At 38.9% G+C, this 126684-nt stretch overlaps 4 protein-coding genes across 4 annotated transcripts in view; 1 reads left to right on the plus strand and 3 right to left on the minus strand.

Annotated features, from left to right (window-relative positions):
- LOC127938003 (homeobox protein Meis2-like) overlaps positions 1-570 on the minus strand; it is a 19128-nt gene extending 18558 nt beyond the window's left edge. The window contains exon 1 of the mRNA XM_052534360.1: positions 392-570. The gene's annotated coding sequence lies outside the window, so the exon portion shown is untranslated. The remainder of the gene's footprint in view (positions 1-391) is intronic.
- A 25482-nt stretch (positions 571-26052) lies between these two features.
- Positions 26053-50751, plus strand: LOC127938917 (potassium channel subfamily K member 10-like). Its single transcript, XM_052535834.1, has 7 exons — positions 26053-26460; positions 28380-28762; positions 35123-35240; positions 36193-36353; positions 43930-44122; positions 45623-45765; positions 47946-50751. The coding sequence occupies exons 1-7, from the start codon at positions 26406-26408 to the stop codon at positions 48600-48602; spliced, it is 1710 nt and encodes a 569-aa protein (XP_052391794.1). The 5' UTR covers positions 26053-26405; the 3' UTR covers positions 48603-50751.
- Positions 50752-66859: 16108 nt separating this feature from the next.
- On the minus strand, positions 66860-69907 carry LOC127938147 (B2 bradykinin receptor-like). The gene is made up of 2 exons (XM_052534575.1): positions 69670-69907; positions 66860-68753 (listed from the first exon to the last, which is right to left on the minus strand). Exon 2 carries the CDS (start codon positions 68744-68746, stop codon positions 67658-67660), a length of 1089 nt encoding a protein of 362 aa, XP_052390535.1. The 5' UTR covers positions 68747-68753; positions 69670-69907; the 3' UTR covers positions 66860-67657.
- Positions 69908-87388: 17481 nt separating this feature from the next.
- LOC127938121 (uncharacterized protein C14orf132-like) lies at positions 87389-110964 on the minus strand. Its single transcript, XM_052534545.1, has 2 exons — positions 110695-110964; positions 87389-90446 (listed from the first exon to the last, which is right to left on the minus strand). The coding sequence occupies exons 1-2, from the start codon at positions 110719-110721 to the stop codon at positions 90216-90218; spliced, it is 258 nt and encodes an 85-aa protein (XP_052390505.1). The 5' UTR covers positions 110722-110964; the 3' UTR covers positions 87389-90215.
- Between the last annotated feature and the right edge of the window lie 15720 nt (positions 110965-126684).

Raw genomic sequence — 126684 nt, forward strand, 5'->3', positions numbered from 1 at the left:
AGCAAAATGCTTCCGAAAGCTACTGAAAAATAACGTTCGGTGAGTATTGTTTATGTTTTTAGATACGACATTTCTACAAACACACGCCGAGAGTAACAAATAAATTCCCATATAAACTTTTGCAGTGCGGCATCATAATAATAAATTATTATTTAATTTAGATTAACGGAATGATGATCAGTGTCATCTTTAATATGAATGTAAGTAATTTAAGAAACATATAAGGAAGTTAAGAAATAAACAGCTTTTTCAACTAAAATAATAACTTATTTCAATTATATTATTTAATTGTAATGAGGTTGTTTTTATTGCATTTTAATTGTAACTTTTCTTTAAAAGAAAGAAAATGCTAAATTTGTCATGAACATTTTCAACACGATTTTTAAACTACCTTGAAATGTCAGCGTTCCTCGCCCATGTCGGTGTGATGATAATCCGCTTTATTTTCAAACGTATTGACCTTTGCTTGACCCGTCAGGATGTGTGCTCGAGCCGCACGATACTTTTCTTCTAGTTCTTCAGATCCAGCGAGAGTCCTGCAAACCTACAGCTGCGCTCAGTTTCACGTGTGTTGTTCTTTCCAGCACAGCAATCAATTTCAAAGTCGCTTTACCTTCTATCCCCACCTAGCGGTGCATCGAAGACCACCCTGCAAAGAAGCACGAGGAGAACGAGTTCACATTTGGATTCTCTCACCGAAGCCTAATTGTCGATGGAAAAACAAACATATTTAACAAAAATAAATAAATAAATAAATAATGAATACAATAAATAAATAAATAAATAAATAAATAAAAAAGCAATAGGCGATATTGAATATAACAAATGCAAACACGCTCAAACGCGTGATGCATCAACAAGAAAATGCAAAAAGCGATCACAAAATAATAAATAGATATCAACCACAGAAAGAAAAGCAAAATGAACATTGCGCGTACTTGAAAAGGACCGCGAAATAATTACAAATATGCACTTAAACGTTCCAAGGCAAAGGATGAGAGAGCATTTGCATGATGAGGTCGTTTATTTACTTTTCAGGAGAGATGGGAAAGTTCCTTGCTTTCATCAGTCTGTACATAATCTCGCGCGCCCCTCTTTGAAAGCGGCGCGCGTGAATTATTAAAGGCATACATTTGAATTATAAATACGCTAATGATACCGACACGGGCAGAGCGCGCCATGCCCCAGGCTAAATTCTTGAGATGCACATTATTTCTTGGCACTCCGACTTCATTTCCTCTCTCCTTTCTCTTTCACTTCTCCTCCTTTGTATTTCGCTCCGCGCTTACACAGTATGCATGGAAGATGCTGACTGATTCATGCTGTCACCCGACCTGCTTTAAACTGTAACGAGTTACCATAGTCTGAGCCCGTGTGCATCCTCAAAAACCTAGATGCACAATTCTCCTGCCAACCCGCCAAAGCAAGCACACGCGCGCACACACTGAGACAGAGGCCTGGCAGAAAATCAGACATCATCCTCCGCTGTCCTGAATATCATTAGCGCTGTCAGGACAGGGTGAAGCGCATGGCCCAAACTCTCCCTCTGTCTCTCTTTTGTGGCTGCTGATAAATATGTACATATTCGATATATGCATGTAAATATGCAGGCCATGCAGGCTTCAAAATAGGTATCTGGAGGGGATGACAATGTAGTGACCTGTATCTCACACACAGCACATGTGAAAAAAGATTTATTAAGCACTGTCACTTTGCTGGCAGGATGAGGTGTGTGTACATCCAGAGTGTCTTCTGCGAGAGAGTACAGGAGCAGGCCTGTACAAACATCACAATGTGTGCAGGACTGGGGGAGTACAACCAGTGCATTCCAGCTCAGTGACTTACAGCGCATGTGCTGACAGCCTGACCTCACCAAAAAGAGATTCTCTCCAGCCTCTCATAAAGAAGCTTTATCCTCCCTCCAAGAAAAAAAAAAAAAAAAAAAGGAAAAAATGCAGTGCTTTAATATTTTCCTCCATTCATTCAGACCGCAAGTTGTTTTCATTATGACTACAAGTGACCCAGAACATAGAAATAATCTTAAGAGTATATTAATTCACTAAGAATTCCGAACTTTGATGCAGTTTAGGTCACAGCCATGTATAATAAAGCATCCAGGAATAAGAACATCTGTGATTAAATGAACACCTTTTCACACTCCATCATCATGTTCATTAAAGGTAATTTTCTTCTATCCCTATAAATATGCCTATCCCTAAATATGGGGAGACCATGCATAAGAAAGCCATATGTATGTTGAGCACTGAAAAGTGTAAACACTCAATGAAAAGACTTACTTTGAAACAGTTGATAGTAAATTTCACAAATAATTATAAATGGCATTTAACACATTGAATTAAACATGGCATTTTTAAGGATAAAAAAAGTATTTTCTTGTAAAGTATACTTACTATTTTTATTTTTATTTTTACACTGATGTTGGTCTGTTAATATTCATGTTTGTGTGAGCAACTACCAACAGACTCAACCAATGGTGTGAGTTCTGTTAAACCAGCCATTGGCAGAATGCCGTATGGGAAACCTGTTTGACAACAGTAACTGTTTCATTAGCTTGTGGTAAAATAAACGGCAAAAATTAAGGCCCAACCATGTTAACATGAAAAATATATTAAACATAGCATTACACAGCATTTAAAAAAAAATGGTTGAATGAAACATTGGTAAACCTGATGGAGAAGGACCTGGTAATTTGTCTGCCATGACATTTTTATTTATTTATTTATTATTTTTGTAATTTTTTAGCTGCACAAGAAATAACACACTTCTCATTAAAATTAGGAATAATAAATAAATAAATAAATATAAAGAAAGAAAGAATAATTTATGGAAAAGTTACTGCATTTTCTGACAGATTGTAAATAATAATAAAACACTTCACACAAATACACAAATAAGTAATAAAATATACACACATTAAGGAAGAAAAAAATAAAGAAATATTAAGGAAGGAAGGAAGAAAGAAAGAAAGAAAGAAAGAAAGAAAGAAAGAAACGTGGTTCATGCAATGGAAATTTAAAGGGAAGAGAAACCAGGGACGTAAAATGAATCCTTCCATCTGTAGAAATAAGGAAATGGGGAAACAAAGTAGTGAAAAAGGGCTGGATTTCCATCTGCTGAGAGAGATATGAGGGAGTGGAGACCATTACCATTATTCAGCCTCATGATCTGTGATAAATCAAATTGTTAATGAAAACCATGTACCCTATTAATCATCACTCTAATCAATCCAGTGCATGTGATTAGTCCTTTCCCTCCGTCTGCCCCGCACAAAGGAGCAGAGTTCATCTCTCTCTGTCTCTCTCTTTCTCTCAGGATTGTAGGAACGCATGTGTGTGGATGAAAGGCAGAGATGTTAAAAAAAGATAAAAAGACAGAGTAGATCATGACACATTTTAAGTCATAACAATCGCAGGGCCATTCTAAAGTAACTGTATTGTGTACCGTTAATGGTTCACACAAGAAGGTGAAATACAGTGAACCACATTATGATTCTGTGTGTGTGTGTGTGTGTTTCTGGGTGGTAGCATTAATGTGTGGAGATTTCAGTTCTGAAGAGTGATTCTTTGATCGTTCATTTTGCTGAGATGTATAGTGTGTTGACTATCTGCAGCCTGCATCCCCTCTCTGGTCTTTAATAACAGGAAATTAAGACATTAATCACCCTTCAGTTCTCATCCACTGGAGGATATGAAACTACGCTGTATCAAACCTCAACCGAACAAATGCACAGTCCAGTAATTATATTTGTGTGTGTATATCTCAAGTCATTCAGGCTGCATTTATTTGATTTAAAAATGTAAAAATGTAAAATTATTAAACTGTTTCTATATTTCTATATATTTAAGAAAGATATGTTTAATATATATATATATATATATATATATATATATATATATATATATATATATATATATATACTGTGATATTTTCACATTTAAAAAAAAAAAGTGATAAACTATTCAAAATTGAAATAATAACAATAATAATAATTACATATACATTTTGTATATAACTTGGACATATAACACACACACACACACACACAATATAATAATATATTGAAAAAAAGCCTTTGGAAAAGTACAGTTGAATCACTTATACATACAAAATTTATTTTTGTCTACATTTTTACATTTAAAATCATGTTTTTTTTTTTTTTTTTTACACAATCACAATACATTTTTAAATATATTAATTAAATGTATTACTTTAAATATTTAAATTGGAATAATTTTCTCTCATCCATCGTCCTTCTTCATCCCATAGGACCAGATATTAATGTGATATTAATAATGTAGTTAGTTTAAATCTCACAGTGTCACAGTATGCTGTGAAAAAAAAAAAAAAATGTTTTACAGGATTATGTCACTTATGTATGAGTATCCTAAAAAAGCACAGGCTGTGATTATTATTACATCAGCCTGGAAGTAATAATTGAATAATGTGCTCAATATATTGACAGCCTTGAATGAAGCACACAAAGATGGATTTGTAAAAAAGAAAAAAAAATGTATTGGAAAAGAAGATTTAGAAAGATCAGAAAAATCACATCAATTTATTCCATCCCAGATGTAAATAAAGCACAATGCTATCAACCATATGTGAGTTATTCCTTAGACTCTATACTGTCATGTCTCATGAGCTCCTGATTTGTCAGTTTAAAGGTAACATTGCTCATTCACAGTGGTGGACAGTAACGGAGTAGCTTTACTTCGTTACTGTACTTAAGTATATTTTTCAAGTATCTGTACTTTACTGGAGTAGTTTTATTTTTAGTAACTTTTACTTTTACTTCACTACATTCCAAAGCATAAGATCGTACTTTTAACTTCACTACATTTCATAAAACATATCGTTACTCCCTATAATATATCACCTGCTCCGACAATCAGAAGCGGTGTGTGATTCATCATGAACGAACTGAGTCTTTTCAAAATAAACTTTTAAATCGGATCGCGAATCAAACCAAACAATTCGTTTAGGAATTAGAATGATCCGATTGCAGCTGTTCTGGAGTCGACCACTCACTGATTCAAATGAACCGTTTAGTGCGAGTCAGTAAGAACCGGGAGATCTTGTGAGCGCGCGTGCGTCTGATGTTGCTAAAAGTAAGTTATTAATGTCGAAATTTAGGATTAATTATTGTAACTGAAAATCATATTTAGGTCAAAATTGTCAGTTGTTTGGGAACTAAATCCGCTGTAAAGAGTGATCTGTTTAAGCCCACTGAAATGCTCCAGTGCAAACGATGCAGACACATCAATCAGCGTCTCTGTGTTTTAGGTTAAAAAATTTAATTAAATAACCTTAAACTAACACAGATTAAATAAAATAGCTCATGCATGTCCAAATTTCCCGCTCCCGTAATATTAACAGTTTTATTAAAATGCTACCATCTGCTTTTATATTGTGTATCAACAGTAACGTTATACATATGTATATTGTTTGGATTAACTAGACGAGTAACGTTAGACAGACATGAATGTTTATTCATAACAGTACTGAAAATAAGTAAATATTGTAGCTGATGCTAAATGTCTAGCTAACAAGCTTGCTGGTGCTAACTTGAAGTAATTTTTATAAATAATGTCCAAATATTTTTATTCAACCACCTATATATATATATATATATATATATATATATATATATATATATATATATATATATAGATTACATCTAAGGACAAAAGAAAGGATGTGATGTTCAGAACATGGTAACTACAGTAATTATCAAAGAGGGGAAGAGATGCACCCCGTTTGGCCAGGGGTGTTTTACACCACAGACAAGGTTTGAGAAGGAAAAAATCATTATGAAAATATAATAATATTTTCCTTAAAATGTTCTTCCTAACTTCAGGCCTTATTATCATGTCATATATAACTGTGATGTTCTGTAAAACCACAAACTTTAAAACACTTTCACAGATCACAGATTCCAAAATAATATTTGGTAGCACAACTATTAATAGTTCTAATAATAAATCATCATATTTTCATGATTTCTAAAGATCATGTGACACTGAAGACTGAAGGAATGATGCTGAAAATGCAGCTGCACATCACAGAAATAGATTATATTTTAAGGATATTAAAACAGAAACCATTATTGTATATATTTTATTTTGATAATTTAGAATTATTACTGAAATACAACCTTTTTTGTTTCAAACAGTTCATTGAACAATAATAAATGAAGTACCTGGAGCTGACAATGAAGTAAATGTATAATAATTAGCAAAGATGGTTAATTTAGCGCTGTAAACGCACGTGTGAAGGGCGGAGACGCGCCGCGGAGAGTCAGACGCGCGTGAGGACCAAACACAGCAGAACGGTAGGAAACTTCACTCCTCTTATTATTTCTCTTTTACTATAGCGATTTATTTTTAGACACGTGATCTGAGTCTTTCATAGATTTGTAGAGTTATTAGAGTATAGAGTTAGAGAAATTGAGGTTTTTTTTTTTTACATTCTTTGGTCGAAGTTTTCAGATCGGCAATTCGGAGTCTGTTCGCGACTCGGTTGATTCAGATCGGCACTTCGGAGCCTGTTCGCGACTCGGTTGATTCAGATCGGCACTTCGGAGCCTGTTCGCGACTCGGTTGATTCAGATCGGCACTTCGGAGCCTGTTCGCGACTCGGTTGATTCAGATCGGCACTTCGGAGCCTGTTCGCGACTCCGTTGATTCAGATCGGCACTTCGGAGCCTGTTCGCGACTCGGTTGATTCAGATCGGGACTTCGGAGCATGTTCGCGACTCGTTTGATTCAGATCGGCACTTCGGAGCCTGTTCGCGACTCGGTTGATTCAGATCGGCACTTCGGAGCCTGTTCGCGACTCGGTTGATTCAGATCGGCACTTCGGAGCCTGTTAGCGACTCGGTTGATTCAGATCGGCACTTCGGAGCCTGTTCGCGACTCGGTTGATTCAGATCGGCACTTCGGAGCCTGTTCGCGACTCGGTTCAGATCGGCACTTCGCAGCCTGTTCGCGACTCGGTTGATTCAGATCGGGACTTCGGAGCCTGTTCGCGACTCGGTTGATTCAGATCGGCACTTCGGAACCTGTTCGCGACTCGGTTGATTCAGATCAGGACATCGGGGCATGTTTGAGATTTTTTTTAATTCAGATCTGGACATCGAAGCAGGAAGTGTTTGTCAAACAGTTAATTGGTGATAAATTAATATTTGGACTTGAGGCTTTTTTTTACCTGTCGATTCAGCATGTACATGGACCCACACACAAAGGTGGACACACTCTAGACTTAATCATCAGTAGAGCTCTAAACTTTTCATCCATTGTTATTAAGGACGTTATTCATGACCGTACTGAAAATAAGTAAATATTGTTAGCTGATGCTAACTGTCTAGCTAACAAACTTGCTGGTGCTAATTTGAGGTAATTTTTATAAATAATGTCCAAATATTTATATATATATATATATATATATATATATATATATATATATATATATATATATAGATTACATCTGGGTAAGAAAAGAAAGGATGTGATGTTCAGAACATGGTAACTACAGTAATTATCAAAGAGGGGAAGAGATGCACCCCGTTTGGCCAGGGGTGTTTTTACACCCCAGACAAGGTTTGAGAAGGAAAAAATCATTATGAAAATATAATTATATTTTCCTTAAAATCTTCAGGCCTTATTATCTTGTCATATATAACTGTGATGTTCTGTAAAACAACAAACTTTAAAATACTTTGTTCTTACTGGTGAAAATCAGATGGTCATGTCTGTTTTCTCTCAGGTACATCACAGTGTAAGCTTCACAGTGAATATTACTCTCATCAGTGTAGTCCATATCAACAACATATAGACTCCATATAATGGTTATTTTGGAAAAAAATCCCAGGTATTTTGAACAGTAGAATTATAAAAAAAAAAAAAAATGTGCTAATATAAAATAAAATTAGCCTATATAAAATTGCAAACATCTATCTTTCAGTACTTTTTTACTTAAGTACATAAAAAATGTAGTACTTTTGTACTTTCACTTGAGTAAAATTGAAAAAGGAGTACTTTTACTTTTACTGGAGTAATATTCTATTATACGTATCTGTACTTTTACTCAAGTACTTGATTTGTGTACTTCGTCCACCACTGCTCATTCATTTATGAAGATGAGGAGGCTGACTGGGTCACTGAGGCTTTTGAGGACCATCCTGATCATCAACACGACACAAGTCTTGCTCAACAAAGATGGTTGCATGCTATTATGCCTTTGTCACTGGGAAAATGCTTCTTAATAATTCCATGTTAGTGTTTTTAAACCAGTTTCTCTGAAGAAAGTAGGTCATTCAAGTACTCATTTGCAAGTGTGTTTGCATGCAGTAAAATAAGAGTGTGTAAGGAGAAAGGCCAGCTATGTATCTGAAAATGTCAAGTTCTTTTAATATGTCTTTTGTAAACCTTCACTTAGGTGAGGAATCACATAAAATCAACACTAAAAAATATGACATCGTTTGCCTCAAGTGGGAAAATCCTTGGCTGATGGGTTAAACCATAAATGTCTTAAACAGTGAGGCAACATTTGAAAATGGCACTCTTAAAAATGTTAATTGGAACATTTTGTCTCATTAAATGCTATGCCTTTGGGCAACCATTAATTTTATCCACTGACATGTGCATGGGCATAACCACATGATCAGAAATGCCATGTTCCGGTGAGCGTGTGTACTGTATGCTCTGCTTAGAGTCTTCTACAGATGGAAGTATTGCAGTCTAAATCTGTACCACCATCTAGTGGCAGCTGGCCAACAGTGTCATGCAAAGCACCTTTGGTGGTCCAATAATTTTCCAATCAATAAATGATCTCTCAAAAACACTTGGATATAATGTGCTTTAAAATTTGATCTCAGTACTGCATAGCGCTATTCAATCAAAGAAACAAATATCCCAAAACTCACACCTTGAAGATGAGGAAAGCTGGGGAACATAAGTTAAGATGCCCTGTCTTTAATTTCTTTTCTCCAAAACTGATTACATCACACACACACACGTTTGTTTTTGTGAAAATATTATATTTATTAGTATTTATACTGTACAAACTGTATATTCTACTACCCTACACCAACCCTACACCTAACCCTCACAGGAAACTTTGTGCGTTTTCACTTTCTCAAAAAAAAAGAAAAAAAAAAAAACTATAAATTCTGTATGATCTATGAGCGTTTTAAAAAATGGGGACATGGGTTATGTCCTCATAAGTCACCCTCTCCTTGTAATAACTGTGTCAAACCCATGTCATTATACAGAGTTGTGTCCTGATATGTCACAAAAACAAGAGCACACACACACACACACACACACACACACATTTATATATATATATATATATATATATATATATATATATATATAGTCACGGGCTGAAGAATCACACGGCAGGCTGTGGTGAAAGTTTAAAGCCCCGGAGGGTGTATTTACTGGTGGTTGTGTTTGAACAGGTGCCAGTGGTGTCCGGTGCACGTCCTCTGTGCTGCGTGATCCTGTTCGCCGGCCGGCTGAGTGCAAGGGGAATCAGTGTCCGGTGCGGTTCCAGCGGTTCCAGCTCGATGTCGCACCTCGAAGTGGAAGTCCTGGAGCGCCAGGAACCACTGTGTCACCCTGGCATTGGTATCGTTAGCCCGGGCCTTCCATTGCAAAGGGGCGTGAGCAGTGATGAGGGTGAATTTCCGTCCCAGGAGATAATACTTCAGCTCCAGGACTGCCCACTTGACGGCCAGCGCCTCCTTCTCCACCGCCGAGTACCGTTGTTCCGTTGTGGACAGCTTTCGGCTGATGTAGACCCCCGGTTGATCCTCACCATCTTGTATTTGGGACAGCACGGCTCCCAACCCGGTGTTGGATGCGTCCGTCTGCAACAAGAAGGGACAGTTAAAGTTGGGGGCGCGCAATACCGGTTCCGACGTGAGCGCCGCTTTTATCCTCTTGAACGCCTCTTCTTCCGGGGTTCCCCATCTCACTCTCTCCGGCTGTCCCTTCTTGGTGAGGTCTGTCAGGGCTGTCGCTAGGGAGGAGAAGTTAGGTATAAAGCACCTATAGTACCCTGCCAATCCCAAAATGGCCCGTACCTGCTTCTTGGAGGTGGGCCTCGGGGCCGAGAGGATGGCTGCCACTTTTCCCTCCTGCGGACGGATCAGACCCCGGCCCACCCGGAAACCGAGGTATTTTATTTCAGGTAGGGCCAGGTGGCATTTCTTGGGATTGGCGGTGAGCCCAGCCTGCCGCAGAAGCACCCTCCGGAGCCGCTCCAGGTGGTCCTCCCAGGTCTCCGAGTGGATGACGACATCATCAATATAGGCCGCCGCATAAGACTGATGGGGTCTCAGCACGAAGTCCATCATCCGTTGGAAGGTGACTAGAGCCCCGTGCAGCCCGAAGGGGAGAACCCGGTACTGCCAGTGGCCACTGGGGGTGGAGAAGGCGGTCTTGGCTTTGGTGGACAGGGCTCTCCCCAGCCGCTCCAGCAGCTCGTCGACATGGGGCATCGGGTATCCATCGAACTCGGAGACCTCGTTAAGGCGGCAGAAGTCGTTACAGAACCGGAGGGTGCCGTCCGGCTTTGGGACCATGACTATGGGACTGGACCAGGGACTGCAGGAGGGCTCAATGATCCCCAACTTCAGCATCTCCTGAACCTCCCTTTCGACTGCGTGTCGCCGGGCCTTGGAGGTAGCCTTGCGCAGTGGAATGGCTTCGGGGTACCGGGTCGCATAGTCCACGATGACCAATATGTGTTCGTGCCCCCGGTTGGACTTTGGCAGCGGCCCTACTAAATCCATTCCTATTCGCTCAAAGGGCACCTCGATGATGGGCAGCGGAATTAGCGGAGCTGGGGGAGGAGTATGTGGCGACGTCCGTTGGCAGTCCGGACAAGCTTGACAGAATCGTTTGATCTCCGCCTCCATGCCAAGCCAGTGGAATCTGTCTCGGATCCGTTGGGTAGTATTCTGCGCCCCCAGGTGGCCAGCCATCGGATGGGAATGGACGAGCTCAATGACCATCTGTGTCCTCGTGTGTGGAACCACCAGCAGTTTCACCTCCTCCCCTCTCCGCTGCGCAACACAGTACAGCAGTCCATTCTGGACCACAAAGTGTGGGGTTGGGTGCGGTGGTGGATGGACCTCCTTTCCCTCAACCACCCTTACTTGCTTCCAGCAGTATTTCAGCCGATCATCCCCGAGCTGCTCCCCCACAAATTTCCCCCCACCCCTAACCTGTTGGAAGACATCATAAAAAAGGTTAGAACGGTGGGGGGGGACTCACCATCTCGGGCGCTGTCTGAGGCTAGGAGGGCAGGGTTCCGTCGGGGAGCTCGGCGGAGGTCCTTTTTCTTCAGGCGGTTCCCGGCAGGGCTGGCAGGCTGGGTAACTCAGGTGAGTAGTTGCTCAAAGCCTGGCCAGTCTCTCCCTGGCCAGTCTCTCCCCTCCCCCGGAAAGTCCTTGACCACGCCTACTTCCAGGGGCACGGTGCCGGTTTTCGTGGAGATGGTCACCACTCAAGTAGGTACGCTCTGGGTGTCGCCGTGGACGCATGTGATGGATATGCGGGCTTTGTTTCCCACCCGTGGGGGAAATATGGAGGACCACGCTTACTGCGCTCCCGGAGTCCAACAGAGCTGTAAATGGACGGCCATTGATGAAAAGCTCAGTCTGGGGTGCCCCTCGCGGTGGTTCCAGATGAACTGCACAGCCTGCCAGCCAGGGGCGATTGGGTGAGGGCCGTGGTTCCGTTGGCATTGGCTCGTCTTGTCTGCCGGCAACCGCCGACCTGCTGGCTGTGCACTGGGTGCCCTCTGGGGTGCGTCGCTCCTGGTACACCCTCCGGGGAAATGGCGGTGCTTGCTCCCCAGCCTCAGCTAGCTCAACTGCCTTGACGAGATCTCCAATGGTCTGCAGATTCCTCATTCCGGCTGCCTGCCGAAGGGGCCGTGGCAGGGCATACAGGTACCGGTCCACTACGACGCGTTCGGCCACTTGGGCAGCGCTGGGGTCCCCGGTGAGCAACCAGTGGTGGGCGAGGCGGTTGAGTTCGGCGGCTTGGGCACGGGCTGGCAACCGGCTGTTGTATTCCCATGTCCGGAACAGTTGGGCCACGGCGATGGGAGACAGCCCTACACGAGCCAGGATTTCCTTCCGTAGTTCATCGTATGATTCTCTTTGGCTCGCTGGCATGGAGAAATAGGCCTGCTGGGGTTCCCCTGTCAGCAACGGGGCCAGTATCTGTGCCCAACTCTCGCGGGGCCAGTCTTCTCGAGTGGCTACGGACTTGAACATGCCCAGATAATGTTCCACGTCGTCGTGGACGTTCATCTTCGGCAGGAGCTGGCTGGCTTGAGTGCGGGGATCCGGCAGCGGGACCTGCTGGGCAGCCGCGAAGCGGAGAGCGGCGACTTCACACTCCGTCTCTCCCTGCCGAGTAGCCATATGTTCCACAATTTGCTGCTGTCGAATGCTGATCAGCAAAAAAACCCAAAACATTTCTGTACCCTTAACTTCTGAAATCCTTTGTTTGGGAGTTTTTAGTGAGTAATCAGCTTGGTGAAATGTTAAGTAAATCTTGGTGTCTGTGACCAACATTTACTGAGCTTTGATAAATATACACTTGATAAGTGGCTTTAATATATAGAAAATTGATGACATTGTTAAAGGGGGGGGGTGAAATGCTATTTCGTGCATACTGAGTTTTTTTTTTTTAAAGAGCATCGACGGAGTTGTGCAAGTGTTTTTGTTTGTTCCCTGGATTTGCATATCGTTTATTTCTTAAGGATAATGCAGTCCCAACGAAAAAGGGTCACAATCGTGTTTTGGAACCGCAGGCGGTGAGTAAAACTGCTTCAAATATCTCTGTGTTGTTAAATTAGCATCGGCGCATAAGCACATCAAATAAATCTTGTACACCTTTAAAGAAAAAACAAGACGACATAAAGTGGAACTTAGTCATTTTCCAAAACCGCTAAGTGTAACGGAGGCCAGCGAGTAGTCCTGTGCAGGGAAACCTCCCCGATCTCAAGAGATGCACTAACAACAGACGCTAGTGGCTGTAGCCATTTAGCCTCCTTGTTAGAGGAGCGAGTGCGAGGAGCGTCAGAAAGGACCCGGGAGAGAGGGGTTACATAAGCAAATATATACAGTTTCAATACATACCAGATAGAGACGCTGTTGTAGTCATTGCTGCTGCTGCTCTCGTTCAGTTTCAGCCTCGGGATCTGATTCTGGATCATAAATAAACGGCTGAATCTGACTGTTAGCCATGGTTTGTTTTGGATGATGTTTTTTTTCCCTCACGTTAATGTCACAACTTCCAAACGCTGTCAACGCAAAAGCTTACTTGCGCTCGTGATTCTTTAGTTCCGCCCACACGTCACGCCTCCAGCGGCTCGTGTTTTTCTGAAAAAAATCGGCTCAGACTATTTTTCTCTTATAAATATAATAAAACTAAAGGCTTTTTGGAGTTATGAAAGATGCAGTACTACTCTATAGGTACTCAAGATTAACAGGAGATTGAGTGTAAATGAACATTTCACCCCCCCTTTAATGTTAAAATATACATTTGAATAGTTTTTTCTTTAAGTAATATTTATGTTACCAAGAAAATGTGCCTTCTAATTTCAGAACACCACCACACACCACTGACACACGCACGCGCGCACACACACACACACACACACACACACACACACTTTAACCAAAATCATGACACCTGTCTTTTTACAGTATATGCAGCAGTCAAATGATATAAAAATTTTTCCTTTATACAATGATATACAATTGTTGACCAAAATGGGTCATGCCAAGAACAGTAATAGCAATATGACATATTAGGCCAAACTTGCTGTCCACCATTTTAGATTTATTTTTTTATTTTTATTTTTGTAATCGACTCACTTTTTCAAACTCCTCCTAGATTATAGATCCGATTTGCACAAAATTTGACTCATATCATCTTCAGACAATGCTGGTAAAAAAAAAAAGTGGATTGCCTGTCAGTAGAATTTTTGTTTGCTGCATCAATAAAGTTGGTAGCATGATGCCAGTTTGAATCAAAGGCTCTATCAATGCAACACATTGTTTATTATTTCAGGCTAGAGCACTGTCTACAAGATGGCTCTATGCCCTTATATGGTCTGTCTTCTCCGCCTGGTGTATGACCCATGGAGCAGTACCGATTTCTTGTGACATATCACTGATATTGTCCTTCCTAAAGGAGCTGATGTATAATGGTTCCACTTCCACGCTCAAGGTCTATGTAGCAGCCATAGCATAGCTGGCCAGTCGATGGGCAGGAACAACCTAGTTGTTTGCTTTTTGAAAGGGTCTAGGAGTCTTAATCCACCCCGACCTGTCACCGTCCCTACTTGGGACCTTCCCATGGTGTTGAGGGCTCTCCATACCCCTCCTTTCGAGTCACTACAGTCTACTGACCTTTGTCCCATGATACTGAAGACAGCTCTGCTACTGGCGTTAGCATCAGTGAAGTGTATGGGTGATCTGCAGGTGTTCTTGGTGAGCCCTACCTGCCTCGAATTCAGGCCCGATGACGCCAAGGTTGACCTGAAGCCAGGGCATGGCTATGTACGTAAAGTGCTTTCGACTATTCTTTGGGCCTTCAGTGCCCCATGAGAGTAAGGGCCCCTTCAACAAGAGGCATTGCCTCTTACTGGGCTTGGTCTAGTGGAGTTTCCAGTGCAGAAATTTGTGCGGCTGGTCCTCGCGGTCCATATTTACCAAGTTTTATAATCTGGACATCCCGGGCTTACAGGCTCAGGTCCTTTCTGCTTAGATGGTTTTTACTCTGGCAAACCAGTAATAATAAGGCATTGCCTTCTCTATATGCTCTTGGCCCCTTATGGGGTTTACTAATTCTACTTAGAACGATTACTAAGCACGTGCTCACCTCAGTGAGTATGGCCCTATACCATCTGTGGGGCTTCCCTGCAATTACTTGGTCCCTCTGGGCCCTTTGTACTCAAGGCAAGTTCAAGTATGGGTTGTTCCTCTAACACAGCACGGTGGGGTTGGGATTGTACTGGTTCCCCATAAGCTTGCAGTTTCTACCATACATAAGTATAGGAGTGAGCGGTCTTTGTATTTCTGTAGTCTTTGGTCATTACCACCCCACACTGACTTCACCACTTCAATGTGGTGACAGTGCCTCCCATTGGTCAAAAGTTATAATCAATTACATCACATTACAAGTGATTTGATTCTAAAACCATCAACAGGAATTTAACTCCTAAATGTTGCAGTTGTAGTGTAAAAAATACTGTTTTTATTTGTGATGTGAAAAGTTTAAAGAGAGACCCTTGGAGTAGTTCAGAGTGTCTATTCATATTGTTATTCAAATAATGAATACATTTTTACATAAAATAATAATAGTGTGACGAGTGGGGTGGGGCCGAGAGCCATGGGAATGGAGTGAGGCCGGTGGAGTGATTGGGAAATGAGCAATGCCTGCTCCACTCGCCGTCTCGCGTCCCACGGAGGAGATGGAAGGATATAAAAGAGAAGCGACGACAGTGAAGGACGAGAGAGGACCAGGCCTCGGCTTTATTTTGTGTTTTGGTTTTCGTTTGTGCTGTTTTGTGTTTATTTTGGTATTAAAGTTTGATTTAAATGTCCGCCGGTTCTCGCCTCCTTCTTCCCGATGATTGTGAAGTTTGTGAAGTGTTACAAATAGCATTTGTTTTTCTCGCAATAGCAAATTTACATCTTTTAATTCTGATATAAACTCACAATTGTAAGAATTAATTGATTTAATTCTAAGAAATAAAATCAAAATAGCAAGATATAAACTCACAATTGTAAGAAAAACTGTTGGAATAGTGAGATAAAAATTTGCAATTACCTTCATGTTCTATTCAGAGGCAGAAGTGGGCTTCCATAGAATGGTGTATTTCTACAACAGCACTGATAACTAAAAAAAAAAATGCCTTTGTTTAATATTACATCCATGCCTTATAGCATTATAGTTCCAAGATGACCATATCAACTTGTGCATCAAAAATGTAAAAAAATAAAATAAAAAAAGACTGCCTCAGAATCGCAACACATTATGTGATATGATTACTATATCCAAATTCATAGTATTCATAAAACAGTAAATTAAAAAATGAAATGAAAAATGTTTACTTTCTTCATTCTCTGTCCCATTTTATATTTAAACATTTCTCCCGCACAATTACAGCACAGTTATGTCATAAAATCAATAACTTAATAGTATTGCATCAAACTACCATGACTCTGTGTTCTGTGGTTATTATGATTCATTGCACCACCAGCTCTGTGTTAGTCTCGAAGTGATGATGTCACCAGACTACGGTTGGTGGGAGTCGGACAGATGCTTGACCTTCATGTCTGACCCCTGAAGTGGTGGGGGCAGGAGGGGTATGCTTGGCTGGACACGACAGTGCAATGAACACCAATTGCGTCAGCTGGCAGCACATGGTGAACATCCGCATTCAGACAAGCGTGAATGATGGTGAAGTACATTCATAAAAATTAGTCTTTTAATTAAGCTAATTGGAATGTTGTAGAATGACAGCCTAACACGCGTGTTTTAATGACAGTTGTTAGATACAATGATCTCAAACCATTTTTGCTTTTTAAAACTAATAAAAAAGATTGGGACTAGTTGTTACATTTGGAAGTTGTCACAAGGGCCATTATCAGTACTTTTGTATTGTAAGTTTTGTAACAACCCCTGTCCTAAATTAGAATAAATATTTCTCAAATCAGTGTTAGCAGTATAATGCAGTATAAACTTTTATTTTTTTTCAGGAATTTACAATTTTATCACAATTCTTCATCCTTTTGGTTTAACTAGTTTGCAAGTTTTCTGAGCAGTACAGCTAAACTAATTTCCCTATTTTAAAAACAAAGGCTTACATGGTGACACAAAAATAAAATGCCAAAACATAATAAAATAGGAATAAAACATAAGGCAAGAAAGCATTAATACAGATTGTAAGCCTTATCAAACCAATATGTTTTTAAGATAGACTTAAAAACCAATATAAAAGGAGCAAGTCTGATCGTGATGGTTAAGTCATTCTAGAGTCTGGGGGCAACTACAGAGAAAGCATTGTCACCTCTATACTTATACTTACCTAGGAATAACAAACAGTGTCTGGTTGGATGACCGAAGTGATTGGTTGGACAATTCTCTATCAATAGGTCCAAAAGGTGAACTGGAGCCATAAAGATTTGTACACTATGAGTAGTATTTTTAAATCAATTCTGTGGTGCACTGGGAGCAATAAATAAATAATTGGAGTAATGCGGTCATGTTTTTGAGTACCAGTGAGCAGTCTGGCTGTTGCATTATGAACTAACTTTAATCAGGACAGAGCTGATTGGCTAATCCCAACATATTGAGAATTACATTAATCCAGCCTGGAAGAAATAAAGGCATGGATTGCTTTTTCAAAAATGTTGAAGCAGAGAAATTACATTACTTTTGATAGCACTCACAACTGAAAAAAACCATGATTTCACCACCATGTTTATGTATCAAATATCAGAGACTCAAAGGCAACATTCATATTTTTCACTGATGTCTACACACAAGAAAGACATCACACCAAGATTTATTTTGGGACTATGAGTAGAATCTGAAGGTCAAAAAACAATAATTTCTGTTTAGAGTCAACCAGGACTTTACATCTGACAAGCCGTCAGAGTGTCCAGACCGTCGGAATTTAGTTTTAGAGACAGATAAACCTGGGTGTCATCAGAATAATAATGGAATGACAGCCCATATTTCCCGAAGACAGAACCAATTGGGAGCATATTTATGGAAAACAAAATGGAAGCCAGAATGGATCCCTGAGGAACCCAACATGGTAAAAAAAAGCACTTCTTATAAATGATCTCTAATATTAGCTGAAAAACTTATATTTGGAAAATAAGATTTAAAAGTGGGGTGAAATGCTCGTTTTCACTCAATATCCTGTTAATCTTGAGTACCTATAGAGTAGTACTGCATCCTTTATAACTCCAAAAAGTCTTTAGTTTTATTATATTCATAAGAGAAAGATAGTCTGTACCGATTTTTCCCGGAAAAACACGAGCGCCTGGAGGCGTGACGTGTGGGCGGAGCTAAAGAATCACGAACGCCAGTAGGCTTTTGAGTTGAGAGCGTTTGGAAGCTGTGACATTACCGTGAGGAAAAAACCATCATCCAAAACAAACCATGGCTAACAGTCAGATTCAGCGTATGATCCAGAATCAGATCCAGAGGCTGAAATTTAACAAGAGCAGCAGCAACAACGAAGTCTCTATGTGGTATGTACTGAAACGGTATATATTTGCTTAGCGGTTTTGGAAAATTACTAAGTTCCACTTTATGTAGTCTTTTTTTTTTTTTTTTTTTAAGCTGTACATGTGGAAAGTGCAGTTTGATGACAACATAGCATGTTGTTAACTTGATGTGCTTACGCGCCGATAGCTAAGTTAACAACAGAGAGATATTTGAAGCAGTTTTACTCGTGCAGTTTGATGACAACATCGCATGTTGTTTACTTGATGTGCTTACGCGCCGATAGCTAAGTTAATAACACAGAGATATTTTAAGCAGTTTTACTCACCGCATGCGGTTCCAACACACGATCGTGACCCTTTTTCGTTGAGACTGCATTATCCTTAAGAAATAAACGATGTGCAAATCCGTCGTCAAACTGGGCCTTGTTTGTAAAACAAGCATCTTTGAAATGCAGGGAACAAACAAAAACACTTGCACAACTCCGTTGATGCTCTGTAAAAATAAACTCCATCCACTGGTCCCTTAATGCTGTTTTTCTTTTGGTAATCTGTGCAGGGTTGTCTTGCCCTGGCAACCAAAAACACACTCCTTTTGTGACATTTCGCTCTCGCTCTGATCAGTGAATGCCTGTGCTCTCAGTGCTGTGCTATACGGGAGCGCGCGCTCTTCCGGCAGACGTGCCCTTAAGACCCATATAAGGAAATTCCGCTCCATCTAACGTCACACAGAGCCATACTCGAAAAAAACTTTCCGAAACTTTTGACAAACCAGAAGGAGTATTTTCGGAACAGAAATACTCCTTCAAACGTACAACTTAATTTTTGAAACTTTGTCCATGTTTAGCATGGGAATCCAACTCTTTAACAGTGTAAAAAACTCAGTATGCATGAAATAGCATTTCACCCCCCCCCCCCCCCCGCTTTAAACCAATTCAAGGGACTACCTTTAATGCCCACGCAGTGCTCTGACCATGCAATAATAACACGAGAACATGAGAAAATAATGTTAACAATAAAGGGAAAGTTCACCCAAAAGTGAAAATTCTGTCATCATTTACTCACTCTCAGGTTGTTTTAAATCAGAGTTAATTTCTTTCTTCTGCTGAACATAAGTATTTTCATTAGAGAATATGTGTAACCAGACTTCCACTACTCTACAGCTGAGTTAGCTTTTCATGTGAATTTTATGTCACATTGTACAGTATTGAGACAGAGATACCAGAACAGCAAATGACAGAATGTGCACTGTAGTACAATACTACAATATTTCTGGAAAATCAGATCGTGGAGAAATGTAACAGTCCACATTCAAAAATCGTGATATCGCCACCACTCATGTGGAGTGAAAGTGTGACAGAATGCCTCCTCCCGGAAGGTGTTCTCACGCTGTTAAGGCAAGGAAGATGAGGAGGTGCCATAGGGATGGTGAACAGGAGCAGGAAAAGGGATGGTGAAAGGGGCTGGTAAAGGGATGGCACACACAAGAAATTCAGGGTGGTGATGGAGGTGACAACCAGAAGACAGTCTTGAGAAGAGGAAGGTGGCAATTGATGCAGACCACAGCCAAGACTGCAACCCATGGTAGCATTGTGGGAGGGAGGAGCCAAGCAAGCAAATCACATAATTACTGTGGTGCACTGGAGGGAGAAGCCCACCATGCAGCCAGAGTCCTGATGAAGCAGCGAGACACTGAAAACCTACTGTAGGTGGCCATGACGGAGCTGCAGCAACGGTCTCTTGAGGTGAAAGCAGGGATTTGGATTGCAGAAGCTGAGCCTGAGGTAGGGTGGAGATAGCCACAACTAGCGGGTCAGAGGGTCGAAGTTAAGTGAATGGCCCGCGAGTCTGTGGCGAAGGCAGTGCGATGTCTGACCCAGGTGGAGCCGAGTACCAAAGGAGCTCAGCTAGGCCAATAGCCTAATGGTCACTGCTGACATTGAGGGGGGAAGGATCATAGGAGTCAGGGTGATGGGTCGAGGTGGAGCAGAGCACACATACCGCTTTTCCACTGGAGCTGGTGCCAGAGCTGGAGCCGGTGCTCGGCCAAGAGTGACACTCATTCAGTACCGGCTCATGTTTCCACAAGCAGGGAGCAGAACTCTCTACGTCACCAACATGTGACCAGAATTGCCTGTTATTTCTTGGGGAAAGAACGCGTTGATCTGTTCTGCTGAACACTGTTGAACTGACATAACTAACTATTTGTGTTAATGTTGTTCATTTGCCTGAACTCTGATGACTTTTAAAAATGGCACCTTTTAATCTGTGGTCTGTAGTGGAAGCTGCACCTAGAAACATAGGTTCCCTTGTTTGAGACCAGCAATGTTTTGTGGGCAATTTGGAATCAGGATCTGGGCAAGGTATTTTTTTGAGTGGAAAAGTGCAGCCTGGTTCCCAATTCGGCTCGGGCTCCAGCACCAGCCCCAGTGGAAAGGCAGTAACAGAGGCCACACCCAGAAAGAGAAGGCTAGGGGGTAGGAGTGGCTGGGGGTAGAAATTCTACCTCTCCAAAATCAAAACAGTTCTCCAGTGTAATAACCAAACACTCAACCTCAGTGGTGGGAGGATAAGCAGAGCTCACTTCCATGCTGTCATAATCCAATAGCACTTCGGCTAGCACAGCTGGTCAGGCATGTGTTGCTCAGGCTCCGTGCTGATGTACAGCTCGGTCATTTCCATAAGCGCTGGCTCGAACATTGCATCAGTCCCTTTTGCTGCCTGTGATGGTCTCATGCTGCCGAAAATGTCCACTATGATCGGTAATTCACAGAACAACAGCACCCACCCAACAAATGTCAAAGCTCCCTTGAGCCCACAGCTGCGCTCTGGTGGCGGTGTTGAGGCTGGAATGCAGGAAGCTGCAGATACAGTCGTCCGGGAACAACTGTTGCTGACACAGGCTAAGGAAGTCCTCCAAAAGTTCCTTGAGTGGTCCTTCTGGTCGAGACATTATTTAATCGCTGCCAATTGATCCACACTGCAGAAGGTACACACACACACACACACACACACACACACACACACACATATACACATACAAATGAAAAACAAACAAAAACACTTCCACAAAAAATTCTGTCTTCTGCCATGCTTGGGTAGAATAAACATACACAAAGATGAAGATTCATGGTAATAATCAGTCTTTAATAATCCAAACAGGGTAAATCCAACATATGTAAGCACCACAACACATAGTAAACTTAAATACATGAGCAAATTAAGTGATAATGAGATGACTGAAACACATACAACTAATGAGTGTCCATAACAACAAAAGTCCATCTGGAGTGAAAGTGTGACAAATCCAAAAATATGGGGGTCAATATTAATGAAAAAGTTAAACTTTGCTCCCATTTCAAGTTGGAAGATATCACACATATGATTAAGGTGCTGCAGTATTAGTCAATTTCTTAACTGATTACAATTGCTTTAGACGGGAAACTAATAGATTTTCTAGTACATTGACTGAGTTTAGCGTGTTCACTACGACTATAAAAAGCCATGATCAGTGGAGCTCTGTAATTATGATTCACCATAGCATATTTCATCAATAGAGTCAATACTGTACATAACTTTAATTCTTAATCAGTGTTATAATTGCATAGGTATCATTCAGAGTCTATTTCAATGTGCAGCAACTAATCCAAACTGTTGCATTTCTCAGAGTAATCAAATTAACATTTGACCTCTATTCAGCCAACAGCAAGAAGGCTCACAAAAATAAAGAAGAACAGATGAAGAGGAGACATCCACAATACCAGGTAAGGAATAATATTAAAATCCATCAAGAAAAATAATAACTGTTGCTTTTGTATTTGTAGGAAATAAAGATGACCAAATAAATTTAACAACTGTGGTGGTGGTTCCGGCTTAAACGGCATCTCCAACTACTCCCATCTGGTATCATTCCATTCCATACAATAATCCGCTTCATTTAATATGTGCTTGTGCTCAAGAAACTACACAAAAATTAAGAATAAAGAGTGTGAGAGCGAGAGACACTTTCCTTACCACTCTGCATACAGAGCTTGGTTTAATAATGTGTTCTGGATCTGGACTTTCACAGTGTTTGCATGATGAAAATATGTGCAATGAATGAATGTACCTGTGCTGTAAAAAATGCTTTTCATACTTAGCATTTTTGTCTCGTTGTTTCCAGTCTCAATATCTAAAGAATCTGAGCAGTAAGTCAGTCTAGTATAAGTTACCTTTCTTTCAGAAATGGGCTTGACTCTGCTTTCCCAGGCTTGACAAAGCTCTCATTCAAAAAAGGAAAACTCAGAGTTCCAGTCTCATTTCAGGTCTAACATACTCAACGAATTTTCACTTAACCTCGATTCTGAAACGGGCCTCGGCCAAAGAGTGTGTGTTTGTGATCGTGGTGTTTGAACAGGTGCGAGCCAGGTGGGATTCTGGGAAATGTAGTGTGTTGAGGTGACAGGCATGGTGACTGTAGCTTTATGATTGTGACGACCTCATAGTGTAATAATATACATTACCATTCAAAAGTTTGGGTTTGCAAAATTGTTTTTTAAAGACTACATTTATTTCATTAAAATAACAGTACAATAATAATAAAATAAAACAGCAATATTGACATACATTATTAAAATAAATAAAAACAAAACAGTCTTCAGTTTCACATGATCCTTCAGAAATCATTTGAATATTCTGATTCGCTGTTTAAGAAAAACTGTATTTTATAATTTAACCAGTGACCAGTGTTGAAAAGTTGTGCTGCTTAATATTTTTGTGTGAACCGTGGTAAATTTATTCATGATTAATGATGAATAGAAAGTTCAAAAGAACAGTGATCATTTGAAATATAAATAATTTGTAACTGTATACATGTCCTGTTTTTTTTAATCAATTTAATGCTTCATTGCTAAACAACAGCATTTATTTCTATCATGTAATAGTTTAAATGGTAGTATGTTAAATTTAATATGATATGTTTGATGTGTGTAAACAGTGTGAAGTGTAAAGAATCATATTTGTAGGTCAGTAATAAAATGATTGGTAATACAAATACATGTTACAGATACAGTTTTTTTTATGGGGGTGTTGTGACAACTTATGGTGTTGTAATTTGCATGTAATGTGTCATTATGTTTCTTTTTGTAATTAGTACAATGTGCATAATTATGAATTTCAAAGTTACCGCTGGGAAAAGAAAGACAGAAAAGCACTCTCCCAAATACATGTTGTAAATATACCTGCCTAAAAATTTAATTTATTAAATTATGCATGTATCATCAATAACAAAGGTTTGTTTCTAACCAAGAAGGGACAGTAGCCTATAGTCAGATTTAACTACTGCTGAGATATATGTGATTTAAATTAATTAAACGACACATGTCTATGCGTCCCAGAACTATATTAGACACAAGATGGCGCAAAATCGGTTTCCTTCAAATCTTTACCACTTGTCTTTTTATAAAATGTCCAGCAGATGGCAAAAGAGATAATATAATGACACGACTGATACTTACTCTTATGCTGTATGTACGTTTGGGTTTTTGTGGTTGGTTTAAACTTTAATAGATTACAATGCCAGTTCACGTCCTCCCTCCCCCTCTCTCTCTCTCTCTCTCTCTCTCTCTCTCTCTCTCTCTCTCTCTCTCTCTCTCTCTCTCTTTCCCTCTCTCTCTAGCTTGCGTATAAGCATTTACGTTATAATATTATAGATGCCAGGATGAGGGACCATTCAAAATTTAAAAGACCAATTGCTGCTGTCTTATTTATTTATTTATTTATTTGGTCAGATAAGTTCAAATTATTGTCAATCAGCCACAGTCAGAACTGTATTAGTGTAACTGTCCAAGGTACTGAAACAAATGCGCGCCCTGACAGCAAGGAGTTACTGTAACTGCCACTTTATATATATATGCTGTTTTGAACTTTATATTCATCAAAGAATCCAGTTTCCACAAAAAATATTAAGCAACACAACCATTTTCAACGGTGATAATAATAATAATAATAATAATAATAATAATAATAATAATAATAATAATAAATGTTTCTGAAGACTGGAGTAATGATGCTGAAAATTTAACTTTGACATCACAGGAATAAAGGACATTTTAAGATATATTAAAATAAAAATGTCATAAAAAATTGTAATAATATTTCACATTATTGAAATATTTAACATATTACATTTTGAAAGCTCGACTGTTTGAAAGAGATCCCATATTAAACATTTACTGAGTAACTGGGATTCGTTATGTAAGGTGAAGACTTCATATTTACATTGAGTGCTGTGATACTGAATTAACCAATGGAATCAGTGCGTTACCACAAAAGCTTCCCTCTCTCGGCGTCTAATATTTTGCTGTTACATTTCCAGAATAAATCTTATAGTGTCATGGAAGCAGTGGAATTTCTACCTGCACAGAAACGAAGCTTGACAGGCTGTATAAATGACACTGGCTGAGCTTCATATGGCACACAGTATTCTCACAGTATTTCTCCGACTACACACCAGCACTTGGCGCAACAGTGCAGTATAATCAGATGAGGTAAGAGGGGTGTCGGGCTTATAGCTGTAGCCTTATGTGTGGTGTCTCCATACTGCTGTGGCAAGCCATTTTTACATTTATTGCTTTAAACAAGGAATTTACTGGCCATCGGTACATAGCCGCATACAAGAGCAGAGCGGGATACGTCCTCCGTACAGCGATGATGAACATGCGCTACACTTCTGCCACAAAATGATAAACAACGCAAGTCGCTTGATCCATTCAGATGTGACACAGTATTGTGTTATACAGTCATGTGATATGAGAACATTAAAGGTTCTGTAGTGATGCAGGCTGAAAACAGTCACAACAATGTAAACTGCATGACAAAATAAATTGGAAAACGCCAATTATTACACTAGCAACATCTGCAATTGACCTACACACTAGTCAGCAGTGGATGAGAAGTTAAATAGTATAGGAATTTGTAAACTCCTTTTTTGAGGACATGGAAAAAGCTGTGTGAGGTGTGAAATTAGTTTTGAAAGAACACACCTCTTAAATTGTCACTGGTCAAGGAAGGCCTATCCACCTTTTTTTGTAACGTGGAAGTAAGCTATTTTATGAAAATGTGTGAGATTTCCAATTAGCTGCTACAGGTAAAACAATGACAAAAACAAAATATCTGTGATTACAATAATACATTTGAATAATATAATAACAAATACCAGCTTGCAATTGTAAGCAGCATATGGACTATTTTTGTACTGCTAAAATGACTGGAAGCGGATGGCAAGTTACAATTGACCACACCCCCTTTTACGTAAAAAATAATGTGGATAAGAGGTAATTTTAGAATTTTAGCAGTGATGAAGAGCAAATAGTGAGGGAGTGTTGGCTGTATTTTTATTTTACAGTATGGAGATACCTTTATTTATTTTATTTCTTAATTATTCAAATTTTTCTTCAGGACATACATTTTGTCACTTCATGCAGTCTGTTAAAATTGTAAGACCTTTCCATTGTAAGTACCATGTTCTGTAGTTGGTGCTGGATGAAGTCTATGTCTCATTGAAACAGTCCAATCACGTGGATCACGCAGAGTAGTATAGCCTTCAATAAAAAATAAAAAATAAAAAATAAAAAATAAAAATAAAAAGTTATTCATGAAATGTTAAAAATATGCACTGATAAGAAACAAATATAGAAAGAAAGAAAGAAAGAAAGAAGTCGGTGTTGTGGGGTAAATGTTAAACTGGTTTGCCACATACTGCGGCTTCTGCGAAATGCCTTCTAGATAGTCCGTTCGCGAAGCGCTCAGACGATGCCCCCAACAGCAAGTGGACTTCTGCTGCACCTTCACTGTTTACTCCACACACAAAGGGTGCAGCTGGCAAAAGGCGGAGTGATCTGGAACTCTTAAGTGCCACGAAGAGACAGGCAGACTCCACGCCAGTCTAGCAGCACATCTATCCCTCTACACGCCTGAAGATGAAGATGATCTCATGCTTGCGCCCATTTACCTCCCTGTCTCGTTTAAAAACAATGTCATCAAGGAAATTCGCTGCATGATTCAACGGTCACGCCGTGTCTCCCGATTACGCGTTTCGACCACTTCATGAATTAACCTGCAATCCAAAATGAAATTTCCAACGGAAAACCCAAGGAAACCAGGGAACTGGAACCCTCCACCAGGTAGGCACATTTCGATCCAAAATGCATTTCCATTGGCATAAATACGTTGTTGTTCATGCTACGTCTTTAACAAAAGTTATAAAGAGCATAAAGAAGCATGCATGCGCTCTGTTAGCCAGTTGTCAAGTAGAGTGATTTAAGAACCCAACTAATCCAATCAAAAGCACTTTAACCAAGATGCGCAATATGTTGATGGGAGAGGTAGTTGACTGTGAACACTTATTAGTGGTGCAATACCAACGATTTAACGTCTCACTTAATTCTAATAATGGATCTCATTCTGTCCGTCTCAGTTTTTTTTTTTTTTCAGTTGACACCTTCATTAAGATTCACAACCACGCGTTTCACGCACACCCCTAGATGCTTCAGAGGTTTTCCTCACAATCACGACATGACCGAGAGACCTATTGTTGATGCTTGCTGCAATAGTTTAGCAGGGTGCGAGAGGAACAAGTCATAGAGACGTCTAAATAAGCACTTATAGGCTACATTTTCCAGAAATCTTTAGCGGGAGCATCATTACGCGTCTACGAGTCTGCGAGTACTATGCAGAGACACGAGAGATGCGTAATGAAACGTGGGAGACGCGCATTACATAATCTTAATATGTACCGACAAATCAGACATATTCACGACGCTGGAGCTTATATTTACCACGTCGCATTTATGTCACGCGAGGTGATAATTTACTTTTTTTTGTACCAGGAAACTGTGAATTATTTGTAGGCTATACGTTTGGGAACAGCTATTTTGAAAAATATTATTTTAACATATTGAACGCAATAGTTCCTTCATATAATGCGACTACAATTTAAGTCACTATGTTGTCGATCAATATTTAATCTTAATTCAAAAACAAAACAAAACAAAAAAGCGTTTTGAAATTCTTAATGTCTACTTAATCATTTGCTATGAAATTTCACTGAAGAAAAAATAAAATCTGAAGGTAGGGTCAATATAGCTTGTAAACAACCGATCGAACTGTCACAGTGAATTATTGCGGTCATGCTGCAGGGACAGTGCCCACATAAACAGCTGTGCAATACTACATCATATTGCAGGCTAGGGGATTGTCTGAGTACTAGAAAGTTGAGGGCAAATCATTTGAGGCTCAATCTTATATGTGCTTTCTGTGATAAATGCAATCTTTGGTTTATTGATTGTAGGGTCATATTGATTTATTTAGAGTACAACCTCCACACGATAATAATAATAGTAATTATTATTATTATTGTTTTGTAGAATATGCATAATTATGTGTTTGTGAATGTAGCTATAGGCGGTCTGAAACAGTGCAGCTGCTCCACCCTGCTACTGCTGCTTTCTGCTGTAATGGGTTTTCAGAAAGCCAGTGTGTGTGTGTGCAGATGTGTGTGTATGTGCAGCAATGATAAGAGGTTTTGGGACCATAACATGTGAAACTCCACCCTTTTCCACCTGGAGCATTTATATTAATTTAAAATCATCATGTTTAAAAAGAAAGTCAAATGAACACAGGCGCAAACACCAAACTCAAAAAGCAAATTATCTTTCATTCTAGTTTTTGGGGTTTGAATAAGCTTCTTGCAGTGGATAAACGACAACAGAAATCAGTGGTTTGCAACATAAAAGCACATCGCTGGTCTGTTCTGACAGGATAGTGGACAGCAGGGAAAAATAAAATGCAAATCATCATATAACAGTCTATTTAGTGTAGCAAATCTCATAGGTTCCTCAGAGGAGAAAATGCAGATATTTTTGACATCAGGGCTGTGGGTCCAAATTTTATGGCATTGTCGCAAATCCATCTGTCAGTTGCTAGAAAGTTTGACTTGATGTTTCATGTAAAATCTGGGTCCAGAAGCAAAACCAGTTGAGAACTATTGTTGTAAATTATCATATACCAGGACAATTTTTTTTATTGTCTTTTTTTTTAACAGTGCCAGTGCAGACCAACCTGGTGCCACCCAAGAAGGTCCAGCCAGGGATGTTGCAGTCCAGTTTGGTGCAGGCCAGCGTGGCCACCATGCAGAACCCCATGGGCTGCCCTTTACCTCGCCTTTCTGTCTCGCGGCCTGCTAGCATGGTGGCCAGCTTGGAAGCAGTGGCGGACGGCTCAGCCCTCCTCACCGTCATGAAGTGGAAGACTGTCCTAGCTGTGTTTGTGGTGGTGGTAACGTACCTGGTCGCTGGTGGTCTGGTGTTCAAAGCCCTGGAGCAACCCTTCGAGAGCAACCAAAAAGACACCATCACTTTGAAGAAAGCAGCCTTCCTGGAGAAACATCAGTGTGTGACCCCCGACGAGCTGGAAGAGCTCATCAAGGTAAAACAGCTGCTCATCTGTAGTAAAGCTCAGGCAGTGTCCCTTGTGGGATCTCAAATCTAGTGGAACACTATAGCTTCATCGATCTGTCTGACATGTGAGCTTCACTCATGCAATAGGCCAGGGCACGGTGGTCGGACACTTCTAAATGGAGCAAACAACGAAAATAAATGTAAAGATATCAGAGCAGACTGTCATAGTAGACGTATGACTTATTGAAGTATTTGATGGATAGTGGCCATGATGGCAGTAATCAATCTGTTTTGCAGTGTTGAAGCGATGTGCAAAGTCCATTCTGGTCTTTAATAGCTCCCATTTACCACTACTACTTCAGCATTACTTTTCAGAAATGTTCTCAGCAATAAAATGGAAGAGATTTATGAGGAAACTCTGCAAACCTAGCAACCGTTCAATCTCTGAAATCTGACTAATACATTTTTGTCAGCTCTGTTATGTGATGTCTAGCGCTGTGAATAAATGACTTTTCATTCCTGCGAAGCTAATTTACTTTAGACTTATGATTTAGTTATCCCATCTCGCATCAATAGTTTAAAGTTTTGCCGATTAGCATAAATCCATTTGCCCCTGCTGGTTGGATTTAGTAATTGCACCCTGTTGGTTGCAAAGAGCATTATAATCCATCGATGACCTTTAAGAAATAAAATTATCCATGTATTCTGACAAGATATTTATTAACATACTTATAATATTTATTGTTTTATTTGGGAAATTGATGTTACGTCCCACTCTCATGTCATTTCATAACTATTTTATTCGTACAAACTCTTTCCTACATTTGTACGACCACCTTAGGTTTAGGGATTGGATTGGGGTGGACCTTAATTTGTACATTTTTTTATAAAAGTTCTAACTTTTAGTGAATTTTAGAGAAATTCATACCAAATTAGTAGAAAGTCGTGCAAATTCAAGATCTTGAAATTTAGCGCTCAAGTTCCTCTGTACATTTCTGATTTATTTGTATAAATTTTAAAGCTCACTTTCCCCTTACACTCCCCATGGACCCATGTTTATATCAGTTTTTATTAAAAGAAAGGTGTATATATTCTTGTCCGTGTAATCTGTTTATAGCATAGTTTACAAGGGTCAGGTTCTGCTCAAGCTTGACAGAAGCAGTTAATTTGTATTGCACTGCGTCACCCTCTTTTTTACTACTTCTGCGGTTTTCAGGGTCCAGTGCTCACAGCTTCTCATAAAACAGGGAAAGTGGCGCCCAAGTCCAGAGACCTTTTTGGAAATCGACTCTGTTCTGTTCCAGTAGCAAGAAAACTGCATACATAGGCAGCATTGTAAGACATTATAGGCACGATCACAAAGCAAAAGCTATTCTAAAGCACATGTTCTTCAAGGCTAATTCTAAAGTATAGCATGTATCTTATATGCATCTCAAAACTCTGAAAAAAAAATGACAGATGAGGTGAGAGAAAAATTGTTGATATACTTAGAATTCAATCAGTAATAAAGTATATTGTTAAAATAGCTGTGCTGTGAATTGTCCTTTTAGTGGTATTGGTTGTTGTACGTATCACGGCAGTTCAGAAAAGTGACCAGTGAGTGACGTTAACATGTTTATGCTTTATCGCATTTAAAAATAACCTGTCACCTACACTAAACCTAATCCTACACCAAAAACCATAGTGTTCTGTTAAAAAAAAGCAACCATGCCATTTTAGCTTTCCTTCTACAAGTCATTAAGCTCTTTTATCACAAATCATGTTTTATGGGACTTTATGAACCGGGTGGGCTAGCGAGCAAGTTTACTAAGCCATACATATGGAACTAATGATGTAAAGCAAATGTCAAAATGTATAAGAAATAATGCATGGTGAAGTGTTGAGTTCATAACATAGTATTATGTAAATTAAAATCAATAATCCGCCCCTGTAATCATAATTTGTGTGAAAGCTGCCACTAATGTTAATTTCAGTTGGAAATGACAGTGAAATGTATGCATGGGCACATTTTTTGAATTTAAGAAAAAACTCCACATTTTGTCACATTAGAGGCACATTTTACAACAAGCCTACTGTATGTTGCAAAATTTACTTAAAATGGAATATTATTCTTGTAGTCTACTTGGTAAATTTACAGTAAAAACTCATATCTTAGCAAGTCGGCATTAGGGTTACACGAAAAAATCACAATCACATTATCTGGTTTACTGGAATCCATTAGACAATGACTCAGCTTCTGGCAAATCGTTCATATGGCTCAAGCAGCTGCAATGCTCTGTCAATGTCTAACTATTCTGCAGGTTTCATTATTGAAATGATTATTACTCATCGGGTCACAACACCAACAGTGGAAGACCATTTATTTAAGCACACATTCTTAACCTAATTGTGTTGAGTTCTGGTGTTGCGTTACTGTGATTTTGATGCTTAAACTGCTAAAAGCATTTCTCTCAAGATGACCTTAACTGTGAAGCCAAGTTAAAGGACCAGAAACTTCTTTGATAGATGAGCCGTGATAATCATCCAGCTAAATAAGAAGAATCAAGTCTTTAAAGCATCTGTCGGGTAATCTTGATTCTTTTGCGCTAATGGGGATTCATCAGGAGTATGGGCAGGGGAAAACGTGAAGCTTGCATATCGCAACCCTTCCTGGAATGACTGAGGCAGAGAGGTTAAAAACAATAATTGAATCAAGAACCTGAAACCCTAATTTAATCTAGAACCAGCAGCGTTTGAGAGCTTTGTAACAAAGCACCATTTCAAAATAGCTCAGCCTCACTGACTCAAGTAGAGGCAGATCTAGAGGCAGTAAAACAGATCTGCAGCAGGAGACATAACTTGTGGTTTTGCTGATTATAAATGCTCAAAGAATCGATGATTCAGGCTGGTGGTGAGTGGATTAGCTGCATGTAAGCTGTTGCTTTCGCTCTGCTCCGGCTGTGAGCTTGCAGTCTGGCAGTGATGTAACTGGAGCTGAAGAATTTGAAGAAACGCCAAAGAACTTCTTTGAGCTGCAGACCAGAGAGAGCATGTGTAATAATGCCTGCACATTGCCTATCAAGAGTTTTTTTCAGCTAAAATTGCCAGGAAATGTTCAAGCATTTAGTGTAGTCTTCAACTCGAGGAATTGCTTTGGCATTTGTTCAGATACTTCAACTCCATTTACGTCACCCTACTTGCCAGGAAATAAATTTATTTTTTTTATTATTACATGTGCCATTATACTGTTATTTATCCTGCTTACTGCACCTCTAACACTGGCCAAAGAAAAATAATAATAATAAAAAAAATAAAAATAAAGTGATATATAATAAATAAATGCATTTGGAATGATTTAATACATTTATTTTGTAATTTATTTTTGTAATTTTTAATTAAAAGCAGACCTGTTTCTAGCACACACACACAAAAGTGTATAGATTTACATTTAAACTGTGCTATTTATATTTTATCTGACCCAAGATTTAACTAAATAATGCAATTTTAGGCTATCTGTTCTTCTTTTTTTAACCAAAATATTCGATTAAATTCCCTTTTTTAATATATATTCTTTCGCAGAACAGTTAAATTCTTTATAATAATATGATTTAGTATAGTATATAATATTATATATTATTAGATGATATTAATTTTTTTCAATTATTTATCAGGGTTATAATATAGTATATTATAAAAACAAACGGAAGTGTTTAAACTGATCAAATAGAATAGAAAACAAATTGAAGATGCGTAAGCTAAATAAAAAAAAATAAAAAAGTGAGCATATTAATTCCTATATACCTTAACATCACGATGTACTACACCTGCACACATCTACACCTGTGTGACTGTAAATGTCTCTGGGTGTTGTTACTGTTACTGTACCCATCTTCCGTTATTTCGACCACTTATTCAAGCCACTCTTCTTTAAAACATGACATTTTATTTCACATGTCAATGCATTTGCGTTGGCTCTTGTGTTGAGCTGTTGAGCTATATGCCTGCAACCATTAAAGTATTCGATTTCTGCAGCGACTCATTTGGCGAACACCATTCTCTTTCTATGAAACCTTTAAACTGCACTCACTGGTTCTAACTCTGTAGCGGTTTGTCTGAGCATTACAATTATTTAACATTTACTAGAATAAAAAAAAGAAGGCTTTCCCAACTAATTTTTGTGTGTGTCCTGTGCGTGGCATATTATTTCTTCTGTGTGGCAGCGCTCTCGCACAACTTAGAGGCAACATTGATTTGGGACAGAATCTTACACCTAGGAAAAATACATTCCTCATGACACTCAGTATTTGCAGCTTCTTAATGGTTTACCTTTGTCACAGCGACATTTCTCATGATGATATTGAAAGCTTCCAGACGCTGTCATCTGAGCACCTGCTGTCTGCTTTAAAGACGCATTTATGTTTCTTCTAAATCATCTTCTCATCACCTTAAAAGTGGTACAACGTCTCCCTGTTGCATATTGTATGCAAGTCACTCTGGCAAGCAGATGGAATAAAGTGCTATTCAGATCGGTTCAGAAATGAAACTGAAGATGAGTTGGTGTAGCACAGACAGACAGAATGGGAATGTGTGCTTTCTAGCAGTCTCTGTTGAGGTAAAACCTGTTTGCACTAAACGGTCGAGAACATCACATTATAGGAGAGAATTGAGGGGACACGAGTTTCCATTCTTGGACCAAGAAAGAATCTAAAGCTGATTGATTGGTCAGATACAGATAATTTAAATGTGGTTATTCCAGTTTCATTTCAATCTGAAATTCAAAGATTGCATTATAATATCCTATAATAATTTTTGCATATATTCCATAACTTATTTTGTTCTGGATCAGAGTTGTTTTATTGCAAATTGAATATACTTTCATTCCTTTCTCTTGCATGAGTTGCTGCCTTTATGGCTACACTTGGCTCAAACTTTATTTTACGCATCCAGTCTAAAGTCTAGACTGACAGAATCTGAATCTGCCCTTGTGTACCTGCCCTTCAGCTGCCCACACGCTCGTTTCTCACACCTGAGCCGCTTCCTGTTGATCCCGGTGTAGTACTTCCATCTGCTCTCCCGGATTCCTGTTGGGCTAAGTGACCTGTTTCTGATCCGCCCTCTCTGTTCCTCTCTATTAATGATACATATGATCATCAAACGCTCATTAAATTAAGACAGTTCATTTGAATCATCACCTCAGCAGTGTGTCGAAAACTACAGTTCGCTTAGCAAAAGAGGATCTATTTATTTTTTTGTTCTCTTCGGATTGACTAGAATGTGTGAGGCATGGTGAATCAAAATTCGAAATATATGGCTTTATGTTTTATGTACTGCTTGATACATTGGCTCATCAATGAAGGCTCTATTTATTCTTATATATACTGTATGTGATAGGTATAGGCTTAGGGTTAGGTTTCTGTGATGGGTAGGTTTAGGGTTAGTGTAGGGGAATGGTATATTTAGTCATTTTTTAGTCTTATTTAAAATAGTATGTCTTTGTGGGGTCCGACTAACCCTTGGACCTCACAAAGTAGTAAAAACAAGTTCACACACATACACACACACCAAAAACAGACTTAAAACAACATGATTTTGTGACCTCAAAATATAGTGTTCCTGTAGCTCAACTGGTAGAGCATTGCGCTATCAGATGCAAGGTTGGTAGTTCGATTCCCCGGGAACACATGATAGGTTCAAATTGATATCCTGAATGCACTGTTAGTAGCTTTGGATAAAAGTGTCTGCTAAATGCATACATTTAATTTAATTTTAATTAATTTATTTATTTATTAAGTGAACTGATATATTTGGTACCAGCTCCATATGTATGGCTATTCTGGCATGGTAAACACCTGGTACATCATTGTACTTTCGATGTGGAGAACTCAAACTCAGTGAAACAAGCTTTCATAAAAGGATTTGACTGCTTCCGCATTAAGTACAACATAATAAAATGGTGCCAGATTCATCTGTTTCCGATGAAAAACTGAACACACTTTTAGCGTCACTGACTGGACATTTCACTTGGAAAGCATCACAAAATATGCAAGAGGCAATGTAATATAATTTTGTAGAAATGTTGCCACAGGCAAGTTCTTCCAATGAGTCTGGGTTGCTATATTATTATTTGAATGCATTTATCATTATTATTTTTACATTTTGCTGTGTCTGCATATATATTAATGGTTTTATTATTTTTGAGATGTGATACATAGTGGTTTTGAAACTGCACAAAAAATTCGATTAAATTGTTTTGCCCTTTTGAAGTAAAAACGTAATTTCTTAAAATTGCATCGTCTGTTAGTATGACTTGGTGTTTCAGTCCATTTTTTCCTGATACCAATTTGGATTTTCATTACCACATTAAATGATCTCATACAATGACCTAAACTCCAGTCTTATCTCTTCCCAGCACTCTGTAGATGCAGGAAACGCTGGTGTCAGTCCTATTGGAGACACATCATACAACTCCAGTCACTGGGACTTAGGGAGCTCCTTTTTCTTCGCTGGAACTGTGATAACAACAATAGGTAGAACCTAAGCATCCCTGGATATTATTCATACATTTCAAACTGCTACCATAAGGACACCACATTAATATGTATAGCTCAAGCCAAACCCATAGCTGACCCCATAACCACCAATCAGTCTTTTTTTTTTTTTTTTTCAGTCACATTTAAATGTCATGTGTGAAACTGTGACTGCTTCAGCTGTCCATCCAGTTGGAGTTTCTATCTCACAGTTATAGTAATACAGTTATAAACTCACAATTCAGAATAGTTTTTCTCAAATTTGCAAAAAACAAACAAACAAACAAAAACCATCAGAATTGTGAGGTAAAAAGCCTTTGTTACATGCTGCGGCAGAAATACGGGTCATCAATCCACTACTTGCAGTTATGTGGCACATAACATTGAAGGTTTGATGTAATGCATTTGAAGTCCATAAGCTGCCTGCTGTGTTACCCGCCAGGGCCTGTGACTGATTACTTAAAGAAGCAGTTGTGCAATACAGGGTAGTATCTAAATGCTGACAGGACTCTCAGTGTCATTGGCTCAGCCATCCAGCGGTTAATGGACAAAGTCATAAACAAGATTAGTTTTTACACTTCAGTTGCCAAACCTTCCATCACGCTCTCAGTAGACATATTATGATCCACGGGGACCACAGTATAGGTAATTTCCTATGAAGCACTTTTAACCTGCAGAGTACATCTGACTGGAATTCATTGGAATTAACAGACTGATTGGAGTCTGGATTTATACATAGCAAAATTAGGAGACGTTTATGACATTTGGTTATGTTTGATTTTGTGTAGTTTGAATAGGCCTCAAACTAAATATCCATGTAATCATCCCATTACCATTGTTATGGCCGGTTTTCATTGCATCACATCCTTCATGTGTCACATGGAATATACAGTTGTTCATTTGCTTTTCAGCTGCATCTTAATTTACACCATTACTCTCTTATCGTTTTAAGGTTATGGCAACATTGTTCCAAGAACAGAGGGTGGGAAGATTTTCTGCATCCTTTATGCAATATTTGGCATCCCACTCTTTGGCTTTCTTCTGGCTGGTGTTGGTGATCAACTAGGGACTATTTTTGTGAAGAGCATTGCTAAAGTGGAGAAAATGTTCAGGGTAAGTGAACTGTGGACCACAAAACTAGGGTTATTGAAAACAAGGCTGTGAGGGATAGATGCACAATCTATTCCATATCTTTATGGTAAGGTATCATTGTAAATGCTGTACATGATTTTTGCTGGACATGTTATGCTAGTTGCAGAAAGTCAGAACCAGTCTGTGCAGTCGGAGTTGACAGACTTACACAAATCACAAAGTGTACGATGGGCACAGACTCCAATATTTTTAGCTTCAGACTCTTTTTCCATACAGTTAGAGGATATCAAACATGTTTGATATTTTGAGCCGATTTTAGAGCACATACTGTATTTTTTTCATTTTTCATGCATCTCCTAGCAACAAGGCTCATATTTCTGGTTGACTTTTTATGTTCAGAATGACTTGTCTGGTAGTGTTTTTCTCTGAAACAAACTTTGTTATTATTTAAGGAAGTGTATGATTCTAAGAGTTTTTAAATCTGTTTAGTTTTTGTGACGGCTCGTAAGAGAGGAGGAAGCAATTGCAGGTAATTAGAATGGTTGTTTATTGATGGTAGAAAATACAGCGAAACTGAAAGATGAAGGCACAGTCCAGGATGTGGGCAATGGTGACGGAAGGTCTACAGTGGCGTGAGAAGTGCTGGATGGTGAAGTCGGTGGTGACGGTGTAGACGGTCAATGGATGAAACCAGGAAGTGACCGGAACACTCACACGAAGACGACAACACGAACACAATCCAGAACACTAACACGGGAGACGGTAATCCAACAGGGAGACTGCAACATGAGTGAGGATCTGACAACAGACAGAGAGAGAGGTGAGTATATGTAGCTGAGGGGTGATGAGGATCAGCTGGAGCGAGACAATCAACACCCAGGTGACCACAATCAACTAAACGAGCACATGGAGACAACGTAAGTACAAAAACAACCACAAAACATGACACGGAGGAAACACTGGATTTCCTACCGTGACAGTACCCTCTCCCCTAGGACGTCACCTGACGTTCCCAGCCTGCTTTACCTGTAGATTGTAATCATCTATAAGGTGGTGATCCAATATGTCCCGAGCAGGAACCCAGCTTCTCTCCTCCGGACCGTAACCCTCCCAATCCACCAAGTACTGAAATCCGCGTCCCCTCCGTCTAGAGTCCAGAATACGATTAACCGAATAGGTGGTTTCCCCATTAACGAGACGAGGTGGGGGGGGAACCGGGGCAGGCGGATTAAGACGGGAAGAAATCACCGATTTAATTTTGGACACATGGAACACGGGATGAATCCTCCTGTACGCCGGAGGAAGGCTAAGACGCACGGTTACCGGATTAATAATTTTGGTAATAGAAAACGGGCCAATAAATTTGGGAGCAAGTTTGTTAGAAACGGAACGCATAGGAATATTCTGGGTAGAAAGCCACACTCTTTGACCGACGACGTAACGGGGAGGCTTCGACCGGTGGCGATCGGCCTTAGCCTTGGTGCGCGACCTAGCCTGGAGCAGAGCTCTGCGAGCTCTGGTCCAGGTGCGGTGACACCTCTGGACTAGTGCGTGTGCGGAGGGGACCGAAACCTCGGATTCCGTACTGACAAAATTAGGTGGTTGGTACCCTAAACTACACTTAAATGGAGACATGCCCGTAGATGACACTGGCAAAGAATTGTGTGCGTACTCCACAATTGAGAGTTGCTGACACCAGGACGAAGGATTCTTGGACGCTAAACATCGCAAAACCCTTTCGACATCCTGATTGGCTCGCTCGGTTTGACCATTGCTCTGGGGATGGAACCCGGACGAAAGACTAACAGTCGCTCCTAACAATTTACAGAATTCTCGCCAAAATCTGGACACAAATTGGGGACCCCTGTCAGAAACCACGTCTGTCGGAAGGCCATGTATACGGAAGACGTGGTCAATGACAGCTACCGCTGTTTCCTTGGCTGATGGCAATTTGGGCAAGGGAATGAAATGAGTCGTCTTCGAGAACCGGTCCACTACGGTTAAAATCACCGTATTGCCCTTAGAGGGCGGGAGGGCGGTAATGAAATCTAGCGAGATGTGGGACCAGGGTCTCGAAGGGACAGACAGCGGTAAGAGTAACCCCTCTGGAGGTCGATTGGAAGTCTTCCCAATAGCGCAAACCGAACAAGCCAAGACGAAGTCGTGGACGTCACGAGCCATACCAGGCCACCAAAATCGTTGCATGACTAGAAACCTAGTTCTACTAACCCCTGGGTGACAAGCAACACTGGAACAATGACCCCACTGGAGAACGTCTGACCGTAACCCCTCCGGCACAAACAATCGGTTCGGTGGGCAACGAGCTGGGGGCGTTACCCCTTCTAAGGCAGTCAAAACCTTCGATTCGACCTCCCATCTGAGCGCGGAGATAATGATGGTCCCCGGTAAAATGGGCTCGGGAGTAGCAGTACGATCGGAACGCTCAAAAAGACGGGATAAAGCATCGGGTTTGATGTTTTTGGAACCCGGCCGGTAAGAAAGTGTAAAATCGAAACGACCGAAAAATAATGCCCACCGAGCCTGCCTGGAGTTAAGTCTTTTGGCGGTTCTAATGTATTCGAGATTCTTATGGTCCGTCCATACAATGAAGGGTACACCCGACCCTTCAAGCCAGTGACGCCATTCTTCCAGTGCAAGTTTGACTGCCAACAACTCTCGATTACCAATGTCATAATTAACCTCCGCAGGGGATAAACGGTGAGAATAATACGCGCAAGGATGAACCTTTTCGTCCGAGGATGCGCGCTGGGACAACACTGCTCCTACCCCCACCTCTGACGCGTCGACCTCCACTATGAATTGACGTGAGCGATCAGGGGTGACAAGAATGGGAGCCGAAACAAAGCAGCTCTTCAGTTTGGTAAACGCAGCCTCGGCTGCGTCTGACCACCTGAACGTCAATCTAGGGGAGGTCAAAGCGGTCAGAGGCGCGGCTAGTTGGCTGAAATTGCGAATGAAACGCCGGTAAAAATTGGCGAACCCCAGAAATCTCTGCAGGGCCTTGCGAGACTCTGGGGATGGCCAATCTGCCACAGCCTTAACCTTATCAGGGTCCATGCGAACACCCTCAGTCGAAATTATGTGTCCTAGAAAAGAAACAGACTGTGCATGAAAAACGCATTTCTCCGCCTTGACAAACAACCCATTCTCTAGCAACCGCAGAAGCACTCGTCGTACGTGTTGCACGTGTTCCTGGAGAGACGAAGAAAAAATCAATATGTCATCCAGGTAAACATATATAAATAGATCGACCATGTCTCGTAACACGTCATTAACGAGTGCTTGAAAGACTGCCGGCGAGTTGGTTAGCCCGAAGGGCATGACGCAATACTCAAAATGGCCTCTAGGGGTGTTAAAAGCAGTCTTCCACTCATCCCCCTCCCTGATGCGGACCAAATGATAAGCATTACGTAAGTCCAATTTAGTGAAAACAGACGCTCCCTGCAACCTCTCAAAAGCTGAAGACATAAGCGGTAAAGGATAGGTATTCTTTACCGTTATGTTGTTCAACCCTCGGTAGTCAATGCAAGGTCGCAAGGATCCGTCCTTCTTTCCCACAAAAAAGAACCCCGCCCCCGCTGGAGAAGAAGAAGGGCGGATGAACCCCGTTGCTAGAGAACTGGATATATATTTCTCCATGGCCGCCGTCTCTGGAATAGACAAGGAATATAACTTGCCCTTAGGCGGAGAAGTACCTGGCAATAACTCTATCGCACAGTCATAGGGACGATGAGGAGGAAGAGAATCAGCCCGAGACTTACTGAACACCTCCCTCAGGTCGTGGTACTCCGCGGGCACGTTAGCCAAATCCACTGCCTCCCCCTGAAACACAGACTCAGAAACATTAACACCAGCAGACAAAAGACAAGACAAATGACATTCCTCGCTCCAGCTAACCACAGATCCGAGAAGCCAATCGATCCTTGGGTTGTGTTTCTGGAGCCAGGTGTGACCGAGAACAATGGGGGATAGAGGTGAGTCCGTGATGAAGAATGACATCTCTTCCGTATGGTTGCCAGCTGTGATGAGCGAAACCGGTAGAGTGGTCTGTGTGATGATCGGCAGTTTGTGTCCGTTGAGTGCAAAAGGTGCAATGGGGTGTTTGAGGGAGGTGAGAGGAATGTTGAGCTTCCTGGCGAATTTGCAGTCCATGAAACTGCCCTCGGCCCCAGAATCCACCAAAGCGTGAAGATTAAGTGCGTGGGTAGACCACCGTAGACTCACCGGAAGGAGTGTCGATGTAGATGAGGTCTTCTTGGCAGAGATCCCACCCGATAGTAGCCTCGGTTTTACTATCGGGCTTGGTCTTTTACCGGACAGCGCTGGATGTGATGTTCTTGGCTGCCACAGTATAAACACAGTCCCAGGGATCTCCGCCTGATCCTCTCCTCCCGGGAGAGCCGAGCTCGCCCCACCTGCATGGGTTCAGAATCTCCAGGTGGGCTGACCGCAACTTCTGAGCGCTGACGCTGAGCCTCCGGTCTGGTCGCGAGAACAACTCTCCCCCTCCGTCTGTCGGCTTGGTCGAGTCGGTTGTCTATCCTGATGGTGAAGTCAATAAGACCATTGAGAGAAGTGGGGAGTTCAGCGGCGCGGATCTCCTGTTGGATGCGGTCAGCCAACCCATGCAGGAAGTGATCCCACTGCGCCTCTTCGTTCCACTTACACTCCGCCGCCAGGGTGCGGAACTCGATGGCATAGTCGGATACGGACCTCTCTTCCTGGCGTAGATCCGTGAGAAGTCTAGCCGCCTCCCTCCCGGCGACGGAGCGGTCGAAGACTCGTCTCATCTCCACCGAAAGGGTGTGGAACGATGCACAGCAGCTGTCCTGGTTCTCCCACACCGCCGTTCCCCAGAGGGCAGCCCTCCCCGTCAGTAGGGACAAGACGAAAGCCACCTTCATCTCCTCGGTGGTGAACGTGCGGGGCTGTAAGGCGAAGTGTAGAGAACAATGTGACAGAAATGATCGACAAAAGTTTGGCTCACCCGCATATTTCTCAGGAATGGGGAGGCGTGGTTCGGGCTGGGAAATCCCTCCGGAGACGATCGGCGGTGTGGGTGGCGTGGGAGGCGCAGCGGGTGGCGGTTGTTGTTGCTGTTGAGCCTGGAGAGCGAGCTCGGACACCCTCGTCACCATTGCTTGGAAGGCTCGACCCATCTCATCTATCGCCTTGTCTTGGCGCTCCATACGATCAATGACTCTCTGCAGAATGTCCTCTAGATGAGATGGGGAGCGATTGCCTGCTGCTTCCATGATGGTCAGATCCTACTGTGACGGCGCGTAAGAGAGGAGGAAGCAATTGCAGGTAATTAGAATGGTTGTTTATTGATGGTAGAAAATACAGCGAAACTGAAAGATGAAGGCACAGTCCAGGATGTGGGCAATGGTGACGGAAGGTCTACAGTGGCGTGAGAAGTGCTGGATGGTGAAGTCGGTGGTGACGGTGTAGACGGTCAATGGATGAAACCAGGAAGTGACCGGAACACTCACACGAAGACGACAACACGAACACAATCCAGAACACTAACACGGGAGACGGTAATCCAACAGGGAGACTGCAACATGAGTGAGGATCTGACAACAGACAGAGAGAGAGGTGAGTATATGTAGCTGAGGGGTGATGAGGATCAGCTGGAGCGAGACAATCAACACCCAGGTGACCACAATCAACTAAACGAGCACATGGAGACAACGTAAGTACAAAAACAACCACAAAACATGACACGGAGGAAACACTGGATTTCCTACCGTGACAGTTTTTAGTGTGCTTCTGCTGAGTCCATATTCTTAATATACACAACACCAAGTGGTTGAACTAGGTATTGCAGTCCAAATTCAAAATATCGGAGAGGTATTTTTTTCATCAGGCCCCTCCTCCTCAGACTTGATGCATACGCAGGTTGCCAGATTGACGACAAAAACAGGAACAAGTGTACTTGACAATTAATGAAATTAAATACGCTGTCTTTTTTATGGAGTAAAAATAATGCCGTATATATACGCAAAAAAAATACGTTTTGCAAAAGAAAATAAAGTTTTGCAAACGAAAATTAAAGTATTGAGGAAAAAAATAAAGAATTTCAAAAGAAAATAAAGAATTGGGAGAAAGAAATGTAGTGCGTCAAACAAAAATAAATAATTGCAAAAAAACAAATCATTCCTTAATCACGTGACAGCCCCATACGCTAAACCAATGCAGTCTGAGCCAGAAAGAGAATTTATTAGTTCATCTTTTGGGTCTTTGGGTCGAGTTTGACTCGTTCCTTAATCACGTGAAAGACCCATACACTATTTCTGACATTTCGGTCACTGTGTTTTTGTTATCGTTTATTGAGGATCTGTGGTGTGTTATTATTTTAGAAATAAATGCAATAAAATATTGATTAATTTTTGATTGTCTATCAGTAAATAAACACTAGGCTATATAATAATATAATAATCCAAGCCTACAATACAAAGTATTTATAGCCTAGTTTGTTCATTTTTAATCCAATTTTGAGTTTTCTGGTATAATAATTATAATATATGTACAAGAAGATTGCTCAAAAAGGACATAATGACATAAATTAAAAGCAAACAATATTTTGAATCCTAAACAAGTAAGACTACAATTCTATAGTCTAATCTGAAGGGTGAACTCAAAAGACATAAATCATACAACAAGGTCATTTTTGAAGATTTAAAAAAAAAAAAAAAAAAAAAAAAAAAATTCAAAGTGATTTTGCCATCATATGGACAAAATGTAAAGCATAACCAACTCTTTATTACCACATTCAGTGTTATGGAAAAGTACCATCATGACATAAATTAAAACCATTACAACCATTTGTAATGTATCACGTAACTGTAAGAGTAAATAATAATTATAATAAAAAAATAAGAATAAGTACTAGGCACCCATTTGTATGGAAGGTTGTAAATTAACTAATTACTGTAGCCAACGCTGTCACGACACGGGACAAAAGAACGAACAACCTGAAGACCTGAAAGATGAACTAATCAATTCTCTTTCCGGCTCAGACTGCATTGGTTTAGCGTATGGGGCTGTCACGTGTTTAAGGAACAACTCAAACTCGACCCGAAAGATGAACTAATCAATTCTCTTTCCGGCTCAAGACTGCATTGACTGACACAGGTGAATTACTACTTCTAGCAGAACACAAACTGCTACTAGCAGGTTTCACAAACCAAAACAAAGATCGACATTCTGGGCCAGAACGCACATTTTCTAGGGAGAATAACTAACTGCAGCATTGTTTTCCAGTATTAGTCAGGAATATCGCAGCAGTTGTTTGTAGCTGTTTAGTAAGACCCTGCGCAGCAGAGGTACATGCCTAGTAAATAAACACAGAACTGTGGCTCCAGCATGCTGAGGCAGAAGCATCTGCATCAGTAGGCCCATCTGAGAGCTAATGAATACATGCCACCTTCACAAAGTCACGAAATGTCTTCTTGTGCCACATGTAGTCATGAGGTCATGCTGTTTGCATGACCAAGAAGAATGGCTCTTGTATTATGTGCTTCATATTTCATGTTGATATTGCTTTTTGTCTGTTTCACCACCTGCCCCACAGCGCAAACACAATCAAATAAGCCAGACCAAGATTCGAGTGGCCTCTACATTGCTCTTCATCTTGGCTGGCTGCATCCTCTTCGTCACCATACCAGCCTTCATCTTCAAGCATATTGAAGGATGGTCCGGGCTGGAGGCGATCTATTTCGTGGTCATCACACTGACAACTGTTGGGATCGGAGATTATGTTGCAGGTATGGAACAGAATTTAGTTGAAATTAATGGGGAAAAAACACTGCTTACTAGTTTAATTTATCCATGAACCGTGTCTTACAATAGACTATTGAAAACAGTAATTTTTTGTCATTTTTATTTCTGAAAGTCTTGCCATTTCATACCAGTTTTATTTCTAACACATCTCAAATAATGCATTCTATGATGGAATTGACAGTGATATAAATAAATTTGTAACATTCTTAGAATGCAAAGCCCTATTTTAAATTGTGTTCACCTTTAACGTCTTATATTTCATCTCATACTTTCACTGATGCCTTTACTCTGTAATAATTAAACTAAATTGTAAACTAAATTAATTAGAGGAAATCGTAGCTTTTAAAATAGAAATCATTTTCATGCAATTAAAATAATTTTTATAAATGCTTTTATGTAATTTTGTGAGTTTATTTTATTTTATTTTATTTCAGTTTTATTTTTATTTTTATAATACTAGTGACATTGTGTTTCTCCCCTTCATGTTTTTATTTTATTGTATTTATATATATATATATATATATATATATATATATATATATATTTTTTTTTTTTTTTTTTTTTTTTTTTTTTTAAGATTAAAAGTTCAGGTCTGAGACAAGTGTGAAACAAACTCTGCATAGGCCATTTGGAAACTAGCAAATGAGGAGGGCAAAATGAAGAAGGACACACACACACACCCATGTTTGTTTTAGTGAAAAGTGGGGACATCCCATTGGCATAATGGTTTTTATACTGTACAAACTGTATATTTTATCACCCTACACCAACCCTACCCCTAACCCTAACCCTCACAGGAAACTTTGTGCATTTTACTTTCTAAAAAAAATAATTCTGTATGATTTATAAGAGTTTTGAAAAATGGGGACATGGGTTATGTCCTCATAAGTCACCCTCTCCTTGTAATACCTGTGCCATACCCATGTCATTACACAGAGTTGTGTCTTGATATGTCACAAAAACAAGAGCACACACACACACACACACACACACACACATATATATCTATATATATATATAATATTATTATTATTAATAATAATTAATTGTAATACAAGTTTTATAAACATCTATACATGATTTGATCGTTTGACATGTAGTTTCTTGTGGATCCCTGTCAAGGAACAGGTTAAGTGGCTTTTGGTTTGCTTTGTTATGCAAAATGGCTGGAGGGAAGAAATTTTGCTACGCAGTTGATTGCATTCCATTATAGACTTTGTTTCAATTTAGTACTTGAATAAAACACAGTCCATATAAAAGCAATGTATGGTCTTTTTAAAGCTTCTCTACTTGCAGACACCATGAATTGTCGAGAAAAACTGAGCTTGTTTGATTGCAGTTCTTTTTTTTTTTTTTTTTTTTGCAGGAGGTTTTGATGTACTGTATGTCCTTTAAAAGGCGTGCTTGTAGATTTAAAAGACAATAAAATGCTCCCACCTCTGAAATGAAAGTGTCATTTATACATCTCTTGCAATCTCTTCCAGGAGGCAATAGAAGAATAGAGTACCGTGAATGGTACAAACCGCTGGTGTGGTTCTGGATCCTGGTTGGAATGGCTTACTTTGCTGCAGTTCTAAGCATGATTGGAGACTGGCTCAGGGTGCTTTCTAAAAAGACAAAAATGGAGGTGAGACTTTTGTAAGCACTCCATTTATCTTGAATAATCCTGCTAAATTTTCTACTTCCAGATATGATGTAATGATCAATGTTGTGACTTGACACTAATCGATTTACTCAGAAATACACACAGAAATGAAATACATACACTAAATTATGGAATGATATTCCGGACATTAGTCAAAAGGGATTGCAAATTGTATTTGCATTTGCATTTTCAATTTGTGGACGCATAAAATGTGACATAATCCAAACGCAAATGCAAATCGCGCATTACCATTTGCACTTTTGTTTAAGCGAACACACAGTGTCTGCCAAATTTAAAATGGAAATGCAAACTCCGTTTCCAATTGTGTTTCTATGAGCTATGAGCCTGTCATATTTAAATAGCAATATTAATTACCACATTTGCCTTTTCACTCTCTCTGCACTGCGCATGTAAACTGGCAAAACTCAAATTGAATCGCAATTTATTTTGCATTTGAATTTCCAATGTCTACACGGAAACCTGTCAATCAAGTGAAAGGGGTGGGGTCATTTTATTGGGCGTGTTTGCATTGGGAAGTGACGTCACTCACAGTCGACGGTAATAACCAATTATTAATAGACGATTTTGCGGAATGTTTTGAAAAATCGAAGTAATTGGTGAAATTGTGGAGGACATTTTGACACTCGCGCAGCATTTTGACAACAGTTCATACGGTACAGATTTCCTTTTACTCAGAAGCCATTTGGTTTTGGACAGGTTAAATGTGTTTGTGGCCTTGACAAACAGCATCATCAGTAATTATGTCTTTGCCAATCTAAGTGAAGTGGCCGGTGTTTTGAAATTTTCGGTTTCTGAGATATTGGTGTCACTGGGTGGAGCATACATTCACATTATTCATGAGTTTTTTGTTTCGCATTAAAGCGAAATATTAGTACTTTGTCATCGGATCTAAAAGATAAAAAGAGGCAATTGATATAATATTTAGTTTCATTTGTAATGGCTGTAAATATACACATTTCCCTGAACTAACTACATTTCTGCTGCTATTATTAAGTTTAAATGAAATATGAAAGGAGGCAGTGGTATTTCATATCCTTTTTCGTTTTATTGTAAATATACAGTGAGGAAAAATTGCAGTAGTCAAGGCGAGCTGAAATATTATCAAGTACGCTGCTTTTTGCAGAATTACCGGACCTGCGTCCGCAGACATCACTCCCGAGTCGAATGCACAAAGTCTGAACTACCGAGGATGCAAGTCCGAAATCAGCGTACTTTGTATTGAGAAACGCGTGCAGACCTACGTCACCAGTCTATTTGCCTAATCTTCCCGGTACTTAAGAAAGCAGTGGAAACACAGAAAGCAACAGGTCTGTGGGGGAAAATAGTTCTTGGGGAAAAAAGGTTCCTGGTACAATTGTTCCGGGTAATTTCGGTTGAAACGCGGAAAAAGCAAATGTGGTAATTAATATTGCTGTTTAAATATGACAGGCTCATAGCTCGTAAGATATAGGAAACACAATTGCAAACGGACTTTGCATTTGCATTTTAAATTTGGCAGACACAGTGCGTTTGCTTAAACTAAAATGGTATTCCGTTTGGATTATGTCACATTTTATGCGTCCACAAATTGAAAACGCAATTGCAAAAACAATTTGCAATTCCTTTTGAATAATGTCCGGAATATCATTCCATAAAAAATAACTTTAATAACTTATCTTATATGATGAACAAGTTTTTAAATTCTGTTATAATTTATTTGGATTCTTTTTATGAGCATAAATCTATATTATAATGAAGAAAGAAACTAATCCTTTAAATGAAATTCTTTGTAACAACAATACTGTTTCACTGCTTTAAATATCTAAAAGCTTTTGTACAGAAAATCAGTCATGTGGTGCAAATAAAATGCAAAAACATGGCTTATATATATATATATATATATATATAAGCATCTTTAAGATGTGTACATTCACCTGTTAAAAAAATATAGTGATTACTTCATTGTTAATTTTATTTTGCATGAAAGTGTGTGATACCAACATCAACACAAAGACTACATTACAAGTATTTGGAATGTATTTTGTCTCTCCTTTATTGTGGACACTCATATACAATATTAACTTTTATTTTAAGTTCAAACAGTTATTTGCATGGATAACTAAAGGGTTACAGGTTTATTTACCAATGTCATCTTGTTGAAGGTGGGTGAAATTAAAGCTCACGCTGCAGAATGGAAGGCCAACGTTCGAGCAGAGTTCCGTGAGACCAGGCGTCGACTCAGTGTGGAAGTTCACGACAAACTGCAGAGGGCCGCCACCATTCGCAGTATGGAGCGCAGGCAGCTGGGTTTCGACCAGCGGGCCCATTCCCTAGACATGCTGTCCCCTGAACGTCGAGCTGCCTTCAATAGCCTGGACACCACTCATTTCAAGACATCCTCCCAGGAGAGCATCGACACAAAGCTCAACAACTTACGTTTACGAATTGAGCAGAATGAGCATCGACGGAGCGACCCAAGCCAGGAATACTCTGAAGAGAACATTTTCAACCGCCTTGGTTCAGTCACAAAAATAGCCAAGAGGAACAAGCACAAAGAGTTGAGAAAGAACATCCCAGATGATGGTCGGAGAGCCTTAGATTCCTTCACATGTAATACTCCCACGATGGATGAGGAGAAGAAAGAGGAAGAGGACGATGAGCTTGAGAAAGAGGTCAACACTAGTCTAACCAACTTACCTCTCTTTGTGGAGAGCCCCAATATACAAAATGGATTCATGCCTCTACCGCCACAGACCAAAGAGGAAGAAAACGAGATAAAACTTGAAGACGAGGAGTTCCATTTGCAGACGGAGCCCTAGAGGGAACTGTGTAGAAAAATAATACATTCCTAAAGTGCCTTGGCTAGCCCTTACCCTGAGCTGAGATGTGAGAATCTCAATTTCTGCTGTTCATTTAGCAGTTCACTGTGTCCTGATAACTTGATAATGGAAATATGGAAACATTAGCACTGGAAACAGCTGGTTCTCTTTTTCAGACCACTAAAATACTGTTGGAAAGAATCTCTCCAAACGTTCTGGACAACAAACTAAAAATCTGTAGCTAGCTACATTGGCGGGTTGTTTGTAGTGTGAAGGTTTCAATGGTATTTTATTTTTTTTTATTTCAGCCAGACTGTACTTCAAAGTCATTTGCACAGTTTTCATAGTTTGAAATTGTAGGACAATGGGACAGAAGAGAAGCCATAAGGTAGAAAGTCATGGTTGACGTCATGTAAGGCTGAATGTCTAGTAGAGTTTAATCATAAAATGCTGAACGTTTCTTTCATTTAAAGAGATAGTTCACCCAAAAGTTTTGCTCCAAACCTGTATGACTTGTGTTCTGACTCTGTGTTCTGCAGAACACAAGTGTTTCAAATGTTTTGTCTATATACAATTAAAGTCAGTGAAATCCAAAACAACCTATGTAGAGGGCACTTTTCCATTTTTGGGCATCATATCCATTAGCTGCATTTCCCAAAACCTTTGCGGCAAAATGTAGATAAAAAAACTATTGCTAAATGACAGTGTTTTCAATAATCAATGTTATGCAACTAAAACTTAGTTTTATCCTCTCACGATAAGTCATGCCAACATATGTTGCTAGGTTTACATATATGGCAGCCATAGCACTAGCCATTATTTTTAATCGGAGACGAATGCGAAAAAACAAACTTGTTTCTATTGCAGTTTTGCAAAAAAAAACCTTTTTTTGAATAGCCTGTTTTAGCAAAACTGATGTGTTTCCATTGGGCGGATTTTCAATTCACAGTTTCAATTTGCACAATTTGAAGTGTAATATAAACACAGTTATTGTCTTGATGCTTAAAGGTGCAGTAAGTGATTTCTGAGAAAAGCTATTGAAAGTGGATTGGACCGAGCACCACACTTGTAGCCAATCACTAGAAAGGGGTTTGTCCACTATGTCCATATGTTCCTTTTGGGTAGAGGTGTGTTTGTTTTGATCATTTCAAATATCAACAGTGTTTCTTAGAAATCACTTACTGCACCTTTAAATACCACTCAGAATACACAACATCACCAAATTACATTGATTTGTGAATGATCAAGGTAGCATTTTAAATTAGTTTGACACTTGTTTGAAGTCTACTAAACATTGTACATGTGAATGAACTATGAATATGGCATACTACCATTTTAGCTTTATGAAAGTTAAGATTGCAGTTCCATTTAGGATTAACAGGAATTTTTTACAAAGGGTTGTTGTTGTTTTTTTCTTTGCCGGAAAACCTTTGTTTGAAAATGCCCACTGTACATGAGCAGATCTCACAATCTTTTTAAATTTTGCACTTTTTACAAGTTTCTGTCTTTGGTTTACAATTATGTTATCTTCTTTTCCAGAATGTTTTTGGACTAGACTTTTGAAACACCACTGAATAATGTTGTGCTTATTGCCTGGGAGTGTCTGACATAATTGTTTTGAATGTTTGTGTTGAAACCAAATACCACTTTGTCTGATGTGATTGTTGTCTTGCTGACTATATTAATGAAAACTCCCTGAGGCAGACACATGTATCAGTACCTCATTCCCATCAACTCATAAATGCACACATACACACATCTACAGCTGCAGCAAAATGCTTGTTGTTGAGCTAATGTTAATTACTGTTTTCATGTTTGCAATAGTCTAGAGCGAATGCAGCAATGGACTGAATATCTGTAATAAGAAAAAAAAGCTATGAAGATTAAAAAAAATGTTAAAGCATTCAAAATTATTTAGAGACATGGGTCCCTAAAGCATGCTATCGTGCTAATATATTACCATGCTATGGTATTGATCGTACCACAAAAATGCTTCTTGAGACTTTGAAATGTCCATGTTTGAGCTCTAATTCAAACTGCACATACTAGTAAATTGCTGTTCGCAGTATCTGCAGTATCTTGTGCAACCATTACATTCAATGTAGTGAGTGCCTTTTGGAAATAAACTCAGCTGAACAAAAATCTAAAATGGTTTGTTTGCCTTCTTCTCTTTCCACTTTCCATTTTCCTAAATGTCCTGAGGCAGTGTTCTTTTCAAATATATGGTTTCCTTGCTTAAAGGTCAACTTGAAATGTAAGAATCCACAAAAACATCAACAACTGAAAGAACACTCAACATGCTATTTAAAAATCCTGAGGTACCGTTCACCTTCAAATGTGTTTCCAAGTGTAAGATCATCCTGCACTACAATAGCAAATATTATGCAATCTTGATGGGCAAGAAATGCCTTAATTGTTAAATTCCCTAATCTATATCTGTCATTTAAAGAGAAAAAAAAAAAAAAAACCTTGAAGTTATTTGAAGTTAAAAACATATTTTATTTATATTATTTAAATTAGTCATAAAAAATATACAAACCCGATTCCCAAGAAGTTGGGACACTATACAAATTGTGAGTAAAAAAGAAAGGGAATAATTTACAAATCTCATAAACTTATATTGTATTCACAATATAATATAGATAACATATCAAATGTTGAAAGTGAGACATTTTGAAATGTAATGCCAAATATCGGCTCATTTTGGATTTCATAAGAGGTACACATTTCAAAAAACTTAGGTGGGAAAAGTTAAATGTACATATAAGGAACAACTGTTGGACCAATTTGCAACTTATAAGGTCAACTGGAAACATGATTGGGTATAAAAAGAGCCTCTCAGAGTGGCAGTGTCTCTCGGAAGTCAAGATGGGCAGAGGATCACCAATTCCCCCAATGCTGTGGTGAAAAATAGTGGAGCAATATCAAAAAGGAGTTTCTCAGAGAAAAATCGCAAAGAGTTTGAAGTTATCATCATCTACAGTGCATAATATCATCCAAAGATTCAGAGAGTCTGGAACAATCTCTGTGTTAGGGTCAAGGCCAGAAAACCATCCTGCATGCCTGTGATCTTCGGGCCCTTAGACGGCACTGCATCACATACAGGAATGCTACTGTAATGGAAATCACAACATGGGCTCAGGAATACTTCCAGAAAACATTGTCGGTGAACACAATCCACTGTGCCATTTGCCGTTGCCTGCTAAAACTCTATAGGTCAAAAACGAAGCCATATCTAAACATGATTGTAATGATATTAAAACTCCATATACATCGGGAAGAAGGAGGCGGGAACCGACGCACAATCAAAACACTTTAATAATTCAAAAATAAATACAAAATGGCGCACCAGCCCCTCACGGACGACTGGTGCGCATAAATAAAAAGCAAACACATAAAATAATGTCCCAGGCCTGGTCCTCTCTCGTCCTTCACGGTCGTCGCTCCAGTTTTATATCCTTCCATCTCCTACGTGGGACTCGATACTGGCGGTGGGGCGCAGGTGCAGCTCATCTCCAATCACTACACCTGGCCTCACTCCTCGTTCCCACGCCTCTCGGCCCCGCCCCACTTGCCACATACCCCCATCGCCCCTCGCAGGCCGGGGGGTAGTCCCGAGACTGCGCTCTACTCTCCCCCCTCCCTCCGGGGGGCGCTCACGGGGACCTGCGGGAACCTGGGGGTAGGACAGACGAGGCGAGAGAAAAGGAGATGGAAGGAGGAGCGACAAGGACGAGAGAGGGGAGAGAGAGAAAAAAAAAAAAAAAAATTCAGGTTCCCAGACGCACTGCTGCTCGGCCCTCCACCAGCTGGGTGATCTCCTCCGCGGTGCCTGGCGGTAGCACTGGACGGCCCTCGGCGGACGGCACGACACTCCTCCGCCGCCCGGTGGACGGCGACGGCTCCTCCGATTTTGGTCAGCGGCAGGAGTCCCCCGTTCCCTGCCCCTCCGGATTCCATCACGGAGGCGGCAGGCTCTGGCCCCCTGACGAACGGCGCCGACTCCTCCGCTCCCTCACGGACGGCAGCCGCCCCTCCATATCGTGGGCGGCCGGCAGCGAGCTCGCCCGTCCCCGGCAACTCGCTCCAGCCCAACGCCTCGAGCGTCCATGGCGGCACATACTTCGCTTGCTCGAGGGCACCGCGGATTCACCACAGCGGCGAGGGATCTTCAGCAGCGCGTCCCTCCTTCTCCCGGGTTTCGGCACCACTGTAACGATATTAAAACTCCATATACATCGGGAAGAAGGAGGCGGGAACCGGCGCACAATCAAAACACTTTAATAATTCAAAAATAAATACAAAACGGCGCACCAGCCCCTCACGGCGACTGACGCGCATAAATAAAAAGCAAACACATAAAATAATGTCCCAGGCCTGGTCCTCTCTCGTCCTTCACGGTCGTCGCTCCAGTTTTATATCCTTCCATCTCCTACGTGGGACTCGATACTGGCGGTGGGGCGCAGGTGCAGCTCATCTTCAATCACTACACCTGGCCTCACTCCTCGTTCCCACGCCTCTCGGCCCCGCCCCACTCGCCACAATGATCCAGAAGCGCAGCCGTTTTCTCTGGGACAAGGCTAATTTAAAATGGATTGTGGCAAAGTGAAAAACTGTTCTGTGGTCAGACAAATCAAAATTTGAAGTTCTTTTTGGAAAACTGGGATGCCATGCAGGGGCAAAAATCTCATCTAAATGTTGGGGGGGGGGGGGGGGGGGGCAATAAACATAACATTTCTCATGAGCAAGTTTTGAAGGGGACACCAATAAAATAGGCAAAATTGTACTTGAGAATAAGTGTACAGAGATCCTTCTCAAAGTTTCTTTCTGGTTCAATGAAAAAGCTGACTAAATTGACCAAAACATTCTTCAAAACATTATAATTTTTTTTGCAATGTTTTTGAAGTTGTTTACACAATCAAGCCACCAAAATACAATGGAATTTAAACTTAACTTCAACTTTTATTTATTTATATAGCACATTTAATAGCAATGTTGTTGCTTCATAGTTATAATTAAAACATGCATATATAAAAACATTTGCCATGCCTAGCAAAATGAAGGCATACACACTCTTAGACATAAACCCTCACACAACTGTATAGTGAGATTGGTATAGACGTGAAAGAGTGGGGAAAAAAAACAAAAAATAATATTTTATTATGTCAATGACTGATTTGTTCAAAAAGTGGATTCATTCAGTTAGGAAAGACCTCCTCAGTGTGTTTCTCAAAATTAGTGCTGTTACTGCTGTAGCTTAGTTTTCAGCTTTTTTCGTTGGTGAAATAGAGCTAAAACAGTCAATATGGTGCCTAAAATGCACTTAATATTAACTTCTTGTTTATTCAATTATTATAAAAATCTAAATCACATTTGTAATGCTAATATCTGGAGAACAACTGCACTTTTATATTAGATTAACTATATTAAATGAAATAAACCGACCAGTGGCAGCTCGTGGTTTTTAAAATAGAGGAGACAAACTAATTGTATTGGTCTGGGGATCCCTGCCGATTGTTATTATTATTATTTGCTTAACCACTATAAAATGCCATTTTGGTGGCTTTTAGTCAGAGACCGTAAAGAAAATATATTCAATATCGCTACTCATTATAAATACTTGGTAAATTATCAGCCCAGCCGCTCCGGGAGGCGTTCAAACCATAAGACTGTATAAAAACAGGTTCAAACTCAGTGGTGGACAGTAACGGAGTAGCTTTACTTCGTTACTGTACTTAAGTACATTTTTCAAGTATCTGTACTTTACTGGAGTAGTTTTATTTTGAGTAACTTTTACTTTTACTTCACTACATTCCAAAGCATAAGATCGTACTTTTAACTTCACTACATTTCATAAAACATATCGTTACTCCCTATAATATATCACGTGCTCCGACACGCAGAAGCGGTGTCTGATTCATCATGAACGAACTGAGTCTTTTCAAAATAAACTTTTAAATCGGATCGCAAATCGCACTAAACGATTCGTTTACGAATTAGAATGATCCGATTGCAGCTGTTCTGGAGTCGACCACTCACTGATTCAAATGAACCGTTTAGTGTGAGTCAGTAAGAGCCGGGTGATCTTGTGAGCGTGCGTGCGTCTGATGTGGCTAAAAGTAAGTTATAATGTCGAAATTTAGGATTTATTATTGTAACTGAAAATCATATTTAGGTCAAAATTGTCAGTTGTTTGGGAACTAAATCCGCTGTAAAGAGTGATCTGTTTAAGCCCACTGAAATGCTCGAGTACAGATGATGCAGACACATCAATCGGCGTCTGTGTTTTAGGTAAAAAAAAAAAAAAAAACATTAAACTAACAGAGATTAAATAAAATAACTAAATAACTAAAATAAAAAGGAGTACTTTTACTTTTACTGGAGTAATATTTTACTATACATATCTGTACTTTTACTCAAGTACTTGATTTGTGTACTTCGCCCACCACCGTTCAAACTAATAGCACGTAATTTACGTCTCTACGATGGATGGTTGATATTCCAGAAGGGAGGCTAGCATCCTCTATGATGTTACTTTTCTCAGCACTCCTCAGCGCTGAAAGTGAACACTCGATGCTGATTGGTTCCCCTGGCCTCCCCCTCCCCTTCACTTAGCGGTGTAATTACATCAGCAGATTCGCCACATTCGAGATAGAAAAGCGGATCTTTCATGTAATGGTATTACAACTGTGAAATTACAAACAAAATTATATACATTCTGAGACATGAACTGAAATGAATAGTGAATTTTATTAACATTAAATCTTCCTCATTTTCACCTCAAAATTTTGGGGAAAACTGTGCCTCCCCTGCCTCACCCGACGAGCCGCCACTGAAACCGACTAAATCATAGTGAACGCCGGAAAATCTAAATGCCCACCCGCACTAGTCTAATCTAACGTACAAGACTTGTATATGCGCACACTATGGGTGTGTGTAAGATGTTATTAAACAAGCTAGGTAAACGCCTGTATAAAACATGGGTAAACGATGTTATAATCGCTAACAGCACAGACTACATCGGTGACAAAAGTAAATTGGTACACAATAATATTTTTATAATAAAATTAATGTTTCAGCATCATCTATATTAAAGAGAAAATAATCACGTCATCCGATGTTTAATGTGAACAAAGTAAGCTTGACTAGTTCCACAACTACTGAAACACGTTGTTTTCTTGCACCGGACTGTGTGTGTTTGTGTCGGTGGTGGTGAGGTAAAAGAGGAGCAGGCAGTGGACCAAAGCACTGTGAGGCAAAGCAGGGGGAACTCGAGCTGTATAAAACTTTTTTTGTTGTTGGTCCGTTTGCATTTGTATTGTTTTACTACTTACACAATTAGTTTAACTATATATCATTATATTATTTACAATACACATATTTCAATTATATTTTAGGGGGGGGGGGGGCAACCCTCAGATCCGGACTCTGCATTTAACCCATCCAAAGTGTGCACGCAAACACACACCCAGAGCAGTGGTCAGCCATTTATGCTGCGGCACCCATGGGCAAGTTGGGGGTTCGGTGCCTTGCTCAAGGGCACCTAAGTCATGGTATTGCCATCCCGAGACTTGAACCCACAACCTTAGGATTAGAAATCATTCTCTCTGACCACTAGGCGACAACTTTCTCCTTAGCACGACTTTCCCCTTGGCATGTCATCAGTGTTGTTTTCTGAATAATATATTGAATTTTGAAACTTCCACATAATCACATTCTGTTTTTATTCACAATTTGTACAGTGTCCCAACTTTTTTGGAATCGGGTTTGTATTTCTATATTTGTCACTGTATCAATGATTCCCGCAATTTCCACACAGGTGAAGGTCTTGCCTCTGACTTGGGAGTTGGCCAATCATAACACATAATTTTGGGGATCCACTCAGTGTGCAATCAATCTATGCCGTTTTTTGGGGTTTATACCCTATGAAATGTATTAACTGTTAAGTTTCTTATCATCAATTTTGAATAAGGTTCTATCTGCATTCTGAGCAGTTTTGAAATATTAAGCTTATTTTTTTTATTTTATTTTTTTGTATACCATATTATGAAATGGGATATGGGGAGTGAGTCTCTTTCATATACCAGTCCCTTCAGCTTCTCTCTGAAACAGATGCAGTTTGCAGACATTATTGTATTTGTCTTGGGATATATAAAAGCTTCTTTCAGAAACAGGTGCAGATTGCAGACATTACTGTATTTGGCTAGGAATATATAAAAGCTTCTCTCACAAACAGGTGCATAAGACACTTGTCTCAATGGCAAGTAAAGGTGAGCACTCACATTGGTGCTGGAATCACACCTGTCACAGAACTGAAAGGATGTGGCCTGAAGAACAGATGAGCTCTTGGCAAGGGCAACAGCGCTGGTGTCACACACTGATTCTGGCTTGAATCAGCTGGGTCACAGCAGGATCTTTCCTCTCCAGTTTGTTAGAAGTCGAAAGATTAGTGAAACTGATGCTTGTACACCAAAAATACACAGCAAAAAAATAAATCTTTTTTAATAACTTACTTTTAAATGTTATAAAATGTAATGCAATGATGCACTTGTACCTCTATTAAAATGACAGATTAGTTAAGTGTTTTATTATTAGAAGTCAGTGTCATGATGGCTTCAGTTAAAAATAAACAAATCATGCTTTAAATAATGGCAACTTAGCATTTCAAACTGGCCTTCTGCAAACTTTCTGCAAATTTAAATTCTCACCTTCATTTCCAATAAAAGAATTGCTGAACTGATGTTGAACTGATAATAGGGCTCAAATTCATGAGTATTCCAGCACAGATGCTTTTTGGACAGATTGGGGTCAGAGAGGCTGGGAAGAGAAGTTCTGCTTCAGCGAGGCAGATGGGCAGCTGAGGTTCGTGTGAGTTTGCTTGTTCTTGTTGCTTTATGCACTGAATGCACTGTTCAGATTTTCCTTCATCTTTTTGGAGAATATTGTTTCAAAGTCACAGTTTATAATTCAAAAACAAACACTATACTAGCCCACATGGAATCACAGCCTTTACATTGGTACAGTAGTATCAGGTAGTAAATGTATGTGTTGAGCATGCAGTATGCATAAGTGGCCTTTTATTTAATTAATATTAGCAATATTACCTACAAGTACAGGTTTATAAAATCCTTTAAGATTTGAACTACACTAAAACGGCACATTTAATGTAATGAGCACATTCTTTTTCACAAGTGTTCTCATATAAAAAAGCTTTATGAGAAGAAAGCAATGAAATTTAAGTCAGTGGAAAATCATGCCTTGCAGTCGGTGGCACAATTGACTTTCATTATATAAAAGATCAGCTCAGATATTTAGCTATAAATGTGTTCAATAAAAGCAAGAAAGTCATATACAGGTTTGGTGGTGAGTAAAATAGGACAATTTTACATTTTTGGGAGAACTATGCCATTAGTTCCTGTGTAAACCAGAGCAAAAGAATGTGAACAAGTGTGACAGGCAAAACAAACACCGACTACATCAGTTACTGAGAGAATAAAGGAGTATGATGTGATGCAGTTGGGTTGTCATAGTAACTGTTATATCTGGAAAATCTCCTCATGTAGATTTCAGCCAACTGAGATAAAGAGAGAGAGACAGTGGGAGATGTTGTGCGAGACACCACAGTGCCGATATCAATCATCTGAAATACTCTTCACACGAGATGTTTATTTTATATGTCTTAAGATATGCTGCTGCACATTGAATGCTAATGCACTAAAGTATCATAATGAGCTATGAATAGATTTAAAAATGTTTTTACTGGCATGAAACTATACAAATTAGTAACAATAAATATTCTTGTTGCGTAAGATCACTATGTGGTAAAATGGAACTTGATCTTGCTTCAAAGATTACACACATTCGCTTAAATCTATTTTTAACCCATGCTTTTCTACACCCTACACCCATTGGATTTCGCATAGATCATTTTCAGGGACAGTCATTTCCCTCTGTATTATTATTATTTTTAAATGCAGTGCTTCTCATTTCAAACACTTCTCACCATTTTATGCATTTTGCCTAGACAAAAGTTGAATGACCCAAATTGCTGATGAACTTAAGTAATTAACAAGAACCAGGATGACAGAAACCATGAACAGGGAACCAAACATGCAACAGCCAGTAAACAGACAAGACTAGACAAAGAGCCAGGGCAAACACAGGGGTTTAAATAAACAGCTAACAAGGTAACAAGAGAAAAAAAATAATAATAAATGACACTGGGATGTTAAACAACACCATTGCTTGAGAACCATTTGCAGAAATGTAGCAATTGTCATGTCTCTCCGATGAGCCTGGGTTGTATTCGCCTCTAAAAAAAAGAGTCTAAATATGGAGCAGCACTCTAAAAGGGATTCAGCCTTGAAGCAAACCTTTCACAAGCACAGGCAGCTCTGTCTGTTAGTTTGTCATGAGACTTCTCGACTCATTCTGCAGCCAATGAAGCTTGTACAGACCCAAGAGAAAGATAAAGATGTTTCTCAGGAAGTTGATTTTTCTTACCCAAGGCCTTTTTTGCCCATTTCATTGTTTATTTATTAAAATGTAACTTTTTATTTGTAAGTAAAAGTACACGTTTTGAACCAGATATTGAAGTCAAGAACATGTTAATGCTATCCTGTTTATAATATAGGCACACAATCTGATGAATTTGTGAACTTGGTTTTTTTTTTTTTTTTTTTTGGCTTCAAATTGTTATTATTATTTTTTAATAAAATCTAAAAACAGTAAGTTTAATAACAAGAAATAACAAGTCAATTAAACAAATAATAATAATAATTAAACTTCAAAGGGGAGAGTGTTGTCGTCAGCAGGACAAGGACAGCAACAGACGGAGAGTGACGACTTTGTCAACGAGCCAAGCGCCTGGATGGAATGGAAAACATGATGTAAGGAGGGAGGACAGACGGAAGGAGGGAAAGAGGGATGAAGAGCTAGAAGAGAGTACAACTGGTTCTAGAGTATAAATAGTCTGATTGAAGAAGTGATTGATGGAGAGATGTGGAGAACTGCCCACAGGTTCTTGATTTAAAGACACAATATTTAAGATTCATTCATTAAAATATCCAAAAAAACACTAGAACAGTGTTATATATTTTGCTGGCTTGTAAACATGATCCCAAATGTTTTGAAGAATGTTTAAATCCAGAGCAATTTTAAGTAGTGACACGGACCGTATCCACAGTGAAATTGTGTCGCCTGCCAATGACGTCAATGCCAATTTTAATAGACCAGTTAACTGCACATATAACAGATCTTTCAATTGTATCTAGTATAATAAAACAGCGCTGCTTTACACATACACATGTCTGGAAGGAGCGGAAGCAGTCAACAGCAGCATAATAAAAGCTCCGCTGCTTTCGAGCCATGTGTCATGCTCAATCAGTGGCCTTGTTCCGCTTTGACGGCTTTCAGCCTCACCTTGCTTCATTATACTACTTTAATAAATCATTAGCTCAACCATGAACATGATTTCTGCCTGCAAGATTGCATCAGCTGTGGTGGATGAAGAGGGAATTCCTCATTCGGTCATGGCGTCCTCAAACTACGCCTTTGTGTTTGTTTTGAATACATGCCCTCTAGTGGCAAAAATGTACATATTGTGCCTTTAATGTGATGTAGAATATGTGATGAAAATGGCTGTTTCAGACTGTTTCATCAGCGCTTTTGTTGTCAACTTGTTTTTGATGCATTATTCCCATTACTGGACTATTAAGAGCCACTGACCCTGCGAGTGCTGTGAGGTTACGAGTTGTTCTCTCTTTCTGCTTGTTCTTTGCCAACTTCATCCAGTGTCTTATGTTCCCAGCTGTCTCTGTCGCTTAGGGGCTCCAAGAGTTCCTAAATGTGACTCACACTCTCTATCAGTAACAGTGAGACATATAAAAGCCAGGAATGAGAGCTGATTGGAAGAGTATTATTAACCTTGCATGAATCTAGATATGCAGTCCCTAGGGGAAGAATAAGAGTTCAGGGAACATCTACACCAAGCAGAGAGTGAAGAATGACAGGGAACAGAAACAGAAATCAAGCACACTGTTGCTCACTGTTTATCTTTGATCTCAGGGGAGGGGGTGATGGAGGCACTCATATTAAACATTTTACATTAGACAAATTATACTGTTTATCACTACTGATCCAACCTATATGCTGGAGTCTGGTTGGTTGGCAGTTATAGTAAATGTGAGCTGCGGACACATGAGTCAAACAAATTTCACAGTGAACTTCTGAACTGCTTCTTTTGTGATATAATTTTGCTATATTTTCGTGCAATGGAGAAATAATTCCTCAGTCCGAATTTTACTTCAATGTGAGCTGTGTTAGATATATATTGTTAGGGATGGTTTAAAACAAGAAGTTTATCCATTATAAACAGGCTATAGCAGCACTGTGATGCACTGAATCTCAGAAATGTTGACCACAATGTGTTATAATAGTGTAATAACTAATAGGTATAAATGAGATGTTATGAGTGAAACATCAGACAGAATCATTTCTCATAAATTACTTAAAACAAGAAGTCAGTGTTAATATTCAAATGTTTTACAGCAGTTGTAATTATCATAAAATGCCACCATTTGAATGGCATGCATAAGCAAGGTCACATGCAAAAAGTATTTTTGAGCACTAGGTGGTAGTATAAAAGCTGTAATATCAGGCTGAGTGTGATTACAGGAGAAAGGAAGGAATGACGTCAATGGCTCGACTGGAGTCAGACAGAGTAACTTACATCTCTTGTCTGATCCAAGACGATGGATGCTTGCCGCTTTCTTAGGGCCAACTGCTGTTCTTTTACTGAACACACTCCCAAATTGGGTTACAATTGATTGGGCTCATGATGAATTTCAATGCAGTGTGTTTCCTCTAACAAATACAGTGGATACATATTAATGAATGACTCAGTTTGACCAGTGACTGGAAAATAAAAGTGTTCTTGCATAAATTCAAGTAATACACCCTCAGCTAGAACTCTGTCCTCCCTTATCAGAATGTAATGAATGTATTTAATGAATGTATAGGTCTCATTAAAGATGTTTAGAAGTAATTTCGTCTTACCATTTCCCAGGTAAAATGAAATTTTGCCCATTAGAGGTCTTTTGTAAACAAATTGGTGTATTTAGCTTTATGATGTAATTTCAAGATGAGAGTGTATTAGCAAGTTTTGAAAAACACTATGGGGAACACCTTTTGCGTGAGTGACTCTGAATATTGTGTGCAATCTGTCCAATGGAACGGTGTGATGTCACAGGCGGGGTGATGTAGCGACCAGGAAGCTATAAAAGCACGTGCCGCACAGCTGGAATCAGCTTCAAATCTTTCAGCAAGCACTCTGTGTGTGCATGTCATTTTGTCTTGTCAGTCTTATTTATTAGTATTTTGTTGTTTTTCACTATTAGCTTTTCAGATTTTGTGTTCCTCCCTGCCTGGTTCATTTCAAACGGGGAAACACAGTCTGTGCATGGTCTGCCTGGGGTCGAAGCATGCTGAATCGGCTCTCGAGGGGGCAGACTGTCCGCAATGTGAAAGATTGTCAATGCGGGCACTTTGATTCCGGAGGATCCTTTTCGAGAAAGGAGCCTTCGCCAGCGTTCTCCACGGTGCTGGCCACGCTTCTGCCGAGGCAGAACGGCAGCTGCACTCGTGGAGTTCGCAGGTGGATCTGCTAGAGGGAATGGAGATGGGCGGGTCCCTATATTCTTCCTAGCTTATCTGCAAGATCAGGCACACAATCCCTGGATTCAGAAGCAAACTCTTTCTTCCCCCTGGGGAGAGGGATTGACACTTCACCTCTCCTCTGAGGAGGAGGTTGATGTGGAGAGCGTCATTGGGGATTCGCTACCCCAATCTCAGGGTCTCAGATCTAATCTCACTCCTCAACGGCTCTCCATGGGAGATTCCGATCAGGACATATCTACTCTCACAGCCGCAGGGCATGATATTTCACCCTCGCCCAGAGTTTGGAAACTGTGGGTGTGACCCCTGAGGGGGTACAGCTCATAGCATCTGGTCTCTCAACCGAGGTTAAGACCATCCTCCAGTCCAGAGCTCCCTCAACGAGGACACTGTACGCCCTGACGTGGAAATGGTGCAGATTGACCCTGTTAACTGCCCAGTTGGTATAGTTCTGGAGTTTCTACAAGCTAGGTTCTCTGCAGGGTTAACCCACTACACCTTAAAAGTTTACGTGGCTGCAATCAAGGATGGTTCCGCGTTCTCACCTGGCACTTGGTTGTGGTATTAGAGGCTCTCTGTAAAGCTCCATTCGAACCAATTCAAGATATATCAGATCGACATCTGACCCTTAAGACTGCCTTGCTACTAGATAATACTTCTCTAAAGAGAGTTGGAGATCTTCAGGCCCTCTCAGTTGCCCCTAATTACCTTGACTTTGCCGGCATGGCCAAAGTGTTTCTATAGCGGGTTATGTTCCAAAAGTTCTCTCTGTCCCACCAAAACCTATAGTGCTGCAGGCCTTCTGCCCTCCTCCCTTTCGGGAGCCTGACCAGAAAAAAGCTTAATTGTATGTGTCCAGTTCAAGTGCTGGACATTTTGCCACTGAGCTGCCTTGTGGAGAAAATCGGACCAATTGCTTGTGTGGTATGGTCAACCCAAGAGGGGCTTTCCTGCATCTAAGCAGACCCTTAGTTGTTGGATAGTCGAGGCTATAGACCTGACCTATGAGTCCTTTGGTCTCCCCTGGCTGATGGGAGTCAAGGCTCACCCTACACGGGGTATTACAGCCTCTAAGGCCTTCTTAGCAGGTGTGTCCATGCTGGACATCTGCAATGCCCTCACCTTTGCGAGATTTTATGATCTAGATATGCGAGCCACTCCCAGCTCTTCTGTTCTCTCACCTTAGCTGTGCTATTCATACACACACTAGGTAGGAATTTGGAAGTCTGGCAGCATGGGCACCTCGTTCCCCATAGCGTTTCGACGCAGCTCGAGATCCTGAAGAGGATGTAACTGTGGTTCCTCGAGGGAACGAGATGCTCCGTTGAAACGCTATGGGGAACAAGGTGCCCACGCCGCCAGACTTCATGCGTAACCTTGAGACGTTTTTGAGGAAAACATTCCAGGACTTTTCTCAGGATAATGGACTTCAATAGTGGCCAACAGGCTGGAGGTCCAAACTGCAGATTCAATGCAGCTTAAAGAGCTCTACACAATCCCGGCTGAGGAATATTATCTAAGCCGAGGGTCTTATCTAGTGATATGATTGCTCATTTTCTTAAAAAAAAATACAATTGTATATACTTTTTAACCACAAATGCTCGACTTCACACATTACATAATCACGTTGGAAATGTAACAGTAAAAACTGTGATATTATGAAATATTCTTACAATTAAAAATATCTTTTTCTATTTGAATATGTTATATAATGTAATTTGTTCCTGTGATGACAATGGAATGTTTTTTATTTATTTATTTATTTATTATTATTATTATTATTACAATGTCACAGTGGATTTCAAAAGTTTTTACTGTAACAATGTGCTTTAACAGCATTCAAAGTTAATTACTTCCACGTATACTTCCATTTTAAATCCTAGATTTTCAATGTGACAGATCCGGCTTTAAAAATTTTAACAGCCGAAATTTTCTCTAGAGACACTTTGATGCCATTTAAATCTAAGTGTATTGACATTAAACGATAAAACGTTTATGTTTTGCAGGAGAAAAGAAGTACAAGTAGACATAGAATTTGTTGCCTAGCACTGACCTCTAGTGGTCAACAGCACACACCTCTCTTTCCAGTTTACAACCATTTAAATCAACAGAAATTGAATTATATATCATTCTCATATCAATATAAGTTGCTTCTGTGGGTAGTTTGTCTTTTAATCTATTGATGCAATACAATTAGCATACAGACAAAAAAAGAGCAAAGTTTAAACTTGATTACTGAAGCCTCCAGATGCCATTTACCCTTAGTGTAACATGGTTGAAAAGATATTATCAAGCCAACTGACCAAGTAACTACTGTGTCCTACGAGATTTCAGAGAGAGGACAAAGCTTTTGCCCTAACTGCTGAGAAAGTCTGGTTTCTGATTACCAATGCCTAAAACAGCTCAGTTTAGAATGAATAGTCATCTTTGTGTGTGTCATATACACACATATCATGTGGAAGAAAGTCTGCTGGGTTTGTTTGGTGACCTTTTGGCTTGTTGATACTGCACAGATGGCTGTTTAGCATTGGGAAAATAGCTTAAGATTAATTTGTCATCTAAACTTTTGTCTTGTGTCATTTTCAAAAGCTTTAAAATTATCAGCTATCACAATGGAGTCAATCAGCAGCTCTTTGCTCTCTCTCTAAGGTGGTTAAAGCAGAAGGGACCATGTTGCCCTTTCAGCTTTGAAATCAGAGGGGAAATGAGTACAATTACTCAGTGACCTTTATGTACTGGAGGCTAGATAGCTTTCATCACATTGACTACTGTAATCAATGTACACAACTCAAAGGTACAAACTCAACTGGACAATGTTGTAGACTCCCCAGTGGCTGTGACAGTAACACACAAATGCGAAAAATGTGTGCTTCTTGTAGTGTTCTTCAAGAAGTAAACTTTAACCAAACAGTCATGGGCATAAATTTAATCTGACAGTTGAGAGGGACAATAAACATCACATTTCTAAAGAACAATTTTTGAAGGGGACACAGAGATGCTTTGCCTTAAGGACAAATTGGCTTGATATGAGGACTTTTTGTACTTACTCTGTGTTTTGTTGCACTGAAAATCATCTTATGTCTGTTTTTCTTTTCTCTGTTATTTTATCTCACCAACAACACAAAGTTGTTTAAATATGAGTTAGGTTGATAGGTTCACCAGATGGTCATATTATAATTATTCAATTATCTTGCATCCTCCACATAGTATTTTAGGGCAACCCTCAGATGGGGTAGGTCCTGAATCCTCCAGGTAATTGCATTTCATATAAATTTAAACTATTATACTGTTTAATTTAATTAAATTAATTTAATTTAATTTAATTGAAACCGGTTGAAAAGCTCTGGTGATCTTATCCGAAGTTAGTCAATTGTTTTGAGTGAATCCCAAACTGAAGCACAAGGTTTCCTTTTTGCTCATCTATCTGATTCAGCCAACATGTAAATCTCCCATCTCCCAAATTAATATATATGGTAGTCCAAAACTAATACATTTAATTTTCAGTTACTGTAATGAATTGAATTATTTCTGTAACATGTAAGTCTTTTTAAAAGTATGCTAATGTGTACTTCACAAGTGTGTAACTAACACTCATGATAACTGCCTATGGGAGGTCAATGGGAGATTCATATGTTGAATGAATCAGATAGATGAGCAAAAAGGAAACCTTGTGCTTCAGTTTGGGATTCACTCAAAACAATTGACTCACTTCGGATAAGACCAACAGAGCTTCCCAAACTGGTTTTCTTCAGGATCTTGTTTTTTTTTCACCATTTGAGCCAACACAGCACCACTAATGGAAAGTTGTTGTAATTACGTTGTTGTAATTCATTAACCTAATACTACCCTACTGTGTCAGCTCATACTGCCATTATAAGACACAATCAAGATCAGACTCAATATCGAACCTTGCAGAAACAAGATATTTTATATCGTAATTTACTGAATATTTTTATACTCATACGATACTCCAGGAATCCTTTATAGAACAGGAAACGTCATACAATATAAATAAAATGACACCTAATTAACTAATTAAAAAATTATGAATTTCTAAGATAAGCATAACCAGAGGAAATCATTGTCTCTATCATAGAAAAGAATGAGGGGGGGGGGGGGGGGGGGGTTGGGGGGGTCTTTGTATTATATTTTTGGTTGTGCTTCTTGATGCTTATTTGCTTCCTCAATGCTCTTTCCTTCAAGACCTACAAATCGATCGAAGACCACCATCATGAAGGACATAGTAATTTAGTAAACCTACTGTGAGGCAAGGAATGAGGAGAGAGGAAGCTTCCAGTGAAGACTGGAGTTGGGAAACACATGTATCCTTCCTAGACTAATGTGTTCAATAATAATGGCACTTTATTTACAGCTCTGTTCCATGTGTAAATACCACTGTACTTATAGTAGTAATTATAGTAACTTGGTACTAGGTACTAACCCTGCACTACCCCTAAACCTTAAAAAATATATATAACTAAAAAAAAAAAAAAGAACAGACTAACTGTGTTTTGGAATCATTTTGAAATACTTTTTGGTTCAAAAAAGGTTTTTGGTTATTGAATTACTTTAGTGAAAATGAATTCAAGTCAAGTCACATTTATTTATATAGCACTTTAAACAATACGGATTGTGTCAAAGCCACTGAACAACATTCATTAGGAAAACAGTGTGTCAATAATGCAAAATGACAGTTAAAGGCAGTTCATCATTGAATTCATTGATGTCATCTCCGTTCAGTTTAAATAGTGTCTGTGCATTTATTTGCAATCAAGTCAAAGATATCGCTGTAGATGAAGTGACCCCAACTAAGCAAGCCAGAGGCGACAGCGGCAAGGAACCGAAACTCCATCGGTGACAGAATGGAGAAAAAAACCTTGGGAGAAGTTTAGGGGGTCAGTTCTCCTTTGACCAGATGAAACCAGTAGTTAAATTCTAGACTGCAGCAAAGTCAGATTGTGCAGAAGAATCATCTGTTTCCTGTGGTCTTGTCCCGGTGGTCATCTGAGACAAAGTCTTTATAATGTAAACAGTAACCGTAATACAATCAGTAATACATACAAAACTATTTTTAAAACATTTTAGTGCAAAATCATCAGTAATCATTCACATGCCACACGAGCGAAAATTTTCACCTCAGCTAAAACAAAAGGAGAAGGTGTGAGGAACGGAAAACAGGATTGCACAATTGTAATCAAATGGGTATACTTTGTTTTGATGGTCAATTTTACACACTTGTTACTTTCTATCTTTGAAACTATATGTCAGCTCTGCTCTCATTAGAGTATTAGCAGAGTGTTAAGAAGTCTGTTGGGGGACCATCAAAATAAAGTGTTTCCAATCAAACCCTCAACCTCAACCAGTTAAGCTTCTTTCCCTCTTCATAATGATCTACACATCGTGTGAGGTTTGATGGGTGGATATACAGCTCCCAGTTCCACCGGTGTTATTCTGTTATCTTTAACACTGTTACTGCACTTGCTGATAACAGTAACATTTATGAGCACCGATGAGTTGCTCTTCCGTCTAGAATACAAGAGACCCTGAAAAACTCCTTGAGCTCTCTTCCTGAAGTGGCTCCCTACAATGACGTACAAGAAAGGGTTTATAGCGCTATTGCTATACCCTAAATAAGTAGCCAGCTGGTTGCCTATTTGCAATATGTCCTCCCAGAGACACCCAGAAAAGAGCTGAAAGTAGTGAAGAGTTTCTAGGAACCGGAACAACTGAAAGGGTGTCCAGCAGAGGAGAAACACGACGAGGACCGCCAGAACCAGCCGAGCGGCCTTCCTCTCCATTTGAACTCTCGGTTGAATCACCAGACCACGGTTTTTAAGCGCTTTGACCGTGTGAAAAGTACAAAGTGAAATAATTGGCAACGGAACCATGAATCCAATCAAGTTTTTTGTTAGGTTCCATTGGAGCACCCAGGCTGGGTGAGGGTATTGTAGATAACAGGCATCCACCCCTATGAGTGGAAAGGAACCTACTCTTCGGAAGAGCAGAGTTGGGAGGCTGAACATGAATCCCACCACCCAAATCACCACACAAATACGCTTGGCCCATTTGGGGCTTCTGAGCTTACTGGGATTCATGGGTTTGGCCAAGGCGAGGTAGCGGTCCATGCTGACCAACACTAGGAAGAGTATGCTGCAGTAGTAGTTCATCGAAATGGCAGTGTTGATCACCTTGCAGAGCAGCTGACCAAAGTTCCACTGATAGCCATGGGCGATGGTGACCGTCCAGAAGGGCAAACACAGGACCATAATGAGGTCTGCAGCTGCCAGGTTGCCTAGATACACATCAGCTACGGTGCACGGCTTCCGCTGGAGGCAGAACACGCAGAGGACCAGAATGTTGCCCACCACTCCCAGGATGCTGATAAGAGCCAGGAACGGAGGCTGGAGAGACGACAGCCATATCCAGGCGACTGTGTCATTGCAGGGGAGGTTTGATGAATTTAGTTCCATTGGGACACTGTAAAATGTTCATTGATATTGTAGATTAGCATGCCATTTAAACTGATTTTAGACGTACACTGAAAAAAAAAATACTTCAGTCTTTTAAAGTATAGTTTACTTCAGTGTGTTGCTTGCTGTTTCTTTGTAATTAATAGTGAAATTCACTAGCAATTTCAGAGTGAAAATTATTTCTACATATTTTTTTTCCCCCAGTGAAGATCAAAAAGGCCAATAAAAATATACATGAGCAACTTGGTAAAAAAAAACAAAAAAACAAAAAAAAACTTGATTTATAAGTATAAAATAAAGTGCAGGATTTACTTTGAAACCATTTTCACTCCAAATAAATTTTCATTTCTAATTCATTTCACAAATAGAAAGAAATAGCAATCGAATGCTTGACATTTTGAAATAGAAAGACTGATTTTATTGTAAAAGGTACAATAATCCTTATTTATTAATTAATTGATTCATTAATTGTATTATGTATTTATTGTAAATTTATTTATTCCAATCTTAAGCCTGTCCTTTCTTCCTAAATTGATGAAGTTTGACGTGTCCTTCATGTTTGGCAAGTAAAATCAACCGGACTGTGAAAGCAACTCAAAGAATGAAGGGGAGTCATTTGTTGGAAGGGATCCATCTGGCGAAGCAAAACCTGGAAATTCCATGTTTGTAAAAGGCAGAATATTAACAAAATGTGTCGCGAAAAAGTTAATCTCAGTTTTGGATTCTGTTTTACCATTATGCATTTTGCAGATGTTTTTATCCCAATAATAATAGATTGTTTTCCCAGGGAATAAAACCCAGAACTGCCTTGCTAGCACCATGCTGTAATGTTCCAACAATTACTTTTATAGTTATTTAACATGTGCTGTTTGAAAATAACCATTATTATTAAAGTCACAACGACTTGTAAGAATCTCTCCTACCTTTCATGTTAAGTGGCAGCTCCAGATTATAGATCCAGATCTGTTTACTCCCGATGGGTTGTCTCGCTGAATCTTCTCCAACTTGACGCTGGTCAGATCAGACAGACTCTCTTATAAACGCATAATGAGGCTGTCGTCAGTGGATGCCTGGATCTGTTCTCATTTTCCGTTTGTCATGCTCTGGCTGTCTTTCGCCTGTGTAAAATACTTGCACTGTTACGAAGCGGATATGAAGATAAAGATTATGACTCAAGCGTGATGCTGGCTTTTTAACAAATCTTCAGCTCATGACACAGCAACTTTAGATAAGCCAAATATTCCAGAATGATTTCACAATATTCTGCCTTTTCTCAAATTACTTCTCGAATGCATCACTTTATAGACTGAATTTTTTTAATTAACATTTATGCAAATATTTGTAGTAAACCAAATAAACACACATGTTGAGTTGGCAACACTGTAAAAAAAGTCTGAATGACACTTAATGAGTTGGCAAAGACAAGCATCATAGCAGCATACATGCCATTTCAAGTCTGACTGAGCAACTTGTAGATCTGTGCTGCTTGTGCTGTAATTATTATTATTATTATTTATTTCAGATTTGGTGAAAAGAACCCGTTTAAAACAATGATTTGTTCATGAACCAGGCATCACTCCGGACCGTTTCCTGAGGCTCTGGATTAAAGGTTATAATGTTGAAAATAGTGTTTTGTTTTTTGCACAGACCAATTGTTTTACCGCATAGTTTTCTGGTACTTTCTAGTAGAGTTTGATAATAATAAAAATTATAAATAAAATATATAAATAAAATAACAACAACAGCTTTACTATATCTATGCTCAGCAAAATTGCAGAAATTCTTCGCTCTACTTTTTATAAAAGCAGGTCATGCAGACAGTCTGTGCTGTAATCAGCACATCCAGCTCTCACCTGAGATGGATTGCTTAATTAAAGCTGGTGGCAACAACACTTTGGAGGGAGGCTCAGATGAGGTCATGGGTATGGGTGGTGGTGGGGGGGACAGGAAGCCATCGGTATGTTATCTGGATCCCTCATCAAGCCAGTTGCCGCTGTTTGTTTCAAACTCTAGAAAGTCCATATGAAAGGATGCTTTATCTGAAATCATCACATTGTGCACTTGAAAGGAATTGGAGAAGAACAGGTGTTTCAGCTCTGTTTTGATTGTGAATGTCATTTAGACTCTTGATGAAAAGTCCCACTATCTCTCAAAAGCAAATAACATCACATCCAGGACACCAACTGTTTAAACCTCCTTTAATCATCTGCTCTCTTGCAGACAGTACAGATCCTTAAGAACAAAGACCACAAGAGTAAAGGACACTTTCTTTCAGTTGCAATCCGGACTCTAAAATCCAAAATGCATTAATGCACTAAATTAATTAATGCTCTTTGTTGTGGTTATATGGTTATATATTTCAAACATCAGTCAGGAGAAGTGCTCTTAATTTGGTTGCAAGCAAATCAAATGATAATAAATGCTCTCAATTAAATTTTCATTTAATCTATTTCAGAAATTAATATTTGATGATCCTGCTTCTGCTCAAGCACTGAATCATTCAATGTTTCAGAATAGAGAATACAGACAGAAATAGAAAAAGCATGAGAGAGCAAAAGCCAAAAAAAAAAAAACAGGCCGATTTCTTGCCATCAACAATCTAGGACTAGGTCAGGGGTAGGTAAATTCGGTCCTAGAGAGCCACAGTCCTGAAGTGTTCAGCTCCAGCCTTGAAAAAAAAAAAAAAAAACCTCACCTGCCTGTAGCCTGAAGACATCGATGAGCTTGTTCAGGTGTGTTTGATTAGGGTTGAAGCTGAACTTTGCAGGACTGTGGCTCTCTAGGACCGAACTTGCCTACCCCTGGACTAGGTCCTAACTATTACTGTAAATTATATTTTTTTTAACAATTTATATAGGAATGCAACAAGAGCAGATATAAATCCTCCAGTTGTGTAAGTTTTCCTACTGCTTTAAACAATCTCTGGAGAGTTTCTGTGTAATGTCATGGGCGATTGCTTAATGTCTGGTATGTGGATAACAGCTGCGTCAGACAGTGAGAAACGGTGAACCTGAGTAACAAGAGGCCCACAGAAAGGCTGTTTTGCAAATCAATATTACTATGGTAATGTTATATAGTATTATGTAACAGCTAATTCCATGATAAATTTGACTGGCCTAATGATTTTGAAAGATAATTGTGTAACAGCACTGATATTCAGTTTCACTTCAGTTGCCTGGTTTGCAATTTTTGTATATAAAAAAAAAGAAAAAAAAGATAAACCATCTTAGAAAATGTATTGGTGACTTGAACACTTTTTCAAATGAGATGTACAGGTGCATCTCAGTAAATTAGAATGTCGAGGAAAAATTCATTTATTTCAGTAATTCAACTAACAAATTGTGAAGTAGTTTAAGTATTTGGTTCGTTTAATTGTGATGATTTTGGCTCACATTTAAAAAAAAGTTTTGTATTTCATTTGGAAACCAAGGTCCTCGAGTCTGGAGGTCTGCTGATTTCATTTTTCAGCAGGATTTGGGACCTGCCCACACTGCCAAAAGCACCAAAAGTTGGTTAAATGACCATGGTGTTGGTGTGCTTGACTGCCCAGCAAACTCACCAGACCTCAACCCCAGAGAGAATCTATGGGCTACTGCCAAGAGGAAGATGAAAAACAAGAGACCAAAAAAATGCAGATGAGCTGAGGGCCACTGTCAAATAAACCTGGGCTTCCAGACATCCTCAGCAGCGCCACAAACTGTTCACCTCCATGCCACATCGAAATGAGGCAGTAATTAAAGCAAAAGGAGTCCCTACCAAGTAAAGTAAAATAAATTCACATACTTTCCAGAAGGCCAACAATTCACTAAAAGTGTGTTTTTTTTTTGTATTTCTTGGTCTTATGAAGTATTCTAATTTGTTGAGATAGTGAATTGATAGGTTTTGGTTAAATGTGAGCCAAAATCATCACAATTAAAAGAACGAAAGATTTAAAATACTTTAGTCAGTTTGCACTGAATTTATTTAATACACGAGTTTCACAATTTGAGCTGAATTACTGAAATAAATGACACGACATTAAAAAAAATTATTCATTGATTCTTCTTTCCTCAAAAATATCCATGCTTGTTTTGTGAGCTCAGGGTGTTTTATTTATTATTATTATTATTATTATTTTTTTTTTTTTTTTCTTTTTTTATTATTGAATATGTGGAAATTCCTCATTACTGAGCTACATCTTCCCCCAAGACCCTTGACACAACCCTGAAAACCAATTTACACACACAGACACGTTCTCAACAATAATCCTCCTGGCTGTTTCAGTCTGAGAATTCTTTGTAGATACACAGACACACACATCACTGACTCATGCACATAAAACATCAAAGGAACAAGAATTAATCCTCATGTTTTGTTTATATATATATATATATATATATATATATATATATATATATATATATATATATATATATGTGTGTGTGTGTGTGTGTGTGTGTGTGTGTGTGTGTGTGTGTGTGTGTGTGTGTGTGTGTGTGTGTGTGTAAGGAAGAAAAAATAAAAATAAATTCTGACTGTTGTGATCAAAAACCAATATAAAGGAAATAACATGAACATCATTACTCTGCCAAGGTAAATAGTTTAATGTAATTTAACTTAAATAATTTAAAGGGATAGTTCACTCTCAAATTAAATTTTGTTTTAGCTTATCTCAAGGACATCCAAGATGTGGGTTTCTTTGTTTCCGTGGTATTTCCCATTTTGATATGTTTAGGTCAAACCATTATTTTCTGTGACTCATATAATGTATGTCTATGGTCACCACCTCAAGGAGCATGCACAGAGAAGTCCAAATTAAACAATTCCCCATCGTAAGTACACATTGATGACCTAAGACACGAAACGATCAGTTTTTGTAAGAAAACGAACAGTATCTATATAGTTTTTACCTCTTGTACAAAACCACGTCCAACTGATCTGAGTGTACGAGTGCTTCCCGATGTGACGTGTGCGCGCGCTCTGGCTTAGTCTGCGCAAGCGCGGAAAGCGCCGGAAGTGATCTCTTGCGCATGAACGTCACTCATTGTTTACTGTTTACCACTTGATACACCACAAATCTGCACTGAAATATAATGCAGTAATTGTAATTAATTAATTTGTTTATAATGCTCCCTATAATCGTTGCGATCATAATAAAAATACAACACATTACTCACTCTATTGACAGCATGCCATTTGGTCCCTCTGGCATTGGACGTCGCCTCCAGTTTATATGTGGCATAGTAAACACAATGTGCAAAACGGTGGGTATCAACAGCGGAGCAAACTCAGGATCTTCAGTCAGGCAGGTGTGTGATGCGATACTGTCAATGTCCTCGTCGTCGTCTTGTAGTTGTTCCATTCGTGACAACATATGCTCTCCACTTCTGTTGGCATCTCACAACACTTGCTACTAAAACACCACCAATTTTGAAGAGATCTCTGTCTCTCTAAGGCTTGAAGACGTGTTGCTGCAGCGGTTCGCTCCTAAGTACTTGGTCTGTGTATTATGGTTCAAATAAATATGGTTGTGAAAACTTTTTTTTTTGCGCAGACTAAGCTAGGAAGCACTCGCGCACTCAGGTCAGTTGGATGTGGTTGTGTTCAAGAGGTAAAAACGATATAAGTACTGTTCGTTTTCTTACACAAACCGCTCGTTTCGTGTCTTAGGTCATCAATGTGTACTTACGATGGGGAATTGTTTAATTTGGACTTCTCTGTGCATGCTCTTTGAGGTGGTGACCATCGACCTCCATTATGTGAGTCACAGACAAGAACGGTTGGACCTAAAAATATCAAAATGGGAAATACTACGGAAACAAAGACACCTACATCTTGGATGTCCTTGAGGTAAGCTAAAACATATCAAAATTTAATTTGAGAGTGAACTATCCCTTTAAGGTAGAGTTGTTAAGTAAGTTAAGATTAAGATGGTGTGACTTATTTTTATTTTTTTTTTACTTTTTTTTTCACAAGACGGTCACATCACATTACATATTTAGTCACTAAATTAAGCATTTTGTTGTGAATAATATGCAAATGTTTTAAAACCTCATCAAACCAACATGAATACTAAGACTTAGGTCAGTGAATTAATCTTTTATTAGTAGGAGTAGTAGTAGTAGTAGTAGTCTTAACAAATGAATCACTGTTTTCTGTTATAAGTCAAAACTATTATTAAAATGTAGTCATGCATATATTTATATATTGAATCACAAAATGAATCAACAAATTTAGAAAATATGCTGTTTTCTATATATTTATATATCTGTCTACAGCTATTCTGCATTTTTTCCGAATTATTTATTTATTTTTATTCAGCAAAGTCACATGTCTTCATGTGATATGAATTCACAGCTGATAAAATAACAACAACAACAACAACTTAATATTCTTTAAGTAATCCACACGACTCGAGTCCATCGGTTATTCTTGTGAAGCAAAAAGTTATGTTTATAATAATAATAATAATAATAATAAATCCACCATTAAGGAGTCATTTCACATCAAAACCCAACATATTTGATTAGAGCTATTTTCGCCTGTAAATGGTGCTTGATCTGTGCATATTTCTCTCCTGATTCAGAAGAAATTACTTTTTTTAACTGGAGAAAGCAATTGTCTGTTGCTTACAGCTGGAGGCAACAGTTTGATTTAAACACTTAAAGATGGGTTTGTTTATTACAAATATGCTGATTTTCACTTCAGTTGAGTGCCGTCTTTAAGTGTGGATTATTGTGATGTTTTTATCATCTGTTTGGACTCTCATTCTGATGGCACCCATTCACTGCAGAGGATCCACTGGTGAGCAAGTGATGTAATGCTAAATTTCTCCAAACCTGTTCCCGTGAAGAAATAAACTCATCTACATCTTGGATGGCCTGAGGGTTAGCAGTGTTTCATAAACTATTCCTCTAATTTCTCAGAGCTTTCTTTTCACAAGTTTTGTTTTCAGGGGTGTGAAGGCATATGTAAAGTGGTCACTGTTCTCACAGTGATGGCATGAGGCCAAAAAACAGATTCATCCAAAGTCCATTAGAGTTCCAAGAGGTGCGTGTCTTGACCCTTGAGACTCCACAGTCTCTTCTCCCAGCAGTTTGCTGGAAGGAGCATCTTGACCATCTTGAAGTTGAAGGAAATTAGATGCGGAAGAATTGCCATCTGAGTGTCTCTATGGTAACAGCCACACAGGAGACCAACTGCATGAGCGACCCCACTTGTTTCCTGCCTCTCTGCAGCTGTGGACTAACGGATGTTGCTCTCGGTCAGCATCAAAGTGACGAGGCTTGTGTTGACGCATCCAAGGGTATACAACACCTAAAGGAAGTAGAGTGTTCCAGATGCGATATCTGACAGCGGCGTTTTATCACGGAAGGTGCCGATGGACTCAGAAATGTTGTTTATGCAAAGTCCACACGCCTGCCAGAATTTTCTTCTGGGGTGTGTTGATGGGAAAGAGTGTGCAATAAAAAAGTTATTCTGCAAACACAGACCATTAAAGTGTGTTTATGAGTTTAAAATTAGAACAGTTGCATAATTATTTCCATAAATTCTATTCTAGGTTAAAGTTCCAATAATAATACAGTTCCAGTAATATATTGTAGCCTTTTCCCATCTACATATTTTGGGAAGTTGACAGAAAATACTTTTCCTTAAAGTACACACAGTTGAAGAAACTGACAAAAAATTATAATTTATCACATAAAATTCCCCATTCCATAAACAGTTAATTAAATAATATTAAATTAAAGGGAGACATTTTGGAATGTCATGCCAAATATTGGCTCATTTTGGATTTCATGAGAGCTACACATTCCAAAAAAGGCCGGAAAAGTTAAACTTAAATATAAGGAACTACTGGAGGACCAATTTGCAACTTATTAGGTCAATTGGCAACATGATTGGATATAAAGAGAACCTCTCAGAAGTGGCAGTGTCTCTCAGAAGTCAAGATGGGCAGAGGATCACCAATTCCCCCAATGCTGTGGTGAAAAATAGTGGAGCAATATCAGAAAGGAGTTTCTCAGAGAAAAATTGCAAAGAGTTTGAAGTTATCATCATCTAGAGTGCATAATGTCATCCAAAGATTCAGAGAATCTGGAACAATCTCTGTGCGTAAGGGTCAAGGTCGGAAAACCATACTGGATGCCCGTGATCTTCGTGCCCTTAGATGGCACTGCATCACATACAGGAATGCTACTGTAATGGAAATCACAACATGGGCTCAGGAATACTTCCAGAAAACATTGTCGGTGAACACAATCCACTGTGCCATTTGCCGTTGCCGGCTAAAACTCTATAGGTCAAAAAAGAAGCCATATCTAAACATGATCCAGGCATTTTCTCAGGGCCATCAAAATTTGAAGTTCTTTTTAGAAAACTGGGATGCCATGTCATACGGACTAAAGAGGACAAGGACAACCCAAGTTGTTATCAGCGCTCAGTTCAGAAGCCTGCATCTCTGATGGTATGGGGTTGCATGAGTGTGTGTGGCATGAACAGCTTCTGGAAAATCTGGAACATCTGGAAAGGCACCATCAATGCTGAAAGGTAAATCCAAGTTCTAGAACAACATCTGCTCCCATCCAGATGTCGTTTCTTTCAGGGAAGACCTTGCATTTTCCAACATGACAATGCCAGACCACATACTTCATCAATTACAACATCATGGCTGTGTAGAAGAAGGATCCGGGTACTGAAATGACCAGCCTGCAGTCCAGATCTTTCACCCATAGACAACATTTGGTGCATCATAAAGACGAAGATGCAACAAAGAAGACCTAAGAAAGTTGAACAACTAGAAGCCTGTATTAGACAAGAATGGGACAACATTCCTATTCCTAAACTTGAGCAACTTGTCTCCTCAGTCCCCAGACGTTTGCAGACTGTTATAAAAAGAAGAGGGGATGACATATGGTAAACATGTCCTTGTCCCAACTTTTTTGAGATGTGTTGATGCCATGAAATTTAAAATCAACTTATTTTTCCCTTAAAATGAAACATATTTTTTTTTTTTCTGTTTAAACATTCGATATGTCATCTATGTTGTATTCTGAATAAAATATTGAAATTTGAAACTTCCACACCATTGCATTCTCTTTTTATTCACAATTTGTACAGAGTCCCAACTTTTTTGGAATCGGGTTTGTATATATGCTAAATGTAAATATGTCAATGTAAATATATTTTTGATTATTTTCTTTACTATGATAATCCTGACTAAATTAATTTTACAATGATGATTATATTAATATTGATAATTATGAAATATATAGTGTTGAATCATTGATTGCTTTGTGGCTACCAGATTTCGTAATTTAATTAGTTTATTGTTCCCATCGAATGTTACTGTGGATGAAACATAGCACAAGCACATAGTTTATTTATTTATTTAGAAGTAGCTACTATTTGACTGCCAGATAGAATGAACAGAAGTGTACATCTGTTCGTAAATTATTTTTAAAGGTCTTTGGTCAAATGTAATTTCTCCTTCAATCTGTATCATCGTGTTGACCAGCTTGCTATAAACAATAAAAACTAATGGTGTCAAACAGTCACTCTGTGTGTTTAGTGCTGTTTATAATCGCTCTTAAAAGTCATAGCGATAAATTAAACAGAAGGCCCCCCCTCCCACCTCCAGACTGCTTAATATAGCCCTAACAAAAGACTATTTTCATCTTAGATTCAGCATTGACAGTAATTTTCTCCAGATGTAGGCCTCATCCAGGAAACGGCCCAAACGTTACTTGGTTCCTGTAATCGTATATGACAAAAACAGAGACGAGTACTCAGCCAACATATCCTAATGAACAAACAGAAACCCACAGCCGCGTCCAATCAACTGCTTTTGCTCTCTCGCTAAATGAGTTTACCTGCCAGGTAATGTCAATGAGAAGTTGGGACCCATTCATCAACATGCAGCTGTTTTAAGATGTGTGGGATAATGGGAGCCAGACTCCTCCAGTTCTCAGCTTTACAACCCGGCAACAGGCCATCAATCCCTCGCACATAGTATACGGGAGATTGATGGACCCGACACGCTGCAGGATCCACAGTCACAGGATTCATCAGAGAGAACCTATCCAAGTCTGTCGCAAAGTAGATGGACGGCATCGGTGTGAATGTTCTTTCTCTGAAATCTTTCTGGTCATATAACACCCGAACATCAGCTGCAGGGTCGCTGCAAAACTGTTCGATTGCTGTCGCCATGGTGACGCTGCCATAGCAACAGAGTTTCTGCCGGTAATTTGCGAATAGTCTGCACAGAATTTGTGAGAGAGCTTCAGATGAGTGTTTTTCAAATGCACTCTCAACAAAACACAATCCCACACAAAGCTATTCATCTTAAAGGGACCAACGAATACTAATTCGGTTTCAGCGCAAACGTACATCCGCGAGATGGAAAGCTCAATATCGGGTTACCTTAGTCTGACCCCTGGCTTGGATGGAATATCTAATTTCATATCTCACAACATTGCAGGGATCGTCTTATGCCTGATTTGAAGTCGGGCAGTGAAGGGCTTAAAGGGAAAATCTCAAAATTCTTGAAACAGATATGGACAGATTGATGTAAATCATTAGTGAGTGACCTTCATTAAATTAGTGGTTGTAGTATTCTAAGCATTCAGCCTTCATGTAAGTGCCCTACATGTATGTGACAACAGCCTGAGGCAGAGAAAAATGGGACTTGCTGGCGGTGGAACATGGCATGTGTTACAAATCTCTGTTTGCTTGGAACAAACCATCAATAACAGTGAACAAATCAAGCACTGATGTGGAGGCTGAAAACAGTCATTTTTCACCTCCAACGAAAAGCATTCATGTGTATTAAGTATTAAGTATTAAGTTATCCATCAGTGATGTCACAAGAACTGACCTGTAAACAGGGATGAAATGGGATCTGTCCCAACCTGTCACAACCCAGTGCTTATAATTACTACATGGCTCTTCTGATTGGTCAGTCGTGACATTAAATGGGCAAATGTTTTGTTTATCACTAAACTGTCTGTCACAATTCACTTTTAAAAGGAAGATTACAATGATGCCGTAGAAGAACAATTTTGGGTAAAGAACATAATCTAAAGAATCTTTTTTTTTGTCTTCCCACTATAAAGAGTAATTAATAAAAATAAGTATTTCATAACAGTAGGCAGGTTATAAGTGGGATAATGTACAACAGCCATCTGGTCATTATTGAAAAGTCAGCCCCTTTAGGGTAACACATAACATGCCTTGATGACTCTGTCTGGTTTATTTTATGATAACGGTAACTATTATTCCTTATTTAATTTTAATTAACCTTAAATAATTTTGTCTGCTGTATTATCAGATTGATTTGTATTGCAAAAATGTACATTAGTCCACAACAAATGTCCTGGTGTTCCTTATTTCCAGTCCATACCTGTTGTAAACCTCACGGCACTGTTATTTTAACTGTCAACCTTGTCAAAAGCATGCAGGGTTGTAGGCAGAAATGAATCCCCATGGAATTTAAAATGCTCTATGAGCATTACATTGTTCTAGTGCTCCATGCTTTTATTTGCTCCTGCTTTTATGTTTTCAAGATTTACATTTATTATGCATTGCAGTTAATTTCAGAAAAGCCAAATGTTTTAAACCTACAACCTTTAAAAACTCTGAACACATTTTATACAGGCCTAGATGCAATTACAGGGCAGATTTTTATGTATTTTTGTTACTACGAAATAAGATGTTATATAAGATGTTAAATAAGAAGTTTCATTATAGAAGTTGCATTGCCCATTGAAAATAACTTGAAGAACATGAAGCATGTTAAAAAGAGAGACAAAGAGCGTGAGTAATAGCCATATTTGGGTTGGCTGAAATCAGAACTGAGTGTTTTGAGGGAGACACAGTGAGAGACGTGAGAGTTATGTTAAGTGTCGCTCTGAGCAGCACTGAGGCATCTGTAAAGCATGAGCTCTGAAACAGCAGATGTCTCTGCGGAGCCTGCCTCAGTCCGAGTCAACAAAGACCACACAGGCTCATAGAATATGTATCAGATCAAAGAGAACAGGTTGGATACTGGGATTTTTGTTCTTGTCAATTCAGTTCTAATTCCTGAGTAGCAGAAGGGTTTTTATTAGGATTAATGGACAAAATAGGCGTCATCATCACTTGGATCTGAGTGAATCAAGCTTTTATGATACTTCATTTGATTTTCCAGGCACTTCAACAAAAAGGAACTGGTTTTAAAATCTCAGGCAGCTAGTTGCTAGGTAGAAGTTTGTCTTTGGCTTCATCATATTAAGAAAGACATCAGTAACCTAAAAACAACAAACATAAATAGATAAAAACTACAGGTGCTGGTCATATAATTAGAATATCATCAAAAAGTTGATTTATTTCATTAATTCCATTCATAAAGTTAAACTTTTATATTCTATTCATTCATTACACACAGTCTGATATATTTCAACAAGGCCAACTAAAAAGTATAAAAATGAAAAGTATGAGCATGTACAGCACTCAATACTTAGTTGGGGCTCCTTTTGCCTGAATTAAGGCGGAGTCGATCAGTCTGTGGCACTGCTCAGGTGTTATGAGAGCCCAGGTTGCTCTGATAGTGGCCTTCAGCTCTTCTGCATTCTTGGGTCTGGCATATCGCATCTTCCTCTTTACAGTACCCCATGGTTAAGATCAGGCGAGTTTGCTGGCCAATTAAGAACAGGGATACCATGGTCCTTAAATCAGGTACTGGTAGTTTTGGCACTGTGTACAGGTGCCAAGTCCTGTTGGAAAATTAAATCTGCATCTCCATAAAGTTGGTCAGCAGCAGGAAGCATGACATGCTCTAAAACTTCCCGGTATATGGCTGTGTTGACCTTGGACCTCAGAAAACACAGTGGACCAACAACAGCAGATGACATGGCCCCACAAACCATCACTGACTGTGGAAACTTTACACTGGACCTCAAGCAATGTGGATTGTGTGCCTATCCTCTCTTCTTCCAGACTAAGGGACACTGATATCCAAAGGAAATACAAAATTTACTTTCATTAGAGCACATAACTTTGGACTACTCAGCAGCAGTCTAGTCCTTTTTGAAGCGAGACGCTTCTGATGCTGTCTGTTGTTCAAGAATGAGTTGACACAAGGAACGTGACAGCTGAAACACATGTCTTGCATACGTCTGTGTGTAGTGATTCTTGAAGCACTGACTCCAGTTGCAGTCCACTCTTTGTGAATCTCCCCCACATTTTTGAATGGGTTTTGTTACACAATCCTCTCCAGGGTGCGGTTATTCCTATTGCTTGTACGCCTCTCTATTAATGTGCTTGGACACAGAACTCTGTGAACAGCCAGCCTCCTTTACAATGACCTTTTGTGTCTTGTCCTCCTTGTGCAAGGTGTCAATGGTCGTCATTTGGACAACTGTCAATTCAGCAGTCTCCCTCATGATTGTGTAGGATACAGAACTAGACTGAGAGACCATTTAAAGGCTTGGTAGGTGTTTTGAGTTAATTTGCTGATTAGAGTGTGGCACCAGGGATCTTCAATATCGAACCTTTTCACAATATTCTAATTTTCTTAGATACTGAATTTGGGATTTTGCTTAGTTGTCAGTTATAAACATCAAAATTAAAAGAAATAAACATTTGAAATATATCAGTCTGTGTGTAATGAATAAATATGATTACAAGTTTAACTTTCTGAATGGAATCAGTGAAATAAATAAACTTTTTGATGATATTCTAATTATATGACCAGCACTATAAAAGATGTAAAATGCAATATATTTTTGAACAATGTCCAATGGCAAAGAGTGCTACTCAGGTGGGATATATATTGAAGATCCTCTATACAGTATATGGTCAATGGTTAAGTATAGTCCATTGACAAAATGCTGGATAACAATGGCACTGTGCAATATATATGTATAAAGTTTATATCTATATCTAAAATGTGAAAAAAGAAGGTGTTATGATTATAAAAGCTGGACATTTGGAGCACCAAAATGTACTTCAACATCTGCCTTGGCCAAACAAATTACCAGACTTGGATATTACCAAATCACTGTGGACATGCAGTTTTGGAGAGTAATGTAAGAAGCGGATTCCCTGTTCAATCATCTCTGAAGCAACTTTTAAAAACAACATTAAACTGGACACTTCTCAGAAGTTGGAAGTTTTTTTTTTTTTTTTTTTACACATTTCTAATGTGTGCAAAAATATGCATATTAGTAAACAGCTTGTGATTTCCTCCATTAGCATTAATAATGTGGTGTAAACATTTCCCATAGCCACTAATCAGTCTCTGACATCTGTTTTGGGGGATTTTTGCCCACTCTTCCATAACTATACATCAGAATTCATGGTTCCCTTTAACGATGTGTAGTGATCCAGGCAAAGAGGAGGACATGCAGACAGTTCTTGACATTTAAACCACATTTAAAGGGTTAGTTCACCCAAAAATTTAAATCAGACCATAGATTACTCACCCTCAATGCATCCTATTTGTATATGACTTTCTTCTTTCAGATGAATCCAGTCGGAATTATATCTAAAAATATATTTGATCTTTCATGTTGTTTAATTTCAGTCAAATGCACCCATTTGTGTGACCACGGGCATGCTGGTCTGAAAACGAGGTGTGTTCAGGTGCATTGCTGGCATGTTGCTATTTTGAGAGCAATAAAATACTGTCCCATTGACCAACAAAAACCTGGTCTAAAGTCTGGCATATATATATATATATATATATATATATATATATATATATATATTAGGGATGCACGATAATATCGGCACAATATCGGTATCGGCCGATAAAAGCTTAAAATGACCATTATCGGTATCGGCCGATATGAATATTTCTGCCGATGAGCCAAACCGATATTCTCCAAGTGAAATAATTGACCTGTTTTTCAGATGTGAATGTCTGTCTACATTTGTAAAATAATAAATTTATGGTAGAATCAGTACAGAAGAGATACATGGATTTCTCTTCAGTAAAATTAAAGTTTAAATATATCAGTATATATTTGTATATATATCGATATCGGTATCGGCATCGGCCAAAATTATTTTGAAAATATCGGCATATCGAATATCGGCCAAAATCCAATATCGTGCATCCCTAATATATATATATATATATCTGGATAGTCATTGCATGTTATCAGAATTATGCACACGAGCAGATCCGTTCCCTCACTAGAGAAGCATTAGCACCCCTCAACATACTGTGATGCCGTTAGTCACTACGAGACAAAACCAATAAAACCCATTACAAACAAAGTATTGGTTGCATTCAGTGGGGACATAATTACTGATTATAATGATTTATGCTGTGTTTTTACGCGTTGCATATCGCGCCGCATAAACATAAAACCATGTCTGCATTTGTTATCTGAGAAACGACAAAAAAACAATTGCTACTATACAGTGCTCAAAACTTGCGTTTGAATTATAAGTGGCAAATCCTTTAAATATAAGTTATGCACTTACAAGCTGTGAGTCAGAAGCGCCAGACAGTCCTTGCAAAGTTGGAACTGCTTCACTTGAGTAGGCTTTGATCACAGACCCATACAAGGCTACTCTGCAGGTTCAGGAAACAATCCTCCATAAAATGCATCACACAGCGTCACACACTTCAGGCTTGAGCGAGGAATGGCCTGAGGGTTAGAGATTGGCGCGGCCATCAGATTCGACAAAGGACACATGTGATGACCAGCACGGATCAGCTCTAGAAATGACTAAGAAGATATCATCCTCTTTGGAAAGGCCAAACAAAGTAATTTTGCTTTCACAATGAAACAAACATCTCCACAACATGACGGCAACAACAATTATGCAGCGAAAATAAAAGTTACGCCTATTTGGGTGGTGTTATGCAAATCTTCCCATACAGTGACATAGACATGTGGGGGTGTGTTTAAATGAGGCATTTAAGGAGGTCATGGACAATTCTTAACTTTTATAGTTATACTCTTTGGATTTGAGACTTTACTCTTTACAACTCTACAGATCTTCTTTATGCACCAAGAGCTTGTAACACTCCTAAGAGAAAATTTTAAATTACATCATATGACCCCTTTAAAGGGAATGGGAGATTAGACTCTGATTGGTTTATGGAAATTTTTAATTGATTGGACCAGGGTAACATAGAGTTGACATCAGTGCCCATTTCAGAAAAATATTTTACAATAGCCTACATGAGATGAAAACATAAGGATGCAAATTCTGTGTTATTTTTGTGATCGGAACGACTGTCACGATCATCAGCTGGAGTGCCCATGAACTCCAGTAGAGGGCACTCCACTCAGGACTCTTGCTTTTGGTGTCCATTCCCCAAAACTCCATTTCCAATAAACCCGTGCTTAGAACTAATCACCACCAGGTGTTCCCCATTACCACTCCCCTATACTGTGTTTGTACTCACAATGATGGCGAAGTCTTGTTTAGCCCCGTCTAGCGTTTCCCTAGTGTTTGTTCTTTCCGTGTCTGATTATCTGCCGCCTGCCCTGACCTCTGCCTGGTACTGTTACTGATTCTGGATATTCCTTTACACACTTGTTTGTTGATTACTGCCTGTTTGACTATTCTATATTACATTCTGCAAATGGATCCAAACGTCTCTGACTCCTCGTAACAGAAGACTTCAATACCAGGATCCAGCAGCTTTATGAGAATATCCAGGCCAGCCATGAATCCAGCAGCAAAAACAATTGGTCTCTGTCAAGGTGAGCGGTCTATTGAGGGTTACTCGTTGGACTTTATTGGTCTAGCCCATTTCACATCTATCTGAAAAATATTTTTCAGAGGAGGCCTAGCTGAACCACTACAATCGATTATGCCACTGCATGATCCAAACTGGACACTGGAGTTTTATATAGATCTTCAACTAAGTGGCTCTGCATTTACTGCGGGTGTTGGGGATGAGGAACATTGCAGTCCTGCAGTATCTCCTGCTCCAGTGTGTCTTCCTGAGATGGCTGCCAGTCCGAAAACTTTTCATAAAAAAAGCCTGCCTTTCCAGAGTGTCATTGTATCATGGCCACCATTCCAGAGTCTCATCATGACATGGTCATCCAGAGACTCGTCTCATCCTGTCTGTTTCTAGGATTCAGAGACCTTCGGATTCATTTGCAGAATTTATTATAGAATGGTATAAACAGGCAGTAATCAACCGACAGCGTCAAGTGTGTAAAGGAATATCCAGAATCAATAACAGTAGCAGGCAGATGTCGGGGCAGGCGGCAGAGAATCAAAGGCAGTATACACAATCCAAAATCAGACAAGGAAAGAACAAACGCTGGGGAGCCCACTGGGGCGGAACAGGTGGAACTGGAGCCCACTGGGGTGGCGCAGGCGGGACTGGAGCCCACCAAGGTGGAGCAGAGGATCCCCCCCCCCACACAGCTGAGCAGACAAGACAGAAGCCCAAAAGGGAAGAGTAGAGGACCACCACATCCGAGCAGCTGGCCCAGAAGCCCACCAGGGTTGAGCACAGGACCACCACAGCCGAACAGCTGGCCCAGAAGCCCACCAAGGCGGAGCAGAGGACCACCACAGTGGTGTCGATGGCACAGGAGAGTAAGTCTGGTCAGCTAGGACTGAAACAAAGAACATAAACAGGTTAATGGCGGCCTCCATGGCCGTGATGAGGTGGTTAGAGAGTTCCCAAATGGCCTCCAAAGCCGTGACAGGGCCGGCAGAGAGTTCACAGATGGTCTCCATAGCCATGACAGGGAAGGACGAGAGATCCACCTGCTCCGCTACGGTGGGCTCCAGTTCCAGCTGCTCCACCCTGGCTTCCTGCACTGTCGGCGCTGCCTCAGTCCCTGGCCAATCCACTTCCAAGTGGACCTGGCCCTCCATCCCTCCCGCCTCCACTCCACCTCCCACCTGAACTTTGGACTGCTCTTAGTTAGGAGTGTCTGGAAGCCACTCCTTAAGGAAGGGGCTATATCACAATCATCAGCTGGAGTGCCCGTGAACTCCAGTAGAGGGCACTCCACTCAGGACTCTTGCTTTTGGAGTCAACAAAGACTTTGTATATATGATGGCCAGTTTTTCCTTTTTAATATACAATATTAAGTCCTTTCTTCACAGTGATAATTCAGAGTGACTTTGGGTTAAAATAGGAGATTTGAGAATCTGGAATTTTATTTGAAAAGACCGAGGAAATGCTCACTTTTCATTAAATGACCTACTTAACTTTTCTCTGAAACAATGTTTCAAATAATTTACAAATTTACTTTTAACCGCAAAATTTACAATGGATAAAGTTGGGTTTAACATTTGAAACATTTGAAACAGTGTAGGCTAATATGTTTAGAACTGCATTAACAACTGCATAAACAAAACAAAATATGTTTACCTTTATGAAGATACTCAAGACTGGACATACTGTATATACACTAAACTGATTAACCATAATTTCCATGTGTTCCAGATGTTTTTATACAACACCCCTTTTCAATAGTTAATATTTTATGATATTAAGTATTTCAGTGAGGCTTCTGAAGGTTTTTCAAACTCAAAGCAAGTTTCAGGGATTTGTGGTACAGTAGTAGGCTATCTATATTGATAAGAAGAAAATCAGGTTATAAAGGGACAAGGTTTTGCTTGGTTCAGCATCACCGTCAGAAAAAGACAAGCAGATTTGTTATCATAAGTGTATGACAGTCACACAGCTGGTGTTCAACGAGTCGTTTAATTCAACAGTAGTTTTTCAATACAAAAAGAAACAGGTTGCAGTGCAAGTGAAGCAGAATTGAGCTGAACACACCAGTGTTCATTTTCTACAATAGAGTTTAGGCCTCTATAAAGACCTCTCAACAACAACAGACAGCACTTTGACTAAGAATCTTAATATCAACATTGTTTGCTGAGCAGAAAATAGTTTGTTACTTCACAGCACACTTCTAAATGAAGGTTTACTGTGGTTTGAAGATTGTGATTTGAGCTAGTCTAAATAACAGATGTTCCTCTATTAGGAACTGCAATGGTACCAGCAAAATGCAGCTTATTTACTTAATCGAAAAGAGACTTTGAAAGACATTTCAATAGTATTTCTAATTAGAGTGTATTATAAACCAAAATTAACAATCAGCTCTTCATCAAACTTCATAGTGGCAGTTAAGCGTTTATCTGATAAGTATTTTTTACATACCGACATGAGACCTCCCAGTCCATAAATCATAGTCAATGATAAAGTGAAGGCCATTTTCCAGTTCAGCATATATTCAACTCCATTTCCTAGTGCAATCCACTGCAGAGAAGATGATTGATGATCATCTCGGCTTGGTCCCAGTGCATTTCATCCCACAGAACCATAGCTAAAACTGGTTCATTATACCAGTCAGCCTAATTAAGGTCCGAAGTCCACTGATCAGATCAACAGAGTGACCGTCACAGTCTGAAAACTTTCTGGTCAATATCGATTCAATTAGTAATTGTCCTTCATGTTTTGCACTGAAAAGAATTGGTTTGTAAAATTAAAAAAAATTACAAAATTAATTAACTTCTAGACCTTCTTGTTTTTAGTTGGTCAAACACCTTAAAGGACACCTGTTGACTTATAGAAGTCTTGTAAAACATTTGACAGTTTCATGATAAGAATTAAAACAGAACTGATTTAGTTCTTAAAATAATAAAATAAAAGGTGTTTCTGCTGTTCACTACTGAAAAGACCAGCATTATCATATGAAGGGACGCCAGTTTGAATTTTAGAGAAATTTAGCACTACATCACTTGCTCACCAATGGATCCTCAGCAGTGAATGGGTGCCGTCAGAATGAGAGTTCAAACTGCTGATAACAACATCATCATCAAGTCATAAGTCCAAAGTAATGGATACATTGCTTAAACACATTTGTTTGGAACGGTTTCAATTAATTTATTTTTTTGCTTTCTTGAGCTGTGCATATTACTCTCCTGATTCAGACGAGATGATTTTCCTGGAGAAAGCAACATTAGGAACCAAATTTTAGCTGGAAGCAACATTTTGAAGATGAAAATATTATAATTATTAATTTGTTTCTCAGAAACAAGATGTTAGTTGATGCACTGGACTGATGTGGATAATTGTGATGTTTTTATCTGCTGTTTGAACTCTCATTCTGACGGCACCCATTCACCACAGAGGATCCACTGGTAAGCATGTGATGTGATGTAAATTTCTAAAATCTGTTCTGATGAATTAATAAACTCATCTACATTTTGGATGGCCTGAGGAGTATTAGATTTTCAGCCAAATTTAATTTTTGGGAGAACTTGGATTAACCTTGTCATCTAGTTTCTTTAGAAAGATCATGTTGGTTACCTTGCCAGACCAGCACTAACCTGCATAAGCAAACCTGGAGTGGTTAATTTAATTGGTTTATTTTAAGTAAAACTATTGGTCTAGTCATATGTTTCATTGGTGTATTAAGGCTTTGAAACACTCCAAATAAAGAAAATTGAAAAGAAGAAGTGAAGACACACATCTCTTCATACGTGTGTTTGTTTGGACAGTTGCTGTGTGCCAGCAGGCAGTAAAGATGTTTGCAGGTGTGTGATGTGGGAAGTCGTAGCCACTTTCTCCCAGACAGCATGAGACAGTCGCCATAGCAACCCCACCTTTTATGCTGAGCTCATTAAAAGCAAGGCTTTGACCTCTTCTAAATACAAGCTGGACCTGTCACCCTCAACTAAGGGAAAGCAATGATTTATTGGTATAAAACCATTCACTGGTGTGCAGGTTTTAATTAAAATGATTGTGAGGTGTATTTCTTAAATGTTAAACAGAACCTTTTCCTCAACTAAAGTGGTGGTTTTACCATGCAAAGAATTAAGAGAAGAGATTGTCTCCGAATGGTCATATGCTCGGGTGAAATAAAAAGACAAAAATAAACAAAAACAAACAACAACAACAAATAAATAAATAAATCAAACAATGAGTATAAATGCCCCATGAATAAGTGCTTTCATCGCTTGTCATCTCTGATTCTGACCAAGGTTAAAATTCTTTAATAATAATAATAATAAAGTTTAATTTCCTGTTCTGGGCACTTCCTGTATTTACATTATTTTATGGTTACCTTTCCAAAATGGGTTTGGGATTCATTTCAACTTTCTAATCGCTGCTTTAAAAAGGTTGCTGGATGACTTTCAGAGAGTAGTGTTTGCCCTCTAGACATTTAAAGCTTAATAACAACATTTGTCATCACATACTAAAAGCAAAAACGTACAAATTATTTGGCAGAAGTCTGGCAGTATTAGTCATTCAGAGAAAAAAATAAATTATTATAATAATGAAATATGCCATTTTCCCTCACGTTACACTTGTTTAGCTATAAACAATCTAGTTAAAAAGTTTTCAACATGAAACTGACAATGAATCAAAAATCATTTCTGGAACCAAACAAATAAACAACAAAAAAAAGTGTAGATTTTTTTTTTTTTTCAGACACTGTTCGTCTGACGAGGGGCCCTCAAAGCCGAATATGTCTCCAAAGTTCAGCTGGTTTCGTTCCAGAGGTCAGAACGTGAAGGCGTAGACGACGCCCACCACTATGATGTTCCCGATGGTGGCGGTGATGGCGATCCACAGCCAGATGGCGTCCCGGGACATGGGCTGCTGCTCCTCCTGTTGGTTGTGAGCTGCCAGAGCGGCGGCGTGGACGCTAGCAGAGGAGTTGAAGAGAGAGTGATCCGTGCTGTAGTCATCGTGAGGCGAAGAGTCCATGAAGACTCCTGTCATCACGGGGATCTGATGATGGAGAAGAGAAGAAGTCAGACGGATGATCATGCAACCGAATGATTCCCTCTTCTACATCAGTAACACTCTGATGTGCATCCTGGTCTGGTTTTATAGACATCTGACAAGAGTCTCACTGAAATCACTGCTGGGCACAATTACAGCTCGAGATACAAGCGAGAAGTGCACTTAGACCGCTTTATCCTTAGCCTGCACTCTTAATAATAAAAGATCCAAATGGGGTTCTTACAGCAATGCCATAGAATAACCATGAACCATGCAATGGACCTATACATTCTGTTTTGATTTATTGATTTATTTCCATTTAGATTTATTGCAAATAATAATATTACATTAATATGACACACACACACACACACAAAATACTTAGTAATATGACAACAAAAGTTTACTTTTAATTTATTTTAGATTTTGTTCAGAAAAAGGACATACTGTACCTCAAATGGGTACAGTAAGTGCACTGACTTGCTTTACTGATATAGATGATAAACCATTATATTACTGAAAATATACTACTGATAAAGTATACACATTAAATGATTTGTAGGCTGCTTTGAATTTCTGTCAAATTAATAAAAGTAAGTGCATTTTTTAAAGAATTTAAGAAAAAAAAAAAGATCACACTTTCAGTTATTGTTTATAATTTAATTTGTTTGCCGTGTGTCTGACTACCGAATGTAACTAAAACTCTTCATAAATCTACATAATTAGTTTTTAATCATGTGGGGGAAAATTTGTAATTACAAAGTATTTTAATTTAATTTGAATAGTTTTTAACCTGAAAACTTTCAAATCAAAAGAAGGTATTTTTTGTATTTTTTTTTTACAGGTAAAATATGATTAATTAATTTACTTTCACTGTTAATTTATTCAACTACTACTATGTCTACGGCTATGACTACTTTAATTATTATTATTATTATTATTAATACATTGCTTGACAAGTGACAATGTAACTTGAAATCTTTCAAAAGCAAGAAATATACCAAATTATCTGCCTATGGCTATAAAAGCATCCCTGTGGCTTTCTATTTCTTTGTATGGAAGATTTGAGCCATAAACCTTGTTTTGAAATACTGTTTTATATTTCCAACCTGTGTTAATAAATCAAATAGGAGTATTCATTGAAAATTATTCACAGTAAAAAATACAAATAAAAAAACTTTGTCCTTGGCCCTTAAAAATTGTCCTTTTTAGTAATTCACAAAGCAGAGCAGACCTTGCATAACCTTCACAACAAAGTGTCTAACGGATTGCATGTTGACGATTAAAGTGAGAACATGTACGGGGGTGAATAACAATTCTGGCTATTCCAGAGACGTGTCTGATCTGTTTCAGGGCTGATCAAAACCTGCATGGGCCAGTAAAGAGTCTGACAGCCTCCACTGAGTCGAGATGAAAAGGCTCCCGCCACCAGGGTAAAAATATCACAAAGAACCCAGTGATGGCCAATTCATCTCCTCTCTATTCAGTCTGACATGCACACCTGTCTATGCTGTGGTTTGAGGTGTTACAACCTTACAAGCTGCAAACTTCACACATACAAAGACAGATCCTTGTTCTGTTTCACTATAGAAACTACTGACAGAAGAGAACAAGGAAGGATTGAGGCAGAGACTCTGGGAATAAAGAAGGATGACAAACTTAACTGTGAATGAGTGGCTACCAGTGACCCGTCCTGAGTGTGTATATATTTACATGCTGTATATATAGTGACATTTCAGTCATGGCTGGACACTTTTTAATCTGTACATTACATATACAAACCATTTTCAGAAAGCACAAACTGCTCTTGTAAAAAAAAAAAAAAAAAAAATACTTTTACTGAAGTATATTTTAGAAGAAAACAACAAGCAGGACATAATTCTACTTAAATATTTCACATTTAAAGGTACAGTACAACCAAAAATAAAAATGTACTCATCCTCAGAGTAAGGCCATCCAAGTTGTAGATGAGTTTGTTTCCTCATCCGAACAGATTTGAAGAAATTTTGTATTACATCACTTGCTCACCAATGGATCCTCTGTAGTGAATGGGTGCCGTCAAAATGAGACTCCAAACAGTTGATAAAAATGTCACAATAATCCATAAGTAATCCACACCTTAACTTTAAACCCTTCCTTCTATAGCCAATTGAATCTTTATGATGAATTTGTTTCTTACAAATGTCACTTTTCAAGATATTAGTTGATGTGAAGTGTGGATCGTTTGTGATGTTTTTATCAGTTGTTTGGACTCTTATTCTGACGGCACCCATTCACCACAGATGATCCACTGGTAAGCAAGGGATGTATTGCTAAATTTCTGTTGCTAAAAATCTGTTCTGATGAAGAAACAAACTCATCTACATTTTGGATGGTTTGAGGGTGAGTAAATGTTCATTTCTGGTTGTTTCATTTTTGGTTGATCTGTTGTCCCTTTAATTCACTGTGTTACTTGCCATTACTTGTGAAGTTTACTAGCAATTTCTAAGTTTCTAAGTTAGTTGTTGTTTGTTTTCTGTGCCATACTACCACAAAAATGTGTAACATTCTATATGACAATTTATTTTAAATTTTAATACATATTATATTGAATAAACAATCAATAACTATGTATGTCATGCTGCTCTGCATTTTTTATATAAGCAATGTTTTCCATTTTGCTAAAGGCAACAGCACACTTGAACAGCTGAATTATGGTCAAACTGCCAAGCTTACATAAAGACCAAGGAAGCAGAGCAGAATGCTAGTTTTTTTTTTTTTTTCATATGACTTAAAATCAGAACTATTTTGAGATGTTAAGCTGATTTATGACTCAGAGGTCAGTGATTGGCTGATCAGTGAAGTCCGTGTAAAACAGAGGCAACGGAGCAGCAATCGATACAGCACTGCACCTGCTGCTCCTCTTCACGGAGAGAACAACTCCATCAATCTTTAAAGAGAAAAAACCTTCTCCCATCCTTTTGAAACATAAAAACAGACATATAAATAACAGAACTATTCAATAAATCAGCACAAAACCTTTTCCACCTCAACCCCAATGTTATAAATTTCACACTCTTAGAAAAGGACATTGTCTGAGTGCAGATTTTTCTCAACAGTCCTCTTTGCAACACAGGCTGATATTTAAGTGTTGATCCACCTAGTTTGTTCAATCAGAGAAGCTTTATCTGATTTGTGAACAAACGGTTATTTTGATTTTAATTGTTTCAATGAATCAATTGATCCAGTGCACAACAGCCTGAATGTTTCGCTAATGAATCAGACTGATTCATCTCACAAATCTTACTTAAATCTTTTACAATCTTAAAAGACTGTCAGTGAATAAGAACTTAATTTTTTTTTTTTTTTTACAATTCTCCTTCACAATGACTAAGAAATACAATTTTACAAAAGTAATATATGAATTGGACACCATATATCATGAATCAAACACTGATCCCTATTAACTCTAAACCAAAGGGAGCACTCCACTGTCAAATGAAGCTGTTCTTTTGCATTTTTTTCCCCTCTTAAATCAATCACATTCAAAGGTTCTCAATATTCTCGTCTAACGGTTTTTAACTTTTAATGACAGTCATGGATTTTACATCTTAAAAAATAAAATACAAATTGATAAAAATTGCTATGTGAATATCAACCTTTAAGACTTTTATACAATGCAACTGTCACATGAACTCAGTATCTGTTCATGGCACAGGCAATGGTTGAAATGAGTTGCCTGGAGCTTAATACCATTCAGAGAGCTGCATTAACTCTTAATGATTCCCATGCTTCCTGATGCCTCTCCTCTGAGCTCAATATGAAGGATTCAAAGGACAACTGCTAAGAGCCCAAAGGCTCACAGTAGCAAATAGACACTATGGGACACCTAATAAAAATGAAATAACGAATGCAAACAAATGCACACATACTTAAACAGTAAAATATCTGTAGCTGCCCAAGCTTTCTTATGCAATCTACTTAGTCACATGGACCAAAAATAAACCACTACTATCCTGTCCTGATATTTTCAATCTCTGCCAAGTTTCTCCAACCTAAACATTCCAATCAGCTCTCTTACTTTTTGTAGGAGAACAAGAACGTAGAGGGAGAGCTTAATGTGTCAGTGTTAGAAAAAATTAAATTAAAATAAATAAATAAATAAATAAATTCTACTATGCATGTTGGTGAATTTCCGATGTAAAATCAAAAAAAAAAAAAATATTAAAAAAGACATAGCCGTGCGAGTAACTAATATTTATCATAAGCATTGCCTTCATCGAACAAACAAATGAATGACCAGCTTGGACTATTACAAATAATATTACAAAATGTTAACATTAAAATATTCTGAATATTCTGAATATACATAATTTAGAACAAAATAAAAATCAATAATCATCAAAAATAGAATATGTGTATTATTTACTATTTGCTTCTATTTTACATTATTTACATAATTATATTGTCAAAATGTATTTATTCAGATTGTTTAGAATCAGCAAAAATCCGTTCAATGTAAAAAAGTTACATGGTCACTGTGTATTTACACATTCACACATTTTGTACAATTACAGTAATGACCTGTTACTGTAACGGTTTCGGTTTCCTGGTATTTTAGTTTGTATTTACTTCCTTTGTCATGCGTTTAGCCTCTGTTTTCTGTGGATTTCTTTTCTTCTTTTTTCTTTGTCCTCAAGTTATTTTAATAGCTGCAAATAGGAGTTTATTCCTTTATAATAAATCATCCAAATGGAAGAATAGCCATTAGCTTGTTATTGGACAATGGGGATCCAAATAAACAAACAAATAAAATGGATGGAAATTTCATTTGCAATTAATATATAAATCTTATTCAGTCCTAAATATGTTGGCAAGATGTATTTCTGGACCATATCTTCATGGAGACTTCATATTACGATAGCTGTATGTGTGTGTGTATGCATGCTTTCTTAAAAATTTTCCTCATCATCGTTTGTCATTGTTCAATGTCTGAAGGACAATTTAAAACTTGGCTTACCACACTCTCCCTTAATTGTGTAACATATCTATTTCAAATTTCCCAGATTATTCTCAATTTTTGAATAATGTTAGATATGATAATACCAACGCATACACACCACGCTATACCGATAGAGGTTTATTGTACCGAGAACGGACCATTGTCAGTGTGATGAAGCTTCGATCTTCCAGATGCGTGTTATCGCTGTGCTCCTTGTACAGCAGGCCTCACAGCTATTTTTGCCCTCCTTCCATTCACATGTCACAACTTTAAGACAAAATCCTCTTTTGCTATTCATAGCCGCACAGCTCTTTGTTCTTGATTCCAGTTTTGGAAAATCTCCTTCAGCAACTTCTTTATGAATCTCTGCTTTATTATTAGTTAAGGTAGTTCACTGGCACTTTGGCCTTCAAGGCACCCACAAATTAAAGAAAGGGCGAGAGAATGAATCCTAGTCTAGGAGGAGGATATAGGGTTCAGGAAAACATTTGACTTTATAAACCTCTAGACCCACAGGACAATAGCCGATTTATTTATTTATTTATTTTTTTTATGTGTCGTAGTTTTGAATTCACTCACTATGGTAATATATATCGTCTGCAGTGCTTTTGCCTGCCAGTCACTATCCAGTTGAATTGCAAACTGCTGGCAGTGTGAGATTTGATTAAGAGTGGCAATCCATCACTACCGATGACTGATTGCCATAGTGATTTATTCTTTCAAATAAACTTTGAATGAAAGTTCAGAATGATGAAGCACCTTTCTGGATGTTTCCTTTAAGCTTATGATTGGATACATAAGATATCCTCTACCAAAGGCATGACATGTGCATCTGCTGTCAATTAAACTTTAGAAATGATATACAAACCCCTGACAGAAACTTAGTGCAACTGTCTGTGAAACTCCTTTGTGTTCCGGTGATTTACAGCGATAGATGGCACTTAGCTTTATTGAAGCATTGTTGTTGTAGTTATTTGCTAAGACAAAACTGTTAGAACATTTTGACAAACTAACATAAAACTAATTTACTTTAAACAAATCATGTGTCTGTAACCAAACCTTAAAACCGAGGTTTTCTATTGTACTTTTTTGTATAAATTACAGAATTTTCCAATGTATCCAGTTTTTACATATTCTGTTTAATATTATTCAGTGAACTGATCATTCAAAGTAATTGCAACTACCAAAAACATAACATTTATATAATATAATAGCTGTGCTACACTACTAGTATATTCTGAATTATAAAAATAAACTAATATTCCTTAATTGAACAAATTGTAATAGTGAAAAAGAAGCACAATTTCAATCTATTTCCTCTGTTTGTACATGCTCAACACTGCAACTTTAGTTATTGTAAAAAAAAAAAAAAAAAAAAAACACTTTTACACTTTACAATAAGGTAAATCTAGTTAGTTATTTGGAGAGTATACGTTTTAACTACAAACCAACATTTGGTCCCCAACTATACATTATAGCTTATGCTAATTTTGCTGTCTTTATTATTACCCATTCTGTTGCAGATTTTTAAAATGCTAAATTGATTCAAATACATTTGTAATACATTTGAATGCTTGTCTACTTAATTGTCATGTTCATTTAATGTTTATCAACAGAAAATAAAACTTTTAAATTATATTTAGACACGTATCTAGCGTGGTTAGTTTTATTATTTCACATATACTTAACTTTTTAAGAGTTAAGTAAGTTCAGGAAAAGGAAATTGTGGGTATTGATTTAACATTTTAATTCTGTCTTTATGACAAAGACTGGTGCCTTTCCCACTCTATTACTCTTGTGTCTCATCCTATAAATCATACAGAAAAACAGACTCTAATTTAGCCTTATGCTACTGTAGTGGCATATGCTAAAAACTGTTTTACATTATGTGGCAAGACACAACACCGGTCTCATCTATCCAAGCCAAGGGCTGCACTCTCTTATTAAAGCTCTTCTTCCACAGAATAACAATTACTCTTCATATTACAGAGAGAGGATTGCAAAAAAAAAACAAAACAAAAAACAAAACCCTTTACCAATTTCTAGAAGACCTAGTGTTGGTTTGGACTGATCTCATATTTAGCTAATAGGTTTTTTAGACATGATGTCATTGCTGTGGCATGAAATGCTGTTGGAAGGCAGGAAGTGATTTTTCTATGCTAAATATTTATGTTTTGCGCTGTTTATGGAGGCTAAAATCAGTCAAACCCGAGAAACCACAAGGAGCTTTTATCGCATATGGAAATGTTGCTGTTCATAAGTGGGGGGAAGGCAAGAAACTGACTGAAAAACTTAGGGAAAAGTGGCTTGTAAACCTGCGTCTGCCGAGTCGGATAATGCATGTTTGTGAAAATGGTTAATATCTATGATTAACAACTCTCATGCATTCAGCCACACGACACGATGTAAATAAGATATTATATGTGGACTTTAGATTGATTATGACGCAAAATTGTGAGTTTGCGATAAATTGAAGTGCGTGACAGCTTTCTAGTGATTATATGGAAGCATTATTTGGTCGCTTTCTCTGCTATAATCAGTTCAGAATTTGAATAAAAGTTTTGTTTTGCATGCTGCTAACAGGACCAGGAGACACATACCCTGTAACTTACATGGAGCAAAGTTTCAGGAGTGACTTCTATCCTGCATCCCTCATATAAAATGCGAAATAGATTGTTTGCAATCAGGTTTAGTTGCTTAGCATACATCCACCGTCTTAATGGTAGGCAGGTATTTCAATTTAGATAAAAAATTGCTCCTCTTCATAACATTAGGATCACATCCAGCATGTGTTGTGAATTTCTGTTTATACCTTTCTCTTATAATAGTGTCTAAACCAGTACAGTTGGGACTCTCATCCATCCTGCTTTTCACTTCTATCAAAATTTCGCGCTTCAGAATCACGTGATTGCAAACAAGCTATTCTACTATGTAAATGAATGCTCTGAATCTTAATGTAACATTTAATAGAAAAGACATTCTGCAGAGATGTTAATATATTCCAGTTGACAATACTCATATCTATTACAATAATCCACTTGAGATTGAGAATAGAGTTGTTGAAGAGGAAATGAAGTGTGACCACTTGACTTTCTGTGAACTTAAGCATCACAATTAAATTAGGAAATTAAACAAGATCAAAAACAGAAAAAATAACCTCAGTCATTCAGCCGTGCTGAGATAACACGAATTGATGTTGACTAATGAGTTTCTGCATGCTAAAAATAACATCTTTTCAGAGGCCTCTGTGTCGCGAAAAGATAAAGGCATTTGCCACAAGTATCTCCTAGACACTGCATGAAGATAGAAAATGAGAAAAGCAAAGCTAAAGGTACAACTAAAAAGCTAAGTGATATTTATTAGAAAGATTAAATTAGCAAAGACCATCCGAATCTTATTTAGCATAACCAACGTGTGTTTGGAATATTTAATCTTTTGACCTCACATAAAAATGTGATGTATCCCAAATACTTCCTGTTGAAAACATGAGATTCCTCCAGCTCGAATTCAAATGCATTCATAACTGTGACAGCTTACATAAGCGTATTACCTCATGTAGGAATGCTGCTCACGAAACTCAAGATGGGAGAAAAATACCTTATGTGAGCCATCAGCTTGTGCCTTTGAGAGAAGGAATCCTCTGAATAGAGCAAATGAATTAGTGTGCAGTGAACTACACAGCATTATCTACATTGAAGTGCCATTTCCATTCATAGCAGGGATGAACAAGCTTCCGGCCCCCATCCCACTCCCTTCATCATGCTTATGGGCACACTTTTGCCCATGGCATCACTGTCCTCAGTTAGCAGGGAATGCCACTCGGGTCCCTGAGGAGGAGGTTCCAGATTGGTGATGTGGCATTTGTTCAGCTGGCTGAAACGCTAAGAACTTCCCCTTCAGCAGGTTGTGAACTTGTTTTGGTTCGCAATTTTAGTTGTCACAGACTGCACTTTTTAAATAACCTGAATTAACCTTAATTAAAAGATTATCACTGTCTTCTGTAGTAATTTCGCCTAAACAGTAAAACTACTACTACTTTAATGTAATTCTGCTCCTGGATGGCAAATGTCCAGCAGAGTTTAGCTTCAACCAGCGCCAACAGACTTGCCTTTTTTTTTCTAGTGAATCTGAAGACCTTCAATAGCTGGTCCAGGTGTTTGATCGGGGTCGATGTGAAACTCAACAGGGCAGGGAGTGTTTACACAACAGCATTTCAAACAAAAAAACAGAAGATATATCATCCATTTTGGCTGTTATTTTACATGACACCGTGTTTTGGGGGCCTGACAATGCAAATGTTTGAAAATGGGTTACACAGATTTTGAAAGCAATATTGTTATCATCTCTGTGTGAACTATGAAAACACAAATTTGAGAAAATTGTGAAGACATCTGCATGTGTAATTGCCTATGTGTGCAGGTGCATAGAGTTGCCAACTACTATCTAATAATACAGTTTTTTTTGTAGTTTTCATGAATCTGCATGACTTCTTTGCCGTTTGTACGTGAAACTTTTCAAATATGCAAAGGAAAAACCCTTCTTTTTTAAGTACAAATGTTGTTGTGCAAATGTACCCTCAGTGGCCTCCAGGAACAGGTTTGGACACCATGCTATAGACTATGAAAACAACAGTTCCCTTTCAAGAGTACTTAGAACTGCGTCCTCTAGGGGTTGTTATGGGGAAACACCTCATTGTGGCCCGCGTCTGAAGCATACATTAAAAAAAACAACAACAACATGTTGGCCGGCGACAGCTCATGACGTCACTACCGGTGCGACTGTAGTTATCATATTCTTTGTCTTCACTGACTGTTTTCTTTGAAGCATACATCATTTAGGAGTGCATGTTTCTCACCAGAGGCTTTGCTCTGATACCTGCAGTTCACACAGCTCACATGCTGTGGGGGTGTGTGGTGAAGAGCAAGCTCTCGAGGGAATTGGATGCGCTCTGCTGTGCTCATTGTGATACATTCACGCAACTACTAAGGGGTATGTGAGTATTTCACCATTTACCCAAGTTTGTAGACAGTGTTTGCGTGAGTGCATTCTTGCATGAATACTGATGCATTCGTGGCAGCAATTTTATTCACGCTTGATTTATTAGGTAATCTAGCAGTTGGGCGGAGCGTGTTTAGCTCCCATCCCATGCATGCTGTGCGTTGCGGGGTGGTGAGAACATGGAAAGGACCTGACAGGAAATTTCTCCCTATTAGTAATTTCCTTTTGTTTATATAGGAAATGTATAGTGTGGACCTCTCTGCAGTGTTTGACAGATGGTTTATATAATGTTATTCTCAGACAACCACATAATGCTACACTCCAGCTTAAAAAAAAATTCGTCCAGCGTCCACAGATTCCAGCAAACTAGTTAAGCCAATGTCAAGGGATGCGTGAGCATGGTTATGAAAAGATGCTACTTGTTGAAGAGAAGCTGGCCTGCTATGTCTCCATGGGGGAGGCAAACTTCCTCCTTGCCATCTAAGCACTTTACTTCTCGCTTAAATGACAGGGCATACCCAGCAGCAGCATGTCAGGCTGTTGCTTCATTGCACACAATGGCGGTGCTTCAGGCGTATCAGGTTGATCTGCTGAAAGACCTGGTTATAGGCAGGGGCCTTTAGGTACAGTAGCTAAGTTGTGCCGCACCACAGATCCTGCTCTCTGTGGTACTATTCGGGCTACCTCTGCTATGGCAGGTCAATGGCGGCTATGGTGGTAATGAAGAGTCATCTGTGGGTGAACCTGGCATATGTTGGGAAGAAAGAGAGCAGCTTTCTTCTCGATGCTCCGGTGTCACCTTTCGAACTTTTCAAAGCTCTGTTTAGACAGTGGTTGAGAAATTTAGGGAGGCGATGGGACGCTCAGTGGCCTTCTCTTCCTCCGTTCCATGAAGGTCCAGTTCTGAGCCCATACAAACCCAGGATACCTGGCTCATCTTGATTTGAGGATCAGAAATGGGCACAGAAGGCTGGTGTCAGGGCTTGCACTCCTCCACCGCCTGCAGGTAGGCGTGGGAGAAATCGCAGGTCAAAGGGAGGTAGGCAAGATAAGAGATGTGATCCATACAACGCGTTAGTGTTTTCATCTAGATTAGAGTGATACTTGAATATCTACTCATTTTACTCAGGGGGTTAACATTTGCTTTTATCTTCCCCTTCCTAATTCCCCTGTAACCACCATCTCTCCTGACCGAGGTTAGGCAGGAACTTTCTGCATCAGTCTCCTATGCTGGTTGCTGTGTGTATTCTATATGCAGGTTTCTTTGCAGTGTTTTCCGAGACCTGTGTGTTTCTGTTCTTTTCTAGGGTAGGTCCTCAGTGAGCATCCCCCCTCTGCTGGATTCAGAAACCGGATGCTCGACTTGCAGTGATTACCTTACTTGTTGATGCACAGTAAGACTTTCTAAAATCCTATATGGTAAGGGTTACGCGTTGATAGCCTGCTTCCCTTTCTCTGACTTGGCTTAAACTGGATTCCTCGCTCCCGGGCTGTTCTCTTGGTAATATTTAGCCGTTCTCCCATTTATCAAAGGGTTGCCTATGAGCATACCACTCATTTTCTGAATTCGGGGTTCTCCTCTCACATAAGAGTTAACATCTCTGTTTTCACAGAGCACCTGTAACCAGCAGCATCAGGTGAACTTGGCCCTTCATTTGCCTCCCTCATGCGCTGATTTTTTTGGCTAAGTGCAGTACACTTACTTTTTGATTTCTAATGATCATGCTGTAGGTTGAGCCCCTCTCTCGTTTGAGAGCTGGGTGTGTTGCTCCCTCTGCTAGGTATTTTATTGCTAACCAATCCACCAATGCACAATTTTCATCTACAGGCTGCTCTTTCTGAGTGCCACGAGAGACCCTTAGAATGGTATTGCTAAAATACATGTTAGGGTAAGTGTGCATGAGTAGTCTTTGTACATTATTTCTAAAACCCACACTGTGGTAAGTTTGCACGCTAGTACTTTGTGGTCTTTCTGAAACCCTGTATGGTGAGGGCTATGCGCAGCAGCTTTGTGCCTTTTCTTGGGTTGGTTAAAGCCCCGGTTCCACCTTGAGCAGCACTCATCCTATGTACCCTATAGATACTTACTTTAACAGGTTGTTGCTACTGGGGATCTGTTGAAGCAGTTCCTTCAGCAAGCTCAAGGAGAGCAAGGAGTAGCCACTGTGTGACAGGCCAAGACTTGGCATGATGCTAGGCTCTTGGTCATATCCCCTCAAAGGAATTTATTCCTGATTCCAAGACTTGAGCTCTACCCCAGGGCCAAGGAGTATGGGACTTACAGGTACATTTTTGGGGTATGTAGCCTAGGCCTTTGGTAAGTGATAATGTCACAGACAGCCATCTAATGTCCCAGGAGCAACTCTCTTAAAGCTTTGGTTATTCTGGTATCCACTCCACTCAGCATGGTGGCATGGCTATACCATTCCCTATAGTGACCCCTAGAGGACACAGTTCAAAATTCCCGTGAAAGGAACGTCTCAGGTTACTTAAATGACCATGGTTCCCTGAGTAGAGATCGAGACACTGTATCCTCTAGTTTTCTTGCCATGCTTCGGACAAAGGCTCAGACGAAGAAGTGGATGATGTTTTCTCTCTGCGCCTATTTATACTATAATCGCACCAGTAGTGATGTCATTAGCTGTCACCGGCCAACATGTTGTTGGTGTTTTTTGAATGTATGCTTCCAACTCAGGAAAACATAGTTACATAAGTAACCGGAGACATTAAGTTTGGTTAAATTGGAAATACAACAACAAATATGGCCACTGTTTTACAACTGTTTCATTCTGTTTCATTCATATATATATATATATTCTTATTATTTTTGTTACAGCTTTTGTTCACCTTTTTTTGCTATATGGTAGTTTGCCCATTTGAATTTGCAGTTTTGGCAGGTTTCACATAACTGTAGTTAAGATAAAGAATTCAAAAGAGCAAGTGAACCAATTCACTTAAACAATAGGTGATATATTGAGCATGAGAACTAACAGACAAAAAATATCCATCAATGTCAAAGATGCTTTTAAAAATGCAAATGCAATGATTAACGAGATGGCTGAATATAACAAAAAGTGTCAAGAGCCAGGTAAAAAAATCTAAAGCATTTATTATTGCTGTAGAGTATTGCTAGTACAGATTTGTCCCAAAGGAGAACTGCCCACAAACCTTTAGTGTACATTAGGGATTCACGCACTGTCAGAGTCTACAGTTAGACCCAAGGCTAGATCTCAGCAAAGCCATCACGCAAATGGGTAAAGAGTCAAAAAGCAGCCACGAGTCAGTGGGGAAATAAAATAAGCCAATATGCACGTGTTGAGGTTCAAAGACTGAAGAAGAGGTGCACAGGCACAATGATGTTTTTTTCCACACTCGCAATGCTGGAATGGATTCAGAAGCCACTGAATGCTGAGTGTATACAATAACATTAAAAAAAATTACACTCTGTCACAGTCCGTAAAAAAAAAAAAAATCAGGATGTTGCACAGGAGTGTTTTTGCAGGCAGATCGGGGCGATTTCTTCAATAGTCCAAAACAGGGCGACACACCACCAAAGTGCAAAAGGGTGGGATTTTGCTTTATCAAATTCAACCACAGCTGTCACTGTCCTAGACAGTTTGTTCCGCCTCTGGATATATAGTCAAATCAGCATCAGTCATGTTCTGTGTAGTACTTTCCAAACACCACCCCCCCCACCATTTTTTTTCTTCGAACAGCAGAGTCAGAGAATGTCTTACTATAGGGAGATGAAAGGGTCTGTATTACTTACTATTGGAGAAAGCGTAATGGTCAACTTGAATCACGTGTGCCTTAATAACCAACCACATTACAGCCTTTACATCGTTCACTGCGGGAACCTTTTCATAGTACCAGAACTAACTGTAAAACAACCAAAAGCCAGAACTGGGTACGGTTTTAGTACCGGACTGCCTTTTTCAAGAACCAAATAAACTCCTACTATGGAGCACAGTCTAACCAGCACAACTGGTACTGTCCGTGACGTAAGTATACATTGATTGGCCAGACCTGTTCAAAAACACCCTCACCCGCCATGATTTAAAACGCTGTGTAAACATACTTTAAACACTGAGTCAACTTATTCTGCAGGTATGATAAACAGCGATAATTGTTGGAGATTTCTTCTTTCCATTCTTTCAATCAGTTTAAGCTTTAGGTCGACATTCCATTTAAATTATTGTGAAACCTGTGAGACGCAACAAAAAACCCAGCTCCAATCACAGTGTCCTCCATCCTCTTGTTGTTAACGTTGTCCTTTGTTAACGTTGTCGAATACTACGCACAAATGACATCACTGTCAACCTGCTTGTACACACTGTTGGTGCGTGTAATGATATAAACTTCATATTCATCGGGAAGAAGGAGGCGGAAACCGGCGCACAATCAAAACATAATTTTAATATTCAAAAATAAATACAAAACGGCGCGTCAGCCCCTCACGGCGACTGACGCGCACAAATAAAAAGTAAACACATAAACTAATGTCCCAGGCCTGGTCCTCTCTCGTCCTTCACTATAGTCGCTCCAGTTTTATATCCTTCCATCTCCTACGTGGGACTCGATACTGGCGGTGGGGCGCAGGTGTAGCTCATCTCCAATCACTACACCTGGCCTCACTCCTCTCTCCCACGCCTCTCGGCCCTGCCCCACTCGCCACATACCCCCATCGCCCCTCGCAGGCCGGGGGGTACCCTCGAGACTGCGCTCTACTCCCGACACTCCTCCGCCGCCCAGTGGACGGCGACGGCTCCTCCGGTTTTGGGCAGCGGCAGGAGTCCCCCGTTCCCTGCCCTGTAAACATACGCCCCTGGCGAACGGCGCCGACTCCTCCACTCCCTCACGGACGGCAGCCGCCCCTCCATATCGTGGGCGGCCGGCAGCGAGCTCGCCCGTCCCCGGCAACTCGCTCCAGCCCACCGCCTCGAGCGTCCATGGCGGCACATACTTCGCCAGCTCGAGGGCACCGCGAATTCACCACAGCGGCGAGGGATCTTCAGCAGCGCGTCCCTCCTTCTCCCGGGCTTCGGCACCACTGTAACGATATTAAAACTCCATATACATCGGGAAGAAGGAGGCGGGAACCGGCGCACAATCAAAACATAATTTTAATATTTAAAAATAAATACAAAACGGCGCGTCAGCCCCTCACGGCGACTGACGCGCACAAATAAAAAGTAAACACATAAACTAATGTCCCAGGCCTGGTCCTCTCTCGTCCTTCACTATAGTCGCTCCAGTTTTATATCCTTCCATCTCCTACGTGGGACTCGATACTGGCGGTGGGGCGCAGGTGTAGCTCATCTCCAATCACTACACCTGGCCTCACTCCTCGTTCCCACGCCTCTCGGCCCCGCCCCACTCGCCACAGTGCGAATACAACCCTTTAATGGTACTTGGATATAGTTCACACAAAATCGACCCAGTTCTTTAGTGCTGTAACGAATTTCGCGTTTGGTAAATGCGATTCGCGTTAATCGCATTTACCATGTTTACTATGGTAAAGTTTATGGCTAGCTTGCATAGTCTTTTGCATCACTTATAAATATTTCTGCCTTGTATGGTGATTATAATCCACATCAGATCAAGTTATTTCAAACACTCGCTGCTGACTGAAAGTGAGTTTTGAGCTCAACTTATTTAAAAAGTCTTTAGTGCTGGTGTTGCAGCTGTTAGATTTATGAAATGATCCATGGTGCTGACGCTCTCCAGACGCAGCAAAATTTTGTTCATAACCACTCCTCTAGCCCCAGCTGGCCCACTTTGGCCTAAGGTTTTTGTAGGGTCAGAAAACCCAGGCATCTGGCCCAGAGGAAGCACCGACGAGGCACTCTGGACCTCTGGTCTCCTGTCCCACGTTCTGCCAAAGCAGAAGCGTTAGCATTAGCCATTACACTTTTTTTGGCTAAAGGTTGCAGGCTTGCCTTGTAGTGGTTTTGGAAGGGTATGCAATGCAACCTCTATGTGTTCTGGTAGGGCTAGGACTTAAGTGCTTTCGTCATTATATAACCTTAACTTGTGCAGTGATTGGTGGGAACAAACATACCTCTGTTAAATATCTTTAAGCTGAAGTCAACTTTGTGGCCTGAATAAAGCAAACCAGTATCTTACTGTACCAGTAAAGTTGTGATGCTTGATGATTGTAATGGAGGTAAAGACGATTACAATGACATACAGGAATTGTACAATATTATAGACACTCGCAGGTCCACTAAAATTAGCGTTTTTTTTTTTTTGCAAAAGCACATTTCAGTATGTTTGCATATAATTATTTTGTGCTTTGCTCTGTTTAATAATTCTTAATGGACCTGTGTATATCTATATACAAACAGGTTAAGGTGACTGGTATAGTGATCTGTTGGCATCTCTGTGTGGTCCTTTTTGATACTGCAGCTCGACTTGTAGTTATAGAGAATGCTCTGAACAAATGTGCCATTTATGTTTTCATACCATTTTTGCTGTTGCACTGTATACATAAATTGTGAATTATTAAAATAAAAAAATGTTTTAATTTATCTTAAATTATTGCAGAAAAGAAAGTTTTGTGAGAATTGTCCTCAAAATTAACTTGGTAAAACAATTATCTCTATTTAAAATGTTTAAAGTCTTTATATTTTTCATTTTGTTATACTAGGATAAATCATATTGAGATGCCTGCTAAAATTGTTGCTCAGGGCACTCTACCTAGAAAATTTTCCACTAACATCACTGAGGCAAATGGTGTATTTATTGTATTTCCAGATTAGCTGACCTGTGATAACCAGCCAACCTTTTACTGTGTTTAAGTATTCTAGTCATCTTATGAGTTTAGCATGCCCCACTTGGTCAATGCCATCCACAGAGGACAGGAGGGAGGATCCCAGAATGTGAACTCGACTGGTGAGCGACACCTTCCACGACTTCGAAATCTCATCATTCACCTCAGGGAAAAAGGGACCAGGCATCTGGGGGGTGTCTGTTCAGCCACGCTCCAACTGGATGAACCATTTGTCCAGACGGCTTCTGGCCATTCGGCAGGAGGTGCCCACTCTATACCAAGCTCATCAACCACCTTGGAGTATATGATGGAGGTCATCATACTGCCGTGAGGTGCAGTGTAATCCAACAGGCTTTGGACCATTCTTCCTTCACAGACGTTGCCACCAAAATGGCATCATCCTCAGAGCACTCCATAACACCACATCTTGTGTCTCAGGAGAGGGGCAAAGAACAGTGATCATGAAGCACACTGGAAGGGGACCTGTTGCAAGGGGGTGAGAAGCATGTGGGCACTGATCCGACGCAAGCTTGTAATCTTACCCTGACAGATCCACATCAGAAGCTCGCGGCACTTTCCTCCTTGGCTCGAAAGAGGCTGCAATGGAAGAGCACGGCAGGTCTAGTTGGGTGAGTTCATTGCCTTGGATGATAGCCACATGGAGCCTGAGAGTCCGGAGGCTCATATCTCCGCAGTAGGGGAGTTGGACCACCTAAGTGCCACCTCTGCGTGGGCGTGACCCAGGCAGAAGACACACGACTCATGGCCAATAGAAGTTTCGATTGGCTCTGCACAGGAGAAGTTCCAGTGGGGTTCCACTCGTGCAGTGGATTCAACAATGTTGAAATTGGTCGGGTTCATGTCTTTTGGTCATGGTTCACATGTCTACTGAAACGAAAGACCCGTATGAAAATTTCCGGTACAAGTATGTGCACTGTTAGACCCCACATAGGAGATTCAACATGCGATTGAGTTCAATAGTACCATGATAAGCATTAAGCATAATTAAGTTTTGACAACAATAGCGTATACAGTCTATTCCATTTGACAGCATGGACACAGGTGGACAACACATGTGCTCTTGAAAGCTGACTAACATTTGCTCTATTTCTCTCCAGAAGTTATGACCAAAAAAAAAAAAAAAAAAAAAAAAAAAAAAAAATAAAAAAAAAATAAAAAAAAAATATATATATATATATATATATATATATATATATATATATATATATATATATATCATTGAAACTAGTTAAAAAATGTCAATATACTAGTTCAAATTAAATGTTGATTTTCTCAAATAGTTTGCTGTTGTTCCATTGGCTCCATTTCTTTTTTACCTGTGAAACATTGGGTTCTTTGTAATTATTTGTGAAATTTGCATTAATAATAGTAAATCCATGATGCCTTAAAATGCTACTTCTAAAGCATTCGTGAAAGCCTGTTTTGAACATTTAATTCAATTAATTTTCTATCAGTTCATTCATTATCAGTACTATAAGTAGTTGCATAACTTTTTTGTAACACCACTGATATCATTTAGCTCGTTCCCAAAAAATAGGGTCACCGTTCCACACCATTTGAGCAAAATGGAGCAAATCAATTAAATCCTGAGAGACGAGGCTATATGAGATTAATGAGGGAAGTTGGACAATTAATAGAAATCTCGCCAGCAATCAGGGCCGTGGTGAGAAACCACTGCCATCTTTTAGCATCTGTCAAAACACATAAAGCCAAAGATTCATTTGCATCAAGGGCACAAATGAGGGATGAAACCGAACTAAAAAATATTTTAGCCTTGAACTGCCACTTATTATGAGTTGGCTCAACTCTACAACTCTCCACTGAGAGTCACAAGCATATAGAAACTAAGAACTCAGTCCAGTTTGCCTGTTTTGAAATAGATCAGACTTGGCATCAGAAATCAGTCAAACCAAAACATACCTATTGGACCAGACTTTATGAGGGTAATGTCTATTCTAAGGGAGCAACACTGTTCTGGCAGGCAAATTTGAACCCTGGCTTGGCTCTAAGTTAGTTCAGCCATTAATATTAAAGCTTCTGCCTCCTGGCTGTCAGGAGAAATGACACTGAGAGAAGACAACACTAATGGAGAGATCACTCTTTGATGGCCTGTAACCTATCTCTGTCTGGCCTTGGATCAAATCCATATGCAGCACAATCTAGTCTGTGATACAAACCTAAAGTTATTTTTATAGCTCATCCAGTAAGAGGGGAAGGTTGTTTAGTTTCACCCCTGGCGGATGTTGCAATGATGTTGTTCACTTCGCTTTGCTACATCCATTTAAATGGCTCTGTCAGTGCAATTTTCTGATGTCGCTCCAAGCGGAACTTGTCTTGTTCGTCTGCCTACAAGAAAATCCCCATCCGAAACATTTTGGCTTATAAAAGAGCAATTTTTTATCGAACTCCAGAAAGTTGTTGCTATAGGTTGGAATTAAGATTTTCCTTTTCAGTAAGTTTCTTCTGCTGCAGAGCTGAAACAATTTATACTTTAGATTTTATTTGTATTTTATTTTTTTTTCTCTGCCAAGAGAAACACGAGGAAATGAACATTACTATAACACCTGAGCACTGCTGTTCTCTCCCATTAGCCCCTCCACCAATAATTGCTCTACAGCTCATTACAAAGGCTGCAGTTGCTCCTATCATTTCTTAATCTTTATTACTCTCTGAATCATGCACGCTGCATACACATTCCAACGGTCTAATAAATGCAATAATTTGTGACTATATTTAAGAGAACTGCATATAAATTTGTGTAGGACTGATTTAATTGCAGTGAATTGAGGCTGGTTGTAAAGCGTGTGGATGAAATAATAAACAAAGTATCTTTTGTACGCTATAATTACATATACGTAATTACTAGTCAACATTTTTGGGGGAATTTTTATCCAAAAAGCTATGTGTGTGTGTGTGTGTATATATATATATATATATATATATATATATATATATATGTGTGTGTGTGTGTGTGTGTGTGTGTGTATATATATATATATATATATATATATATAATTTTTTTTTAGGGTGACTAAGAATACTGTCTTTGGCATTTGGCTTATCATGAACTCCACAGGTTTGTTAAAAACTGGTGATATACAGTATGTTCCCCAGCATGATTTGAGAAAGTGCCATGCAACCTTTTGTACAAAGCAGCTTGTGCACAAATGTAGCCTATACACACGTATTTGATAAGTGACATAAAATTGTGCAGAATGTGCATCCTAAAATCCTAAAACTTATTATTTTATGTAGCCTATAAGCATGATTTTGATTCCAGTATTCTGAATGTCGTCTGTATAGTTTTGGACCCCACGGTTTATATACAGTAGTATATATCTAAATTAGTTTTGCTGAATTGATTAAGCTGACATTTGTACATTCTGACTTCAACAAACAGTTCCACGTGAAGTTCAGAACGACTCTATCACTTCATGCACATCTGTATCTATAGCTCGAGACAAAAGCGGGAAATGTCTTACCTGCGCGGCCATAAACGACAGATCCATGATGATTTGTTTATCAGAACAATATCTAAAGCTCCAGGATGGTCGGGTAAGCTAGCTTTCCGTGTCGTCTCTGTCCACCCACCGGGGTAACCTATTTACATCTAAATGACATCGTGTTCAGCTCCAGCCTCCAGATACATGAATCCTCAACATCTGATGTGCGTCTGCGATCATTTAGAGACGGATCAACAGCGAGACGAGAATGAGACAGACCCGAGGAGACGAAACAAGAGCAGAGAGAAAGAGAGAGAGGGGGAGAGTGCTTGTCTTATTCATATTCATTTATTTCGGTGACGTCTCGAAACCATTAGACAAGCTTTTGTAGATGCGCCACATTTATAAGCTCGAAATATTTAGTAAAAATCGCTCTTTTGAAGTCAGCTATGTCAGATTTATCGACACTACAAATATGTTATATATATAGAGAAAGACAAAAAAAAAACACACATAAAAAATTCATGATAATTTGTTTTTATTTATGGATCTGCTGGAGATTTATACATTCCAAATCAACGTAGACGTTGTTGTTTTTTTAGCATATCACTGAAACACATTATCTAGCATCAAGTGGCTAAACGAAACAGTTAACAATATGATCATAGTTTGAGATAAAGGAAACGATGCTTGGAGAAGGGTAAACGTAGGCTTGCTGTTTATGATGGAGTGCTCAGGAACGAGACTTGAATAATATGAAGCCAAATGCACTAAAACCTTTTATAATTAATAAGGGAGCCAGAATGTGACAAATATTTAATGATTCTGGATTCATTATGTTACGAACAACAGGCTGCCATGAAATAAAATGTCGAAACCTGCAAAAGGTTTGCAAATAATCAGCAAGGGGCGAGATATTGCTGCTGTTATGAGTTATTAATCTGGCATCAATGTCAGCTGATGTTGGCACCTTCTAACTACTGCAGAACATGGAGTTATGGAACACACACACACTTGAGATCATCTGCCACCGTGCTCAGTTTCTGCTTCTCTTAGACCTTCACTGACAGTAAACAAAGGCAATATGGATTCAAGCTCAAAATACATCTATCTTTTTGTAAACAAATTCTTTTTTCAACTATAATCTCAATCTAACCTGTGTTAGGAAGTTGAGATGTCACATAAATAAACAGCTCCTGAATCAAGATTCTAGTCGCAAACACTTTTGACAAGCTGATGGTGTGCAATACTTGAGACATGTATCCACAAAGTGTTAATGGAAGATTATTATTGAACTGCCACACTCACTCTTTTGTGCATGGCATGGCAGTAATCTGAATTGCAAATGCAAGAGGTAATCACCCTTCTAGTCTGTGAGCACCAAATTTACACTGTCCTGGTAGGTTAATGAGGTTTAGAGGACAGAATCACTGTACTTTTGATGAACCTTCACACATTTGACCACAGAGTTCAGGATGAGGTTAGCATTACCTTTCAACAATGCATGGATGTGTGATGAACAAACAGACTTTAGATGTGCTTACTTGCGAAAAAGAAATGTGCTTGTTGAATAGTGTACTTAAAATCTTAAAAAAAAAGAAACTGTCTTATAGAAACTGTGCTTGCATATAATGTAAATGTCAATGGCTACCGTAAACTGTTTGGTTACCTCCGTTATAAACATTCCTCATGCTGAAGTACATCATTTTCATAGTAAGCACTTTTTTTTAAGTATGCTAAAGTTTACTTTCAAGGGCTGTCCTCCCACTGAATGCATAATTTAACTTAATGGGTCCACATTTGTTATCAGACTGGTTTTTATGCTCAAATGTCTGAAATCTGTCAAAATTCATTTCACCATTCATCCTTATTTAATACAAAAACGCCATTAGATGCCAACATCATTTTCTCTATTATGACAATGAATATTGATGGATGTTGGATCCTTGAGAGGAATTTTTGTTTAGCGCTACAGTAGAGATGGAGAATGTTTATCAAAGCAGACAGCTGTTGAACTCCCAGACAAACTCTGTCAGAACAACATGCTTGAAAAAAAAAAAAAAAAAACTAAAGACAAAGATGAATCCACTTGCAAACCAGTTACATAATCCACCCTGAAGTCCAACTGCAGAAGAGGAGAGGTAGACGTATCTTTTCAGAGGAATAAATTCTTGAGCTGAAACATCTGAGCTGAGAGTCGGCGGCGCTGTGACGCCCACAGCAACTGTCCTCGGAATAACAGTTCACAGCGTATCAGTTATTCATGTATAAACCGGAAATCCCTTAAGCTATCAATAAAGGTTAGGCCACAATTTCTGGTTACATGTTTGTCTCATAGCAACAGACCTCCAAGAATGAAGTTTAAAGAAACCATTCTGCTCATTAGTGCTGACTGAGTGGGTGGGTAGATCGAAAACCACTGCAGGCCTGGAAAGTGAACACATTTATATTATATTATATTATATTATATTATATTATATTATATTATATTATATTATATTTAAAATACAAACTATTAGAAATCATTAAGAAAAGAAACAAATTATGTTGACTGCATCTTGTTTCTCGATAATGCTATCCAGTGTTTTCAAAATCTATACTATTCATTCTCCAGTCATTTTTTTGGTGTGATTGTGGTATAGTTCATATAGTTCTTGTTGTGTATGATGACTATTAAGTGTGGAAATAATGCACAATGGCATGAGTGCTTATAAACAAATTCTGAATCCTGAGGCTATAGGAATAGCTGCTACCTTGTTTTGCACCTGTGTTCGAATACATTTTATACACACTTGCATATAAATGTGATAGTTCTGTATGCACGGACTGGCTGTTAGATTCATTCTGATTTATGTCTTATTTTATATGATTCCAAATTTACTTTTATATTACCCACAGCCCTGTTTTGTAAAGTGTAATCACTTCCACTGACAGTACTGGTAAAACCTCTTGACAGGTCGTATAACAAAATAAAATGATGCTGAGCAGATGATGCATAGTTAGGACGGTGGTGATGAGTTCTTGTTTGACTCTAAACTCTTGAATATATACACATCATCCCTCTGGTGTTTGTAAATGCTGCATCTCCATGACCCGATTTTAAACCGTCTTCACCTGGTTTATCACTTATTAATGGGAAAAGTGATGCAATGTGATTTTATTTCTCCCTGTTGTGACTTTGCTTCTCATAAACGCAAAACTTTTATCCAAAGCAACTTAAGGCCGATTAGCACTGCAGAGACAGATGACAGTCACCAGAATACCATTCGTCGATTCAATTAAAAGACTTTATATTGCACAGTGCGACAATGTGACTTTGAATCTAGCAGTTAGTGCACTATTAAGTGCAGCTTAATATCTCAATATTAGTTTAGGTCTTATTTTAACTACATCACATTTAGCTAAAAAAATAAAAAAATAAGGAGTGCTCTATGAGCCAAAATAAAACAATGAAACTAAGAAATAAACCTGACACAAAAAGCCCAGACACACAATATACATGCCCTCTGACCTTTTACTTATACTTTTCACCATAATATTTCATTTACATTACATTTACTATATATTTGCCTTTTGAGATACAATGATAGTCTACAGCAGATAAACTAATAAGATAGGATGATTCAACCTACTTTTTATGATCCTCCAACCCGATCTAGCGGCAATTCGTACATTTTTCACAAGGTGGCTTATTCGTACGAATTTGTACGACCACACTCGTACAAATTCATACGATTGTTGCCAAATCGTACGTATTTTACGAGTTGCACAATTCGTATGAATTTGTACGAATGACCTACACCTAACCCCGCCCCTAAACCTAACCGGCACTGGGGTTTAGACAAATCGTATAAAATCGTACGAGTGAGGTAGTACAAATTCGTACGAATAAGCCACCTCGTAAAATACGAATTGGCCGTGAGATAGCGTTGGATCCTCTGTGCATTTTCTTGCATTTTCATGCATTACTGTGATATTGTGTGAGCATTAGAATTAAGCATGCTTTTAAAGCCACTTTTACTTAGAATTTATTGATCCCAGTAAGTGGAACCAAATATTTGTTGTTGTTGTTCTATAATATAGAAAATTTTAATTTCTATATTATATTATATTGTATTATATTGTTCATAAATAAATTAATCAAATTAGTTTACATTTGTTGTATGTTCATTTGAAGGTCTTTATCTGCATGGTGGTTTTGCACAGATCTCTACAATTAAACTGCACACAGTATACAATACTGCATACAGTAGAGAACAAAAATAACCTTGAGGGGGTTTTAAAGATGTCTCAGATTTGTTTCTGTCACTGTGAGTAAGAAATAATCAGTATTTGACGGTTCCTATTTTAATGAGGGCTTTAATGAGGAAGCATCCAGCACTTCACCTCACCGCAGCTGTGGCCTTTTATATCCATCGCCACGGCTTCAGCAAGCCAAATTACAAATCACTATAGCTAGAAGCGAGAAAACTCGTCCCCAACTTAAACACACCTTAGAAAAAGTTCTTAGATAAGGTTCAGGTTTACATCTGTAAGTATCAAGAACAAAATAACCCGTTTAAGAAAATCTGCAGCTTTTCTCAATAACGGAGAGCTTCAGATGGTAAATGCTCCTGCCACAGTGTATTATACTTAAATGGCTAATCACACAATGACTTGACCTTTAATGTTTCCTCTCAGTAGATACATCCAGATTTGAGTTTTCTTGTGCGATTCAGTTGAATTTTAAGCAACTGAAGATATTCTGGGACGTACCAAATGATCCATTATCCACAATTAGCTCTAACCATCAGGATTGATTCTCATTCTAAACCAAATTAATTAATGCAAATCAGCCATTTATTGAAATCTGAACTACATTAAGCGGTTTAAATAGTTAAACTAAATTTATAGAGTACTTATTACCCTTGTGTAAGATATTTATGTGTCAAGCTTTGCCTTCTGTGATTGTGGGAAGAATGGAGGTCAGTATGACCTGAGTCTGTCATAATATGGTCAAGTCCCTAAGGATAGTGAGACTTATTGAAGCTATAAACGCTAAATGTTAAAAGGCCTAGAAAACTGTCAACAGCAAATAACCACTAATTTGCTCCATATGCTGTGGGAAAACCCTGTCAACAAAATCTGCTGTGAATTAACAAAATTTACGTGAAGAGGGCCAACAACCTACTTTTATCCATTAGAAAGCAGCATGTACCTGAATTATAGGAAATTATGTTGTTGTTTTTTTCTTCACAGAGAGGCTATGATTCAAAATGTAATAATAAATAAATAGATTTGCTAGCTGATATAAATGGGACCATTTGAGATGTACAGTATCCACTTTATTTTGCAGAGTTTAATAAAGCATGTAAGCTGCTATTGATAAATGAGTGAGAAAAAAACAATGCACAAACTATTTGCAATTCAAACCAGTGTGTTCATGATAAATTTAAACAATATGATAACAAATTTGCAATATCAAGCAGCATAACTGACTGTTTTTGTACAGGAATAATAAGTGGAATCGACAACGACACCGGAAGTCTCACACATTTAAATTATAAATGCACACGCCCTCTCTTATGTTAAAAATAAGGTTGATCCCGATAATGCTAACTGAATTTTACAAGTTTGCTTCACAAAATTAAGAACAAAGGTTCAATGCATTAACTAGCATAAACTAATGGAAGTTTATCAATATTAGAAATAAGGTACTATGTGGTAAAATTAAATATGAAGTAAAATGCAGTGCTCTCTTTGCTACAGTAAGTCAAAGTTGTCACTGTGTCATTGTGTCAAAGTCATTGTGTTTCGGGGATCCAAAAAAGAAAGGCCTTAAAAGAGGCTTTTATTTATTTATTTATTTATTTACTTTTGTAAATTTGCTTTAAAACCAAATAAGTTATTGGCAGTTGTTCTTTCTCTCAAGGACAATATTTTCTCTGGATTAGATGAAGCCTCTTCTTTCTCAAGTCCTCAAACGTTTTTAAAAACTAAAAGTCTCCAAATTGACAACTTAACACTCCATACAATTCCAAAGTCACATTAGAAGCTTTTAAGTTTAAAACTGATGTGTGTTTTGCATCACTATTGGCAAATGTATAGCTGCATACACTGTGAACAGTGCCGTTGTCTGCCCTTGTCGGCCTGATCAGGATACTTCATTACATGATTGCTAAAACATCTTATAGTCTCTGAATAATAAATTTAAGTACAATGATGTGCCATGAAAAAAATACACACTTAACCTTCAAGTCACTGTGCCAAAGATCAAAACTACAGACTTGTATACCTTTCTTTTATATCCCTTTCATAACCATACACCAAAATGAACAGATACACACAATGTTGGCTGCTAATTGCATGCTATCATCTAGTCAAGATGTGATTTATAACTTGGCCTACAGATGAATCCTAATGCCAAAATCTCTTTTCCCAACAGATGGAGTCTACGATGAGGACAGCACCAGGGAAGTAGGACAGGACAGGACAGGACAGGACAGGACAGGGGACAGAGCAGAGCTGTTGTGCACATTGTGGTAATTTGTGTGTGTGTGCGTATCTGTGTGTTGGGGGGGAGGGGGGTGCATTTGACTTTGAGTGTTCATTTATTCTGTGCTGTAAAAATGAAAATGTGTATTTTTTTTTTACATGGAAATGATCGCTGGAGTGGAAAATGTTGAGAATAATGAACACTATTCAGATACAGGGCCCTTCAGGGCTGGAGTTTTCGGTCCTAATTGAAAAAGATGAATACAGAATTCAGCACGTTCATAATGTGTGAAGAATTTGAATCAATAGTGTCTGGAGAATACTGTTTACTTTAAAGCACAAAATGTGACTGTTTAATATTATCCTTAGAATGAGATTGTCCAATTTTTTATTCAAAATGATATGTTAAAGAATGTTCAGGCACCTGCACAATCAAAGTGGATGGCGACCAAGGCTGTCATTTTGAATATGTTCTAATTTGATGTGTTGGAACTACATCACAATGAAATGCATAATTCAAAATACAAGTAAAATATTTGTGAAATAAAATGTCTTTAATATTATCCATAATTAAATAGTTTAAAGAATGTGCAAGCCTTGTATCCTGTTGATCCAGGAATGTGTTGTATTTGGTGAACTCAGCCTCTTCTGTCTCTCCATATCACTGTATGCTGCGTATGCTCTTCTGTGTCCGCCGCGCCACAAGGATGTGATGTTTCTACTTGTATTTATGCTTTGATTTTGAAAGAAAACAGCTCATCCTTGTGGCGCAGCTGACACAGAAGAGAGTACACAGTTTAAGTGATGTGGAGAGACACAGAGGAGACTGTTAAAAAGGAATTGTTGAATAAAGTTGTTATTTTTGTTTTGTTTGCGTACAAAGAGTATTCTTGTCACTTCATAATGTTACGGTTGAACCACGGATGGCAGATGGGACTATTCTGACGATGCTTTACTTACTTTTCTGGACCTTGACAGAGTAACTTACTTTGCAGTCTATGGGACATTCTCAAGCCTCCCGGTTTTCATCCAAAATATCTTAAATTGTTCTTTGAAGATGAAGCTTTTACGGGTTTGGAATGACATGGGGGTCAAGTGATTACAGTTTTTCTCAGTCGCTTTGGTACATTTCTTGTAAAAATAGCAAGACACCATGGATTACCTGCAAAAGCCAGTCTCTTGCTCAAAATCCTTACTTCATCTCTCAAAAATAAATATCTGTGTCAATGAACATGTCAGTGCCATCAGAATGACAAGTCCTTGTGTCATACAGTAGTTTACGGACTGTCAAATTGCTTAGTCATGTTGTCAATATAACAGTGTACTCTGGGATGTTCTGATGTAAACTATGGAAACATTTTGGATGACAGTTAATGTATTGAACAGTATGCCATATGCTTATGTATGCCATATATCCATTTCAAAAGTACATATTTATACATTACTGTATGTGGATAGAATTCCCAGTTACACTTTTACTAGTGGTCTGATCAAATAAGAAAAAATAAATAAATAAATAAACCTTCACAATGCCTTTCTGATATAGAAAAGGAAAAAGAAATATGGGCACAAAGATGTTATCATTGGTTTATCTACATTCTCTTCATTAGTTCACTTGCAACCATTCACTTGCACAGTTCATAATGTACAAAATACAAACAATAATAACAACAACAACAAAAAACATTGCTTGACAGTTTATGACAACTAGATGAACCATTTTGAATTTAATTACTTATACGATGAACTAAAGACTAAGACTAAAACGTAAAGACTAAGACATAATCAATTGCATGAATGTACAAAAGCGACTTGTTCAAAAGAATGATAATCTGGTTTTATGATGTGTATAAATGACTAGATGATGTGGAGGTTGTACAAGTAGTTTTGAGAATGTCATTTCTGATTTGAGAAAAACTGTAATGACAATTTATTTTTATTTTTTTGGGGTGGAGTGTACCTTTAACACCTTGAGTAATCAGTGAAGTACAGACAATATGGCAATATTAAAGCATTCTCTCAGTGGAAGGCTAAACAGGCTTTGATGGATGACTCCCCACTATTAATCAGCACCTTCCATTTGATCTCCGTCACTGGGTAGGTATTGAGCTGAATAGCTTTCGGGTAATAACTCATTACATGTGCATTGGCTCAAGTTAGATCTGCCTTAATATGGTTATGTATCACTAGCTTCCCCAGCCGATATATTAATATTAACTTTGAGGTTTAAAAAAAAAAAAAAGACAGTGTATACCTTAGTTTTTAACATGGGAGTAAGCTGTTTTCCATCAATGTGCGATTCTATTATCCACCTTAATGAAATGACAAATAATATCAAAGTGTAATAAACAGTAAAACTTTATAGTAGTGTGTTTATAATTAAGAAAATACATTACAATAATATTGTAAAAAAATACCAGTTTGCAGTTACAAGCAACATAACTAATGCTATTTTCAGAATGCTATTTGGATTCTTTTAGTTTCTTCATTCTTTCTGCGTAACACATGTATGCCTTTTGGGATTTATAGGTCAACTGATGGCAGGTGACCACACTGTAAACAAACAAAACAACAACAACAACAACAAAACACTACACATACAGTATGGATGCAGCTATAAAAAAGATAGTCACTTAAATAGTCAAAGATAGTCACTAAAATGCATGTTCACATGTGGTTTCATTACACACACAAAACACTAAAAATAAAAATCTCTTTCAGCATGATAAGAATTTATTTAAAGTATAATTAGATTTTTTATTTTTTTTGGCCTATAAATGTATGCATTTGCCAGACATTTTTATCCATAGCGACTTACAGTGCATTCAGACTAAAAAATGTTTACCTAATGTGTTCCCTGCGAATTGAACCCACAACCTTTTGCGCTGCTAACACAATGCTCTATCACTGAGCCACAGGAACATAAAAACACACAACCAGTTCCCTTTCAAGGGAACTTTGAACTGCAACCTCTAGGGGCCGCTATGGGGAACACCTCGTCGTGACCCGTGTCTAAAGCATACATTGACAAAACACCAACTTGTTGCCCGGCTACAGCCTCTGACGTCACTACCGGCGCGGCTATAAACAGGCACTGGGAGAACACGTCATTCTCTTCTTCGTCTTCACTGACTGACTGTTTGAAGCATGTGAGCATTTTTTTTTCAAGGAAGAAAGCTCCACTCTCGTCCATCTTTCTTCCCAAAAAAAAAAAGGAAAAAAAGGCAGTCATCTACTTCCCGCGGTTCAGGACCTGGCGCTGCTGAGGCACGGAGGAGAATGAGCTCGTGAAAATTTTTTAAAGAGGGATTTTCCCTTTGGCGCTCGTAATGGCGGCGGACGAGAGAGAGCCTCGGGAGGATGATGTTATATCTTTAACACTATCTGATACTGAGGTTAGTGCTCTGCTGGGTTTTTGCATTAAAGTATATCTGCCGACATCGAGGTGATGCGCGAAAGCGGCTATGAGGGCATGCCCCCTGTAGAAAGAGCTAAAAAATTTATTTCTGCGGGGGAGACATCCTATCTTAAGCTCCCTCCTTGCCATCTAAGCCCCTTCAGAAATGCACCTGGCTTAGATGGCAAGGCATACGCAGCAGCAGGTCAGGCTGTGGCTTTCTTACACACGATGGTGGTGCTTCAAACATATCAGGCTGATCTGCTAAGAGACCTGGATGGAGGCAAGGGCCTTTCTTCTGATCAGGTAGCTGCGCCGCACCACGGACCTCTCTCCATGCTACCAAGCAGGCCACCTCCACCATGAGCGGGACTAGAGCGGCCATGGTGGCAGCAGAGAGACGTCTGCGGATGAACCTGGCACACACCGGGAATAAAGAAAAGGCTTTCTTCTCGATACTCAGGTTTCGCCTTCTGAATTTAGGGTATTTCCGTTGAGACGGTGATTGAGAAGTTCATGGAGACGAAGGCGTGCTCTGCTGCTTTCAGATTCTTCGTTCCATGAAGGTCCAGGTCCGAGCCCGAACAACATAGGGGTCCTGACCTGTCTCTAACTGAGGATTAAAGACAGGCACAGAAGGCTAGTGTCGCAACTCGTGGGTCACGTGGAGGTAAGCAGAACCTAAGGGATGTGATCCAGGGAGTGATACCGAGGAATCTACTCATTCCCTTTAGGGATTTTTTTTTTACTTCTGCTTTTATCCTCCCCTTCCTAATCCCCCTGTAACCACCAGCTCTCCACCTGATCGAGGTTAGGTGGAAACTTCTTGCATAACAGTCTCCTATACTGGACCTATAATATTTTTGTTGGTTTTATGTTCATAGCAACCACCTGACTGATGGTCCGGACTAAAAGGAGGCGGCCCTTGAGCGGTTTTAGTAAACACTCGCCAGCACCAGCCATCCTGCTTCATGTTCCAGTATTTTTGGCGGCTGACATCACAGGTTTCTGCGGGAGCCTTCTCGATCATCAGGCCTGGCACAGCGCTGCAGGGAATTTCATGGATGTCCGGCCAGGTCACCCTGAGGGGGTGAGTGCAGGATGAGTGCAGCACATTTGCTTATGAGACAAAGCACATTTCCCATTTACAGTTAAATGAAATTTCATTTCATTAAATGTCACTGTCATAATTAGGCTACATACAGTAGCTGTACATGTGTATTTATTGCTACCATAAAGCAACCCGTCCTTTTCATGGAATTTTGTACCTGCTCACCAAACCTACAAACTCCCAATACAGACTTCTGGATAAAGAAACAGAAGCCATTTCTCAAGACAGTATACTGTATAGTCAAGGCCAATTACTGGGCTGTGCTCATTATACATTTAGGCTTACTTTTGTATGAATTATCTCTTCATTTATGGAATAGCATTTTTCTTCTTCAAGTAGCCAGTTTGTTCCCCAAAAGTAATGGCAAATTAATGGGACTGTTAAGCAATTGGATTTGTTAAGAGGAATCAGAACCATAATTATTTAAATTCCCATGTCTAGTTGGCAACCCTGTTAAATGAGTACTTAATTATATAACAGCCTGCATTTTAATCCAGATTACCATGTCATTGTTTTGCCTTTGTATTTTTGCAGTACAGTACAACACATAAGCCTAATGCTGTTTAAATAAAGTAATATGCCATGTCATTGTACAGTAACATCTGTAACGTCACACATAATCACAAATGTTGATAAAATGATAGTGATAAAGGCAGTTTTTGTTCTCTATCTCCCACTCATTTTCTTTTCCTTCCTTCCTTCACCACCTCCTTCTCTTTCTGTTTGTGTTTCTCAGGCTGTTGAAGGCTTGTCACCAGGCCTCTGTGTTTCCATCATTCAGCTCCTGGGCTTGATGCATCGCAATGATAAGAGAGCAGTAGGGATACTTTAATGCAAAGATGGTGTCACATCTCTTTTAATTAACCCATTTGCACTGATACCCAGCTTCCTGACTCTCAAAGGGGAGGAACTCAATAGGAAACCCCTTCTCTCCTATTCTGTATATTTGAGATAACAGTTGCTCAGTGAAACATCAAGAAAGATTTACAGATGTCTAATCTTACTTTACGAATCAAACAACCTCTGATAATGTAAACAATCTTGTACATTATTTGGAGTGGAGGTGGGTGGAATCTAAAAATCTGATTGAACCATACATCTGTGATTATAATATTAACTCACAGAACTTCTTTTTTAATTCTTCTGCTTTTATATGTAAATAAACAATGTCTATTTACAAAAGTCTACTTATAATAGTTCATCGTTGTGCGAACTATCCCTTTAAATGAATTCAGTGAATATGGAGTCAAAAAGTGCATGTTTGTTTAATTTAGGATAAAAAGAGTAAAACGCCATAGTATTTCCCGAACAGACATGCACTGTTAAAAATATTTCATTTTTAATGCTTTTCAAAATTCTGTTTGTCTCTGTGGAAGTAAAGGAGATTGTACAAAGTACAACTGCAGTAAATGGACAATAAATTCAGTGAGCTTCACAAGTGATCAGTAAATAATAACCATTAAACTCCTTCCCAGCAATTTAGATTCTTAGATACTATGGAAATAGGAAAACACTCTTTTTACCTGAAACAACTGAGAAAACCTGCCTAACTGGGATGATCATTTACTTGTCTTAAAAGAGTTTAGTAACGTTAGATGTCATATTGAATTTAACAGTAAGGTCCTATGTAACCAGCTCACTGAACAACCAGTATGTGGTTAAACAACAGCACAATCCATTAAAAACGCTTTATTTGTATCCCACACAGCCTCTAAAAATAAAATATGGTACCAAACCAGACTAGGGTCTATCATATTTCATCCACATAATATAATATTCAACAGTCTTGTGTCAGATAGAAGTATAGATGTAGACAAAATAATGACAAGTAGGTTGAGGATGGTCCCAACAATCCCCAGAAAGGCCAGGATGGACTCTTCCCTGCTCTCCCTCTTCTGTGGTCTTGGGGATTGATGGATGATCACATAGTTCAGCATTTTGGCCTGATGGGTCAGTGTCTTTCTGAAGCCAGTCTGCATGAGAATGACAGATCCCTTTTACACCGAGAGGAGAAGAAATGATGAAAGATAGCTTTCATAAATTATGCCATAACAAAAGATAAATTTAGGACATCCCGAGTGCAATAGTTATAGACCTATTATGTCATGAAATCTTGTTTAAATTATGTCCTAAAATGAATGTATACTAGTTATACTAATGCATAACATTTGCATTCTCTGAATATTTGGTACTGTCATCTTGGTGAGACCCTATGTTAGCAAAAGGGGCACATAACAACTATTTCAACCGATCCAATAGTTTCTTAAATAAGCAAACAGCAATTCATACAAACAATGACTTTGAATGCCCCTCTTCTATGATGAATATTAAGCCCAATATACAGGACGTCCCAGCTAATAAGGGATGGTTGGCAACCACACAATGTACTTAATTCACATTATGTGCACGTCTTTGGATTGTGGGGGATACTGAAAAGAACAATGGAGGAACCCACACATGGACTCAAACTTCTTGGTGTGAGATAACTTTGTGCCAAACTACTGAAGAACCTTTTCAAGGAGGACAGTTCTATGAAAAGTGCTGCAAGACAAACTTTGAAAGGTTCATCTAATAACACCATAATAAGACAAATATGTGATATGTATCTGAAGTTCCTTGAGCACAAAGATAAAAAAAATAAAATAAATAATAATAATTCCTTAAAAGGGTTCCTCAAAAATAAAGGTTCTTTATTGGCAGCTATGGTTCCATTTAACATCGATGGAAGCTTTCCATTGCACAAAAGGTTAATTATAGTGGGAAAAGGTTCTTCGCATTATTAAAATGCCTTTTACACTAAGAAAAATGGTTCTTTTAAGAACCGAAAGATTCTTTGATGTCAAAATTGCATTGCTGGCAAAATTCCCTTTTGAAACCCTTTATTTAAAAATATATATATATATATATATATATATATATTTTTTTCTTGGACATTAAATTGCAGTACACTAAGACAGTACATCTCTTGTTTACAAGGCCTGATTCTGCATAAACACTGCAATGTAAGGTCGACTGCTGACCTCTAGTGTCTAGTTCAACCAATTTGAGCTCAACTGCTTTAACTTTCTATGGTCATGTTCATGAGAGGTGCTTACCTGACACAGCATCTGGAAAAGTTCCTCAACTTAAATCACCTTATCTGGGAAAGACTGTGGAAAATTCTGTCTTACCATGTCCCAGAACTCCAAGGTTTGGTCTTCCTTAGCCCACCTACAGACAAAGGCTTATTTAAATCCATCTCCACACAGTATGTGTTGACTATGGCTATAACTGAGATGCTTACACCATTTCTTTCCCATCTACCAAAAATCAGATGAGCAGAGTCAACTGTGTGCCACAAGTGTCGAGCTAGGTCTTCGGTCTTGGACGTTCTGGCACCAGTGTTTATATTAACACCATGGACATTTGGAGTTTTTCCATTCCTGAGTGTTCTTGAAGATGTAGCTCTGACAGCTGCTGTGGTACCTTTTTCCTGCTTGGGTCTCAGCTGTCTACATCTACCTACAGCAGAGGTGTCAGACACTCTTTAGGCACGGGCACCGATGACCTGATTCTGTTGGCAAACCAAATTCACCTGGAGAATATAGTGGCATTCACTGCTTCTTTATATTAGAAAACCTGGTGTTGCCTAGCAACCAGCTTAAAGGGAAGCAAAGGAGTGCTGGGATATGAAGGCTTTTGAGAGGACGGTGAATGCAGGAAGATTGTTGCAGCTTGTAAATCAGGCATGTTTTACTAATATATATATATATATATATATATATATAGTCTAAAACATTTCTACATTTCAATCTATTAAATCGTAACAAATATATTACAAATGTAATATAGATATAAAAACTGAATACACCACCTCTATGATGACTATATTTAACATTTTGATACTGGGGCATAATGTAATACAAATATCTGGTAATTTTATTTTACAGTGAGTGAGTGAGTGAGTGAGTGAGTGAGAGAGAGAGAGAGAGAGAGAGAGAGAGAGAGAGAGAGAGAGAGAGAGAGAGAGAGAGAGAGAGAGAGAGAGAGATCCTTGATCCTGTAAAGGTCTCTAGCTTACTCTCATAACTTAAGTGTCAAGGCCAACAAGTCTCTAAAAATTGCATTTATTTGTACCTTTTTATGACAAACAAAATTAGTTTGTCGTGTGGTGCAAGTCTCCGGAATAAACGTAATATGCAAAAATTAATCATTCATATTTTTCCCCCTTGAAGCTCCATTTATAAACTTCTCTTGGTTTTCAAAAACCAAATGAAACCAACATGAATGTATAATTAAAATAATAATAGTAAAAATTGAAATACAATTGTTTACAATTTAAATACATTGAATTAAAATAATAAAACTAAATTCTTACCTAAATTCTTTGGATTCATTGACACTCACCAGTAATCTGTCGTTAATGACAGAGGTTTTGCTATTCTGTAATTCCCCTTAATGAAACAAAAATATATTGCAGTATATTGGAAAATATCATGTAATATATTAGGCATGTTTTCTTATATTTATTTTTTCCAATATATTGCAATATATTGAAAGCGCCAATCATTTGTATATTCTGCAATATATTATATATATATATATATGTATCCTCAATATATTATTAAATGTATTCAAATGTATAAAATATTAGAAAATAAAAAGGGAAAATAATATATTACAATATATTTTAAGAAATATACTGGTAAATATATTTTCCTTTCATAAGGGTAATGAACATTTCAGAATTTCAAGATAATAGTCTGTAAAATCCTATTGCATCCTCTAGTGTACACATGTGAAATTACAATTAGCATTTTTTTTTTTTTTACTCAAAATTTAGTATTGCATATTATGCCTGAATGTGTATGTGTGTTTGTGTGCATAAATACAAACACCCATTATTTAACACCTGTTTCTTGATTAATGCCCTTATCAGACTCCAAATTTCGCAATGACACTGCTTTTAAAGATCTAGGGTTAGGAGTTGAAATACAAAACCTTTGAAACAATAAGATGAATCTCTTCACACTTCACACAAGTATAAAGTAGGAGCTGTTCATATATT

The sequence above is a fragment of the Carassius gibelio genome, chromosome A20 (assembly GCF_023724105.1).
Source record: "Carassius gibelio isolate Cgi1373 ecotype wild population from Czech Republic chromosome A20, carGib1.2-hapl.c, whole genome shotgun sequence".
Taxonomy (NCBI): Eukaryota; Metazoa; Chordata; class Actinopteri; order Cypriniformes; family Cyprinidae; genus Carassius; species Carassius gibelio.

Bases quoted from the DNA above. Each gene is read 5' to 3' on its own strand.
- LOC127938917 (XM_052535834.1), top strand. From the start codon at position 26,406: ATGAAATTTCCAACGGAAAACCCAAGGAAACCAGGGAACTGGAACCCT. The intron at 26,461-28,379 runs GTAGGCACATTT...TTTTTTTAACAG, and splicing joins GAACTGGAACCCTCCACCAG to TGCCAGTGCAGACCAACCTG. The intron at 35,241-36,192 runs GTAGAACCTAAG...TATCGTTTTAAG, and splicing joins AACTGTGATAACAACAATAG to GTTATGGCAACATTGTTCCA.
- LOC127938147 (XM_052534575.1), bottom strand. From the start codon at position 68,746: ATGGAACTAAATTCATCAAACCTCCCCTGCAATGACACAGTCGCCTGG.
- LOC127938121 (XM_052534545.1), bottom strand. From the start codon at position 110,721: ATGGATCTGTCGTTTATGGCCGCGCAG. The intron at 90,447-110,694 runs GTAAGACATTTC...CTCCATCATCAG, and splicing joins TGTCGTTTATGGCCGCGCAG to ATCCCCGTGATGACAGGAGT.